The 144,179-nt window shown below is 37.7% G+C and overlaps 2 protein-coding genes across 2 annotated transcripts; both read right to left on the reverse strand.

The window, feature by feature from the left end:
- Positions 1 to 3,361: 3,361 nt before the first annotated feature.
- Positions 3,362 to 96,762, reverse strand: LOC140243472 (receptor-type tyrosine-protein phosphatase T-like). Its single transcript, XM_072323175.1, has 35 exons — positions 96,546 to 96,762; positions 77,358 to 77,669; positions 67,935 to 68,201; positions 65,220 to 65,354; positions 53,793 to 53,957; positions 50,283 to 50,417; positions 49,703 to 49,855; positions 48,357 to 48,518; positions 46,934 to 47,065; positions 35,674 to 35,958; positions 31,031 to 31,339; positions 30,110 to 30,232; positions 28,437 to 28,748; positions 27,272 to 27,339; positions 24,975 to 25,233; positions 23,331 to 23,569; positions 22,256 to 22,319; positions 21,597 to 21,696; positions 19,490 to 19,524; positions 17,971 to 18,395; positions 17,523 to 17,610; positions 16,151 to 16,227; positions 15,697 to 15,733; positions 13,136 to 13,233; positions 10,671 to 10,793; positions 9,970 to 10,139; positions 9,223 to 9,358; positions 8,903 to 9,052; positions 8,440 to 8,539; positions 7,750 to 7,826; positions 7,135 to 7,269; positions 6,271 to 6,396; positions 5,357 to 5,505; positions 4,346 to 4,481; positions 3,362 to 3,466 (listed from the first exon to the last, which is right to left on the reverse strand). Exons 1-35 carry the CDS (start codon positions 96,760 to 96,762, stop codon positions 3,362 to 3,364), a joined length of 5,604 nt encoding a protein of 1,867 aa, XP_072179276.1.
- Positions 96,763 to 126,101: 29,339 nt separating this feature from the next.
- LOC140243570 (receptor-type tyrosine-protein phosphatase kappa-like) lies at positions 126,102 to 132,527 on the reverse strand. Its single transcript, XM_072323272.1, has 10 exons — positions 132,421 to 132,527; positions 131,596 to 131,731; positions 131,289 to 131,438; positions 130,831 to 130,930; positions 130,117 to 130,193; positions 129,520 to 129,654; positions 128,581 to 128,706; positions 127,755 to 127,903; positions 126,729 to 126,864; positions 126,102 to 126,226 (listed from the first exon to the last, which is right to left on the reverse strand). The coding sequence occupies exons 1-10, from the start codon at positions 132,525 to 132,527 to the stop codon at positions 126,113 to 126,115; spliced, it is 1,230 nt and encodes a 409-aa protein (XP_072179373.1). The 3' UTR covers positions 126,102 to 126,112.
- Positions 132,528 to 144,179: the final 11,652 nt, after the last annotated feature.

The raw sequence follows: 144,179 nt of genomic DNA on the forward strand, positions 1-144,179 counted from the left end.
CCCAACGTATTGGAATTTTCTGAATAATGACATAAGAAATTCACCTTCTGTTTTTCATTTAAAAGGAGATTAAAGTTGTTTCTATTGCATTGTTATGTTCCTACAGAAGTGAATCAGCCTGATGGCTCATTTTAATTTTTTCCGAAGAATTTTGATTACCAATAATATACTCTCACATATTTTCTCGTCCCTGTTGTCCTGAGACTCTTACTGAGTAGATTCAATTCTACTTGTAGTACCTCCGCATCTATTTCTCTCTATTTTTCCATATTTATGTATCCCTTCCTCGCATCCCAATATTTTTTCGACATAGTTCTGTCGAGGATCGCTGGATCTGTTTTTCCTTTCTGTCCGCTGTATTGTCTTCCTATTATGTCAACCTCGTCTCGTTCTGTCTTGTATTGAAGTCCCCTTTCATAAGTTTTGTCGTCTCAGTCTCGTTTAATGTTCATTCGCCTGTGTATGTGTGTCTGTCCGTTACTCTGTCTTCTTATTGGGCTTCCAGACCTTTTGCATCAGTTCATTTTCTATTGACATTCTGTACCTGAGGGGCCCACATTCTACAAGCATTGCCTTTTTAGTGGGTCCCTCCATTTTCGATATTTTGTGTAATGTTATATCGTCTATATCACCTCAGTCAATTTTCATTACAACATTACTTGTTACCCCAAGGTTCCACAATTGTGTTCTCTTTTCAATTTTACTTTGTTTTGATTATGTAACCTTATTCTCTGTTACCAATGAAAGTGAAATGTTTATGTTCTTTTCGAAAAATGAAAAAAAGTTTGAATTGAATTGAATTGAATTTATTTTGCGTTATCTTCACACAAGCTTTGCCTGTAATATCATGTTCATCATATGATCAATCTGCAAACTTAAAATTCAATATTTTGAAAATATGAAATGTGATACCAAAATATATACCCATTCCAAGTAATATGTCATAGGTTTCATTATATTTCTTTATATTGTAATGAATAGCGCCCCCACATGTTGACCTTGAGAAATTTCAACCATAACTAATAGTCAAGGTTGACTTGCTTTTCTTTTGTGGTAAATATGAAAATGATTGATATAAAATAAAAACATTATATACTGGGGATAAAGAAATAAAAAGAAAAAACATGATTGTAGCATATTTCCTATGTATTTCTTTATATTTTGGTAAATAGCGCCCTCAGTGGATGACCTTGAGAAATTTCAAAAGTTGGGTCTTGTAGAGTATGAGTTGCTCTACCCATGTGCCAAATACGACGGTCATACATCATATAATAAAGAAGTTATATAGGGGGGCACAATTTGCCCCCCCCCCCCTCCTTGGTCCTGGAAGGGGTCAAAATAGCTTGGGTTTTATAGGGTTAAGAAAGACTTCACAATAGATAGTTAAACTAGGCAATGCGTCAATATCCTTTTTCCACTTCACAAACTGGGAATGCATAAACATTAAATCTTTTTGTCTACTTTACAAACTGAGAATGCATCAACAATAAATCCCTATATTGTTTTTGTGTAATTGTGCTAGTTCTGACAACTTCAAGACATTCATATGTCGTATGTTTCAGTGAAATAGTAGTCGTCGACTTAGCTGACATTCATCATGGTGGACGTGAAAAACAGGGTCCACGTGATATAAACATTCTAACTGCGGATACTGTATGTAACAACTCTATGTTCACTTTCAACACTCGCAAAGATATCTGGAAAAAAAGAGGGCGATATATGGATCTATCCGCAATCAGCATCATTTCTAAAGTCGTCCACCTATCCGCCTTACTTAGATAATGCGTATAATTATGACATCCAATTGGTATCAAAATCTCACAGGAAAATTGATTTGTGAGTATTTTCCCCGGTACATTTGCGCATTAAGTGCACAAAGAGCTAAAGACCAAGAATGACTACACAATGATAATGAACACAAAACATTAGAGAAGAAATTGTAGAATACATTAAACTACTGGTGCAGATCTTAAGGTGACATACGATAAGCATTACAGTACATGTATACCTTCACATAGATTCCCAAACAACTCGTAATAATTCCCTCCATATCTCCCAGTTTTTTTTTAATTCCATAGGTTGTCAGCATTCCATAAGTCGGAAATGTATGCTCTTTCCTGTATGTACTCCACTTCTAAGCATTATGACTTCCAACCAATAAATGTCCATCAATGGTCTGTAATAGTACGAGTTATCTAACTACTTAATAATCTTACTTAGATATGAAGATACCATTTTGCCTTGGCACTTTTAGTACAACAGAATCCTGTGACTTGGCTTAAAAAAGGAAGTATAGAATAATAGTTTGTTTTAAGACATGAAATTATGGCTAGAACGTGTCAATTGATTCAAAATTCTGTGGCCAGTTTCAGAATAACCTTGAAATCAACGTTTAGCCCATTACTGTCCCCCACTCTTCACTTTTTGCCCTCCTTACAAGCCCCATATGTCGCTTCCTTCTTCATTTCTCCTCTTTCTAGGCTCTTCTTCTGCCAAGCAACGATCCGGTTAAGGACTACATGTAACATGGTGTTACCACAAACCTTTCTCCCTCATCTACTTCACCATGCAAACCTTCAAATAACACATATTCTTTAAATCTGTTCTTAATGACTACTCTGGGGTTCTAAATGCACAGTCGAGTCAAAGTAGAGAGCAAGACAAGGCAGACAAATGGAAATTCGACCTCGCAACAACATATCCTATAATTTTTTCAATGAAAATTCATAGAAGCTCCGTTTTCCATCACTTTCTTTTTTTTTTCATCTAATTTCTAATGAGTTACACGTGAAGTTGAGAATCGAGGAGGTTTCCATGGACAATGGGTACAGTCATTCCAGCATGTTCTGTGGAGAACACCAGCAGTGCTAATAAGTAACTAATAACTGCTAGTTATAAGTTGATGGCCATCATTCTACTATTGACCAGTACTAGTGTGGAATAAAGGTTTGTAGCCAAAGATAATGCTCACTTCCCCCTCATTATCAGAACTGTAAGCTGAATATGATCTCCTCAAGGCACCTATCATAACACTTCATTGGCGTTATTTAATCAAACACACACGTACAATGCATACACAAGACGCATACATGGCATATAGGTACACATATAAATTAAGAATCAGAATTCATAACTTACTGACCCCTTCTACAAATGCAAAATTACAAAATAGTATTCCTACATCATTCTCGTCGATTTAACATTTTGCAAATATAAATCTGTACTATCAATTCAATGAATTGCAGTGATATTTCTAGTTAAAGAAAATATGCAATCAAGCACAGACTCAGTATACATGTACGTAAAAATAGAACTAGTACTGCAACTTGTAAATTGCGATGTTTGACTACGTTTCCTCAATCTAGCATTCAGCATGACCAGTAAAAGTATTCATGTTCATGTACGCACTCTCCTGTTGACTCTCTAGATATCTGCTCATGGCATCGTAGCACAGTTTGTACTGGTCCTGCAGATAACACAATATTGAAAAAAAAACCCACAACAACACATTAAAATCTAAATCATTCCATACATTAATGTTCGGCACAAAACGCCAACACTGGTACCTATATGTAACATCAGAATGAATACAAGTTGTTTGTGTATGAGGGATATGGGATACTATTTATGGCACTGGATATGCTTGGATTATTTTGAAGCTCAACTGCATACAATTTCAACTCTCCAACTCTTGTAGTGTCTTCAGTTATTTCTTGGGCGCCATGTTTTGTTTGGTAGATACTTTATTTTCTGCAAATCAATATACATAAGTTACATAATCATGAACATGTGGGAAACACACAAAGTATATCTAAACAGAGTCGTTTGACTTGCATAAACAACGATACAAAAGGAAATTAATGATATAATATACAGTATGCATGTCTATGCAGCATGGATTACAAATAACGATTATAGTTAACAAGCGATTATGCAGAGGGCCGCCATTGTAAGCATTGCTTAAGCATTGCTTGAAAAGATAGCCGGCCCGAGGAAAAGGTAGGGACGTACTAGATTCGTAACAATACAAATTCTGCTGCGAAGATAGCAGGGGAAAATAAACTGATGTGTGATGGTGGTGAATGTGCGTGCAAGTACTTGTTCTCTAAGACAGAAAAAAAATGGATTGGCAATGCTCTCTGGTGCCAAAATGAAAACCAAATCAAAAGTATATCATTCGAAAACATGTAGGCCTACTGGACTTATGAGCTTAGGATGTAAGCAAAATGAAGACCTTTCAAACCATCACAGTTTTCAGCGTAATGAAACTTGCCACGTCATTTACAACACCTTGTATAGAGAATGTCATAATCACATATACATGCATCCTTGATGAGACACTTACAAGTGATTCCACCATGTTGGGTCTGTTGGCACGCAGATTCTTCACTGCATGGAAGATGTCTACTGTGTTCTTTCTCTCGAACTTGTCAATCACAGACCACAAAGCACAGAACACTCCACTCCAACCCGTTCCATTTCTATGAAAGACGAAAGGGCATAGCCACAATAAAAACCATATACCGTTTTGCAATTCATGCAAAATGTGAGTGATGATGTATGACCAATAATATTGGTTTATATATTCCTATTCTGGACATTATCTTTCATTAGTTATGTTTGCTCATATCAGAAAGACCATTGTATCGAAAGTTCAGTGAATGTCATAAATTGAATCCAGAGAGAGGTGTGTGGGTAAGAAGTGCTTGCTTGTACTTTTTCACATCTGTTTGTAAAACTTTTTTTGTGTGTGAAATAAAATTTAGCCACACTGTTCAAAAGACCTGTGTATGCATAAAAAAAGGGGGAGCATGAAAAGGGGTCTTATCTACTTATATGACATAATAGAAAGTTCTCATTATTTTCTCCTATGTAGAATCTTCCAGCATTTGTTTGAAAAATAGCATCAGTTAATACAAAGATACCAACTGCCTGGTCTAATGTATTCTCTGCACCATTAAAAGATTTGTCAAACGACTTCAAAAACACCTATACTGCATTGCACGAAAGAGGTTCATTCCAAACAATCCATCCTACCTATGTAGAGTATTTGGTTCGTAATACATGTAATATGACAGGAAAATAAGAAATCCATGTTATATTTGTGCTCTGAGAAGGACATTAGTTAATAAGAGGTCATGTCATTGATGGATAAACATTTTTTCTTTGAATATACATTTGTTACTTAGATATTAGGCAGAAATATGGCCTTCTGACAAAAAAGAAAGAAAGAAAGAAAACACAAGTTTGTACCTGGTTAAACACGGAAGCTATCCCATTTTAGTAAAGAGACAGTTTTCTATTCCAACCATCAATGCTGTACATAGTCAGATTTTAGACTAGTAGTAATACTCACACGCAGTGGACGATGACTGGACCTGAGGTGTGGGCAGTCTTGACCGCTTCCTGTACTGCCCTCACAAGGTGGATGAGTGACATTGGAGATCTTAGCTTGTTGCTTGCAGCACTCCATCCAAACAGTCTGAATTGTGTCACACTCACACTCTGGTTGTGACAACAAAAAACAAATGTAAACAGAAAAATCCTTAGTAGTAAGTTGTTTAAGATTAATCTTCAACATACTATCCCTCTTCTTAGCAATCTCAACTGATGTTGCTGTAAGTGTTTTTCATAATTATTTTATTGATCAAGACTACTTATTTTCCTCTCATTGTGTATTATAGTAATCTTAGAAGATGATAAGACTTGCCTTGTACAAAAATCATTTAGTAGTTCAAGCCCACGGTGAGTACCGGTAGTTTGGATTTCATATGTTGGTATGATGGCTGTATCATTTTAACATCTGTCAATTACCTTGTAATGATTTTATGCAAAATGCAGTAATAGACCATCAACTTCCATGTTATTATAAAGCCACTGTGGTTTTCAATTCAGTCTCTTGATTCATCCACACGATTCTCCATTCACTCACACTTTAAGTTAGAGCATTAATGGACTTGTAGCTTTGCCTCTTTGATATGATACTGACAAAATTCTAATTATACACGAAAATCCAATGCCATTCTAAGCTCTTCCACAGTGCATTAAAGGTACTGTTTACCTTTCGCAGCAGTGATTTAAAAAAACAATCAAGATATGACATTTGATGCATATGTGTAGGTCTGTTGTATCACAAAACATCCTGCCATATACCTTTTTTTTTTTGCAATAAAGCCTAAAATATAAGGAGATATCAGTATTTTTCCCATTTAACCGTCACTGTAGACCGTATCAGTGAAATCAAGTTTTGCTTTCAAAGTTTACACAAACCTCTCCATTGTTAGAGACGGTGAAGGTGTCGCGGGCAAAGTGCGGTCCACTCGAAGATCCTACTCGTGCAATGTTTAGAGATCCCATCTGAATAGTGTCCTCATTGGGCCAGTACTGAGGACATGTCTGAAATAGTGGAGAAGAAGAAAGAAGGGATAACAACTAATCATGGGTTATGTTAACACATTGCCTCAGGGAACACAATGATCCCTTTACAATGCTTATACGACAATTTGAGATTTTCTAGAAAGCTTGCGTCCACCAAGGTACAGACAAAATACAGAACGAAAATTTAGTTAATCTGGCAACTTCTCCACATGTCATGTTCTTGAAAGATTCTGTTCACTGTCTTTATCATTCCTAAATACTTTCCGGTTTGTTTGTTTTTGTTTTGTTTTGTTTTTTGCACCTTCGAAAGAGAGCTAAATTTCCCATTAAAATTTTCAAAATTCTGACACGGAAATGAACATTCTGACATTGCCAGCACTCCATCGTCGTCAGGACAGCTCGCATTTGGGGAGAGGAGGTCAGGCAAGATCCAATGATTTATGGATGCTACCTGCCAAGTGAAATGAAAATCTATCATGGGGTTTTCAAGGAGCTGAAATTTAAGGAGTTAGCACATGAAGCACACCGGAACACACATCGCACGCTAGACAATTTATAATTGCAATTGCTCACTTTCGCCAGGTGAGCCCAAATGTCATAAAATGTATGAAGAAATCACTCAGAAAGTAGAGTTGAAAGTTTGTAAAAAATAAAAAAAATAAAAATACATGTCCCTATCTTGTCAACAACTGTTTACTAGTAAGATATACCACATGGCGTGTTGTATATGCTGGTTCTTCGGAGTGTTTCACTTACCCCATCGGTCGGGTCAAGCTTATTGAGCATGACAATGATAGGACAATTCCAGTCAAAGACAAGCCGCCATATATCCACTACTGTATTGGGCAAGGGAGCCTGGGTAACTACAAAGACACCCTCTTCTGTGAAGGTCTGCAAAGAAGAAAAAAAATCAACATTGAAGCAGAGTAATGGCTGCAGTGGTAAAATAAAAATAGAAGAAATAAATAACAGTGTAACCTATTGCAATAGGTAGTACTGACAGCAGTACATGTAGTAACAGCAGTGACAGCAATAAGTCTTAGTAGAAGTAATCTGCGTTTTGTTTCTGCCTGCTCCGCTGAAGCATTCAAGAAGTGGGAATCTTTCAGTGACCCTGCTTAATCATAATGATGGACACAGCATCAACTGCATGATATTCTTATTTAAAAAAGCATGGCTTTGATGGAGGTTACCATTTTTTTTTATAATTTGAATTTGAGGTTTCAAAGCAGTGAATTATGTATAAGTCGTGTGTAGTTTCTTTAAACTCTTTTCTGCCATGTATTTGATTTTGTCTGTTTTCAACGTGTCATGGGAACCTATGACTTTGAATGAACTCCTAGCGAGTATGAGGTAACCATCAATACTTACACTAATAAGCGATGCATTGATGTAATCAGTGGAATCTTCAAGTCCCTCTGAGACAAGACAGGGTCTCTTTGTCTCCACTTGAGGTGCAAAGAAGAAATGTTATGTATCATAATAATGCATGATTGAGCAGAATACAAGATAACCCCCCCCCCCCCCCAACTCAAGCAGGGCAGGCACAGGAGGGGGGCCCAGACCTTCCCCCACTTTTTTTAAAAAAATACATAGGGTCTAACCACTTGGGCCCCCACTTTCTTTTTCTTCTCCTGGAAGTGGCACCAGAAATTCTGGTTGAGCTCCTTTTCTTTTCTTTTTTTTTTGACCGATTAACCCCCGGAAGTTGTACCAATAAAATTGCCATGAAAGGCTTTTGTTTGTTTGTTTGTTTGTCAACTTATGAAATCCGGAAGTAGCAGGAGAAAAGTGCAGGTAAGACTTTTTTTTTTGCTTGTCAGCTGATCAAACTCTTAGTGGCACAAGAAACATAAACTTCCCTCCCCCACTTTTAAAAAAACAGCACCAGCCCTGTTCTTAACCCTGTCTTATTGACATCATCTCTTAGACATCATCTCTTCGAAGAGGAATTTATTTTCTCCTAACAATACTGAAAGACAGAAATATAAGTGGAGAAATTTTTTAGATTGTTTTCTTATTCAAGTGTGCAAGTTCCATCAGTTGGATGCAGTGACTCACAGGGCAAGATGTCTGGGAATCTGTTCTTGCTCTTGTTCTGAGGCATCTTTCCTCCTTTAAAGGCGCTGCTAGGAGGAACTGGTGCCAGAGAGTCGAGCAACTGTAAGAGATCAATCATTCCGTCAGATTAAAAGAGCTCTCTCTGAATTGTCCTCTGAAGAAAAGCAATGGGTAATTCTTTATCTACCTTGACATTAGTGAGTGCAATGTGAAGTGATCACTGTGACAATAGATGCCCTTTGCCAAGCCAGTTGATCTCTGTAAGACTATATAATATTTATGCAACATTCCACCACAACAGATTTGCCTTGCAGGAATGTTTCGCTCATTTTCATGTTTCGTTGGATTTTTTCTCCAAGGTAAAAGAGAATACATATACTTTTTCAAAATCTTATTCAGCCAGGCATGAACAAAAGTCTAGCTGTGTGCACTGTCATTGGTGTAAAGGTGCTCTTATTCTTACCTCGTATTCAAGCTGAATGTTGATTTTCTTTGTCTTTGGGTCCACTCTGTTCAGAGTAGATAACTTCTTCTTGAACTGTGCCACAGGAATGTTGGTCTGGCCCAGCAAGTAGACCTCAAGAAGAGCATAGTAGATGAACAGATACTGATCCTGAAAGAGGAGGAGGGTTTAGATACTGATTAGCTGTCTTTCCAAGAGTGTTTTTTTAAACAACATTATCAGAGAATATTAAGAAAGGCTTGTAACCTGGTCCAGTAGCTTTCAGGGTGACACAAAATGAGGGATGGATAGGAGGGTCAAAATAAACCTCATGTTCTTGCCTGTGTGTGTACCATCTTGATACGGTTTTCCCTCATCTGGTTAACAAAGCCAAAGATGTCCACCTTTCCACTCTCTCGCATCATAAACAGCATGTTATAGAGGGTGAGGAAGGTGCCTGTTCTTCCTGCTCCAGCGCTGCAGGAAAGGCACAGAGACAAGACAAGTAACATCATAAAGCAAATGATGCCATATTCAGTCACTGGTACAGTGTATATTCAGCAAATGACAAAATCTGTAGGCCATCAACAGCAAGCTAGCAGTTTTCCAAACCAAGCAAAGGAAAACAGAATTTTCAAGAATTTGAAGAGGGAAATGTGCAAGAACTATTTAAGAGTTATGTCAATAGCATAGAATATGAACCACTTGTGAATTGTAGGGCAGCATAATAGAGTTTTAAAACTCTCAAACTGAATCGATTGAGTGTTTGGGAGATTAATCAATTACAAACCCCTAAACGTCTATAGCAGTATTTTATATCAAAATGTGAAAACAGAGTTATTGGATGAACTACAAAATCAAATATTAAAAGCCTTTTGTAATTCATTTGTTGTTGTTTGGTTTTTTTTTTTCTCTCTTTGGGGGGGGGGGGGGATACGCAAAACAAAAGAAATTCACTTTTTAGTGAAAGAACGTATTTCTGCCCAAATATTCTTTTCATGCTAAACACATCTCCTGTAGAATGACTTTAAGTCAGAAATTAAAAGTAATTTGGGAAGAGGACAGAGCAAAGGTTGATTCATACTAACCTGCAATGTACAAGCATTGGTCTGTTCCTTTCAGATAGAGGCATTGTGGTGTGGTGACGAAGCACAACTTCAACAAAGTCAAGAAGAGTGGTGTAGTCCTCAGGGACTTCCCTCTTAGACCAGGACATGTAGTGGAACTGGGTGACTGTTCTTTTCTCTTCACCTCTTTCCTGCAAATTGAATAATATATTGGTGAAAGTGGACGTTAAGGTTTGCATCTCGAGAGGTGTTGATGGTGGTGGTGGTGGGGGGGGGGGGATAGGAAGGCTGAAATCTGAAATTGAAACAAGCCTTTAGGAATTAAAAACAAAGCGGGCCACGGCAATTTGCAATTATCAGGTCATTCTAATCGTTATAACTCTGTGATGTTGCTGCTTATCCCATAAGTTCATTAAAATCAAACAAATCGATACAAAGCGAACTTCAAATTTTTTTTTTTCGGGGAGGGGGGTGGAGGGAGGAGGGGCACACTGCAGATTGTCCCAAAAGCCTAAGTATCTGCTGTGCAGCAAAATGAACTTCTAACCGAGTGACTGTCCTATTTTACTTTTTTTTTGAGGGGGACGGGGTTACTTAAGATGATGAAACTTGCTTGCTAAGTTATTTCCAATTGAAGATCTATAATAGATCTTCAATTGGATATAACTTAGCAAGCAAGTTTCATCACACGCAGATTTCAAGTTCAAGAGAATACATCTTACCATATTAACGCCCAACTCCCTGATGGCATGATCAGTGAATGTGTGTTCCTCAGACAAGGAGATGGAGAAGTTTCCAATGTTGATGGATCGTGACTCCTCTGGCCAATATTGAGTGCATTGGTCCTTTAAAAAAAGAAGAAGAGAGGCTTTACATTGCAGGAACAGGTTTATCATGGTAGATATCAAGCAGGATAGTCCATATATTTGATCAGTTATCATTAACAATGCCAATGAACCATTCAAAATATGTTCCATCGTCTGAGCTCTTGCAAAGTCACTTGGAAGTACCATAAAACGTTGTTCTGTGGCAGAGGCATCGAAGGTGCAACAGTTTGCTTTGATTTTTTTTTTTTATTGCCTAGAATTGATTTTTTCAAGCAGTTTTGTGGTCATCTTTGTAATGCATGCCCATACCAAAAAAGAATATCATCCGATAGCCATCGGATGATAATCCGATGGTTATCGGATAGCATTTAGGCAGTGATTTGGTAGCTATCAGCAATCACCCACTACCTGATGTCTTCCTGATAGTTTCTAACCAAGTTATCAACAAGACATCGGCTAGCCGATGGCCAATTGATAACTATCAGGAGCACATCAGCAAACTTGGTTTTTGAAACAGCTTCTCATCTAACCATCGGGAAGACATCAGGTAGCTGATGTCTTCCTGATCGTTTCTAACCCAGTTATCAACAAGACATCGGCTAGCCGATGGCCAATTGATAACTATCAGGAGCACATCAGCAAACTTGGTTTTTTTAAACAGCTTCTCAACTATCAGGAAGACATCAGGTAGCTGATGTCTTCAATTACTGATGGCAAACATCAACCATCAAGATGACATTGGCAAGTAAAAAAGTTATCAGGAAGCCATCAGGAAACTTGTAGTTTCAAAAATCTGACCATTTCTATCACCAGGAAGACATCAGCAAACATAGTCTCTGAAACCAGGAGTTCATATATACAATATGTGACCGTGCACCAAAAAACGAACAAAAAGTCGCACACACTGATTTTATACGAGGACTGAAAATAGGTGAAATTGGTCAAACAAGCCGATTTTGACATTTTCATATTTTCTGATAGAGCAAGTCTTCTTCTACATTATGCTAAAATTTGGGATCATAAAACGGGCAGGAAAGTATGTTTTTTTGCAGTTTATCTCGAACACTTTTTGGCAGAATCGTGTGACTAATTGCGTCTTTGGAATCTCCTTTACATTTCTTAAAAACCTTGTACACACTCTTCATTTTCACCTCCTATAACTTTTGAAAGGATGATGCTACTACTTTGAAAGTTGGCATTAATTAAGGACAGAATGTGTTAATAAGACATGTTCAATTTTAGTTTAATTTGATAATCCCTTCATTGTTGTTACTCGGGTGGTTTACATCCTGTTTTTTGTCCCATTCATCACACAGCCAGCACAGCTTGGTAAAGATTAAGCGCTTGAATAGACACTGTACTTCAGAGCCTCTTTTCTCAGTTAAACTTTTCCTGAGTGTGTGTTTTCTTTCCAATATTTAGATATGGATGGGAAAACTGAGCGAATCAAAGTCCAGATACTCAAATACCTGATGTTGGCCTAGATTTCATGAGGTACCAGATGGTCAAGTCTGCAGAAGAGACTCTTCAGAGTGTGTTAGAAATTTACCCATCAGTAAGCCATCGCGGGTGGCTGGTAGATACATCCGTAGTGCTATCAGCAAACCATCGAAAAATGTACCCATGCATCGGAAAGCCATTGGCAAATGTATACCCATCAGCAAGCCATCGGGAAATTCACCCATCAGCAAGCCATCGGGAAATGTACTCATCAGCAAGCCATCTGCTCGCGGATGGCTTGCTGAAGGTAACTGATTTGCAAGTGAAATTGCCATCCGATAGCCATCGGATAACCACCAGATAACCATCGGATAGCCAGTAGGTATAGCCATCCGCAGTGCTATCAGCAAGCCATCGGGAAATGTACCCATCAGCAAGCCATCGTGAAATTTACCCATCAGCAAGCCATCGGGAAATTACTCATCAGCAGGCCATCTGCTAGCGGATGGCTTGCTGAAGGAAACTAATTTGCAAGTGAAATTGCCATCCGATAGCCATCGGATAACCACCAGATAGCCATCGGATGGCCAGTAGGTATCGCCATCCACAGTGCTATCAGCAAGCCATCGGGAAATTTACCCATCGGCAAGCCATCGGGAAATTTACCCATCAGCAAGCCATCGGGAAATTACCCATCAGCAAGCCATCTGCTAGCCGATGGCTTGCTGATGGTAACTAATTTGCATGTGAAATTGCCATCCGATAGTTATCGGATGACATAAGCATCGGATAACCATCGGATGGCCTGCAGATGGCAATCTGCAGACCACAGTTATTTTGCTATGGGTGGTCACAATCAAAGACCGAATCGTACACTTATTTCATTATTGATGAACACTGTTTTCAAAAGAAAGTGATACCTTTCCATTCTGAGTCAAAGCTGTCACCATGACAATGGTCTCAACATTTTCCTGCCATATCATCCTCCAGAAATCAGTCAGTGATGCCTCGTTTGGTGCTACACAACGAAGTAATCGAAGGCAATAAATAAGATTCGCACAGTTACATTAGTTACATTATACCGTGCAAAAGATAAATGAAGTGGCGTTGTCAGAGCCACATTTTATTGGCGATGTGCGCCGGGGAAGAAATTGATTGCAAGGGGGTAACTATCATGGAAATAGAACATATTCAAAACTGGTGTTTGATTTCATGTCCTTACAAGAAAAAAATCACGCATCAGAAGCTACCAGTCTTTCCTATACAATCTATACATATCTTATTTAATTATAATGATTATGATCAATTTGTGGTATTGAGTTAACATATGGACATCAGAGGACAGAAAAAAAATCCGTATTCAGCTAAAATTTACAGAATGCAAAGTTCGAACAGATCATTTGATGATAATGGTTGAAATTTTAAAGCATTAAGATTTCATTATCTATAATAAAAAAAAAACACATCTTGAACATGATATCAGACACAATTAATAGGAATTGCAACTTTTGAAATACATTCCCGCAACAATGCGAGGTTGGTATAAAAATTAAATGGTGTCAAAAGAATCCCCATTTCACGCGTTGCATCATTTACATATAATTTTGAAATTGCAATTGAAGTTCTCGCATATCAACTGCAATCAGTTTCATATCAACACAAGTACTTGTCAATCAGTTGCAACACAAGTACTTGTCAATCAGTTGCAATGAAAACATCTCGACGGAAGAATTTCATGAATTTGAATAACAAAGCAGTACCCGCTGCATGCTATAAAGATTAGAACCAACACTTGCTGTCGGGCGAAAGCTCGGTGGTCTAGTGGAGATGACGCCTGTCCGGTGATCAGGAGGTCGTAGGTTCGAATCCTGCTCGAGTATGTACGCCCATGATTTTTTATCATGGCTACTACTAAAACACTGATCTATTCAGTGCTTATTTACGTCGATGTAGGGCAATTTGTCAATCAGTTGCAATGAAAACATCTCGACGGAAGAATTTCATGAATTTGAATAACAAAGCAGTACCCGCTGCATGCTATAAAGATTAGAACCAACACTTGCTGTCGGGCGAAAGCTCGGTGGTCTAGTGGAGATGACGCCTGTCCGGTGATCAGGAGGTCGTAGGTTCGAATCCTGCTCGAGTATGTACGCCCATGATTTTTTATCATGGCTACTACTAAAACACTGATCTATTCAGTGCTTATTTACGTCGATGTAGGGCAATTTGTCAATCAGTTGCAATGAAAACATCTCGACGGAAGAATTTCATGAATTTGAATAACAAAGCAGTACCCGCTGCATGCTATAAAGATTAGAACCAACACTTGCTGTCGGGCGAAAGCTCGGTGGTCTAGTGGAGATGACGCCTGTCCGGTGATCAGGAGGTCGTAGGTTCGAATCCTGCTCGAGTATGTACGCCCATGATTTTTTTATCATGGCTACTACTAAAACACTGATCTATTCAGTGCTTATTTACGTCGATGTAGGGCAATTTGTCAATCAGTTGCAATGAAAACATCTCGACGGAAGAATTTCATGAATTTGAATAACAAAGCAGTACCCGCTGCATGCTATAAAGATTAGAACCAACACTTGCTGTCGGGCGAAAGCTCGGTGGTCTAGTGGAGATGACGCCTGTCCGGTGATCAGGAGGTCGTAGGTTCGAATCCTGCTCGAGTATGTACGCCCATGATTTTTTATCATGGCTACTACTAAAACACTGATCTATTCAGTGCTTATTTACGTCGATGTAGGGCAATTTGTCAATCAGTTGCAATGAAAACATCTCGACGGAAGAATTTCATGAATTTGAACAAGTACTTGAGGTTGACAGTTCTTTCATTACTCATTTCTTGCATCAACAGTTAAACAAAACTGATAAATTATAACTCATAGATATTCATTAAAGATTGTGTATTTTCTCCTACATCTTGCTTTTCCTTTCAAAACAATACTTAGTTCAGAACCAGCAATTTAAATACTTCTGTCTACTAAATATGTGGAGCACACACATGACGGCTGGTTTGCCCTTTTCTGTAGGCTTTTGTTGTCTTCAGTTTGGTAGATTGTGACATAAGAGCAATAATTTTTTTCATAGTGAATTGCAAAGCGGTCTGCTTTTGAGATCCCAGCAGTGGTATAGGAAAGAGATTTATAGTTGTTTGAAATGGTGATGCAGTACTTCGAGAAAATATTATGTTGAATCCATTCGTCTATAATTGTCAACATCATTTTCAGGGCGAAGAACACTACAAATCACCCAAAAAAATGTAAAAAAAAATGTAATGGTAGCACTCATATTGTAATGTCGCTACTTTGATAGTTACTCTCATTTTTTAGTTAACCTTCTTTAAAAATGCATGTCACATAAATTTCATATGCACACAACTCAATGTAAAATAAAGGAATAGTAACAAATCTAAAAACAAAATTACATACACCACATGTAATTGCATCCTGTATATTTAGTACTTTCTTACCTTGTGATGCAATAATCACCTTTTCTCCTCTGAAATTCTGTTGGAAAAAATAATATGAATTTTAAGTAGTGGCCTGTCCATGATGATAATATATGAGACTGTTTATTTTTGCCAAAAGGATGTAAATGTTTACTTTAACCGTGAGTAAACTGTCTTTAACTCTTCAAGTGAAATTCTATGAGAAAGACATCTGATTTAATTTGTCTCATATCGCTCATTTCATAAGCCATAATGGAGAGAAGGCAGTGAGCTACAGAGTGACAACTTGAAGCACCAAACGAATGCACTTACTGGTCTATAACTGGCTTTTGTAGATATTTCCTGAAATAACTTATAATTGTGATCGAAACATTCTCCTCTTTCACGGAGAATATCTTCTAATGTTTGCTTGATGCCACACTCTATACTACACCTTTGAAGAAATTTTTAGTCATGGAATGATTATGATACTCACATGGATGTAGTTAGCATTGTAATAATCTGAATGGGGATCACCATCCACAGTCTTCAGAACAACTCTGGAATGATCGTCTGTCAAACAACCACAAAATAAACATGTTTTTATAGGATGTACGTTGCTGGCAATGTGCAAATAATCACTTGTCATACAACATAGCCATTGCAGGCTTCCATTGTTGCAACAAATAATGCAAAATCTTTCTCTTCTGACAAATGCAGGATTTATTTTGCACTGTAAAATACATGACTTTGGTACATGATAAGGTTACCGCTAATAAAATTTTCATCATTCAGAACAAATTTGCTTCTAAGCTTGCTTCTATTAAGTAGGTTCCATCATATTTCTTTAGCATTCCTTCTCAGATTCCAACTTTCATAGATTGACCACTATGTTCTATATGTTTGCAATAGTCTATTATGTCTCTAGCTCGATATCATGTATTATTTCATTTTGTAATATTATGTCTCTTAGCTGGATATCAATTATAATTCAATTTTGTTTTACGTGATGTATTTTTTAGAGAAATAAGAAAGTAATTTGAAATTGAAATTGAAATTAAATTAAAATTAAAAGTGTGAAACACAAAACCCATTTCTATAAGTACGCCTTTATGAAATTATACCTTCAATAGTGGTCTACAGCTAACGCCATGTTGTGACTACTGAAACATTATATAGAATATACCATCTGTACTGTAATTGCTGAGTCTCATTCAGTCAGTAGGTACACTGAGGTCTATACACATATTTTGTATTCACAACACTAATAAGTGCATTCATAAACACAGTAATCCAGAATAGGAAACAGGACAATTGTTGGAAGAAGTTGTTTTGCACGGTGACAAATACAAGCAGTTTGCTACAGCATTGATTACAAATAAAGCACATCAATCCTTCTTATGCAAGTGCACAACAAACAAGACTTACAAAAAATTAGTGTCATATGTAATGTGATTTCACATAAACTGCCAAATATTTCAAAATGTATTTGCACATTTTGAACAAATGTTAATATCTCTGAATTCAGAAGTAGCTGCAAAACAACAAGTGTATGCGGAAGTCAACATGTTGTGTTCAACCGTACCGGAGTTAGAGGCACTTAAAACATAGACATTACATTGACCAAACTAGACTCGTAACTAATTCCAATACCTTGATACTTTCAGTAACCGAGAAACACATGGAAATTAGTCTATGCTCTGGTGCAAGACCTAAAAGCTTAGTCAAATTTAGGTCCAAGCAAATTAGCATCTAAATAGTGAAAACTGCATAAGCAGCCTAGGCCTATTCTTTTTTAAATAATCATCCTTTCTATCAAAGATAGAACATTTTTAGCTAATTAGCATGAAATTGTTTGAGAGACTCACATGCTATGATGGTCTTGAAGCGATTCTTGGCCTTGTTCCGTTCCTTTGATGCTACATTCCATGGGTGGAGCTGGCTGCTCTTCAGCATCTGAACAATAAAAACAGTTTTTTTTTGTTTTTTTTTTAAGATGCAATGTATAATCCATTTGTGCTCCCACTAAAAAAAAAAAAAAAAAAATCGATGAACATATCGGTAAAATCGGCATCAATGCAACAACAAAAAGTTCACAAAAGTTCATTCACACAGGCATTTTATTCAGCGATCTTCTTTTAATTGAGCCCATAGTCTGTTTTGTACAATCAATTATCCACAGTCGGTTTGTTTCTTGAATTTGTACACTAATATAGTGTACTAGTAGGGTGCCTATTGATTTCTGTACTGAAGGGCTTTTAAAAACACATTGTTCATCGGTTGAGGAAATAAAGTGCACACAATGGCAATATTTACCTGGTATTCCTGGACGAGTCCATTGCCTTCCTTTGCCTTTTTGCGCTCAATGTACGCCTGCAGCTCATGGACAGGTATAGGACCAGGAACTGCAAGATCCTGGTAGATATTATCCTCATTATTTTCCTTCATCATTGGCTCTTCATAAAGGTTGTCATGACTACCATTGCATTTCTTGCTACAACTGGGGGAGCCACGCCCCTTGAAGGTACTCATCTCTCTATTCCCACCCTCATCCTTCTGAAACATCCGGTAGCTGGGGTAGTACCTGGGATTCAGAGATTCTTTGCGTTCCGGGTTAGAGAAGGCTGAAGTCAGTTCAATGACTGGAACATCTTTAAAACCTTCATACAGGTGTTCTTCTGGTACACCAGCATTAACATTTTCACGCAAAACAATATATTGGCCTTGATCTGTGGCAGAACCTATAATTACAGGATTAAAAAATGGATGAGAACACCAGGATTAACAATTGTGACATTACATTCATTAAAAAAAAGGCCCAAAAAGATTTTTAGTTAAAAATCAAAAGTAGAATAAGGAGATCGACAAAATCTTGTAAATAGTGATACTTACTGATCAGAATGGGGTGTTTCCAGTTCACCAAAATAAGTAATGGAAAGGCCAAAAACGATAGAATTCCGATTTTGAGAAAAGTGGTCAAGGGGCAAAGTTTGATTTGATCTGTAGTCTTGTGTCTCGAACGTTAGCGTTTAAATGTACATCGCCTGATGTGGAATTCTGTTATTGTTTGATCTCAAATTTTGGAGATGTATAGCATGTTATACAGAAAAAAAAACAACAACAGATGAATAGATAGACATTGGAGGGGTCATCCTTGAGTATTTCCATCACAGAATATTACTTACAATATAATTCAAGTCAGATAACAAATGAAGTCAGCGTCTTTACGTAGTGGCGGGAATGACAGGCACTGTTCTTCGATGATTAGCTATCTTGTATCTACAATCAATTTTAGTTTCCTGCTGTGTTCAAGAATATTTCTAGGGTGAATTATGTGTCTAAATGTTTCTCTGATTTTCAAAATAATAATTTTGATTAAAAGGAATTATGCCTAATTGCCTCCTGAAATGATTAGACAGATTAACAATCAATATTGGTATCAAACTTTGATATGGTATTGAACATCCACGTGATAACAGGAATACAGTGTAAAATGAATTATCATTAGTATATGATAAAGAATAGCATTTGCAAATTTGGGAATTTGGTTTTCACTCATCAGCTGTCATTTGTGTAACTGATGCCAAATACATTTGTGGAAAATCATCCTCTTCTTATGTGAGGTTGCATAGTTTTTAATCATTTATTTCTCTATATACCCCTTTTCAGAATTCTTGACATGACTTGGGTTTTGTTTTGTTTTGTTTTGTTTTTGTATGCGTAATTTACTAGTACAGGGGTAATTTATATATAATATCTTTATAGACACTCCGTTTTGGTACAACGAAATAAGCATTTTACGTCTACGAAGAGTTGTGTTGAAGATATTTCTCACCATCTGTGCCATTAAGCTGCTTTTGGTCCTGGTTCCTGAACACATAAACATAAATTATACACAGCAAATTACATTGATGTGTGACGATCTGCAAAACGGGAATGAAGAAATGGATATAGAGTATTGCTATTTTTTGTGCAACATTTTCCTGGTCATATTTGTATATGTATGTGTGTGTTCTCAAACATCCTAATCTAAGCTAATGGAGCCTTTTTTTTTTGCCAGTCTGTTCTATCAAAACTTTTAATAAACTGTTTTCGATTAACATGGACATCTCAAAAAGGAAATGCTGAATTGCCCTCTATATTATGAATAACATTATGAATTAAACGGATCACCAGACTTTCAGTCTTGACAAACTTCAAGGTCTAGTTAGTGTAGACCCTACATGCAGGATAGTCTTCTGTGGCTGTTTGTTTGTTTGTTTGTTTGTTTGTTTGTTTGTTTGTTTATTTGTTTGTTTTATTAGTTTTAATCCCGGTGTTAAAAAGCGCTCTGTCAGTCGACAGGCTGTTTTCAGAAAAGTCCTGAAGAACATAACAGTTGATATGAACAGAACCATACGAAGATTGAAAGATCCGAAACAAAACAAAACAAAATCTAGACTGTTCGGTAGATATAGACATTTGCCTCTTGTTTTTCAATTAGTGAAAGTTCTTGGCATATATTTACCCAAGCAAACAGACAACTATACATACTCTGACCACTCAAGCCTCCTACATTTTAGAATACATTTGACGCATGCATTTTGGTTTTAAAGGTATATATTCATATGTAATCCTTGTAATTCTATTTTATTTACTGTCTTAAGACTGCGATATTACCTCCGCCAATAGGAAGGTTAGTGATCATCGGTGTTGATTTGTCTGTTTGCAAAATAACTCAAAAAGTTGTGAACGCATATTGAATGAAACAGGTGGATCTTGTTAAATACCTCGGCTTTATTGTTGATAACAAACTGAAATGGGATAAAACACATATCGAGAATCTATGCCAAAAAAAAAAAGAAGCTGAGAAGTTAGTGAATTATCTAGGCAGATTTCAACAGCTAATCAATGAAAGTAATCTAACAGCAATCTTCCAGTCCACTGTCTCGCCATTTTTGTTTCTTGTTTCTATTATACTGATATACTTGATAAATCAATTCAAATTCTTCAAAATTCCTCTGGGAGGTTATCATGAAAATAAATCCTGACGAATATCGTGTGTAACTGACAAATCCATTCTGTGTTATAGATTAGTCATCCCTTGAGTCTAGGCGTATAGGAAGCATAAAAACGCATTCGTATTTAGATTAATCGGTTATAGTATTTCTGATATTTTGTAATTGTTTGTGTAACAATAGTATATTCCGCTTTTATTTTCTTTCTGTATTCCTAAGTATTTGTGTATGTGTAGGTTTATATGCTACTTTTAATGATTGACGTTTATTATTATTATTGTATTTAATTTTCATCTGAAATATAAATCTTAATGTATGTACCTTTTTATCATATAAGTGTATATTCTGTTTCTTTATATTTCTCATCTGAGTGACCACTTTATAAAACAGCGCTGTGATAGCAGGGTAATAGTTGGGCTATACGTCCGTTAAACCAAGGTTAAAAGAAGTATCCATTTTCATCTAATATATCCTTCTTTGTATGTATATCTTTTGTATGATATGGGAAATAAAATTCAATAAAATACAATACAATTCACTGTAAAATTGTAAATCCTTAATTAATCACTCATTGCCTATTCGTATTATGAGATACCCTGGTGATTATCATTTGTTATTAATCAATGCACCAATAATGACATGTCTTGAAATTTAAAGAACAAATATGAAATTGTATATACCATTAAAAAATAAACAACAAGCAAGTAGTCTGGAAAGTTTGTAGACTTATTGAACAGTTAACTGGTGACAATGTGCCTAATGCTGTTGTGTTGGTTGCTAAGAGGCAATTTTATGTTGGCAAACCTTAACTCTGAAGTGGCATGGTTATCAAATTACTGGTTGCATACTTTCACTCTGTTAAATAATGTGAAGAACACACAACTTTACAGCAGTAAGCAAAATGCATTGATGGCTTTCATAAAACATACTCCTGATAAAACATACCTTCTGCAGAAAAAGAAGCCTGCAACCACACCCACAATAATGATGAAACCACCACCAGCAGCGACACCACCAGCTAAAACACCAATCGCAGCAGGTGCTCCTGTATTTACCACACAGAATAGAGTGAGATGTGATGTACATGGGACCAATTACATACATGCATACATAACTGCAAAGTGGCAGGTAAGTTTGTGCAAAGGGAATAATGTACACATTCACACTACACCATGAACCCTTTGCATGCATTATGCATACAGGAATGTACTTCTGTGCAGACAGTTGCAACAACCTCACGGTTACGAGCACACATGTAATAAACATCCCTTACAAGTCTCCTTGACGTGTTACTGTATAATAATATGGGCCTTTACTTTCTACTGTAAATCTCTGTATTCATGGCAATCTACCTTAGTGATGTGAGGTTTGAAACATTACAGGCACGCACAATTCATTGCCATTGTGGTAAAGGACGTTGGCGCATTGCACTTTGTGTGCTAAAAGTTCCCAAACCAGGGTGTAATTCCAAGAAATTATAGATTGCCTTCATATTGTCATGAAGTGTCAGTGTTATCATCTGCAGCCACTATGAATCAGCACAAAAACATCCACATAATATTACAATGTAAATCAATCCAACTGCAAGTTTGTTAGCAACGTACTTTTTGTTTCACCAGTGGCGATAGGTGACCAGTCGCTTTCACCGGCACGATTGACAGTGCGAACCTGTGGAATAGAAAGTTTATAAATACGAAATGTACATACATGTTTATAGGAGACATACAAGCCTCGATAAGTGGTCCATTCTTTCCGTTTCCTTGTGTTTGTTACTGAATGAAAACTTGTTACATTGCTTCATCGTTTTCAGAATTCTTACTTGCAGTAGAACAGTACCGTCTTGGGACTTCTTACGATTTTTTCTTGGTTTCCTAGGCCAACATATTGTCTTACCGTTTTATAGACTTCATACAGAGTCCGTGATATCTGATTGGTCTGTAAGTTTCACTCCTGCAAACATAGATGATTTAATTTGTGGCACTGCAGTGGCAGAGTTAACGCATGTGGGAACAAGGAGTAAAACAAATTATTCAGTTCAACACCTCATAGCAACACCAATAACAATCTAACACATAAAAATCGGATGTTCCTATCCCACAAAATCAAACTGTTGTTGCCAACTGTCTTAAAACTTTATGAGGGTTTTATTTGCTATTGTCACACTATCTAACAATGAAAAAAAAAACCGAAATCTACAAAGAAGAAAAACTGACTTTAAAAGTATGCACGTATTTAGAAATACGGTTGAGTTGTGTTTGAAATCTTTACGGTGAGAAACGATCCCCCCTTTTTTGTCCTTTAATGTCGAGACCATAATGTGTCATAGTCATAATGCCATATTGGATCGAATGAAACCTACAAGCACAGTACACACAAACTGAATGAGTACTTGTCTTGATTCATGTGAACGTAACTCTAACTGAAATTCTTAATTTAGAAATAGAGTAAAACATTGTAAATAAAATGAAATCCAGGCCTTTATGAATGACGTTGTGTATTTAGTGTGGTACCATTCCGTATTAGCTCGTACAATATTAAAAACATTTTCAGAAAGGGTCATTTGACAAATTCACAAAGTCATGGTTGTATCTGTAATTGTTATGAGTGAAACAATGAACGAAGGCTCTCTCTGTTTGAGTCTATGACAAGTAAAATCAAATAATTAGGCACGAAACATACCTGTACTGAATACATACTCTCAGCTGAGAGATCAAGAATCTGATACTTCATATCAAACTGTACTTCAGTGACATTGGCGAGAATGTAGTAATCATCCATTTCTGGTGCCGTACGGCGATACTGCAGCTTGTACGCCCGAATTTCTCCATTACGGTGTATAGGAGTGGCTGCAGACCACGTCACAATGAGAGAATCCTGGGTACTGTTGAATATATCTACATTAACTGGTACAGGTGGAGCTGATAGAAACAACAAGTAAAGATATTCAGGAGTGTCTTAAAAGAAATTTAATACACCCAGGTAGAAAATACTGGGTAGATATTTAAAAACAAGGTGAGGGTGAAGACTATGCATAGTGGTCTCAACTTTACAGTGCATGGCATGTCACAATTCAAGTTCATTTTCTATTTACTTAATACTTCATATGAGGTTATACATTGAAAATTGTGAGAACTAATCTGCTAATTGTCGTATTTTGTCAATAGTTACGGAACAAAACCTTCATATACATTATGTGTGTGACTGTGTGTGTATAGATAATAATGTACACATGTGTGTGTACGCGGTGCGTGTATTCACAAATTGAAATAGTTTTGATAATATTGGTCAATATCTAAACTCAGAGTTCAGATTTACAATTTAAAGAAGTTTTAGGGGCGCAAGTTTGTTTGGCTGTAAGCAGTTATCAGTGGTTTTGAATAAAAACAGAGCATAATTATATAAGAAAGCTTAGATCAGAGCAAATAGTAGTACCAAATAAAGAGAATGAGGAATATCCCAATAATTCAAACTTAAGGTGAACAACGACGATGAAAACTTTCATTTGCATCTGTCTACTTTGACTTGCAAAGGACTGTTACTGAACCTACAAGTATTCAGCATAAACGCGCGCTCGCGCGCGTACACACACACACACACACACACAGTTGAATGGGCAACTATGGAGCCATTAGGCGCCCGACGTTTTAGTATAATAGTGGAGATGAGGAGTGGGAATTTGGCGAGATACCGAAAAACCACCCATGAAATATGTACAGTATGCCATCCAATTCAAAGTTTATTAAATGAAAATCGGTTTTGGAATGGCTGAGACATCCTTAAATAAAGTAAAATAAAGCGATCTAATAAAAAAGTGGGTCCCACCTTTATATGGATTGCTCTGTTTTGGATATCTCGGCCATTTCAAAATAACATATATTTCATATTTTACTAGGTTTCTCATTTTCTCACCAAAAAGTGTTAGAAACCTAAAGTTAGGTCTCAACCAAAACCATACAACCTCTTAAACTCTAGCTACAACGCGACAGTGCTTTTGGAGCGCATCAGCGTGTTGACAAGCATTGAATATATGACAATGTCATATGAAACAATACTGTGTAAATCTATTCAATAAGAATTCTTTCAATTTGCGTTCAAGCGAATGTAAAAAGGAACAGCGTGTTACGTAACGGGTAAGTTTTTTTTTTTTTTCATTATCTGGGCGCTGCATATATCGGTGTTGTTTGTTTTAGTTTACATATTATAATAGAGCGAAAACGTACGAGAGCATTCAAAGTTATGATGTTTGGTTTATTCTGCTGGAATACATGGATGTTGTAAGACATTAGGCATATTATCATAAACAAAACCATAAACATTTCTTACCTTCTTCTAGTGTCCTCACAGTTACATCACTGCTTGCTGCACTTTCTGAATCGTTTCTGACAGCAGTCACGGTGATGGTGTATTGTAGATATGGTTCTAGGTCGGTCAAGGTGTACCGTAGATATGGTTCTAGTTCTGTCTGGGTGACCTCAGAATTATTCAGCATTTCTGATCCAGAGAAGTGTGTGTTTTCTGTTGTGTAATGGAATGTGTAGTTGGTATAGCCAGTGCTGCACTTTTTTGTTCCATTGGGGCGTGCCTGGAAGATTATTAGAAGGATCAAATTATTAAGAATTACATATGACAATGATCTGACATGGAAAAAAAATAATACACAAGGGTACAACTCATAAACGTAATCTTCAGATTTTTTTTTTGTTTTTTGGGTGGGGGGAATGATATACTAAATGTGAACATGAAGTATCATCTACATGGTGGCAACTTCATTTAGAAATATAGTCTGAGAACATTTGAGACACAATGGCAATTTAATCATTTTATCATGTTTAAAAAGGCTTCTGAGTTACGCGATTATCTTTTTATCAAAAGCTTGAGCAAGCTATATCAGACTTATTTTTTTTTTCTCTACACTAGCCAGTCTGGAGATCTCCAAGTATTGCCACTCGCTGACGCGACATCTCTTCCTGCAACAATAAAATTGCTCCGGTCTTAATTTCGAAGGACTTTTATAGGGTTAAGGTTAGGGTTGTGATAGGGTTTCAGGTTTCGCTTGACGTGAAGATTAGGATATCCATAGGGTTAGGCTTATGTTTGTGGGTAGAATTTATGTTTAGCTAGCGTGCAGATACTTCATGGGAGTACTTTTTCGCAGGAGCAAATGTCATGGAACCTTGCTACTCAGTCAACATATAGCAGAACGACTTGGGTCAGCTAATTCATGCCAAATCATGCTGTGGCCATGCCTTATGCTAAAACGTACATGTGTAGATACTAGACAGAACCTTCCTTCATTCGGCAACAAGTCAACAAAATATTTAAAGTTACTTGATAGGTACATAGTTTGTAACAGCCATCAAAGGACTTGCAGATTATCATAATCATGTTAACCGTACTTACATATTGTAGTGGAGAAGATTGGCACCGATGCCTGCAAGGTTGATTTATTGTGTTTCAGGTAAAATTAATGTCGAGGCAAAGCGCTACGGATTTAAATGAACTGTCAGGATTTGCTCCTTTTAAAATTGCCGAAGAATAGCGTAGTAAAACGGGTTCTTTTTTCCCCATTTTTTTTTTCCCTCTGGAAGGGCATAGTTCTTCACGCATAACTGTTTCATCCACTTACTTTTTCTTGACACATAATACAAGGTAGCATAAATATGTTTGTTTGTTTTTTCAATCCCTTTTCTGGATGTTACCTCTCTGAGCACTGGAAAAATTTTGATTAGCCTCATTTTGGACTCCCCTAGGCAGAAAAACCCTGATTTACCATTGTTTGCATTTGCACAATTTGTACGCAAATAAAGTTTTTATTCCTATGTCTCAGTTCATAGACTCTTAACTTAGTGTAACCAATACAACTCATGACTTTTATAATATCTTAATAAATTCTTCCCCATACTTGGAAAAGAAAAAAAAACTGTTGAAAGATTGAATTATGTAAATCCTTTCTAAAGTTTTCCTTTTATTTATAAGGGAGATCCTTTGTTGAAAAAGCAAAACTGACAATTCAGGAAATCTTTTGACAAAAAAAAAAAGTTGATAATTATTCAATAATATCAACAAGCACAGCGAACTCTGTTCTCGATTGATGATATTCTTTATAATAGTACTGTATTATCTTTAAATGTCCCACTTTCTTACTATGTCGATGGAACAATATACTTGAATTAATCATATCTTATTCAGGACATTGCTATCAATCCACAAAATCCTTATTATATAATTTAACATACAAATCAAAAAATTAAAATGCATGGGAACTCTTCAGAATCGAAATACACGAATAGAGATATAACTGATGTATTTGAGAGTCAGCATTGGGAGACGCATCGAACATACTTAGAAGTAGGGTAAGACCTTGGTGGAGTTTTTTTTTTATTCAAAGTTTAAAATTGTTTGTTTCCTAAAACACTGGTAATCTACACCGGGTTTGAATACATGTATAGTCCCCATACAGCAGAATATATTTGCATGATGTAATGACAACCATATGCAATTAACATAGATAGTGTGGAATGTATTCTTCAACTATATCTACATCTACGTAACATAAAGAGATGTATCATAGCTTTATTTGCCTTTTTTAAGTATATCAAGGTACAGTATAAATCACATACCTGCCATGTCACAGTGATTTGCCTGGGTACATTTGGTGTTGCGGAGACAAGGACTGGGGCGCTAAGATCTGAACATAAATGAACAGAGAAGAATTAACTTCGGACAAATGACTCATGTAGATAATTTGCAATTTGAGGGGCTGAAAGTGGATGAATCTATTAAGCTGCTAGTACGTATCATCAGATATTGATTAATTATGACAATTGATTGCTTTCCATTGGCTAACGCTCTTCAGGTTGGCATGGTTCGGATGCCAGTCATGACACTTTTAGTTTGTACAACTATCGTCAGTTCCTTAAACTGCAGCTGATCTTTCAGGCGTACTAATAGAAGCAAATGTCACACACACAAAAGTTTCCCTTATTTGCGTCACAAAAGAATACAAGATGACTCATAATTTTAAACAGTGCAAGAATTAAAAACATTAATCCCTTGAGGATATGGTCACATGATCCTGGTAGTTGTACATTGTGGGTTGGTAGTCCATATCACCTTACATCACATGAATTTGATAACGATATTCGAAGGTCATAATTTTCTTAATCTTTGTCCACGTTGACTGCAGTTAACACTTCATAATCATGTTGCTCATGTTTCACAACTCCCAACATTTTTATTCAGCCCTTCATAGGATAATTTTTTGAACTGAATTAACAATTAGCCCTCACATTCCTTAACAAATGCCAATTTTAAAAGTAAGGGAAATGTCTAAAATGAAATCTTGGCATTTGGTACTGATCGAATTTTCACATGATGTTGACTTCAGCTTTGACAATGAATCTGATTCAAATAGTTTTCACAAATCTTATGAGTGATTTGGCCTTTCATACATCACTAGTGTTAAAGGAAATGTTCAATGATATCTGGGTGTTTTGCATTTTGAATCACAATCCTCAGTGTTATTCAATTCAATTCAATTCATTTATTTCATTCTACTTTTTCTTCCAACCAAACACAACACAAAGTAAATAAGGAATTCTATCATAAGTATTTGTACATTACAAAGCACGAAAAATGAACAAGTCAACAAATTAATAAAGATAAATTATGCAGTTATAACTGCAATCATTGAAAAATTGTAAACATGTGTTACTCTATAATGTATGTACAATCCTGGTAGTATTTACTAGATGAAGCTTACGGATGCTGACAACAAGATCTTACTTGCACACTTCGTCACTATTGTTAGCGAATCAGATTTGGGTCCGGTCCCTCCAGGGCCTTCCCTGATCGCTGCTACACTGATTTCGTACTTGGTGTCTGGATCTAGACCACCTAATACAGCAGATGTCATCGAAGCTGCTACTTTTGGTCCATCAATCCAGGTTCCATTAAGAATCCTATAGTAGGTTATGTATTCTGTTAAGGGTGGGTCTCCAATATCATCAGACTGCTCATTCCAAGCCATCCACTCAATGGTAAGAGAGGTGGATGTTGATGCATTCACTGTTAGGGCAGCTTCCATTACAGGCAAAACTATGAAAGACATAGCATCAAAATAAGAAAAGAAATTAACCAAAATATCAGTAATAAACTTCATATAATTATGTATGTCACGCTGCGCATACATGTACGTATCTTGCATGTATAGTTCTAATGGAAGTTGGGATAAACAATACACGGGTTGCAAAATAGATTTCGTGTTTTTTTACTCAAATCTTAAGTAGATAAATCCTGCTAAAGCTCTATTGTCCAAAGAAATCTGTCAACTTCATAAAACACTGACCAGTCACACAACCACCAGTATTACGTGTTCCTAGTGACATGGATACTTACTCAAAACTAAATTTGTATTCATATTCAAAGTTAAGTGCCGTCATTTTAAATGAGTTCACGAAGAGTTATGCATCATTTTGTGATAGGTGTAGTTATACAAGTTTGTGAAGCTTTAATTCACGAACATGACAGTGGTACATTATAACCTTCAATCAGTATTTACCAAAGATGGTGCTATATATTTCTTGTCATTATTGATAATTGAGCTATTTATGAAATGGCATTATCGCTTCCTTCTTCCTTAACTAAACACTGCAAACACAAACTGCCTTACATTGTACTTGCAAATTGCTCTAACATTAAAAAAATACACCAACTCACAACCAAATGTGTAGTGTTATAGTCTGTATCTTATACTTCCGATTGGATCGTAGCCTACATAATTATGGGACCACTTATATACGGAAGGTGTAAAATATACCATTTTCTACGAAACTATCCAGATCTCATGTGATCCTCAAACTACCTCATCTATGAATACTACCTATAGCTACAAAACAAATACATACATGCATAACTTAAGAAAAACAAGTCACACTAACAGGTCTTTTTGCAGAAATACAACAATGTTTGGTAAACTACGAACCTGCGGGGATATGACACATATTTATTCATATATAAGGGTGTATAAATCGTGGAGACCTATCTATGAACACATCTATGATGCTTGATGCCATAACGTAAACCAAATAAATGGTACTTCACACCAAATCCAAACTGTCAGATTATTTTTGCACCCGCAGTAATGTACAAAAAACACCTGAGCAAAATCCACAAACCATACATCTGTTGGTATTACCAATGCACAAAACGCCATTGCAGAACCCTGAACAAACATTAACTTAAAAATATGATGCACATCCAACCATAGTTGACATATCTCAGAACGTTTGTCTTACTATAAGTCACTGCATCAACAGAGAGGCTAGATCGGTTTCCATATAAAGCGCATTCATATTTTCCAGAAATCATGTGATCCACTTTGAAGACTATCGAGCGCTTTATTCCAGATGCATCCAAAGAACTATGATTTTGATTGATGCCGGAATCATCACGCACACCATCCCTGAGCCGGTAGAGGCTGACATCTGTTGCATTAGGTGGTGGGTCTCCTTCAACAACACAGGTGAAGGATGAAGGTTGGTTTGGATTTACTTTGGCATTCATGGAGACATTAGCAATTCCTGAAAGGAATGAAAGTATCAGGTGCTTCATGAACATGACGATAACTCACGATCTTTTGTAGTATCACCGTTTTAATAAACATTTTCTTTTATAACCTGCTGTCATATGTTCTACTTCAAAAGCTTTTATAGAGTACAAAAGTGTATTTTTACACAGCCACGTGTCTTCAAGACTGATTCAATTACATTTTCAACAAATCCTAGGAGAGATAATAGTGCTATATTGGCCTTTCATCGTTCATATATGTCCTATTAAAGTTCAATGAAATGTTCAATGACTTCTGAAGTTTTTGCACTGTGTTAAAGTTTAATCCCAACTCTCAAAGTTTTTAACAGCGCTAAAAACAACATAACATGCAAAACTATTATATTATATTACGATGAATTTTTGCTCACAGGCATGTTTATATAATAACATGCTGCTGAATTCAATTTCTGATTGGTTGACAATTAGTTTCTTCTAGATGGCAATATTGTCCGTCTTATCAGAATTAGGTGGTTTGCCAAATACAGCTTTAGTCTTATGTGTCTTTGGAAGAAGAGATTACTGAGGTCAAACAATCTTCATAGGGTGGAAGTGAGCATGAGCAAAGGAACGAAAATTACATTGCTAGTTGTACTGTACATGGATTTACGGATTACTATGTCAAACGATATTCCCTAGTGTGAGTATCAGTGCAGTATCATTCTTGTTATCTTATCATTTCATATTGTTAGCAACACGTAGCAGCAAGAATGATCTGCATTGTAAAAACTGTTATTCTACAATCCTGGTAGTATCGATTTCTGATTTCTTACTTGGACACTCGGTCACTGTTGCAAATGAGTTGGATTTGGGTCCGGTCCCTCCTGGGCCTTCTCTGACCGCTGCTACACTGACCTCGTACTTAGTGCATTGATCTAGACCACTTAATACAGCAGATGTCATTGAGGCTGCTACTTTTGGTCCATCAATCCAGTCTCCATCAGGAATTTTGTAGTAGATGATGTAGTCTGTTACAGGTGGGTCTCCGATATCACTCTGCTCATTCCAAGCTATCCACCCAATGGTAAGAGAGGTGAATGTTGATGCAGTCACTGTTGGGGCAGCTTCCATTACAGGCAAAACTACGAAAAACATATCATAAAAAACAAGAAAAAGGAATCAGCAAAAATACCAGTCTAATGAATGTATGCCACGATGAACATCGATCTGCATTTATCTTGTGAGCGATTATGACATTGTAAGTTTACATATTAATATTGTACATGAGGCCACAAACCGGATTTTGTGGCTTTTACTAGGACAAATTTTAATAAAGAATAGATAAATATCATTTATAAAGTGCTTTCGACTAAAGGTGCTGAGCGCAATGAATTGAAAATTCCTGCTGCAACTCTGATGTCCAAAAGAATTCATGAAACATTAACCAGTTACACTATCACCAGCATCGCTTGCTCCTATTAAAAAAAAAAAATGAGATTGAAACCTACTCAAAACTGATATGACTGAATTTGTATTCTTTTGCAAAATTAGGCCTATAAATGAGTTCATGAAGGGGTATGCATGATATTATGAAAGTTGCATTATTAATGTCATCATTTGACACGTTTGAGATAAATTCAGCAGCAACTTAATCTAAAGTGATATTGTGAAGATTTTATTCGCATGAAAACAGCAGTGGTACAAATCCTTCAATTAGCATTTAGTGCCATAAATGTTGCTATTCCTGGTCAAATAATTACGCTGTTTATGAGACGACATTATTGCTTTTTCATTCCTCCACTTGACACTGTAAAACCAAATCAGGCCAATTATCCCCAGGACAATTACCCCACGGCTAGTTACTGTTAGTGATAAGGTTAGAGTATAAAGATTAGGGTTAGGGTTAGCTTTAGGGTTACATCGAGTTTGGGTAAGGATTAGGATTAGGTTCAGGAAAAGGCTTAGGGTAAGGGTCAGAAGAAGGGTCCGGGGTGATTGCCCAGGGGGCAATTGCACTAGACCCCTGTAAAACACAAGCTATCATATCTATACTCCTATGTATTTTCAAATCGCTCTTACATAATTAATACACTCACCCAAAAACATATTTTGGTATGAATGATAAATCCATGTCATACTTCCAACTTGGATGCTATCATTATTATGGAACCACTTAATTGAAGTTTCTATTTCAGCTTCTATTACAGGCAAAGCTACGACATAATATCATAAAAACAAGAAAAGGAATCAGCAAAAATACCAGTCTAATAAACGTTGTATGCCACGATGTGCATCGATCTGCATTCATCTTGGACGCGATTGAAATTGTAAGTTGACATGAATTATACACGAGGCTACAAACCGGATTTTGTGGTCTTTTCTGAAATCAGGGCATACGGCCTCCGAGGACAATACCCCACGGCTAAATAATGGTTAGTGATAAGGTTAGAGTATCAAGATTAGGGTTAGGGTGAGCTTTAGGGTTAGAACGAGTTTGGGTTAGGGTTAGGATTAGGATTAGGTTCACGAAAAGGCTTAGGGTTGGGGTCAGAAGAAGGGGCCGGGGTATTAGCTCAGGGGGCAGGTAACTGCACTAGACCCCTGTAAAACACAAGCTATCACACTCCTATGTATTTGCAAATCGCATTAATACACCCACCCAAAACCATAGTTTAGTATGAATGATACATCCATGCCATACTTCCAATTTGGATGCTATATCATTATTATGGAGTCACTTATATGAAGGGTGTAAATACGTCACCAGCTGTCTAAGAAACAAAACCTTCAACTGATTCAGACCTCAGCTGATCCACAAACTACCTCAGCTACAAATGCTATCTAGCAACAAAACAAATACATGTATAAATTTAAAAAAAAAAAAACTGTCACACTAAACAGGTCCTTTTTGCCAGAAAGTTAATAATGTTAGCAAATCCAACAACACGCGGGAGTATATGTCATTTTTTTTTTCACAGAAGGATTTCTGAATTATTACCAAATTTTGAAGACCTATTTGTATGAACACCTATATACAATGCTTGATGTATAAAATAAACGAAATACAACCAATATTATGATACATACCCCAAATGCTGAGTTTTTAATCCTAAATGTACATTTCTTGGTATCACCAAAGCAGAAAACACCATTGTAGAGCCCTGTAATAGACGCACTGAGGGGTAGCTTGGTGAATATTTCACTTCTGGTTGTCTAGAGCATGTCTATATGTATGTATACGTGCCATGCAATGTGATCAGTGTAAGCATTTTGTTCGTTGCTACCTTTTCGTCGGTTTCAATTAAGTATAAGAAGAGTTAACACCTCCTCAAATTGAATAATCTGCGGTCATCAAAGCCAGCGGTCTCAACTGCAAAGCTGCAATATGCACTTCGCATGATTTTAACGACAAGTAAAGAGCAGAATATTTTACAGACTCAGGAAAGGTTTCAAATATGTGCCTCAGAAATACCTGCTTTAATTGATGCAAGTGTACAAGACTGGAGCTCAATGCCATATCTCAATATTGTTGGGGGAGGTCTGGGTGCACGAAATGAAACCATCACAAAGACAGTGAAATTTTCTCAAAATTGGAAATAGAGGACCTTTGGCTTCATTGGCTACCAATACAGAAAAGCAACGCCTTCAAAATCCTCCTCCTTGTCTACAAAGCTATTCGCAACCAAGCCCCCTCAAACCCACAGAAGCTACACGGAATCCCCTTCGATCCTCATCACCACAAGACAAAGAGATTCATTCAAACTTCCACGTACTCGCGCGCTCTTTGTTCAAAAAGCGATTGTTTTCACCGGACCCAAAGTCTGGAATGATCTTCCCGCAGATTTAATCAAATGTTCTTCTCTGTTTATTTTCAAACAAGAAGTCAAATTAATGCTACTTAATTAGCATAACTTGGCTGATTAGAATCGTTTCACCTGTTATTTTACACTATCCTCTTTCAATGCATGGCGGATCAATTTTGAAGTGTATGCTTGCTTTTAGAGTACATGTACCTCTGATTTCAGCGTTCATGCTCCCGTATAGTCATTACACTATCGTACTGAACTCGTTATGAACTTTATTGCAGATATATACCCGTATACTTTTGTATTTATAAGATGTTTTCACTCAGTTCTTCTTCTTTTTTCTTTTTCCTTTTTCTTTCTCTGTTCTTTTACTCCTTTCCTTTGTACCTTGCTGTTTTAGCTTTCATACAGTTTTGTCATTGGCACTTTGTATCCTATCTTCATTGCAAAACGAATTTATACATTGGTTGTGTTTTTTTTTCTTGAACCCGCGGTTACAAGCTTTGCCTCTGTGGTTCCTCATATTTTTTTCAGTTTTTCAGTAAGTTTTATTTCTCCACTTGTACATATCAGAAAAAAATATCAGAATATCGAACATATTATTCACAAGTCATGAAAATATAAACAAAATTTCGTATTACAAATACATAATCATGTGAAATGATACATAAATAATATCATTTCAGATCTTTAAGTGTACAGGTGGAGGAGACCATTATCAATAAGCAAAACGCTTGACTTGGACAACGGCCTCTTTATTTCACTTTATAGAGAGTTGTCGTTTATGTTCATAGTATGCTGACATACTTTCTAGTCATTACCCACTTTATATATTTTGTGTCTCGCTTGTTTGCTTGTTTGCTTTTTGTTTTTTGCTTTGTTTTGTTTTGTTTCTGTTTTAATTCTTGTTTATTGCTTAGTATTGTACATTTGTCAAATAAACGTGCTGAAACTTCTTCTGCATCTTGACGTCTACTTTCCATGCTCCTGCTATGGCGACTTCTGTACAGACCTCAGACCAAGATACGCTACGGAGAACGCTCTTGCATAGTTATTCCACCCAAGCTACGGAATGGTTTCCCCATTCATACGAAAAGCCCCATCAGCAGAATCATCCAAGTCATTTCTTAGCAATCTGAAAACCAACCTTTTCCCATAATTGCTTATCCCTACCCAAGTCAATGCACTTAGCGTAGGCCTAATCATACTATTTTATTTGGTCGTCTACCCAAACATTATGATGAATGTTACGTTCTTCATCATACAGTAACATGTACTTCAGTCATTTGACATCTTTTTTTTAATCTAAAATTTTCTTTCCCTGTCTTTTTTTTTTCTTTTCCTCGAGAAACATTGTAATGGGTGCGCTACAGTGATTTTTTTTTTTATCATTATTTCTGATTGAGTGAAGGGGCCGAGGAGGGTATGTTCTAGCACAGGTGTACTTTTAGTTACAGGCCTGGGCCACGATAACACACATTCGTGCAACTTGACTTCCCATTGTCCTATGGTTAATTCCTTCAAAGTTTAGAAGAACAACTGATTTGCCTTCCAGGCTTTGGGCTCAAGTGAACTGCAAATGCCAACATAACACAAACATGTGGTCAAAAATATGATGCGCATCCAACCATATACTTCACTATAGCATTTCGGAACATGCTTTGTCTTACTATAAGTCACTGCATCAAGAGAGAGTTTAGCTCGGTTTCCATATAAGGCACATTCATATTGTCCAGACGTCACCTGATCCACTCTGAACATGACCAAACGCTTTACTCCAGATGCATCCAATGAAGTCTGGGTTTGACTGATGCCAGAATCATCAGGCACGTCATTCCTAAGCCTGTAGAGGCAAACATCTGCTGCATTAGGTGGTGGGTCTCCTTCAACAACACAGGTGAAGGATGAAGGCTGGTTTGGATTCACTGTGACATTCATGGAGACATTAGTAATTCCTGAAAGGGAAGAAAATTACAGGTGCTACGTTCACATGACTACAACTCGCAGTCCCTTCTTGTAATAATTGTTTGAATAGTTTTCTTCATATCCTGGTGTCACCATGTTATATTTCAACATTTGTATAAGAACAGTTTTACACAGTCAGTATTTAAAAGTTTCTCAATTACTTCCCATTGCAAAAATATGAAAAAATTTTAGCTGAAGGGACGACCATGGACCTAATTGCACGAATTTCTTCCTTTCCACAATATTCAAATTAGAATCTAGCATCAAGACCAACTTGAAAATTTTCCATTCTTTTCCATTTTTATTATTAATAGAAGTCCTATGTTATATTTTGTGATGGCTATTGATATTTTGGCCCAAAACGACTTTAAAAAACTCCCACTTCAATTCTGTTACTATTTGTAATGCTGATGATAATGGTAATAATAATGACAAAACTATCAAACATATAACTCCATATTACAATAGTTCTCATAATAGCAATGATTACAATAGAGATAATGATTATGTTCTTATTTGCCGGTGTAGGGAATCCTCGTTGTCTCAGCTCTGTTAAACAGAAGGTCCAACCAGTATCGTTTAGTATTCCGGCACTGCCGGGTACTTTGGGCGGAAGTCTACTAGGGCGCGGACAAGCCTAGGAAGGGTTGCGGAATCGAATTCTGTCATTTCGGCGTCCTGTCCGCGTCAGACGCGGACGGAAAAAGTGTGCGCATCGGCTTGTCCTGGGACATTCCTAGGAATGTCAGAGGAATGTTCGCGGACTGACTGCGGACATTCCTAGGAGTGTCCTAGGAGTCACTCCGGAAGAGCGCGAAATATCCCGGAATATGCTAATGGTAGCCGGACAGCGCGGAAACATCTAGGATTACACCAGGAATGATTAAATCATGAACGAGGACAACCAGGATGACTTGCGGGCAACCAGAGTTAGATATGGGGACAGTATGAGGAAATAGGGCAAGGTTGTAAATTGGGAGCCGACTTTCGATTTTTTTTTTCATTTGACTGCTAGCCGTCATGGAGGTCACACCAGCCGAAATTCGCTTTGCCCTATTGCTTCAAATACCAGCTGTGAGAGATGCTGAGATAGCACTTATAGCGCACAGGTCAGTGAGGCATCACGGACCTGATACATGGAATGTTTTACCCGACTCCCTAAAAACACGAACATCTCTGTTTTCTTTCAAAGCTAGTTTAAAGAAATATATATTTTAACTCAAAATATTTAGTAAGATAAAGTATATTAATTGATATGATTTTTTTTTTATGTTTTGGTCTGAATTTATTATCATAATTGATATAGTGAAGAATAATTATATATTATAAAATGGCCCTAACACAAACATTCAACTCACCTATTGCACTCGCACAGCACTCACTCACATCTTCTTTTCCCTCTAAATCATACTATTGTAATGTAGAACAACAACAAAAAAATGTACCTGAGTTGTATTTCCCAATGAGGCCATAAACCCAGTCAAGCTATGCTTATGGTGACAGTCTCCTGCTTCCTTTTTTATCAAATGTACTGCCTTATTTGCAATACTTATGTAAACTATAAATGTTTTGTATGTAGTATAAACTGCATTTTTGAATGCGCCTTTGTCATTTGGTTATGTTTTGTTTAAAGTTGATACATTGATGTAATTCATTTTTTTATTTGATTTGAATTGAGAAGCAAAATGAATACGAACGAACGAGCACTGGCCCTGGTCCCCTTTAGATGTGTTATGATGGTCTTTATCAAACAAGATAGAAAATTTTTCAAGCTTATAACATAGTTCTTTGATATATATATATATATATATATATATGACCTAGTTCCACTTTTGTGGGGTTTGAGTTGGGCGGTCACATGTAAAGCGAACAAAACGATGCACTATGTATACGATGTAACGGCAACTATTAAAAATCCCTCAAATGAAAATGACTTCTGAAAAGAACGCAAAAAAAAAAAGTTCACTCGGAGCGGAGAGTGCCGCTTCCTCTTTTTCCTAGTTATTGTTGCAAAATATCCACTGCTTTCTGCTTTGCTTCCTTCATTTGGGACTGGAAAATGCTGATATTTACCTTTTTGGCTGTGGGGCTCTCATTGGAACCTCGCCTTCCTTATTGATCTTTTTGCGTTTCATTGACATGATTCTGAACGCTCATGGAACACGAGGCTCTTTCATGTCTTGATCACAAAATGTCCGCATCGGCTCCGGACACTTGCATACAATTTATATAGATCCGCATCGGCTCCGCGTTGTCCTAAAACACTCCTGGGGGCGTTTCATGAAGGAACTTGTCGGATAAAATGTCCGACAAGTCAATTATATCCGACAAGTTCAGAGAAATCAGCCAATCAGACTAAAGAATTTTTCAAAACTTGTCGGATATAATTGACTTGTCAGATATTTTATCCGACAAGTTCCTTCATGAAATGCCCCCCTGGCGTCTTCTACTTTCATTCGTGAAACTTCCCCACACCGCGGGATTCTTTCAGGAGCGTTTGTGGAAGGAGCGGAAGGGTTACGGGCAGGTGGTATGTCCTGACGATGTCTTCAGGACAAGTTGCCGTGGGCTTCAGGCCCCAAAAAAGTAATTTTTTCTTCGGACTCCTGCGGATCCTTTGCCGTCACCAGAAAATTTGTACAAAACATACGGAGAAAAAATGCGGGCGATGCGAACAGATACGACCAGATGCGAATACTTTCGTCCACTTGCGGATATTCTTACGAATTGGCACATAATAGTTCTGAACACTTGCGAAGAGTTGCGGATATTTTCGGATGGTTACGGATTGTTACAGATTGTTATGAATAATTATGGACAATATGGTTTTCTCTGACGATCCCTGCCAAGTCAGTGTATTATGACAGCAAGGTTATCACATATTGGACTGTCTTACATTGAATACTGGGGAAAACTGAAATTGAATTACGTACAAGCTGTGAAAAAGTTTCGTATTCCTTTAATTTGCTTTACAGTAATAAAAGATATATAAAATTTGGAAGTTTGGATTTTATTTGTGCAACTCAAATGTGAATAAACATCATAAATGTACAGAATACATAACATAATTATACCACAAATAAAATACAATATAGATCAATAAGTTAAACATTAGAGTAAGAAAATATTACTTACAGTCATGGAATAGACGAACTGTAGTTACGTTGTCGTTGTGCAGCGATATTGATGGCTTACTGGGTTATGTTTTTTGAGATTGTTATAATAAAGCAGATGCAATGCTTATTAAATTTCCAGAAAAAAAGACATTAGGACTTTCAAACACCCCTTCCACACCCAAGTACAATATAAAAAAAAAAAATTTAAAACACATTGCATGGAGCGTAAAGTGGGTAAGACTATGGAGAAAATACTAAATTCGTTCTCATTTTATATAGTTTATCGCTGTCCCGCACCTTCCCCTGCCAGAAAAGTGAATAAAATGCTGTCACCCCATCCCCTACCCAAAATATCGCCTTTTTCGAAAAATATACATTCAAAGAGTGCAAGAAAAAAAGCTCAGCACCAAGGGTCAACCGATGTCATGTGTATATGGGTGCCACCTTAAATGACCATTTGTGGGAGAAATTTCATGATTTGACCCTGCGGTTCTGCCTCTCCATCGTTCCGACTGTGTTGTAGCATTTCTTCAGGTAAATGCGCTGCAGCTTGGCAACACGAGTTGTGTGGCTTCCCATCAGTCTCTGTGTTCCCATGCGAGTGGAAAACGGAAAAACGTCGAAGGACGTAATCGTCCGCAGCATCCGTAACTGTCCGCATTCATTATCCGTAAGCGGAAGAAAGTGTTGTGATACGTTAACTTGCGGTTAATTTCGGATACTTACGGTGGACGTAAACGAACGCAAACGGACGGGAGGTAAAATTTTTTGCGGATGGTCTGCGTCCAAGCTACGGGTAGTTACGTTTGATTACGGTTACTTGCGTAAGTCTGCATCCGTGGAGTCCCTCTGCGAAATTTTGAACATTTCAAAATTTCGCAGGCTTGGCGCCGTCATTCTGCGTTTCTTTACAAATGAGTTACGGACAGTTACGTCTACATACGTCCCTGCGGATGCCTGCGTCCACGCTGCGTCCCCCTGCGTCCACTCATCCGTATCTATCCGCGGCGGACGTAACCCATCGTAAAGCATTGTGTGACTGGGGCATCATTCCGCGTCCAAATTTTGGTCTCGATCCAAAATTTGGACGCGAAAGTTTTTTTCTCTCCCGAAGATGCGGAAACGCCCAGACATGTTTAGGACAGTGAACGGACACTTTCAGGAACGTGCGGAGAGGTTGCCAAACGAGTGCGGAATACCAAATTTGCTTTCCGGGTATTGTCCGCGCCCTAGTGGACTTAAAATACCACTCAACGTTGTGAAGAAAAAAAAAAAAGTCCTTTTAAAGGTTAAATGCACTAGGTTATATAAATTTAAACCACGGATTTTACGTTCAAAGTCTAGAATTGTGCTTACAACATCAAGCTGCTACCATTAAGATAGCCCGACCAGACGCCGTGCGAAGCACGGCCTGTCGTGATTTATACAGCGACTGGGCTGTGTACAGCTACCACTAAAATAATGTTTAGATTGCATTCTCCACGCTGTATCACCCCTAAATGTAATATCAACGCTAAATGTAATTTCGACCCTAAATGTAATACACCTTAACCCTAAATGTAATAACAACCCTAAATGTAATACATTTTAACGCTAAATGTAATAATCGAGTCAACCCTAAATGTAATACATTTTAACCCTAAATGTAATAACCGGAGACAACCCTAAATGTAATACATGTCAACCCTAAATGTAATATCGACCCTAAATGTAATACATGTCAACCCTAAATGTAATATCGACCCTAAATGTAATACTTTTTAACCCTAAATGTAATATCGACCCTAAATGTAATACATCTTAACCCTAAATGTAATATCGACCCTAAATGTAATACACCTTAACCCTAAATGTAATATCGACCCTAAATGTAATACACCTTAACCCTAAATGAAATAACAACCCTAAATGTAATACATTTCAACCCTAAATGTAATATCGACCCTAAATGTAATACACCTCAACCCTAAATGTAATAACAACCCAAAATGTAATACATTTCAACCCTAAATGTAATATCGACCCTAAATGTAATACATCTTAACGCTAAATGTAATATCGACCCTAAAGGTAATACATCTTAACGCTAAATGTAATAACAACCCTAAATGTAATACATTTTAACGCTAAATGTAATAACAATCCTAAATGTAATTCATGTCAACCCTATTATATATGGTATATTCAATGCTTAATGTAATTACGAACTAGAAATGTAATACACCTGATTATAGAGAGGGTACGCAACGCAGAATATCGGGCAAAATGTCAGGGGTATACGAAGGAGATATGACGCAACTTTCTCTCGCACTCTTGAAAGAACGACAATAGTTGCTTAGACTTGTTTTTGTTGCTTACCCAGGTAAAAATCACACAGTCTTATTAAATCTATTGTTTGCTGCAAAGTTAATTAGGTCCATGTGACATAGTTCTTAAATCTATTACCTTTATCATACTATCACATAAACATTTTGTATTCCAATCTTTATTCAGTGTTCATTATTGCTTAGAGTTTTGTTGAAAAAGAAAAAAAAATGGGCAAAAGTTAAGTCAGTTTGCCTTACTCATACATTCATATATCATAGGAAAGTCAATATACAAATGGTGACTCAAAGATGATAAAAAAGACATCTATTTCTTTTTGCTTTACTGGCATATTTTAATTTATTTCGTGTACCCTCCCCACGACCAATTGTCCCAGTTTCGTGTCACTAAGTATAGTAGTGATTACCAGGAGTAGTGAACAATGTCATGAGGCTAATATTTCGGACAGTGATTTGCTGCCATGTCAATGTGTGACAGATATTTCGTCATTGAAACATTAAATAGATAATGATGGTTCGTAAAAAATTTGCGAAATCTTTCTAAATCTTTCTAATTTCTGATTTTCTCAATCTACTCGCTCTATCATCCCGTTTCATCAGTAGGTATAATGTTTTTTCTTGCAATATTATTCATATTCAGAATTTCCTTGCAAAGAATTTTTGCCCATTTTTGTTCTTTTTCATCAAAACTTTAAACAAACATGAACACTGAGTGAAGATTGGAATACAAAATGTTTATGTGATTGTATGATAAAGGTATAGATTAAAAAGAAAAACTATGTCGAATGCACCTAATTAACTTTGCAACAAACAAAGAAATTAATAAGACTGTGTGATCTTTACCTGGGTAAACAACAAAAACAAATCTAAGCAACTATTGCTGCTCTTTCAAGAGTGCTATAAAAAGTTGCGTCATATTCCCTTCATGTACCCCCTGACATTTTGCCCGATATTCAGCGTTGGTTACACTCTCTATAATGAGGTTTTTACATTCAGGGTGGTAATTACATAAAGCGTCAAGATGTATCACATTAGGGTTGACATGAATTACATTTAGGATTGTTATTACATTTAGCGTTATAATGTATTACATTTAGGGTTGTTATTACATTTAGCGTTAAGATGTATTACATTTAGGGTCGATATAACATTTAGCGTTAAGATGTATCACATTTAGGGTCGATATTACATTTAGGGTTGAAATGTATTACATTTAGGGTTGTTATTACATTTAGGGTTAAGGTGTATTACATTTAGGGTTAAGATGTATTACATTTAGGGTCGATATTACATTTAGGGTTGACATGTTTTACATTTAGGGTTGTCTCCGGTTATTACATTTAGGGTTAAAATGTATTACATTTAGGGTTGACTCGATTATTACATTTAGCGTGATTTTTACCTGGGTAAGCAACAAAAACAAGTCTAAGCAACTATTGTCGTTCTTTCAAGAGTGCGAGAGAAAGTTGCGTCATATCTCCTTCGTATACCCCTGACATTTTGCCCGATATTCTGCGTTGCGTACCCTCTCTATAATCAGGTGTATTACATTTCTAGGTCGTAATTACATTAAGCATTGAATATACCATATATAATAGGGTTGACATGAATTACATTAAGGATTGTTGTTACATTTAGCGTTAAAATGTATTACATTTAGGGTTGTTATGGGTTACGCCATTTCCTGACCCACTTTATCTGACACACTCTTTCTGACACACTTTTTTTGCCATTCATTTTGTACACGGGGCAGTTTTCATGAGACGGCCTCTGTTATTGGCTACTGTGCTAATGAATATTCAAGACTATGGTATGGCTTGTCGAACGTCGCGCTCAAGGCCGGCCAATAAGAGGCGGCCAGGAGCTGGTGAGCTGGAGGCGCGCGGCAATTTCTAACCTCATCCACGTGTAGGCCTTGCTACTACGTGCGCTTCCAGTACCTTTTTTTTTTTTTAGCTGCTTAACCCATCCACGTACGGGCCTCTGTGCACTAGTAATCTTCGTGCCTGCCTAGTAAGTCGGCAGTGAACTTGGGCGCGATCTTCCCTACGGCGCGATCTACACGCGAAGGGTATTCATGCTCCCAACCCCCCGAGATAGCTCTGGAACATTCCATTCAATGACGGGGGTTTTATTTTGCAATGTTATCAAATAACTCTCATGTAAGCAAATTCTTGCCATAGCTAATCTATTTTAGAATAAAATCGTAATCTATCTATGATTAGATAACCTAATTCAAATTGGCAGAGACATAGAAAAATATTTGTTTTACAATCGTGATACGTTCAACTACTCATCTGTGCTGAAATCCGCATGTCTGCTCCACACATGTTATCGCTATCGCTCAAACTTCGATCGCGGTGCCGGTGGCTTGTGTGTGTTTACAACATGTGTGCATATGCATAATGGAGGAAGCATGGGGCTGAAAAAAACAGTACCACGTGGTGAGGTAAAAAACAAATCGGACGTAAGAAGTCGTACATTCGAGAGCTAAACAGACAAATAGCGAAAACAAAGTCCACTGAAAAGGTCTTGACACTGTAATGTATGTTCCAAATTCATGTCTGGCTTAGTTTCGAGAGAATTTTCTACACTTGTAAAGGTTTTCTTTGCAAGAGATCAGGAGTGAGATCGGTGAAGTAGCTAAACATGTACTCTATGTGACTGTTGGTGACTGTTGGATGCATGCTTGCACGTGGCTGGGAGAGTGCGGCAAGAGAACGCTAGGAATGCACCACCAGCACGTACGGTGGGCTGCAAATTCTTGGGGCAAAATTAGACTTCATTGTTCAGCCCGTCTAGTATTTATATATTCATAATAATTCTAATTCTTCATGAAATCACGATAAAAATTCTTCATATCTATATTCATAATACATTTAAGAAGCGCAATATGAAATATTTTGACCTTTTTTTTTGAAATCCAAAGAAAAAAATGTTTGAATAAAAAATTGATAATAAATAATAGTTCTTGACTCAAGTCTAAACTTCGTGCGTCTTCTTCCAGTTACCCCGCAGTTGCCCATGGATACGACGCATAAATAATCAGCTGTTTGCTGAGTCATTCCTACCCTACTGCCTCTGTTCAAATTGAGAGCGATTGTGATTTTATCGGTGGCATTTAGTTTCATGACCTAATCCAATAAAACTAGACAAATTTAAACATCAAATGTTGTGACAGTTTTTGTCAGAATTTCCTATCAATATCACTTGTTGCCACGATAGTTTTCAGATTTCACTAGCTTCATTATCGAAGCTGTTCTGAGGCTGTTGGACATTTGAAAGAACTGCTTTGTAAGAAATCACCTTTTATTTATTGTCTATTTTCACACACAAGAATTTTGATGACTTACATACTAGTAATCTTTTAAAACTATTCTGTCATAATATTTCATGATGGTATGTGTTCTGTCTTTACATGGCAAGATGGGATTTTTTTTCTTCCATCCAGGGTCAAAGAAGGAAGAGACAGGAAGGAAACCAACACGATAGGGAGGAAATGAAAAGGATAGAATGAAACACCTGCTCAGCGGGCTCTTTTTTATTGATTTTTACAATGGTGAATGCAGTACATCAGAATTTAAGTAAATTTACAGTTCTAAATAATTTATCATTTGAAAAATGAGCAAAGAAAATGGGATATAATCGAGTTCTTAAAATGAAAACTAAATTAGCATCGCCATTTAGATCTAATATTTACTAAAGAATAGCCCTGATGCAACCTTATTGTCAAGCTTTTGGTTGAGTTTCTTTAGAGAAACGAATTTTTGGAGCACTAACCCAAGTGAACAACCAAAAGGTTAAAAAAAAAACTGATCAAATGCAGGTCTCTAGGTCTAGACCACTCCTGTGCATGAGCGAGCAACAGCCCCCGTGGACAGTGTCACTCTCGTCCTTGGCCTAGGCTAGGCTACTCGTGTCGTTCTCGCCATCAGCAATGATCAAAGTCATGGTCACACGAAATAAATTGCATCATCAAAAGGGTTCGTATATCATCACCAGAATCATTATGATCATCATCACTATCATCTCAACCACAGCAAAACCCTGAATATCATTCCCACCATAGTCACTCCCAGCTCACAAAAACACATCAGCATACAGACTATGATACAGACATCGCAGACTTTGTAGCTAACTACGTTGGACTTTAGATTAATGTTAGTTGTGCACAAAATGAAACGGAGGTGGAAAACTAGTAATGAATACACGGAGATCATCAACGATGGCATTTTACCGTAGAAAAAATACACTGAACATCTTGCACCGCAAAAAAAAAAATTGAGGTAAAAAACTACGTTGAGGAAAACTAGGGTGAAAACTCGCTGCTTGGAAGACGAACGATGAAGACACTGTACGGTAAAAATGCACACGGAAACAAACGAGTGGGTACCATGAATATTCTCGCATACACGTAGATAATCTACATCGTGTTCAATCAAAAAACTCAACAAACACTCGAACAAAAACTCACCTCTAAATTGTTGCAAACGAGATAATCACTTCAAAAAATGGGGGAAAACACTTGTGGTAGTACGATTGTACTCTAAGAATAACAGAGATAAGATGATACGAAAGCAAAAGAGAGAAAAAGAGAGAGAAATGTACAGGAAACCTGCAGAAGTTATGCCACACTCACTGGCACTAAAACGCAATTCGACACATACACGCACACTGGTAATCAGATATCGTCATGGACCCCCTTGAGTAGATCGATATCACGCGTAAGTCAATAGCTAAAAGCCAATCACAGACACAGAATCAGACCGAGTGACTCATTATGAAAAAAAAAATCGTAAGGCTGTTGAATATTCATTAGCACAGTAGCCAATAACAGAGGCCGTCTCATGAAAACTGCCCCGTGTACAAAATGAATGGCAAAAATAGTGTGTCAGAAAGAGTGTGTCAGATGAAGTGGGTCAGGAAATGGCGTAACCCGGTTGTTATTACATTTAGCGTTAAGATGTATTACCTTTAGGGTCGATATTACATTTAGCGTTAAGATGTATTACATTTAGGGTCGATATTACATTTAGGGTTGAAATGTATTGCATTTTGGGTTGTTATTACATTTAGGGTTGAGGTGTATTACATTTAGGGTCGATATTACATTTAGGGTTGAAATGTATTACATTTAGGGTTGTTATTACATTTAGGGTTAAGGTGTATTACATTTAGGGTCCATATTACATTTAGGGTTAAGATGTATTACATTTAGGGTCGATATTACATTTAGGGTTAAAAAGTATTACATTTAGGGTCGATATTACATTTAGGGTTGACATGTATTACATTTAGGGTCGATATTACATTTAGGGTTGACATGTATTACATTTAGGGTTGTCTCCGGTTATTACATTTAGGGTTAAAATGTATTACATTTAGGGTTGACTCGATTATTACATTTAGCGTTAAAATGTATTACATTTAGGGTTGTTATTACATTTAGGGTTAAGGTGTATTACATTTAGGGTCGATATTACATTTAGCGTTGATATTACATTTAGGGGTGATACACACGCTACCTGTTTGACAGTCCCTCTCCACCCAGTTTGGTAGACACTGTCCTCTACAATTTCCTGACACTTTGTCACACGTGCTTTCATCACAGTGGCATTGCTCTGCACACCCAAGGCCATAGAATGCTCCAGGGCACACTGTTGCATCATGCAAAGAAATGACAGTGGATCCATCAACGTCAGTTTGATTTATTGATAACAAACTTAGAACAGTGAAAGAAAGAAACTTGCACTATCACTTAATACAACGAGGATGATGACTATTTCAAATAGTTTTGGTATAGATCAAATAGGTGCTTGTGTCACATTATGCATTGACGATATTCCAAATATCTTTGCCTATACAAAATGTATTGATTTCTATAAAGCCATTTCCAAGAAGGAGCCGATGGGAAACAAAGCTGTCATTACTAACTTGCAAAAGCCAGAAGCAAGAATGTCATTAAATTGCTCAGTTTTATCATAATAATAAAGGACATTTACATTCATTCCGCAGCTACAGTACTATTCACACCCACTAAATCCTCTAGTGATTTTAAATGAGTCCGGTCGAGCACGTCAGATACGTGTTAGAACAGAACGTTTTCGAAAAACTTTCATTCCATGTGCAATACACTTATTCAATAGTTTACAGCGACGCTGAGTCAGTGACTGTTCGGTCTTTGCTGTTCCAGTCCTTTTTATTATGAGTCTGTAGACTGACATATGAACCTTATGAAACTGATATTCAATGTAACTGTGAAGAATTATGTTAGGAATTTATATACCTCATGTAATCCATTTAAATTTGTTATTGATGGGGAAAGCATGTAGTTTCTCTTCTAGCATATGCATTTTCTCTCTTTTCTTGCTATCTTTTATTTTCTTTTTCTTTCTTTTCAACATTTCTTTAACTGTTCTTTTTTTTCTTTTCTTTTTCTTTTCTCCCTCCCCCTTCCCCTACCTTTTTTTTTTTGTATCATTAGATATTACAAAGAAGAATCTTTTGTTCCATGTGCAATATACGTATTCAATAGTACTCGGCGACACTGAGTCAGTTGGAGCTGTTTGGTTTTCGACCGTAGTCACTTTCTGTAATCTTTTCTTAGGCGTCTGAAGATTTGACACATGAATTGTGTTTAGGGATTTATATGTATCATAAGATGCCATTTAAATTTGTTATATATGTATTATAATATGTTATATAATTTGTTATTGATGGGGAAACAATAGGGTACATGTAGTCTCTCTACCAGCATATGCATTTTTTTTTCTCTTTCTCTTTTCTTCTTTTTCTTGCATTCTCTCTCTTTTTTTTTTCTTTCTTCCTCTTCTTTTCCTTCCCCCTCATTCCCCTCTCACCCTTACTTGTCGCCTCGTATCACTTGATATAATGAAGACGTGTGGTCATATTTATTTATTTTTACCACTTGATTTGTTTTAACCTCACGTGCATTAAGCACACTTACACAAGACCATGGTAAATTGTTTGAGTAGATGCGGATTGTCTCGCCTGGAGTGTGCCGGGCGTTGGTCGTGCTAACTACACGAATTTGCATGATTCGGTTGGCATGGTCACTGCCTGGCTTGCATCTGGTGGGACATTCCGCATCTGAAGTTACATGAAGTTACATGAAGGTATGCTACTCCTGAACACTGCATTCCAGCTTGTGTCCTTAACTAGGGCACTATCGACAGGTTGTCTTTGTGTCTTTCCCAGTGCAGTCTTTGTATATGTATTTCTTTCTTGTAATTTAATTTAAACACAGTGCAGTGCATAAATGATGTCCTTTTTCTCTTCTCTATATCAGACTTTTCCTTTCTTTTTACCACTTCTAGCTGGGTGTCTCCCTTTTTTCTTTCTCCCTCACTCTCTTTCTTATTTATTTCTCTCTCTGTCTTTTTATCTCTTATTAGTCTCTCTTCCTGGTTACTCTGTATTATGATTGTGAAGATTTTTTAATTGTGTTTTAATTTATGTGGATTGTATATTATGTGCGACTGCGAAGTTATATTGTTGTAGTTATATTTTTCATGTCTGAATTATGTATACAGTGTACTTTGTATAATTTGTATTGTATTTTTTCACCTGGAAAATGATTATCTTTTTTGTTGGAAGAAAGACTAATAAAAAATATCTGTATCTGTATCTGTATTATTATACTCTGCTGCGCATTAAAACGTACTAATCATAACATGTATAATTCAAACAAACATAACATTGTTCAAAAGATCAATTTTAATCCGGTTTTAAACTTATTAACTGTGGCTGCTTGCCTTACAAACGGAGGGGGATAATTCGGTGCAGCATACAAGAACGCCGTGTCACCAACAGTAGAGTTTAATTTCCCTGATGGATATTTCATAGTTTTTGATCCTGTGAACTTCGGAGATGGTGAATAATGTTCGAAATGATTATTCTTACTCAACAATGACTGTATGTACACTGGTGCTGTACCATGAATACCTCTATATAATTCATATAGGCCTACAATCAACAAAGTTTTCAACATGACTCTCGGCATTACAGGCAACCAAGGTAACGCACATAATAATGGACTACACTGAGGAAAACTGCAAAATAATCTAGCACATCCCATGCATTTTGCACCCTTTGTAGTATACCTAATTGATTGTTTAACCACAGGATATGATGCAGTTTGTTGTATCACAGCAAAACGTACCGCTTCTGCACAGGTACATGTATATAATGTTTATGAATGTCTCTTGTCGTGCGTTCAGTAAAGGCCACGGGGAAAAATGTCAGAAAACCATGAAACCGCATTATGTAATCACCTCGGCAGTTCACTCCATCAAAGATGTTGAAGAAAGGAGCACACTTCCGATTTGGACACTCTCCTGTTATCTTGTCACATGGTACATCGTTTAAACAGTGGCATTTGTCTGTGCAGTCAGTTCCGTAGTAACCATCGTCACAGATATCTGGGACTGATGAAAGAATAGACAAAATGGAACACAAACATATTATTAAATCTATCTGACAAATATCACAACTATCCTGGCTCTAAATACACACTTGTTTACAGTTACTTTGGAAGACACTAGTGATTATTGACTCATTGTAAGTTCAGATCTTTCCTGTTTTGAAGCTATGCCACCTTATATTATTCACTCTATCTTCAAGGTGAACAAGCTTTTTAATACAGTAGTAATACAGTGTAATACAATATCAAATGTTCCATATTTTTTTAACCGATTTTTGTCATTTTTGGAACGTTCTGTAGGGATTTTTTTCTCTTTCTTTCGGTTTTTTTTTTTTTGGGGGGGGGGGGAGAGAGTGGATTATCTCTTTAACACTAGGTTGTAGATTTTAATAAGACTGCAAATGAAAGGTGGAGGAACTTTCAGTACTCACTCTGACAATTGTCACCAGACCAGCCTGTCTCACATTCAGGAGATTCTAGACAGACTCCAGAATATCTGTTACAAAGACCTGACTGACAGTGACATGTTTGACTGCATCCAGCTCCATAGGTTCCGTTGGCACAATCTTTATTAATGATTGACAGGAAAGATGTTAAAACAAAAATCGTGAAAAGCATTTAGAGAAATGAAGGATTCATCAGAAAAAAAAAAACACTTAATCAATAAAGGGCGCTTCTCTTGTAGGACTACGGATTTTTACTTCTCGCCTTTTTTGTCAACCCTTATCATGCTTATTGTGTTATTTTTCATCTTCGGAGACTGAATTGAACTTCTCATCTGCATGCGTCAGTGTGATTATTGTATAGTGGTGAATATTTTCAAACGTCGTGTCGGTCTGTTTGGTACTACTTCTGGTTGTTTTATCTCCGGCTCAATCCTTTAACCCAATTACATATGACCAACGTGTACTACATGGACTCGCTGGAGCTGTGGCGTCGCGTGTCACCCCCATAGATGTGTCTACATTGGTACCAACGAGAAATGACTCCTAAAGCCACCGGATTAGCGTAGAAACAGACGCCGTGGTTGGTCCGAGTTCCGAGAGAAGTCCGAGAGACGTCAGTATATTTTGTTTCACCAAAACCTCCCTATCAATCAACGGCGTAGCAAGGATTTGATCTTGGGGGGGTGGTTAGTCTGCGAGGGAGCGAAGCGACCGAGCCCGAGCGAGCGGAGCGAGCGAGGATGTGGGATGGGGGGTGTCCCCCCTCCCACGGTAAGAACTTTTTGCATTTTAATGTTGTAAATGGTGCGATTTGATGCATGTTTTTGCGCATTTTCTCAAATTGAAACAGTCCCACTTGTTTAAGGTAGCAATATATTTTCATGTCGATTATCATTGAACAATTTGGCTATAAAATATGTTATCATTTGAATAAATGTCTTGTATTCATTCTTACACTTAATATCATGAACGGGAGTGAACCCGAGCGAGCGGAACGAACGGGGAGGGGGAATGGGAGGGGGTGTCCCCCTCCCACGATGAGAACTTTTTGCATTTTGATGTTGTAAATGGTGCAATTTGATGCATGTCATTGCGCGCTTTATCGACGTGAAACAGTCCCACTTGTTTAAGGTAGCAGTATATTTTGCTGTAGATTATTATTGAACAACTTTCCTATAGAATGGTATGATTTGAATACACTTCTTGTATTAATTCTTTTCACTGAATATCATGAACGCATCTGAACCCGAGTGAGCGGAGCGAGCGAGGGGGGAGGGGAGGGTGTGGGAGGGGGGTGTTCCCCTGCCACGGTGAGATCTTTTTGCATTTTGATGTTGCAAATGGTGCAATTTGATGCATGTTTTTGCGTGTTTTAACGAGTTGAAACAGTCCCACTTGTTTAAGGTTGCAGTATATTCTAATGTAGATTATTATTGCATAATTTGCCTATAATATATATAACTTTTTGTATTAATTCTTACTCTGAATATCATGAACGCGACTGAGCCCGAGCGAGCGGAGCGAACGAGGGGGAGGGGAGGGTGTGGGAGGGGATGTATCCCCTCCCTCGTGAGAACTTTTTGCATTTTGATGTTGCAAATGGTGCAATTTGATGCATGTTTTTGCGTGTTTTATCGACTTGAAACAGTCCCACTTGTTTAAGGTAGCAATATATTTTCATGTCGATTATTATTGAACATTATGGCTACAAAATGGTATTATTTAAATAAACGTCTTGTATTAATTCTTACACTGAATATCATGAACGCTGTCTGTTCAGCAATCAAACAGAAAAAGCATGCACACGAGGGTGTAGATAGGGGCATTTCCCCTCCCACACGAAGGTGATTTTGCATTTCACATTTTTCAGACCTTAAATTAAGGTTAAAATCACGGAATTTAGCTCTTATTCCGAATGTGCATCATCTGTGTGTATGTACAAAGTCTAGTGAGGAAGAGCTTAGGGGAAGGGGGATTCCCACTCCCGCTCGGCGGAGCTTTTGCGTTTTAAGAATTGAAATAAAGCGACCTGGAGCACATTTTTTGTGGAAAATTCGGAATTTGTCATTCCCAAAATTGTACTAAGTCTAAAGTGGGTAACAAGCAATGGAATGGTGGCAAGATACCTCTCCCATATTCAAGAGAGCCTTTTTTTTTTCAGGTTTAAGCTTTTAGAACTGAAATTCAACAATCTGGCGCACACTTTTGTTGGAATATCTGGAAATTTTTCAATCAGAAGAGAAGTTTAGTAAGTCTGTGGAAGGAGATTCTGTATAATTTTCCGATTGCAGTTAAACGTTTTGGTGCACACATTTTGTGTCATATTTGGAAACTGTTTATGTTCAAAGTGTAGCCAGAGTCTACTTCTATGCGGGGGGGGGGGGGGGGGGAGCAGGGAGAAGGCGTGGGCGAGTGTTATCTCCATCCTTCCCGTACGATGGAGCTTTTGCCTTTTTAAGGTTTAAATTGAGATATCTCGTATACGCATATTTGATGGAATATTTGAGAAATCATTAGAAAAAAACTGATGTGGGGGGGGGGGGACTGAGGGAGGAAAGTGTCGATTAAAAGGGGAAATTCCCCTTGTACATCGGGGAACTTTGAGTTTTCGGAATATAAGTGATAATTAAGTCTTTGCACTCAGAATTATTCATAATTTTTTGTAAATCTGAAAAGTGTACTAAGGCTAGGGAAAGAGGCACAGAGGGGGAGGGTTTGAGAGGGGGATACCTCCTCCCAAGCATATTTTGCATATTTTGAATTGAAATTCAACGATTGGGTGCACACTTTGAGTGAAATATTCAAAAATTATGATCTTATTTGATGAAAGGTTGAAAAGGAGACCCTCTTCATGTGCATGCATGCAGTATACACGCATTTTTTTTTCCGCCTCGCAAATCCCCGGTCCAAATCTTGGGGGGGGGGGGGGAGGGGGGCGACCGCCCCCATCGCCCCCCCCCCCCCCTGGCTACGCCAGTGCTATCAATATAGTCTATCGTGAGCTGGGGTGGTGGGGGAGGGGGCTTAGACTGGGAAGTTTATGTTCTAATTATAATGTCATTTGATTGATTTATGTCCTGCTTTTATTCGAAATTATTTTTCCCATTTGTTTTGTTCTTGTTGTTTTGCATGTACAGGTATTTATTCATGATGTACTATTTCGTATTCTCGACGTTTGTAACAATCATTCATGTATGTAAAAATCCCGCACTGAATTTCCTGCAATATTTTAGTTGGACGATCAAGATGTATTGCATTGCGTTGCTATTGAATCTGAAGCTCTTATAATGAGCAGTTTGTGCTCTATTCAACATGTACATTTCATCATAAAATATGTCACATCAACCAGTTGGTTTCAGTACCCTAAAATATCTAATTCACATAGTCCTTGCTGTTTATAAATCAAATTACCTTCCCTTATAAAATATTTTTCACTAAACAAGCAGCATAAGTTGTAAAAGGCTTGAATAGTCTTACAGGAGAATGGTTCCCTACCTGTATCACAGTTGATTCCATGTGTTCCTGTATCACAAGAACACCCGAATGGATCAGGCAAGCAAAACTGCTTACGACTACAGGAGCTAGGTGGATCACTTGCTCTGTATGTACATCTGAACTCACAGTTTGGTCCAAATCGGTTTCCACCGTCGGTTCTGCAGACTAAGAAGAAAATCAGTAACACACCAATACAGTTTATAGCTATTTAGAACACTTTCCCCGAAGTTCATGATTCAATAAATACTGAGTTGAAACAATATTGTCACAAAACCCATCTAAAAATTAGAATCACTGGTTGCCACTCTGTGACATGTATGTATGCATTCACTTGAGTGTGGCAAAGTCAGCAAATATGTCTGCAAGATGTGTACTTCAGAATCAGCCTTATGCACGACGTACTGTCCAACTTATACCAGTCAATTCAATTCAAATTTGAATTCAATTTTATTCAACCATTCAGCAAAAACATACACATACTTATACAGATGCAAAAAAAAAAAATGCGTGTCATTATATCGGAAAGTGCAAAGTACATACTTTGATATAAAAGACATTGAAAGGTAATGGACCCCTGTGAAGCAGGGCTTGTGTAGATGGAGCCCAGCAACAAAATCATATTGTGACTCATATCTAACTTAATATTACACAAAATGTTAAAAATTTACACAGACATACCCACCCACTCACACAAAAGCCCTTTTCGACAGTTTACAACTAAACGAAAATAATATATAATATATATATATATATATATATATATATATATATATATTATAAAAATTATGTTTAAAATGAAGTAAAATGAATAAACATCAGCGACATGTTCACAAAAATAATCAAAATTTCACTTCCCAAATCCACATTTTGTTGAATATTTTCCCTTTACATAATACTTCTAAAACTTGACAAAGTTGAGCATGCTTTTATATTCTCATTTGAGTCATTCCATATGTTTATTCTTGCGTAACGTAATGATTCCAATGCTTGAGTCGTGTGTACTATTGGTTTATGTAACAATAGTTTCTGCCTTGTTTTATCAGTATGAAGAGATGAGTTGCACTTAAACGTATTCTCTAATAATTATGCTATGAACATTGCCAATATGAAAATGGTACCTAGCATTGTAGTATATATAATAGTCAATTCCTGAAGTGGAAGAATTTTATTTTCTTTAAATAATGGGAGTGTGGGAGCATCACGAACAGAGTGCGTTATAATCCGAATGGCTCTTTTCTAAAGCATTAGAAGTTCAGATAAAGAGACGAGTATGAATGACCTCATACAACAGTACAGTATGACAAAATGCTGTAATATTATAAAATTGTTATTTGAACTGGAATTGAATATGACATTTTCTAGCCAATACCTGAAAAACAGGAATTAAACTCATTATCAATTTGCTCACGTGTGAAATTTTGTGTTTACCGGAATTCATCTCACCTGGAATATCATGTATTATTCATTACCTAATATATTACTAATTTCACTCCATGTTCTTTTCATATTTATCTTATATTTCTGAAGAAAATGTTATAAAACACTATTTCTTGGAACACCGTATAATAATTGTAGGTTTGTTCTTATATGCAGTGTATGAGTCTTCGTTCTTATAGAAGTGAGTAAAGCTTTTGTAGTCCAGAGTTTTCTTCTTCTATCTTTTGGCTTTGTTTCTCTAAAACGAGGAAAACAATCATCATACAAAGTTATATAAACCTCCATGAAATAACCAAAACTTTAAATGGCATCATCACTCTCATAAAGAGATGACAAATCATTTTTTATCAACTTTTTTTTTAATTCTTTAATCCTTTCATCAGTAATTTATCTTCTTTGTGGTTTACTGTTATTCCTCAGATATTTTGTACCGTCTTGCTTGGTATCTGTAAATATTAAACAAAAAATGGGAAAGTTGTCCCATTAATCAGACGTACAAGATTTCCATGTAATCCGTAATGGTTTTGAAATAAGTGGGAAAAAATCATAAGTAACCATAAAATCACACGTATCTTTATGAAAGTGTTGATTAAGCAAATTTATAATGACATCACCCAACAAATAACTTTTTTTTTCTCTATTTCAAATAGATCTAAACATAATTCAAGTTTCTTATTGAAATATAACACATTGGCTGGCATTTGCAGGACTCACAATCAACAACTTTAACTTTAATTTGATGACCCTTTTATTTCTACAAAAATAGACTCCATTTCTGTCGAACAAAAATATGTATCATTGCATAATATGTATCAAATGTAATTTAATAGAAATCAACACCTCCTCTCGTTCTATCAGGTCTACACAATTGAACCATGGAGTAACCTTCAAGGTCAAGACTCCCCCTCCCTTCCCCCCTTCCCGCAGCCCCCCCCCCCCCACACACACACACACTGAAAAACGTTCCGCGGCCCTGTATTGTTAGCAACTTCTATCATCAAGACACATGTACATCAAGGGCGCATCACATCAGATTGCAAATCATGTTGGCAAACGAGATCTGTATCCATACACTTTCAACATTACTTTTTCAATCCCAAGAGTAATTATTCTAGTTGTTTCAGCTCTATGTCTGAATAGGAAGGTATAACAGGAATATACAATAGGAATAATGTTCATAAACAGGAATCCCTAGATGTCAACACTTGGCAGCAAGCGATTTAGGAATTGTCAGTGCGCTATGCACCAAAAAGGGCATACTCTTCTTTACTTGATTTTTCTCCTGCTATCAAATGCTGCTAACAGCAGTAATTCTTCTTTGTGCAGTACTTGCGTATTACATATTTTGTTAATGCGTGCATTTCTGTTATTTGTGTGTGTGTGTGGGGGGGGGGGGGTTCGTGACCACGTGTGTGTATTCTGTTTTGGTCACCATATTTTCCTGGTACACACGGCCAAATGGATAGTGTTATGCTACTTTGAGTTTGTATTTCGTATGTATTTTAAAACAAGTAGGATCTTCTGTTAATATCATTTTTTTTTATCAGCATCATATATGATTATATCAATGATAAAATGATCCAATGGTACATATAGTTCAACTCAACATAAACACATTTTATTGATTTACATTGTTATTATTTGTTTTCTTTCCAAGTGATCTTAGAAGCGATGTTTTTTAGTGGAACACTAGCAAGCCTAAGTCCAAAATCTGATCGTACACTGCAAAAAGTCCGGTGTTAAATAGTGAACACCGAGCTGGTGTTAAATTTTCGGTGCTCGTTTATGGTGTTAAATTAACACCCCCGGGTGTCATTTCCAAATTTTAAACTGTTTTTTGAAGAGTTTCTTAGTAACTGCACTTCTTGTTGATTTTTTTATTTAAACAAGACGATCAAGAATTTTACATTAAAATACTAGATTTTTGAAAAAATGTGAAAATAAATTTACACCAAAGTAACACCAGCTGGTGTGGTCCCTTATTGAAGCTGGACGGGTGTTAAACCATTGATATTAACACCAACAAATATCAAATCAACACCATGTGGTGTCATTTTTGAATTAACACCAGTACAGTGTCAAAATAACACCAGGTACAGTGTCAAATTAACACCACGAAGTGTCAGGTGAACACTTTTCAACACCATCACAGTGCATTTTTAACACCTGTGGGTGTGGTCCTTTATTGGAGTTTGATCGGTGTTAGATTTAACACCCGTGGTGTTAAATCTAACACCCATGTTTTTACAGTGTATATACATTCCTCGTACGATTGCATTGCAAATGCATTCTGTTTATAGACCGTGTTTGTCAAATTTGGGTCAGCCCTTGTGGAAAAAACACACGGTTACACAGTGTGGTTTATGTGGTAATGTCGCAATTTCACATAGTAACTATGTGAAATTGGGACATTACCACATAAACCACACTGTGTGAACGCGCGTTTGTTCCATAAGGGAGACCTCATAGAAACTGCGAAGCTAAAGGGTTACGCCATTTCCTGACCCACTTCATCTGACACACTCTTTCTGACACACTATTTTTGCCATTCATTTTGTACACGGGGCAGTTTTCATGAGACGGCCTCTGTTATTGGCTACTGTGCTAATGAATATTCAACAGCCTTACGATTTTTTTTTTCATAATGAGTCACTCGGTCTGATTCTGTGTCTGTGATTGGCTTTTAGCTATTGACTTACGCGTGATATCGATCTACTCAAGGGGGTCCATGACGATATCTGATTACCAGTGTGCGTGTATGTGTCGAATTGCGTTTTAGTGCCAGTGAGTGTGGCATAACTTCTGCAGGTTTCCTGTACATTTCTCTCTCTTTTTCTCTCTTTTGCTTTCGTATCATCTTATCTCTGTTATTCTTAGAGTACAATCGTACTACCACAAGTGTTTTCCCCCATTTTTTGAAGTGATTATCTCGTTTGCAACAATTTAGAGGTGAGTTTTTGTTCGAGTGTTTGTTGAGTTTTTTGATTGAACACGATGTAGATTATCTACGTGTATGCGAGAATATTCATGGTACCCACTCGTTTGTTTCCGTGTGCATTTTTACCGTACAGTGTCTTCATCGTTCGTCTTCCAAGCAGCGAGTTTTCACCCTAGTTTTCCTCAACGTAGTTTTTTACCTCAATTTTTTTTTTTGCGGTGCAAGATGTTCAGTGTATTTTTTCTACGGTAAAATGCCATCGTTGATGATCTCCGTGTATTCATTACTAGTTTTCCACCTCCGTTTCATTTTGTGCACAACTAACATTAATCTAAAGTCCAACGTAGTTAGCTACAAAGTCTGCGATGTCTGTATCATAGTCTGTATGCTGATGTGTTTTTGTGAGCTGGGAGTGACTATGGTGGGAATGATATTCAGGGTTTTGCTGTGGTTGAGATGATAGTGATGATGATCATAATGATTCTGGTGATGATATACGAACCCTTTTGATGATGCAATTTATTTCGTGTGACCATGACTTTGATCATTGCTGATGGCGAGAACGACACGAGTAGCCTAGCCTAGGCCAAGGACGAGAGTGACACTGTCCACGGGGGCTGTTGCTCGCTCATGCACAGGAGTGGTCTAGACCTAGAGACCTGCATTTGATCAGTTTTTTTTTTAACCTTTTGGTTGTTCACTTGGGTTAGTGCTCCAAAAATTCGTTTCTCTAAAGAAACTCAACCAAAAGCTTGACAATAAGGTTGCATCAGGGCTATTCTTTAGTAAATATTAGATCTAAATGGCGATGCTAATTTAGTTTTCATTTTAAGAACTCGATTATATCCCATTTTCTTTGCTCATTTTTCAAATGATAAATTATTTAGAACTGTAAATTTACTTAAATTCTGATGTACTGCATTCACCATTGTAAAAATCAATAAAAAAGAGCCCGCTGAGCAGGTGTTTCATTCTATCCTTTTCATTTCCTCCCTATCGTGTTGGTTTCCTTCCTGTCTCTTCCTTCTTTGACCCTGGATGGAAGAAAAAAAATCCCATCTTGCCATGTAAAGACAGAACACATACCATCATGAAATATTATGACAGAATAGTTTTAAAAGATTACTAGTATGTAAGTCATCAAAATTCTTGTGTGTGAAAATAGACAATAAATAAAAGGTGATTTCTTACAAAGCAGTTCTTTCAAATGTCCAACAGCCTCAGAACAGCTTCGATAATGAAGCTAGTGAAATCTGAAAACTATCGTGGCAACAAGTGATATTGATAGGAAATTCTGACAAAAACTGTCACAACATTTGATGTTTAAATTTGTCTAGTTTTATTGGATTAGGTCATGAAACTAAATGCCACCGATAAAATCACAATCGCTCTCAATTTGAACAGAGGCAGTAGGGTAGGAATGACTCAGCAAACAGCTGATTATTTATGCGTCGTATCCATGGGCAACTGCGGGGTAACTGGAAGAAGACGCACGAAGTTTAGACTTGAGTCAAGAACTATTATTTATTATCAATTTTTTATTCAAACATTTTTTTCTTTGGATTTCAAAAAAAAGGTCAAAATATTTCATATTGCGCTTCTTAAATGTATTATGAATATAGATATGAAGAATTTTTATCGTGATTTCATGAAGAATTAGAATTATTATGAATATATAAATACTAGACGGGCTGAACAATGAAGTCTAATTTTGCCCCAAGAATTTGCAGCCCACCGTACGTGCTGGTGGTGCATTCCTAGCATTCTCTTGCCGCACTCTCCCAGCCACGTGCAAGCATGCATCCAACAGTCACCAACAGTCACATAGAGTACATGTTTAGCTACTTCACCGATCTCACTCCTGATCTCTTGCAAAGAAAACCTTTACAAGTGTAGAAAATTCTCTCGAAACTAAGCCAGACATGAATTTGGAACATACATTACAGTGTCAAGACCTTTTCAGTGGACTTTGTTTTCGCTATTTGTCTGTTTAGCTCTCGAATGTACGACTTCTTACGTCCGATTTGTTTTTTACCTCACCACGTGGTACTGTTTTTTTTCAGCCCCATGCTTCCTCCATTATGCATATGCACACATGTTGTAAACACACACAAGCCACCGGCACCGCGATCGAAGTTTGAGCGATAGCGATAACATGTGTGGAGCAGACATGCGGATTTCAGCACAGATGAGTAGTTGAACGTATCACGATTGTAAAACAAATATTTTTCTATGTCTCTGCCAATTTGAATTAGGTTATCTAATCATAGATAGATTACGATTTTATTCTAAAATAGATTAGCTATGGCAAGAATTTGCTTACATGAGAGTTATTTGATAACATTGCAAAATAAAACCCCCGTCATTGAATGGAATGTTCCAGAGCTATCTCGGGGGGTTGGGAGCATGAATACCCTTCGCGTGTAGATCGCGCCGTAGGGAAGATCGCGCCCAAGTTCACTGCCGACTTACTAGGCAGGCACGAAGATTACTAGTGCACAGAGGCCCGTACGTGGATGGGTTAAGCAGCTAAAAAAAAAAAAAGGTACTGGAAGCGCACGTAGTAGCAAGGCCTACACGTGGATGAGGTTAGAAATTGCCGCGCGCCTCCAGCTCACCAGCTCCTGGCCGCCTCTTATTGGCCGGCCTTGAGCGCGACGTTCGACAAGCCATACCATAGTCTTGAATATTCATTAGCACAGTAGCCAATAACAGAGGCCGTCTCATGAAAACTGCCCCGTGTACAAAATGAATGGCAAAAAAGTGTGTCAGAAAGAGTGTGTCAGATAAAGTGGGTCAGGAAATGGCGTAACCCGAAGCTAAACCTCTTTAGCAAGTAAAATGTGCAATTTTGTGATTCCTCATGATCTATTGTAACCAGAAAAAAATACTTTACAAGCCACGTATTGTATGTGACCAACGCTTTAGGTTTATTAGTTGAGAAGCATTGTTGAAGGGAAGTCTGCATTAGACTTAACAAGGAGGGTATTGTCCAACAAAAAGAACATACAATTATACAACTCTTTGTTATTTAAGTTTAACATTTTTTTTGAAAGACTATATCTGTCAAAATTTTTCAAATGAGACATAGAAAAGATGTCATCACCTCATTTTCTCTCATTGTATTCTAATCTCGTTATTTATGTGATTTCACTAAATATAGCCCTTAATTTCCTTCTAAAAGTTGCCATTGTTATATCATAACTCTAAATGTATTTTATGTGATGCACAAAATCTTTTCAATTTTTTTCAGAAGAAAATTCACTGAAAATTCAGCTTTATGCAAGCGAATGACCAATGTCATTGTTCATCACTATATGATATAACTGTTAGGTTTAAGCTTTATTCCTTAAAATTCCATTAGTAAATCTATTTTTGTCCAGTAGAATGCCAGTAATAGTTTCTTTTTTATCTGATTCTATCATTAAGAAGTCATTTCACCATAGAATTTAGACAGAAAAAAAATATTCTTAGGATATAATCAGCATGTCCATTTACGTCTGAAGTCCAAACTAAACTCATAACCTTCCATACAGTGTACACGTACCATGGGCGAAAATCCGGGGGGGGGGGGGAATGGGGGGATATATCCCCCCCCCCTGTAATAGAGGAGGGGGGATGGCCTGTACAATCATCCCCCCTGAAATTTGAAAAAAAAAATGTGGAGGAAGAAATGCGATTGTATCAATTTTGGCATATTGCATGACGTTCGTACGCCCGCCTTCAGAGAGGTAACAGAGCTGAACAGTATTCTATCTTGTAGGATAATGTATACATAATTTTCTAAAGCGCTCGCTCGCGAAGAAAGTAATATCGACATAAGGTATGGTCCAGACGTTGACAACGTCAAATAGTATAGGCCTACATGTAAACATGCTATGACGCGAGCAACTCGGGACCACCTGCAAATTATGTACGAAAACAAACAAACAAACAAACAAACAAACAATACCAAAAAACTATACCGCCATAATTGAACCCCCTCCATTTCCTGAATCATTCCTGAGACGATGATGACTCTGATGACTCAGGCAGAATACATGGGCATACCCATCCCAGGGATGATCAGGGGCGTCGAATCTATCTCGCCCGGGGGGGGGGGGGGGCAAAGGGGTATTCCCCCCTCCCCCCCCCCCCCCCACGGAAATGTTGGGGGCAGATAAATCATTTTTGTCCCCCTAGCAATTTCCGAGATGAGGACAAATCTCGAACTTTCTTTATGGAAAATTGTCCAAATACCGCCAGTTCGAACTACGCACCATATCGCTGAATTGCAATCATAAACATGCAAAAGCTTCGCTACTTGGTTCCTTTCGATAGACTTTGTACACTTTTGAGATTGACGTATTTCCTAATATTTTATCAAAGAGTGTGCATCAGATCTTTCACTTACAAAAGCTCCCTCATATGAAGAGGCGTCGATGGGGGGGGGGGGGGGCGATGGTTCCCCATAAAAGTTTTGGGGACAAACATATCATTTTGATCCTCCTCATAACTCCCGAGATGTGGAAATATTTCACCAAAAGATGGCTGAATATCAATTCTGATAATACAAAATCTCCCTCGCCTAAGAGGGGATAGGCCTAACCCAAGCGCGCCGGAACACTTCTGGTTTGGGGGGGGGGGGGGCAAAATCTCAACGGGGGCAGTGACGACGTGAGATCCTCAGCGCGGGACCGAAGCGAGCGAGCGGGGGGGGGGGGGGGGAAGGGGGATCCGCCCCTACTGTAGGGAGTTTTTGTAAAACAGGGTACAAAAGTCGCGTTTATAGACCATTTAAAAGCAAATTTCTAAGGAATTAAACATAGTGAAAAATAATCAATGCGAAGGATATTCATTTTATTTATTTATTTATTCACAACATCTTTTAACAGGGACATTCCGTTCAGTTCTGCTGACAGCCAGCAGACCTGCTTTTCAAGGAAGCCCTGTATACAATAATACAACGCATACATAAACTTTCAGACTATGATTATTACATACGGGTACATAATAATGTGATGGTGTGAGATCCTCGGCGAGGGAGCGAAGCGACCGAGCGGGGGGAGAGTGTGGGAGGGGGGATACCCCCTCCCACGGTAGGGACTTTTTGTAAAAACAGAGTATAAAAGTCGCGTTAATAGAGAATTTAAAGTAAATTTCTAGGGAATTAACATATTGAAATAATCATTTGGAAGGACTTTATTTTATTTATTTATTTATTCACAACATCTTTTAACAGGGACATTCCGTTCAGTTCTGCTGACAGCCAGCAGACCTGCTTTTCAAGGAAGCCCTGTATACAATAATACAACGCATACATAAACTTTCAGACTATGATTATTACATACGGGTACATAATAATGTGATGGTGTGAGATCCTCGGCGAGGGAGCGAAGCGACCGAGCGGGGGAGAGTGTGGGAGGGGGGATACCCCCTCCCACGGTAGGGACTTTTTGTAAAAACAGAGTATAAAAGTCGCGTTAATAGAGAATTTAAAGTAAATTTCTAGGGAATTAACATATTGAAATAATCATTTGGAAGGACTATGATCATAACATACGGGAGTACATTAATAATGTGATGGTGCGAGATCCTCGGCGAGGGAGCGAAGCGACCGAGCGGGGGGAGGGTGTGGGAGGGGGGATACCCCCTCCCACGGTAGGGACTTTTTGTAAAAACAGAGTATAAAAGTCGCGTTTATAGAGAATTTAAAGTAAATTTCTAGGGAATTAACATATTGAAAAAAAATCAGTTGGAAGGATTATGATCATAACATACGGGAGTACATTAATAATGTGATGGTGCGAGATCCTCGGCGAGGGAGCGAAGCGACCGAGCGGGGGGGGGGTGTGGGAGGGGGATACCCCCTCCCACGGTAGGGACTTTTCGTAAAAACAGAGTATAAAAGTCGCGTTTATAGAGAATTTAAAGTAAATTTCTAGAGAATTAACATATTGAAAAAAATCAGTTGGAAGGATTATGATCATAACATACGGGAGTACATTAATAATGTGATGGTGCGAGATCCTCGGCGAGGGAGCGAAGCGACCGAGCGGGGGGGGGGGGGGGAGTGTGGGAGGGGGGATACCCCCTCCCACGGTAGGGACTTTTTGTAAAAACAGAGTATAAAAGTCGCGTTTATAGAGAATTTAAAGTAAATTTGTAGGGAATGAACATATTGAAATAATCAGTTGGAAGGACTATGATAATAACATACGGGAGTACATTAATAATGTGATGGTGCGAGATCCTCGGCGAGGGAGCGAAGCGACCGAGCGGGGGGGGGGAGGGTGTGGGAGGGGGGGATACCCCCTCCCACATTTCACCAAAAGTGTGCACCAGATCGCTGAATTTCAGGTCTGAAAATGCAAAATCTTCCTCGTTTGGGAGGGGGAAAACCCCCCTCCCACACCCTCCCCCCGCTCGGTCGCTTCGCTCCCCCGCACATATATTCCAACTCCGAGCCCCTCTCCCATCCACCATCATTAAAATGGAATGACGCCCCTGGGATGATTGCTTTATTGACTTATAATCAAGAATTTTTTTTTTTTTTTTTAAATACAATAGCTACATGAAAAATAATCCACTACGATATTACATACAAAGAAATGAAGATCCACATTACCATTTTAACTGAATTTATTTGGAAATTATTCAGGGCTACGCTTTGTTTTTGAAGGGGGGGGGGTGAAAAGAAGAAGGAAAATCAAAAAGACAAGAGAAAAAAACAACAAAAAAGTCTTCATACTTTTAAGGTCTAATTTTCCACCGAAAGTCGGCTGACAAGCAAAAAAACAAACAAACAAAAAGAACAAAAGGTCTTCATATTTTTGCTGCCGCTTCCCTCCCACTTTATATTTCATGCAAAAAAGTGGGACATTTGATCCCTTTAAAGTGTGTGTGTGTGTGTGTGTGTGTGTGTGGAGGGGGCCACCAAGCTTCTTCCCCCCCCCCCCCCCCCCAGGCTGCGCCTGTCCGGGTAGGGCTTGTAATCGTGGTGATGGTGACTATCGCAGATCATCCCCCCCCCCCCCCACTCCTCAGTACTGATTTACGCCGTTGACACGTACTCTCTAAGCAATTTGGTCCTTTGAAATTGTTCGGACATATACACCTGCCAGTCTCATCATCACAAACTCCAACATTGTAGCACTTGTCACAGATTCTGATGCAGTCAGGAGGCCCCCATTTACCAGCTGGACAATCTACGTAGATACGAGAGAGAGAGAGAGAGAGAGAGAGGGAGAGAGAAAGGGAGAGAGAGAGAAAGAGAAAGAATCATGCGTGTCGCATCAGCATTTAGTTTTGTTCTATGAATTTCCTAAGACACATATAATGATATTCTCACTTAGTATTCGATGTCATGAGTTAAATTAACACCAAATAATAATGATAATGATAATAATAATAACAATAATAATACAGGGTACTTATAATGCGCCGATTCCGCATAACTAACGTACTCAAGGCGCAGTAGAAAAAGTGAGTTATGAAGTACAAGAATTATTACACAAACATGCACATGAAAATGAATGACACAATAATGACGATGAAAAAAAAATCATAATACACAATTCTACTGGAAAACAGTTACGAACAAATGAGTCTTGAGGGCAACTTTAAAGGAGTCGACATTCTAAATGTAACGGATAGCTTGAGGCAACTGATTCTACAGGTAAGGTTCAGCATGTGCAAATGACCAATCCCCCCCCCCCCATGATTTCTTCGTTTTTTGAACAACCAGCAATCTACAATCGGATGACCTTAAACATCTGGGAGGATTATAAAATGTCAGCAAATTAACATTGTACTCTGGGGCAGATCCGTGTATACAATGAAATACAAACAGTAATAATTTGAATACAATGCGAGATTCAACGGGTAACCAATGCAATGAGGACAAAACAGGGGTAATGTGAGTATTTCTTCTGGTAAGGGTAACAATACGAGCTGCTGAATTTTGCAACTTTTGTAACCGTGAAAGTTGAGATTGTGGTAGCTGAAATAGGAGTGCATTACCAAAGTCAAGTCGTGACGATAATAAGAGCATGAACTATTTTTTCTGTGGCTGAACGAGTTAAATACTTGCGAATAACATGAATAATGCCCAAATTGCGTAACTGATACCTCACGGATTTACAGACAGCAGAGATCTGAACAGACATGGACATTGTAGAATCAAATAATACTCCAAGATTTCTACGCGATTTAGATGGAGCAAAAACCACATCATCGTCAACCGTTAAAGAAGGAAGACTGACCTTGTCAAGTAGAACTTTGGAGCCAATAAATAACAACTCTGATTTTCCTGATTTAACTTCAATGAATGAGAGCTCATCCACTTTTTGACATCATGGGTACAAGCCTCAAGTTTCTGAATGATGTCAATGACATTGGTTTGGGTAGGTAGAAATGATGTATATATCTGGATATCATCAGCATAACAGTGATAGTTACAAGAGTGACAATGTAAAATCTCTTTCAAACCAGTCAGATAAATCGAGAAAAGGGTGGGGCCCCCGACAGATCCTTATGGGACACCACAGTTTAATGGAGCAGGATCAGATTTTGCATGATTAACACAAACAACCTAAAACCTGTCAGATAAGTATGACTTGAACCTCTCAAGAGCTTTATCATCAACACCTAATGACTTCAAAGTATTTACCAGAATCGTATGATTAACAGTATCAAATGCTGATGATAAATCAGCAGTAGCAGAACAGTAATCTTTTCATCATCCATATCTCTCAAAATATCTTTGGATAAGTTAACTAGTAAGGTCACAGTGCGCATGCGCATGAAGAGAGGCCAAAAGAGCCACACGTCTTCTGGCCTCTCTCCTCCAATCACAGCAGCTCGTGGTCACAATGTTTGTGTATGATGCGTACACACACACACACACACACACACACACATACGTGTCTCAGTGGCAGCATTGTCCCACACGTTTATGGATAGCACTGCAGTCTGGCATTGCGCAATTGCATGCACAAATTTCGTTCGTTCGGAGGAGTTTTTAACACAATAACGTATAACCATTAGGGGTTAGGATCGTCCGACTGTAAGAATCGGTTTCCCTTCTGAATAACGAGATGAACAAATATTGCATTTTACTTGAATTTGATGCAAGTAGGGATTGCCAAGTCAGCAAGTTCTTCATCGAGATGAAGCTGATCTTGGAATTGGAGATGATTATTGATGTAACTCTAAAATAAATAAATTACAAGCCTCAAGTGGCCTGCAAGGCAAAAGAACTCAAATTCAAACATTTTATGCCAAAGTGTTTGAAATCTTATTGGTTTCGGTCTGTTAAGGGGGAACAAGACACAAGCAATTATACATGGACGACAAAAGTATGGATATAGATTGATTGGCAACATGACAAACAAGTACCTGTACATTTTTGATAGAAGGGTATGGATGATTTGTAACTTAGTCCAAAGTTAAGATTATATTTCATTATTCAAGTACTTATCACTGCAATCACACAAAACAAAGCTCAAACTTGAGACTTTTCCGATTTCCAATTTTACATATATAATATTTATAAGTCAGTGTCCATTCAAATGCGTTTTCGGCATGTTTTCCGAAATTTATATACGTAGAAGAAATGGAGTTTTTCTGTTCTTCAGATATGCATGAAACTTTAGATGAAGGTACGGTGTAACTTTGATCTTTTAATCAAACAGTTCTGACACAGAAGCACACAGATCAAGAAACACTGAAAATCTAACATTTCATATCTATTTCTATCAAAACCTATCCTGGCTTCAATGACTAACCTCGAACAATCAATCTGTACAAGGCTCCTCTTCCTTGACTTCGCATGCCACTGTAGTAAATCTCATAGATGCCTTCATCCTCAACCACGACTGGATCAGGAAACATGAACGTGTTGGTTGTCTGTCCTGTCACGGGGTCTCCTCCATCTTTTCTCCACACAGGGTTTACAAGAGTACTATTACTAGTAGCTCTCATTTCAATCATCACTCCTGTGTCACCTACATTCACTGTACGGGTGAATTTCCCATCCACAGGCTCAAAGTAGGCTAATGCACAGACATTGTGAAGAATGCATCAATATATTATGAAAATATCTATTACACAATACAATGTACACGTATAGATCTAGGTACACACTCTTTCTACCCTATGCCGCTCGCCCTCCAGTTAATCTTAGGATCACTATCAAGGCATGCATTTTTGACATGATTGTATTTAGGTTTTCCCGCCAGATTTCGTCAGAGTTGCATTCGATTTAAAAGGACTGTACAGGATACTGGTTGAGGTGAGGATTCAGCTTGTAAGATTTTTTGTGAGATATTTAGAAACCACTCTATGAGATGTTAAAGAGCATACAATTCTAAGGGGAATCAAAAGTTTATTTGATGAAAATTGATTCTGAAATGACTGAGATATCTAAAAACAAGGTAGAACAAAGAGATCTTAATGAAAGTCGTGGCCTGACAATTTTATTAGGATTGCTTTTTTTGAAATCTCAGTCATTTCAGGACCAATTTTCTTCCATTATACGTTGAATCGTTCTTGAAATTACATGCTGTTTCATATTTCATAAGAGGTTTCTCATTATCTCACCAAAAATGTTACAAACCTGAATCCTCACCTAAACCGGTACTTTACAGTCCCTTTAACCCTATAAAGCCCAAGCTATTTTGACCCCTTCCAGGGCCAAGGGGGGGGGGGGGGAGCACATTGTGCCCCCTTATATAACTTCTTTATTATATGATGTATGACCGTCATATGTAGCACATAGGTAGAGCAACTCATACTTTACGTGACCCAACTTTTGAAATTTCTGAAGGTCATCCACTGAGGGCGCTTTTTATCAAAATATAAAGAAATACAGAGGAAATACGCTAAAATCATGTTTTTTTTTCTTTTTGTTTCTTTATCCCCAGTATATATGTTTTTATTTTATATCAATCATTTTCATATTCACCACAAAGGAAAAGCAAGTCAACCTTGACTATAAGTTACGGTTGACATTTCTCAAGGTCAACATGTGGGGGCGCCATTCATTACAATATAAAGAAATATAATGAAACCCATGACGTATTGCTTGGAATGGGTATATATATTGGTATCACATTTCATATTTTCAAAATATTGAATTTTGAGTTTGCAGATTGATAATAATGATGAACAAATGATATCACAGGCACAGCTTGTGTAAAGATAATACAAAATAAAAGGGTTGTCTTTGAAAAATGTTGTATTTTTGATTATTTCTATCATATCTATTGTGTGATGCCTATGTCATATAAAAAATAAAGGAAATAATAAGAAAACCATTTCCGGGTAATTCACAACCATAATTACTTCACATTTTAGTCCTTCAGCAAATTAGAGTCAAGAAAACCCCCATTTCATCCATTATTATATTGTTAACTGAAATTGGAACAGAAAATCATGCAAATTCTGACAAACATGGTTGTCAGTTTACGGTTGCCATGGCAACCGGCAATATCGGACATAGCTAAATTATATATCAAAATGTTTGTAATAAGATTTTAGGAAAAGTCACCAAATTTGGTTGAAATCGGGTTAAGGGTGTAGGCGTGGCAAACAAAAATATGGTAGGGGGTACAATGTGCCCCCCCCCCCTCCCTTGCGCTTATATATAATAGGGTTAACGTTCCGATCATTTACCTTGGAGTGAATTTAAATAATCACCAAGATCAACATTCAAAAAGCCAACTATTTCAACTGAATTAATTCTATCGGTATGCAATTTCATGGTGCTCTTATACATGAACTCGCGTCCAAATTAAAAATGCGCGTGAAATGCATTCAAATCCGCACAAACAATGCTGTAACGAACGTTGGGGAATTCAAATAAATTCACGAATAGGCGATCATTTACAGAATTTGGAGAGTGTTTTTCGTAACTGCCTATCTTCTTCGTTGCTCTTTATGTGTTTGAAATAAATTTTGCACACCTAATAGACATTGAAATGGGGCCTTGGCCTTCTCATTCCTCTGAAAACCGTAATCGACGCAACATCTCTTACAATGCCACTGTCATACAAATACATTCATTACAATAAGCCTACACGACCACTGCGGCGACTCGAGGAGAGTAGGGGAGACCGGGCCTAGTTGTTATAATTTTTATGTTCGTCTGTTAACCAAATAAACAGAGAAATTCATTTCAATTTCTCTGTCAGAATACCTTATATGTTTGATCTATTAAAGGCCATGTTTACCCTTGTGCGCAAGTGATTTAAAAAAAAAATCAAGATATCACTTTTGATGCACACGTGTAGGTCTGTTGTATCACAAAACATCCTACTATATAAAATGTTCGCAATAAAGCCTAAACCACCGTGTAAACTATAAGGAGATATCAGTGTTTTCTTAATAAACCGTAACTGTAGACGGTTTAGTCTTGACACATTTTTATTATAACTAGGCCTATTGTTCACATTTTGCGTATTCAACAACACTTAACATCGATTACACGAATTTAAATATTTACAGTGGTTGTTTTTTTATCCCTTACTCACATTTTAGAACTATTTTAAAGCACTAATAATGTATTTTGTTTCATCTGCAAATGGTTAACTATGCATTTAACTGAATATACTAAAAACTTTGTCAGCCAAGCAAACGTGAATATAACTATTACTGTATAAATAAAGATTTGTACCACTGCTGGGGTATGTTGTGACAGTATACACTGGGGTACTTTGTTGCAATGTAGAAAGTATATATAAATCGGGTTAACGCAGATCTGATAATGAATATTATGTTAATGAATAATTGTGTACCTGTCTATGTATGTGTGTGTGTGTGTGCATGTGCATATATGTGTGTGTGTGTGTCTGTGTATGTTTGTGCCTGTCTGTGAGAATGTGCGTGCACGATTGTGCATCACTCTGCAGTTTCATTTTATTCCCTTAATACTATGGATGTAACAATTACAGAATTGTCATAACTTTTTTTTCTTTCATATCCACCTGCATGCATTATTACGTTTTATACAGCAAATGTATAAATCCTTGCTATCTGATTGGATGAATGCAGGTCACATGACACTGTGACAATCACTGCCACGATCGACCCAGTCGTAGACTTGTGTTTTCCAAGAGTGGCGCCAGTTCTAGGTATAGTCTTGCTGGTTGTTAAATGCTTAAACGAAATCCAAGCTTTGTCCTTAATCGACATCTAAGTCTCGAATACATGATTGTATTCATGTAGGGGAGACCGGGTATAGTTGTTACATGGGTGAGCTGTTGAATAATCAATTTCTCAAAATCTAAACAATAGACGGCATTATAAGCTTTATGATATCAAAACATATCCAATGATCTCTGAATGCGAAAGTCCATCATGTAACCATCCTATGAAGAAGTTAGAAAAAAAAATGCTTTTTCACATTTCTTATAGTAAAATGTTGAAATATTCGATATTGTTTTATTTCTTCAACACCAATGTTTGCACGTCTTTTGCTGTCGTTATACGCCAAAAGGTAGTTAGAAATTAGATCCAATCTCTTATTTATTTTCTTTTTTACATATATAGTAGTTAAATTTTTGACTTGAACGTTGATGGTGATATCCATATTCATCAGTTTTTTTATATCTATATTTCAGAGTTTTCAAAGTGTCATTCAGTGAAATTTCAACTGATTGTGAAGTATAAACAGCAATTCAGCCTGTTGGCTGCTATGTTATACTGTATAAGAGAATCCATGGCGGAGGCATACCAGTCACCATAGCGACATTTCTAGTTGTTTCTGTTTTTGTTTTCCAATGAAGATGATGTGTTTCGAGGACGAGTAGTCCTCTAATGTGAATGTCTCATGCAAAACGATTTATATCTTATAATCGAACTAAGAATAGTTAGAAGCCGTATCCTACGTGCTCAGAGTGACTGCTTTATCTAATGATAGATAGATATCAGTCTAGTATGAAATTATTTTGCAGCTCTCTAGTTGGGCAGAAACGTATTCATCAGGCTTGTTTTTTACCACTCTCAGAGAAGTGGTTAGTTTTGAAAATGAATCAAGCATCGCAACTAATTCGGGCCTACCCAGAAGCATCCTTGATTGATTGAAGGCACAGCTGATTAAGGTTTACATTGCTCCTTTGTATGAATGATGAGCTATGGCTACTATACCACTGAGCACTTATGTTCTTCTGTGAGTTTTCAATTATGTTGTGTTTTCAGTGTGTGTGTTTTCAGTCCAGCTGTGAACACTTTTGTGTAGTTCTATTGTATGGCTATTCAAAGACAAGAATAATCTTAATGATCAAAATCTAAGTAACTTGATCACCCCACTTTTAATTTGCACCCTCAGAGAAGCAATTATTTACAAAATGAATTAATCATAGCCGCTTTAAGTAAAAGAAGACACTACTGATTAAGGTTTAGAGTTCTTCACACAAGAGGAGTCTCGTGAGAGCTGATGGGAAACTTGTGATGGAAACTCGAGATGCTTCAAAACATATAATTATTTAGACATTTAAATTTTGTATCTGGGTTCTGTAATTGAAAAGTTATAAGAATTCCTGGAATTAATTGGCGGCCATTGGCGACTGAAAGTTAGTTCCGTCATATTGGAGGGTAATTTGCCCTAACTCTTCAACCGCTCACCTCCCCCAATTAAATTAAATAACCCTTTGATTAACAATTTCCAAATATTCCATCAATTGGGTGTAAATGATATAATTATTTTCATTTCTATTCCATTGTAAAAGCTCCCTCGTGTTGGCGGGGGATGGGGATATTGAGACTATTATTATCTACTCTTTGAGGATGGATAATTTTCTCAATATAACACCAAGGGTGCATTAGGCCGTTTAATGATGATCATTGAAATGCAAAACTTCCTCCAGTCGAAAGTGATCCCCCATCCTCTACTAGCTCATTGCCTGGAATATACTAGTCTTTATTCTACTTACACTTTTTAATAGAAACAAAAATCTAGTATTTCATCAACAGAGCGCACCATTAAACCCGTAACCTGAAAAAACATCTCCATTTTGTGGGAGGTTGCATCACCTCATACACCTTCCCCGCATATTTCCATAAATATATATTTTCTTACTTTTAGGACAAAAACAAATCTGAAATATTTCACCAAAAGAGTGCGTTAAATCTCTGAATTTCAAATTAGAAAATCCCCAAATTTCCAAGGTATGAGAAGGAGTATTCTCCTCTCACACTTCTCCATCCCCGACACTTTCCTGAATATATATTTTTCCTAACGTTTTCAAGTAGAAAACAAATGTTGGATATTTCACCAAATGGGTGCAACAGCTCTATGAATTTTAAGTCCGAAAATACAATGTACGAAATTTTCCCTCGTGTGGGAGCAGGCAACCATATAACTGCGCACTTCCCTGATTATATATCTTTTTGTTCCTTATTTGATGGAAATAAAAATCTAATATTTCTCCAATAGGGTGCACCAGATATCTGAATATCAGGTCTGGAAATGCAAAATCTCCCTCTCTTCCACACCCTTCCATTTCCCTGAATGCTACTTTATATCCATTTTCCTGCTCTTTGATGGAAATAATTCAATATCTTACTAAACGTTTGCACTATATGTTTCACTTTCGAGTAAAAAAAAAGAAAGAAAGAAAAAGAGTCCCTCGTGTGGTAGAGGAATATCCCTCCTCCATGTACCAATATCTGTGAGTGCCATATTCTCTGATTTATATTCATTATATAATTTTACCTAATCTACACGAAATGGACAAGATAATTTAGACACCATATGTTTAGGTAAGCAATATACTGCACCAAAGAAATTCACTGTCATGTGATGATTTACACAATATTCTGTAGCACATGTAGACACTGATTTATTATTAGTGTTTACATTTATGTAGCGCAGATATAAAAAAAAAAGAAATGTTTTTACTTCTCCAGTGATAACTGACAGGTTCAACTGGAACTCACCTTATGGTAGACATCAAATGCATCTCGAACAATATGTTGAATTTCTTTGTCTCTTGAAACAGGGTAAAAACAGCAATTTTTGATAAACAGTAACTTCGGCCATTTTGGGCAAAATTTGGTTTTTGCGAAGAACTCACGTGGTTTTATTTGTACTTCTGTGCTTCATGATCTCTGAATAAGTATTTCGTTGGGTTCCTTATGTCTCAAAATATATATTTACACTTTTAAGTGCGTATCGCGGTTACCTAGTTGCAGGGTTGTGAGAAATACAGGAAATGACAGCCATTTTGGACACCATTTTGAATTTCTGAAAGTGCTTAAGTGCTTTATTTGTGTTTCAAAATCTCTGAATAAATATTATATCTGGTTCCTTTTGACTCAAATCGTATATTCCAAGTGTGTACAAAATTATGAAAAGAAATCAGGAAATGGCGGTCATTTTGGACGCCATCTTGGATTACGGTACTTGTGTGCTTCAACAATTCTTAATATGTATTTTATTGAGTTCTTCATCCTCCAAAACATATATGTAGACATTTCAATTTTGTATTTAGGCTACATGGCTGAAAAGTTATACGAATTTTAGAAAATGGCGGCCATTTTGGACGCCATCTTGGATTTCGGTACTTGCGTGCATCAACATCTCTCAATATGTATTTCATTGAGTTCTTCATGCTTCAAAATATACATTTGGACATTTAAATTTTGTATCTGGGTTCTTTGGTTGAAAAGTTATAAGAATTTGTGGAATTAATTGGCGGCCATTTTGGACGCCATCTTGGATTGCGGAAAACGCTCATAGAGGATTTATGAGGACTTTTAGTTTGTTATTCTAGACATTTTTCTGGACATATCCTGAAAAAATCAGCTTGTTACCAAAAATGTCCAGGTTAAAACTAATACTCTTGGACTAAAAAGACATTAAATCATTGAATGGTCTTGATGAAATAAAACAATATCGAATATTTCAACATTAACTCAGAAATATGAAAAAAAAACATTTTTCTTACTAACTTCTTCATAGGATGGTTACGTGATGAACTTTCGCATTCAGAGATCATCGGATATCTTAACACTTAGAGTGGCGTCTATTGTTTAGATTTTGAGAAAATGATCATGCAACAACTTCGCCGTGTAACATCTAGACCCGGTCTCCCCTACATGAATACAATCATGTATTCGAGACTTAGATCTCGAATAAGGACAAAGCTTGGCTTTCGTTAAAGCATTTGATAACCAGCAAGACTATACCTAGAACTGGTGCCAGCCTTGAAAAACACAAGTCTACGGCTGGGTCGATTGTGGCAATGATAGCCACAGTGTCATGTGACCTGCATTCATCCAATGAGATGGCAAGGATTTATACATGTGATGTATAAAACGTAATAAAGCATGCAGGTGGATATATAAATTTAAAAAAAAATAGTTATGACAATTCTGTAATTGTTACATCCATACTATTAAGGGGGATAAAATGAAACTGCATAATGGAAAAAAAAAAGAGTCGAATGAAAAAAAAATATATATAAAATACGATTTAGGTAAACGCATATATAATTTCATTATAAACACTGCGAAAAATTGAAAATACATCATCCAAACAGTGCAAAAGAGGGGATATGACCTTAGAAAAAAAAATATGTGAAAAGATTTAAATAGAACGCCAAAATTGTGTGCCTATGAATGAAATTGAAATTGTTATTTGGGAAAAATCGAACATCTGTCCGCGGCTAGCGCGAAACTGACAGACAACTTCGAGTCGTTTTTGTTAAATGAATTTCTCTCTAAACTGAATGAAATGCAACTCATAATGATCAATGATATGAAACGAAATGTAATGCTTGAAGGACCAGAGAGTGTAGAGCGCTGAGGAATATCGTTAAACTTACACACGCGTATTCACGAGTTCAAATGCAAATCTGATGAAGTTGGGCGGAAAACCTCATATTAAACATGTTAAATATCACAAGTTTCCAATCAGCTCTCACGAGACTCCTCTTGTGTGGAGCACTCTAAAACTTAATCAGCCGTGTCTTCTTTTATTCAAGAATTCTTCTTGTGCAGGTAGGATTATTTAGGATTAATTCATTTTGAAAGTAATCACTCCTCTGGGAGTGCAAATCAAAAGTGAACTGAATGAGCTGATTAGATTTTTATTATCAAATTATTCTTGTCTAAGAAGAGCCCTACCATCGTTGATTTTAGAGCTATACAAAAGTGTTCACAGCCGCATTGATATTTCGTGCATCACGCACACAAAAAACATAACATCATTGAAAACTCACAGAAGAAGAACACAAGTGGTCAGTGAATACCAGAGTTCATTATTCATACAAAAGAGCAATGTAAACCTTAATCAGCTGTGCCTTCAATCAATTCAAGGATGCTTCTGGGCAGGCCAGAATTAGTTGCGATGCTTAATTCATTTTCAAAACTAACCACTTCTCTGAGGGTGGTAAAAAACAAGCTTGATGATTACGTTTCTGCCCAACTAGAGAGCTGCAAAATAATTTCATACTAGACAGATATCTATCTATCATTAGATAAAGCAGTCACTCTGAGCATGTAGGATACGGCTTCTAATTATGCTTATTTCGAGTATAAGATATAAATCGTTTTGCATGAGACTGTTTCTCTCATTCACATCAGAGGACTACTAAATTGTCCTCGAAACACATCATCTTCATTGGAAGAAAAACAAAAAAGAAAAACAAAAACTACCATCCTTAAAAGACTTCTACCAGACTACAAATATGAGGACATCATGCTACACATCAGTAAATAGTGTTAAGATAAAATAACCAATAACGTCATTCGTACACAAAAACCATTTGTATCAACCATACAAGGCTTATGACGGGGCCAGTGAGGATTGAACTTTTTGAACTCTTTGAATTCATCCCAATTTAGCCTTGAAAATACAGCTCCACTAAAATACAATATTGCACCCCTTTCAACGTCTAATATGATTGTGTTCATAGCATTTTCTTTTACATGTTTTTGTGCCAGGGTTTTCCGCTTGCTTTATGGGACGGAATGGCATCATAATGCTTATGGATCGTAAGCTTAAATCAATATTAAATTTGCCGGTTTTATGGTAGCTGTATCGTCATTGTCCATAAGGCTCTATTCAATTGAAGAAGAAGTTCTACCTTTTTATCTAGGGTACACTATAGTCTATAGTCTCAGAAGTTTAATGATATTCATATTGTCAGCTGTAGGCCTACATACTGTATATACTATATAGAGCAATCATAATTATTCATTTATACCGTCATTCCTTTTGAAAAATGATGATATTGTTTGGTCTTCATATCCTTCTTGTGAGCCACGGCAGTAAAATGTCCCGAATCCCTGCACTTCCCACTCAGTAGGAGGTAGAAATTGTATACGTCTGATATCATTTGCATAAGTGTCAGGTGCTGGAGGGCCGGGTGAAGTGTCACTGGGGATTGGTGCTGTCCTGCCAAAAACACGGGAGGCTTCTGAGGATGGAGAGCTTCGGTAGCACTGCAGCTGGGTATAACTTGCACTCTCAATGTTTGAAAATCCACCTGAAAGAACTGTGATGTGGACCCGTTCACCTGGATATAGTCAAATCATACAGAGTTGGATTTGAATCAGATAAGTATCACAAATTACAGCTTTGATGTTCCTACATTAACGCTACAGCGTTCAAACATGCAGCAGGCCCTATAATAGTAATTAATTAGACAAATTCGCATAGCGCAGCTACTATTATATATGAATATACGCTACCGCTTTACTTACTTTACCATACTTTACATACTTTACCATACCACCCTCTACCCATTTCCACAATGTTGAGTTTATCGAGTAGAACGTATTTTCACCACCTGTATATGAACCTAATAATAACACGGAAGCATTTTAGAAAAACTAACATCACATCTTTGAAGAATTACCTAATTTGCAGCAAATTTCCTGCTGTTATAAATACATGTATCGTGATTCACATTCCGTAAAATATTGATACTGGCTGCATATTTAATAAACGTACTCATGTAGAATACTCTCCTTCTGAATATGATGGATTTGAAAAGAAAGATAAACATTGCAACAGAAGGAATAAATTGGGGAAACTTGCTTAAAAACATAAAATGTTCAGTTGACATGACATAAGAAGTCTTATTTCTGAAAGTACATGCTTTCTCTCGTCAACATGCAGGTAGCCTACTGGTGGCAAATACCTCACCTATAAAATTGCGTGCCATAATTTTCTTATTTCAATTTTTTTCATTGAAGTTGCGCCTGATAAAGTGGAAGCGGTATCAGTATTCGCGCTTTCACTTAGCATTAATTCCTGCATTTGCATAATTATTATTATTATTATTATTATTATTATTATTATCATCATCATCAAAACTCTGGGATGTCAAGACCTTGTATTAAAAAAAGGAACATCAAAAATATAAAGGTCACTTTAGAGCAACAAACAAATATCAATGATGATATGAAATCTAGAAAATTTGATTTGGATGAGATAAGATAACACTGGTTAAAAACTCGAATGATAAGTTTTGATATTAAAATTGAGTTAGTAAGTTCTATTTTACTTTGTCTTCTTTAGTTAAGTTTAGTTTTTGGGTTTTTTTTTGTTTTTGTTTTTTTTGTTTTTTGTTTTTGTTTTTGCTAAGACAGATGCAAGGTCTTGTCATCCCAAGAGTAATATGCATATCAGCTGTAATGACTTGATGCCATTCTGACAAATTGACCTCCAATCGGTTGGTGCACCGTCTTATAAATTTCATAATTATATCATGTCTTAGGAACAAAAATCTGTCATTCTTTAAAGTCACCACCACTAAGAAAATTCATGTGAAGATTATGTTCTTATTTACTTGTTCACGTCAAAAGCAGTTTACAGTGAACATTTATTTGTACGTCGAGAACTTTGTGAAATTAATATGAAATGCGCTCCTTACTCATGTAACTATTTCATAAAAGCAAAACTTCACCACGGTGATTTCAGTAATATATGGGTTATTCTATTTCATTGATTTAGCTAAATTTTGGAAAGCCTAATTAAACATGTGTGGTGTGATGTCGTACTTTAAAGAAACATGTTTTTAATATCTCTACTAATGATATATTTTGTATAGACACTGCGATATCTTAAGGTCGGTGCAAACGTCAATAGTTGCGTTTTGCCTTTAACAGTTTAATGGTCCTCTTTTCCCGGCTGAATGAGTACTTCGGCAGTGTTTGGGTAAATGATGATTACAGTATCTGAGCATTGACAACAATGGTCACTCTACACTGAATGAATATAGGACCACATTATATATTTGTCAAACTCCTCAAAGAAAAAGCACGTTATTCCTTCGTCAACATGTACGTCCTACAGGAGCATTCAAATTTCAGGTGTATTTTACTCAAATTTTTGTCCATAAATAATAGCGCAGAATGTGACATAACGGAAACAGGAATCTTCAATATTTTTATTTGTCACGATGAATCATGATCTGGCACTATATCCTACGGAGATGTCGCAGCGATCATGAGTCCCGCGACTTATCAGTCATTGGGACAAATGCGACTTGGGAAAAAATGGCATGCGCTCCCACCAAGAAGGCAACTCCTCGAAGACCTCCGACACGTCTCTAAACAAGGTGATGATTATAATTCACCCGCAAGTCGCCAAGACGTCACCGACGTCGCGACGTCTTCTGGACTAGGTTGCCAATGAGTCTCCGCAAGGTCGCGGAGACGTCTCCGAGACGCCTCTGAACCAGCTGGAGACTGGTAAAGTTTCTGAAAAAAAAAATCGAACTCGTTCGATTCTTCCTCGACTCCACAGAGACACGTCTAGATTCCAGGAGTCGTAGAGACGTCTCCGCGACTACGGAGACTCGAGTCTCCAGCCCAATAAGATAAAGGCCTAAAGCATCATGACGCGCCTTACCACCAACCAAGGAAACAGTAATCAACCTCAGCCAGCACCAATTGACCGACTCAGAACACAAAGTCCTCTCTCTAAGCCTCAACTTTGCCGTTTGGAAAAGTCACTTTTCCACCCTTTTCCAATATCATCCACCGGATAGAAGCGAATCTTCGCTTTCTCACCAAATCCGCAGCTGACAATATCCGACTTATTGTTGCCAAGGCTCTATCGGACGCTAATTCACCAAAATCCAACATCAAAGGAAACAAATTTAAAATCAAAATCTTCAAATATGCGATTTAAGTCTGGCTGTAGATGGGGATGTTTTGAGCAGATCACAATCACAATCACCAGTTAGTGCATAATTTATCGACATTTATTCTGCTTGTTCCTTATTTATTTTCAACTGTTAAATCCGTCTAAGAGATTACAGGGCGAATCTGGACGTCGAAAATGAAATGGTGTTCATTCATTCTAAAGAGTCATAAAAGTTTTGATCCGAAAATAAAAAAGATTATACCTCCTTCAACACAACAAACTTGATTATTTATTTATGTTTATTTTTTCGATGATTAAATCCTCTTTGTTTTTCAGTTAAATAAAATTTGTTTCATTCTCGGAATAACAAGCTGCCGAATAACGAACGCTCGGATAATTGCAACAAATAATACTACATAAAATTTTTTTTTATTTCTCATTTTCGGGTTAATGAGCCCCAAGTATAACTGTACTAAACCGTTCTTTTTCGGAAAAATGAACCTTCGGAATAACGAGCATCAACCCATTGATCATGGCGCGTATATTTGCGTTTACACAGATTTTATAGTCGCCCTTCCGCTTTCCCGTCCTAAGCATGGAACCTTGGAAATGTGTCGTTTGAAAGTTTATATGGTGATGTACGTGAGAAAGAAATGTTTGCGTTGACACCATGTTTGCGTTGTATTTGAAAGGATTATCGTTTGGCAAAAAAAAAAAAAACACCCACAAAGACCATAGAAACTGGCACTTGTGAAAACTATACTTACTCATGTTGAATTGTTACCGAGACCTTGTAAAGTGTTCTCAAGTACAATTAAGTTTCTATGATTCAAGTCTTTGTTGCTTATTGACCTATGACACTTCTACGAAAGCAAGAAAGTGTCTGATTACAACATTAAGTGTCAAGTTAAATGTGACAGAAGACTCGATGGTAAATTTACTAAACATCGAGTGTTGATTTTAATGGGAATGATCATCATATCATGCGGAAGGGCGGATAGTCTTTGCACACTGTTGAAATATCTTTCTGTTTTCACCATTATGTCCTATAGACACCTAAAGGTTAAATTATGCTTAAAATGTTGATTCTGCTTTCGCAAATTAAGCATTAACACACGCTTTGACTTACAGCGGGGCATACAGACAATCGCTGATCACTGAGACCACACGTGAAGTGGCTGAGAGGGACATAACTGTCATGACAACATTCGAGTGCACAGGAACTTCTAACATACAAACTGTATGCGCTACTTTCCACGGCATTACACTTCCAGAGCGCTATATTACACAGAGATTGGAACCCTTCAGGAGTGCTTCTGAGCCTTGCCTCAAAAGGGGCATAACTTTAGAGCACTCCAATTTCCAACTGTCTGTTCATGCAGAGCTCAGAGCGTTCGAAATGCCCCGTTTAGATGGGGTATGAGTTCGAAAAGAAACCTCGTAAGCCCTAAGGGGAAATGAATATGATCGTCTTGTATTATATCGTACGTGCGGCTGGCAATCACCAGTCGTTGAAAATGGTACAGAATACCAGCCAATTAAGTCCTCCTCCTCCTCTTCCGCCCCATCCTAATACATAGGTGAATAATATAATTTATCTTATTCAAAAAAATCAGCAGTTCAACTGAGTTAACAAAAAAAAAGTACAGTAAATCCATAGGGATGTAGTCCTTGAGATGATTGCGTTTGGAAAAAGAAGACCCTACAAAGAGGACAATGAAGGAGTGAAGCGGCATTACATAGGGAGAGTGTCGGGAGGCATATAGTGACAGTCGAAGGGCACAGGTGAGCTGACGAAGAATAGTCAATCTGCCCGAAACTTCAAGTACTTAAGGTATACTAGTTAGAGGCGTTGTCTGTTACGGTCGTCGAAAATATCAGAAGCTAAGATCTGCTGTGGGGCCAAATGACGAAGATTTCGATCCACGTATCTGACTCAGGGAAAAGTTGTTTGCGGAGGTCGGAGGAACTTGAGTTTTGAAGTGTTCCATATTATGAAAATGCTTGCGGTGATTTATAGGAGAGAACGGCGAAACCATGGCTGCTTCTTGGACTTGCATGTATAGTTACGCCGTCTGCATCGATATTGATTTATGTCTTATTTTCTTCCAACCAAGACAAGATACCAGCTTGCGTTGTTGTTCGTTTGGTCTTAGCAATCACTACATGATTATAGCTGTATGGAATAAATCCCCACCACCTCCGGTAAATCTTAAATAGATTATAAGTCTTAAGGGTTTTATGACATACAAACCGAGCATAACTTGCATGTTCCCTCGCCATGTCTTTTGTTAGTCACATTAATATCACAGAAACATGCAAGTTATGCTGAGTCGAGGGGAAGGTGCATTCCAATGTCTTTTTGTTAAAACATATAAGTACTTTAGCGATGACTGACAGATGAGGTCACAACCAGAATTTTGGTTTGGAAGGGGTTTTTTGTGGGCATATCCAAGTAATATGAAGAAAGATAGAGGAAAAATTATTGGAAATATATGGAATGTTTCTAGGTATTCTTTTCACCGCAAAAGTGATGTTGAGGGTATCATGAATCAACACAAATCAGTAAGCATTTGTATGTCATAACACCTTTAACCTAAAAAAATGATCGACATTAATGGATTACGAAAGATCTCAGCAATGTATCGTGGGATGATGTTTCTCAAAGCGATGTTTATAATGCATATCCAAATATTGAAATAAATCAATAGTGTAGGCCTATACTTCATAAATATGCTCTCTTCGAACAAAGAGACACCGTTGTTGAATTCATCCAAATTACACGAAATGAGTGAAAGAGATAACATGTGAAGCTCAGTGGGAACAATGTAATGTTTATAAAAACAACAAAAACAAATTATGGGAATGGCTTCAAACGGTGTTTATACGTTAGTGAACGTATTCTTGAAAATCCCGGTGATTCTGCCGCAAATATGCATGGACAACATTACAATATGATAAATTTCCAAGTATCAAAGACAAAAAAAAAAAAATTCAACCTCTCACATCAAACTTGTATATCAGGTATAATGGTGTGCTACTATTTTTGTCAAAGGTGCTCGAGAAACTATTATTTAAACAAGTCTACACATATCTAAGAGACAAAGGCCTTTTAAAATGTAACTATTAAATAAAGTACCAACAGCGTTTTCGTCGTAAGCATTCTACATCCACTGAATTGACAAAAAGTTGGGGAAGATTTTTTGGTCTCAGTAGACAATGCCAGTTGCAAATGGGGAAATTTTTGCGGGGGTGACCTTAGACTTGGAAAAAGCTTTTCATTTAACACCGCAAGAGAAACTTATGGCAAAGTTCAAATACCTGAGTTTGATGGTTATGTGGCAACTTAGAGTTTAAGACAGTAAAGGGTCGATTTCAAAATGCGGAAGCAAGTCACAACAGTAAATGGAACCAGTATAGAAAGTGGTGTACAGCAGGGGAGTATTCTTGGGTTATTCCCAGAGGCTATTAAACAATACGTCTTTTTGCATGTAGATCCCACGTGCTTATATTTTTCTAAGTATTCAAACTTTTCAAAAAAGATAAATGAGGAATTTGCTTTACATATGAGAGATCGGTTTTCACATAATCTTTTAGATTTTAATGTAAGAAATACATAATGAACAAAGGCAAAGTTGCTCCAATTTGATTCTGTTAAGATACACATCAATGACACCAAATTACGGAGAGCAACAGAATACAAATATATGAGTTATTGATGACTTAAACTTTATAAAAAATTCCTGCAAGTAAATTACATAAGCTGATGGTAAGCTTTTCTTGCCACTCATTTGTAACAACGTATTGTATCATGTTTTTGTTTTGACTGCCCGTATTTTGTTCACCCTCATAATTTAAACTTTTGTCGTCATCGAAATGCTTTCTTTGCCATACACACTAATATTTTATATTCATTAAAATATTCAATTTTGCTCATCTGTATATTATCTATGATGTTTTTAATCAGTTGGGGTTTTTTATACATTTGTACTCGTTATATCCTTTAATCAAGATTAATTTTTCTTAATTCTTATCGTCGGCCTTGCTGGAAAGTAGCTTTAAAGCTGATAGCCTTTTTACGGTGTTGAAATGAATAAAAATCAAGTCAACATCAAACTTTCAAATTAACGACTTGTAACTCATGAAGGAAGGTCGGATCAATGATGATATTGATTAATTCAATCAAGATCAAAAATCAAGGACACCATCCTTATCATTGCATCTTCATGATGAATTGTTGCATTCATTTAGCACAATTTAAAATTTTCGTATTTTACAAACCTTGGAGATATACAGGACATAACGTCATGAAAACAGCAAGGTATTCCAGCAGTCTACAAAGACCAAAATCGCATTCGCCTCTCCACATCGCCGACATGATGATCACTCCCTGTTGAAATCTGTTCTCAATGTTTGATAATTTACTGACTCGCCTCTGATGTCAGTTAAGTTGCAATGGTGTCGCTGAACGCTAAATCTCGTTATCAGGCACTTCCTCGTTTTCGTAGGAGTGCCATAGGCCAATAAGCAACAAACACTAAGGAAGCTTGTACTTCAGAGAAAACTATGCCATGTTCATGGTATAACAAAATGTGTAAGTACTTGTGGTTTTCACATTGGAAAGTTTTCACAAGTGACGGTTTCCATATTCTTTGTGGGTCTTCTTTCGCCAAATAAAAGTCATTTCAAAGACAACAGACACAGTATAGTGTTGACGCAAACATCACCATACAAACTTTTAAACGATACATTTCCGAGGTTTCCTGTTTTTAATCTATTTTGAATGGGGTCCTCTATTTCATATTCAGATGGAAGAATCTACAATGTAATTTCATTTTCTATATGAATGAACACATTTGATTTCACTTTTGGATTAGCAAACCTTGTATTGTTTCGATTTAACATAAACTTTCGAATAAACAAGCTGTAACAGATCACACTGGTCGTCGACGCGCACTATAGTCTTAGCAATGGAAATTTAAAGACACCTCATATGAAGATTTCTCAAAATCTTTTTTTTTACAGATAACCTTTCAATACAGGCGAAAGCTTTACACTAAAATATATGCGCATTCAGAATTTACAGAAGTTGCCTTGCACATTCAGACTTGCACACTCATACATTTTCGCTAAAACTGAATTATAAAGCGACTTTGGTTTAAACGTATACACAACCGACATCTATTGCACCTGCACACACATATAGAATAGTAGATCATCACATACCAGCCTCATCCCTAGAATATTAGATTTTTTTTCCTACTCTTCCGTTACTGAAATATTTACACTCGCATATATGTATGTCATATAGTAGTGTAAATGTTTAATTTATGCTACTATATGACACACACACACACACACACACACACACACACACATATATATATATATATACATGTATGTGTGTGTCATAAAGTAGTGTAAATGTTTCAGTGTCGGAAGAGTAATTAATCTATAAGATGAGCCCCATTGAAGTCTTCAGCTGTGCACATGATAGTCTCCTGTATTAAATGTGTTCTTCCACGCTGAACTCCTTTTTATACTTTGCAATATCACGTCTTTCTTATTTGTGATCCAATAATATTAATACGGAATTGACAATCCTCCGCTGATTTGTGTCCTCTATACATTGCACACAGTATACATTGAAACACTTTATATCCCTTCGTTCCACTTGCTGACAGACCTCCACCAAGCAGCTATGATTATAATATCGCCATTTCTTAGGTAGTATTTTCAACACAAACATAGAGGTAGGGGACATCTGCACAGTACATTACTGTTATGGAAAATCTGATCATCCATTTTTTAGTTATTGAGAGATTAAGCCTATTTTATGTTCTTTATGACCCCAATGACCTTGGACCTTTGAACTCATAATGCCCAAATTAAATTGTTTACGTCTTACTTCATTTTGAACGCAGTCTGTAAGTTTGATGAAAATCCGATCATCCGTTCATTATTTATTGGCAGATTAAAGGACTGTACGGTACTAGTTGAGGTGAGGATTCATGTTTTGAACATTCCTATAAGTGAGATAATGAGAAACCTCTTATGAAGTATGAAATAGCATGTAATTTTAAGAAGGATTCAACCTTTATTTGATGAAATTGGTTTTCAAATGGCTGAGATATCAAAAAAAGTGATAATAATAAAAGGCTGCAGACCACGCCTTATTAGGATCTCTTTGTTTCACCTTGTTTTCGGATATCTCAGCCATTTCAAAACCGATTTTCATCAAATAAACTTTTGATACCCCTTAAAACTGCAGGTTCTTTGACATCTCATAGAATGGTTTCTGAATATCTAAAAGCCATATCCTCACCACAACCAGAACTGTACACACCCTTTTAAGCTTCGAATCTATGTCCTTTACGACTCCTATGAACTTTGACCTTTGACCTCACGATAAAAAAAAATGTAATCGTTTCTTTCCTATGTCATTATGAACGTACCCTACGAATTTTGTGAACATTTATTTATCAGTTCTCGTGTTATCTTCTAGGGCCTACACATACAGACAGACAGAAAGACAGACAGACATACGGACCCGAAAGCATAACTATCCTCCCCCGGCCGAAGGTTTTACCTATACCGGCGGAGGTAAAGCAGATGAAATGTAATCAAAACAATCGTGAAACACAGTTGTACACTGATGGACACTCATATACCGCACTGATCCATCTAGTCGATTTGGATTTGGACAGCCGAGAAGTATATTCCAGCAATTTACTTTCATTCCCCCCCCCCCCCATTTGCAAAATTCTAGACTAGTATAGAGTATCCCTTTAGATTTCCTATGTTCTTTTTATTTCTGGTTGAGCTGCTTCTACTTTGATATTATATGTATTCATCAAAACATTAACTACACCATCCTTATCATTACATCTTCAGGGTAAAGGACTTCTATGAATTCTACACATTATCATCATAAAACAGCACAGTTTAACTTTTAGGTATTTTACAAACCTTGGAGATACATAGGGCACAACGTGATGAAAACAGCAAGATATTCCAGCAGTCTGCAAAGACCAAAATCGCATCCACCTCTCCACATCGCCGACATTATGATCATTCCCTGTTGGAATAGATACTCCTGTACAATTCTGATGTCACAGTTACCTTGCAATGGTGTCGCTGAACACTAAATCTTGTGATCAGGCTCTTCCTTGTTTACGCAGGAGTGCCACAGGCCACTAAGCAACAACTTGAAGACGATCGTAGGTTCGCCGTAACACCATAAGTAGTTATGCATGATGTTACCACGAATCTTGGAAAGTTTTCACAAGTGCAAGTTTCTATGGCTTAATGTGGGTCTTCTTTCGTCAAACAATAGTCCTTGAAGACTGCAAACACATTGTGTATTATCGCAAATTACCTCTTGTCCTCATTTACATCACCACGCAAACTTTCAAACAACATATTTCCCGGGTTCCTTGCTTTAAGAGGAAGAAAGCGAAAGGACGACAATTCAAGAATAAGAATTACATTTACAGCATTTGGCGGTGATAAAGCCTAGGGAGCTCACTGATCTTAACGATCTCCTTGTGAGGAGACTTCGCGACTACTGATCAGTCGTCGGAACTCCGTGAGACTCAAAAGCCCTTTACAGACCTTACCCCGACAACGACGGGACAACGTCCGGAGAACAATTAAAAGTCCTCACCTCCGGCAATAAAACTGCAGGAGAGAGCCAAGGGTACACATCAAAAACCTGCGGATAGGTTTCCATAATAACCTTCTACTTCATCTGTCGAATCATTTAAAATTCTTCTCAAAACTCACCTGTTTAATCAGTTGTAATTTTTTTTTTTTTCTGGAGGCGCACACAGTTATCAATTATTGAACCATTGCATCACATGTATTTTTCTTTTCTTTTCTTTCTTCTTCTTTTGTTACTGTTAACGCTGATTTTGTTAATGCTATTGTGTCTTCTAGTCTATTTGTATGAGCAGCAAAAGTGCGCTCAGAAACGTCAGTATGAAGCGCCATATAAATGCAATTATTATTATTATTATTATTATTATTATTATTATTATTATTATTATTATTATTATTATTATTCATATACGCGAAGGAGGTGTGGTTACAATCCATGCGTGATTGACAAGTGGTGTGTTATTCTGTTTGGACTAATTGCGCATGCGTGTGTATCGAAGGAATGTTACAGCTATAGCTTTTTAAAGACACTCAATCGTCGCAGGCGATTTGCAGCTCAGTAGAAAAGCACGACACGCTGCTCCTCCCGTTACCGTTCCCCCCGTACGGTACCGAATGCCGAACACGACGCTACGCAACGCACCAGCGAACACCCAGCTAGACTACAAGAGCCGTGCGAGCCGTTCGCGAGCCGTCCATACTAATTTCAACATGGACGCCCGAATACCTACCGAATGGGGCCAAATTGGTGCACGCACAAAACCGCATAACAGCCATGCGCATGAAAATCTCTCCTACGGGCTCCGGTTCCGGTGATGACACAACTGAGAGAGCTGTGTGTGTACGTACAGTACATGTACGTACCTGGCTCCACTCACCGTTTATTTGCACTGTGGTGCCAATTTCAGCAATCTAAGCAATAATATTTTAAAATTTCTGGAAATATCCTATAACAATATTATAGATTATTCATATATTACGTTATTAAATATTTAGTTTTATGAATATGGTTTAATGAAGAAATATCAAAACTCTAAGCTTCATATATATAGCAAATTGCAATAGCAATGCATATGGCAGGTTGTTTTTGATCATTACATGTACATTGTGCATGCAATGATTTGCTGCATATCCCATGTCAGCTGTGATACGTTCGGCCGGATCGTAACATACTGTACAACGTTGATATAAAAGTCATCGGTATGTCAATATCAATGTGTGTGGTGTGCGTGTACTGTTTGCAATAAAAATTAAGGACTGTTTCAGTTCGGCTTAGCCTTTGGTTAAGTAATGAAACTTAACAATGGAGATCAAACAGCCGTCCAACTCGAAAGACTGCAAACGTATTTACTTGTATGACGCTATCGCAGGGCCCCCTTTTACCCGGCCACAGGTAGGCCTACACTGTGCAGTGCAACTGTGGCCGTTGGCCCTGCACGGGCACAGCCGCGACGCCTGAGCAAGTACATGATACAGGGTTTCCGACCCAATCGTTCATGTTCAAAATAGACAGCTCTGCGGTCATGTCCGCAACCCATGACGATGTGTCATCGTCCATGATGGCTAATCCTCACATTTACCTGCACACATGTATCTATTGTCAACTGATAGTGGTCTTTACTCTAGTCTGATCTGATCTGACGAGTATAGTTGACGAGTGACGACGATCGACGATGCGATGATGAGAGGAGACTACTTTAGAAGGTGCGTATACGTATGTAAAGGCAGCTCAGGCGCTATAACTACGGCCGGCCGGCGATATTGCGATCGCTACCGTATACCATGCATGCAATTCACATGTACAGTACGTACACATCTCAGCTGAGCGCAGCGCTCAAGCGAGGAATCGAGATACTATAGCGCGATACATTGCAGCAGGGATGTCTTGCGAACACACACATTTCGCTTCGTAGTAACTTCGGAAGCGAGTTTACGTGGCGCCACCCGCGCGGCTGAAATATGTCCATGTACCCTCCCGACTGAGTGTAACAGAAGGTTGGTCGGGGTTATATCGGGGTAAAAATTACTGCGACAATGTCCGAGCAAAATTTTGCGAGAACCGTTTAAACAGGCAGACTTTAAAAAAAAACACAAAAAACACAAAAAAAAAAACAAACAATTGCCCGAACGTTGTCGCAGTAGCTCTTGTTTGGAAATTTAAGACCAAGAAATGGCTTGCCTTCTCACCTGTGATAAAGCAACTCCACACAAGGTGACAACTAAGTCGCCAGGAAGCCGATTAGACGTTGCCTCGACGTCGCCGCGACCTTAATTTATGATAGGCCCTTCATCTTCTCATCAGTCGCCGAGACGTCTCCGATCGTTCACCGTATATGGGTCGAGATCGTCTCCCCGTGGTCAGGTAGACGTCTCTGAGACTTCGCAGAAAAGAATGATTTCTGTGTCTAAGGAGGCGTCGCGGAAACGTCTCAGAGACCAGCCGGAGACTGGAAAACGTCCCCGGAATCAAAAGTGGAATATATTCGATTCTTTCGCGACTCCCCGGAGACCAGATTAGTCTCCAAGAGACGTCGCGGAGACGTCTTCGCGACAAAACTCTACAGTCGCAACCGGGTCGCCTCCTAGTCTCAAAGCGTGCATGAGACACTCACTTACTGCATCTTACACTGTTACTTGTAGCCTCTCAGTCTTTTTGAATAAACCATGCAAACCCAATGCACCTTTCAATAAAATGGGATCTATGCACAACACTGACCCATTCCTCTGACAAACATTCGTTAAAGTAGCAGCGCGAGGAGCGAAAATACAAGAATATCTCGAATGCGGACAGAGCTGGGTTGGCTATAAAGCATTTGACAACAAGCAAGATTGTCTAGGCCTATACCATTCTTAGAATTGTACAGGTCTATGCGGATCAACGTTTGATGTGGACTGGGGAAGGTCCAAAAGCTAACAAGAGGTAGGGCCCAAAATATAAAAATGGATTGATGTGTTGATTTGTGAAAAAAAAAAGTGAAAAAGAAATCTTAAAGGGTTACATCCACAGGGTCTACTCTTCAAGAATGAAGTAACTAAAGCTAGAAGAAAAAATTCAAAGAAATATATATACAGTTATAGGGGCCTACTATAACTGAAGTCAATTTTTACAATAAAACTTATAGGCCCTAAGGCAGTTAGATAAGAGATATCTCTATAGGCCTATAGCACTAGCATCGATCTTGGAATCACAACACTCACAACTGATGTACAATAGTACCCTGAAAATTTGTTAATCTGCATGTATCACCTGTCACACCTTTCCTGAAAAGCCTTGCGTGTGACTTGCGGGAACAGATGGCCCGCACGTGACAGTACCCAGCACGTATTTCGCCCCTAGTTGACCGGAGATGGGTCTGATCCAAGAATCAAAGGAGCGCGACGGGACGGAATTTGATTTTTTTTTTAATTTAAAACACAAACATTTAAGTGTTAGCAGCCATATATCATTACAAATGTGTCAAGCTTACATGAAGGCATCACACTGCACTATGGACATGATCGCCATCTGATGTTTCCATGGCAACAACAATTTCTATTAGCGCGACGGGACCAACTGAAAAAAAATCACTGGTTTTTGTGAAGAAAATTCAAAGGAGAAATATATCAAATACATTTATTTAAAATCTAATCATCCATTTTCTAGTTATTGAGAGATTAAGTCTATTTTATGTTCTTTATGACCCAATGACCTTTGACCTTTGAACTCATAACGCCCAAATTAAATTGTTTACTGAGTATGTCTTACTTCATTATGAACACAGTCTGTCAGTTTGGTGAAAATCCGATCATCCGTTCATTATTAATTGGGAGATTAAGCTTCGGATCTATGTTCTTTACGATCCCTATGAATTTTGAGCTTTGATCTCATGAGCAAAAATGTAATTGTTTCTTTTTTACGTTATTATCAATTACAAATTTTGTGAAAATTCACTTCTCGAGTTATCTTGGACGGCCTACACAAACAGACAGACAGAAAGACAGACAGACATACAGACCCGAAAACATAACTATCCTCCCCCAGCCGAAAGTTTCACTTACCCCGGCGGAGGTGATTAAAGCAGATGAAATGTAATCGCATCAATCATAAAACACAGTTGTACACTGATGGACACTCATACACGCACTGATACATCTTGTCGATTTGGATTTGGGCAGCCGAGAAGTATACTCCAGCAATTTGATTTCATCACCCCCCCCCCACACACACACACACACACACACACACACTGCAAAATTGTAGACTTTCAAGAGTATCCCTTTGGTTTTCATATGTTCTTTTTTTATTTCTGGTTGAGTTGCTTATACTTTCAAATAATCTATTCCTATTCATCTAAACATTAACTACACCATCCTTATTACATCTCTAGGGTAAAGGACTTCTATAAGTTCTACACGTTATCCTCAAAAACAGCACAGTTTAACTGTTAAGTATTTTACAAACCTTGGAGATACATAGGGCACAACGTGATGAAAACAGCAAGATATTCCAGCAGTCTGCAAAGACCAAAATCGCATCGGTATCCCCACATCCCCGACATGATCATCATTCCCTGTAGAAATCTATACTCCAGTATAATTCTGATGTCACAGATACCTTGCAATGGTGTCGCTGAACCATAAATCTTGTGATCAGGCTCTTCCTTGTTTACGTAGGAGTGACACAGGCCACTAGAAACAACGAAGACCATTATAGGTTCGCGGTAACACCATAAGTAGTTATGCATGGTGTTACCACTCGAATCTTACTGGAAAGTTTTCACAAGTGCAAGTTTCCATGGTCTTTAATGTGGGTCTTCTTTCGTCACACAATAGTCTTTTCAAGGACTACAGACACACTGTGTTGATATCACATATCTCTCTTCCTCATTAACATCACAATCAAAACTTTCAAAGGACGCATTTCCTAGGTTCCATGCTTATAGGAGGGGAAAGCGGAAAGGCGACTTAAAAATAAGCCTTTAGGCGTGCCCACAGGTCGAGCAGAGCTGGCGAGCGTTCCAATCCAGCTGTTTGCGAGTCCATTGCGAGCTGCCTTTGCAAAAGTTTAGCCCAATGGCGACTTGACCTATGGGTCAGTGTTCGTTATTCTGACAGTTCTTCTTTTTTTTTTTCTTTTTTTTTTGAACAGACAGAATTCGTATACTTTGGGGTTTATTATTCCGATGATAAAAAGGTTTTTGTTTATCGGATTATCCGTTGCAATTTTCCGAGCGTTTATTCCGACGGATCGTTACCCCCATGGTCCTTCATTCTGCAGTTTGTTAGTCCGAGAGTGAATGAATTTTTTTAATCTGAAATTTTGATAACGTTTATTATGCCGAATATGAAATCATAGTTCGTTGAAGCTATTAGAAAAAAAAGTGCCTAATGGGTTTTGATTCTTATCTTAATGTCTTTTCAATAATATTTTGCATTACCAGTCTATTATCAACTTACTTAGGTAGATGATTTTATTTTCGGAGTATCAATTGCGACCCCAGTTTTCGAATTAACGAACCTATGGGGGAAAAGAGCTGTGACTGATCACACCCACAATAATACACAATACACAATAAGAGAATGCAAAGAGGCGGAGAGAGTCCCGAAAGCTCTATTGCCTAATTGTATTTGTGTGTATGGATTGTGTGTGAGTGTGTGTGTGTGCGTGTGTGTGCGTTTATAAGTAGATTTGAAATTCGATGTATATGTAAAGTATAGGTTGGTCCCGGTATTAACCAATTTTGAGTTACTTTCAATTTATTATGCGATTATTCCAATTTCTAATTTGAATGATCACCGAGATCAACATTCAAAGGGTTCAAGTAATTCAGTTCATTTTATAATTTCATGACTTTCTCACTTCACCTTATCTAAAGCACGTCAGACTAGAAGATTCAGGTACAAGGCATTCAAATTCAAATTCAAATTCACAAATAACTAAACATTTACAGCACTTGACGGTGATAGGGCTGTCACTAATCTCAGTGATCTTACTGCTGTCACTGTACCGTATGTTCCCCCGCAAAAAAAGAAAAAAAAATACAACGGGACCCTCCGCAATGATAACTTTAAAATACAATTTCAGGGTACGAAACTATAACTCATTGCCCACATCTAACAGAAAACCCCATTCGATTTGCTTCACTGGTCAAAGGCTGCGTTTATCAACTTTCCCCTGTTTAAACGGCTTTCAAAAGCCGTTTCCAAAGCCGTTTCCAAAGCCCTTTAGAAGCGGCTTCCAAAATAGTTGCGTTTATCAACTCTTCGCGAACACGATAACCGGCCTGTCACTGCACAGCTGCATTGCACAATTCGACCCGAGGAGAAGAGGTCATACATGCCTTCATTGTTCGTAACTGCAGTACAATACTACAAAGCCGTTTCAAACAGCTTTGCGTTTATCAACTTCAAAAGGCTTTTACAAACAGGTTTCTGAAAACCTGTTTAGGAAACCTTGTTACGGCACATTTTGGTAAATCGGCACATTTTGGTAAATTACCAAAATGTGCAGTTACCAAAATGTGCCGTCACATAAACAGTGACGGCACATTTTAGTAACTGCACATTTTGGTAATTTACCAAAATGTGCCGATAGTGCACCTATACCTGACGGAATCAACTGTTACCAAAATGTGCAATTAAAAGTGGATTTGCTTGCACATTTTGGACAATCTGCACATTTTGGTAACTGAACTAAAAACCCACGGATGGGCTTGAGATTTATAATACGGTCAAGGAGTGACATGGTCCTGCTGCAGCAGTAAAGACAGGCAAGACACTTATTTAGCTCACCCGAGCTGAAGGCTCGAGTAAGCTATTGCGATCGCTTTTCGTGCGGGTATGCTGTGTGACCTGCGTGCCAGGTGCGTGGGGCTGACAATTCAGTGAAGGAATTCCTCAGAAGGAATGGCAGAAGTACCACAGAATGTCATTAATTTGGCCGCATACTGGGACTGCGAAATACATGCGTGGGAGTTGCCTGCGAGGTGCTGCCGCTAAGGGCCTCCTACTGGCGTTCTGGGTGTACCTCTGCGGGCAATTCCCACGACTCACCCGGAAAAAGTTTTGATCATGCTGTAAACTTAGCTGCTGGTAAATCGGACTTGCGTGCGTACCTCCGGGCAAATACAGGCGAGATATGCGTTAGGTACTGTCAGGTGCGGACCAACTGCGGAGAGGTCTGGGTAGCAAATTTGCTTCCCCGCACGTCAAACTTTCCCAGATACGGTATGACAAGGCCTTGAGCATGTTCAGAATATGTTCCGAGTGAGTTGCGGGGGTACACGCAGAACAACAGTAGTAGGAGACCCTTACCGGCAGCACCTTGCAGACAACTCCAACGCAGGTACTTCGCAGTACCCGTAAGTCGCTCGTAACAGAAAACGGATCGGTTTCAAAGTTCTCACGCAGGTCAAACGGAATACACGCAAGTAGAAGGTAAGTAGCACGCGTCTAGCAAATAAGACACAAGTGCGAAACTCGTAAACATCTTTCCGGGCAAGCCTTGCGTGCGACTTGCGAAGAACAATTTTTACTACCCAGAGGTCCCCGCAGATGACCTGCAAGTAACAGTACCTAGCACGTATCTCACCCGTAGTCGCCCGGAGGTGCGCACGCTAATCCTTTTTTTTTTTTTTTTTTTTGCCCGTAACCATATTTTAAGGCCTTGTCACACCTTTCCGGGCAAGCTACGCGGGCTTGTTGCGTGTGAGGATTTTCCAGCATACCGGACAATTTCTGAGGGCGGACAAGGATTTGTGCGAGTTGTGCATATGTGTCTTACGTGCTCGATGCGTGCTACTCATGTGTTTCTTGCGGGTATTCTGTGTGACCTGCGTGCCAGGCGCGTGGGGGCTGACAACTCAGAAATTCATCTGAAGGAATGGCAGAAGTCCAACAGAAATGACAGAATATCTTGGCCGCGCTGACCACATACGAGGACTGCGAAGTACCTGCGTGGGAGTTGCCTGCGAGGTGCTGCTCAAAATTTGGCTGCGGGTAAATCGGACTTGCGTGCGCAGCTCTGGGCAACTACGGGCGAGATAATTTTCCTTCGTGCTGAGAAAACCTTACTCGCAACAAGCCCGCGTAGCTTGCCCGGAAATGTGTGACACGGCCTTTAGGTTGCCGAACTCATTCGTTGGGGACAAAAACCAACTGCACTTACAATTTGTTTTTGTGATGATTGTGGAGGAGCAGAAAGTTACCAAAATGTGCCGTCAATGTCCTGCACATTTTGGTAAACTTACCAAAATGTGCAGTTAATGTGCAGTTACCAAAATGTGCCGCAACATAGTTACGGCACATTTTGGTAACTGCACATTTTGGTAATTTACCAAAATGTGCCGTAACAAACCTGTTTGGAAAGCCACAAATTTGCGGCTTTCGAAAAGGCTTTCCGAAAGGGCTTTCAAAACAGCTTTGTGTTTATCAACTCGCAAAAATTCCTTGAAAGCTGTTTGGAAAACCTGTTTCTGCCGAGAAAAAGAGTTGATAAACGCACCCAAAGAGATTAATCATGAGGAATTTTGTAGAGCATGTCAGGACCCTGAAGTAGCATTGGGTGTTATCCATGCGAAAATCTGATTGTAATTTCTTTGGTACATAATGTATAAAAGAAACAGAAACTGATCAGTCGCCGCGACTCGTGCGACTCTACGTGCGCTCTCATCAAGAAAGCGACTCAAGGGCACCGTCTCCACACAAGTTGACAACTTATTTGCTTGAAAGTCGCCGCAACCTCTCCGAGACATCTTCTCAGTCGCCAAGACGTCTCCGGTAGGTTGCCAGTAGGTCTCCCAAAGGTCGCGGAGACATCTCGGAGGCGTCGCTGACAAAATCAGTCTCCACGAGTGGAGACCACGACTGAACCGCATATGGAGGTGTCTCCGAGACTATTAGCTGGAGACTGGAAGAAGTCTCCAAAAAAGTCGAGCTTTTTCGATTTCCTCACGACTCCTGGGAAATCAGGCAGCCATCAGGTCGTCTTCTGTACTTTCCAAGCCAATGTAAAATCGCTGACCACTAATTTGATTCTAGAATGTGGACGACAGGGATAGATGTGCTGTCTATGGCTGCAATAGTGGCCAAATATATACTGGCAGGTAAGAACCATTTTGATGTATTTTTAACCAGTCTTGTGACGAAGAGACGATCGAAATGCTAGTTGAGTACCTTGCATGGCCATGAAGAGGCCACAGTAGAACCTCGATTATCCGGCCACGTCGGGACTGGCGGGCCTCTGGATAGTCGATTTGGCCGGATAAGAGGGAAATGCTCAAATAAAGCACTTTCTAGCGTTTGCTAGGGGTATACACATATTGTGATTATCTACATGGCATTGCCATGTTTCATACTTTGTAGGCCCTATGATACGGAAATGAAACGAAATATAAGTAAAACATCCTTCTTTGTCTCTTCATGTATTGTTTGTTTGATTGATATTGACTGACAATGAGATTGATATGCGACTCGTTGAATACTGCTGCTGCTGCATTGCACTCTAACTGTTGTGCACTCAGTGCCAGTGACAAGAGCAGCACCAGTCTTTGACATCATCTCACGAACTGACTTAAAAGTTACAGTCCGCTGTGATGACTGGAATATTTTCCGTCGTGTGTTCGCACGATAATGGTTTAATGTGTGTTTGTTTTAAGTGAGATTGGGCACTGAAAAATACATGAAAACATTTTAAAAATGTCAGCCATTCGACGTCCCGATATCAGAGAATCCAGATATAATCGATGGCCGGATAATCGAGGTCCTACTGTAAATGGACCGTCCGGCGCCGGGCAGGATTAATCATGACAAGAACAGAGATGTGTGAGCGATAATCTTGGCATGAATGAAGCCGCCAAAGCTAATTGTAATTATCAAAACAAAATTTGATTATTGTATTGCTCTTGTCGAATTGTTTTTGCAAAAGGTTTGTACATCAAGAACAATGACAATTTTGTTACAAACAATGAATAAGCATAGGCCTAATGCTATAGCTCAGCAGAACAGAAAGAATCGTTTATATAACTTGTGTTTTCTTTTAGTTTGCTCTTCCCATGCACAAATACATCAATTAATGGGCCCACGTTACCAGTCTCAAGTTTCAAAGCTGCGCCGAACCCAGGAAATACAACCAGGCTTCTGAACCGACACAAGTTATTTCAAAATAACAATTAAAATAAGCATCTTTTTGCATATTTTAGTGCGTCTCTATAGGAAATTGCTAAAATGAAAAAGAATGGATGAGAAACACTATGAAATTTTGTGAAAATGTAAAAGTAGAGGGAAAAATAGAGAAATGTAAAGGAGATAGAGAGGCTGAACATGATAGTGGCTGAAGAAAAAAAAAATCGCCAATGGTGTGTGATGGAGTCAGGGTAGTATAAAAAGTGAAGAAAAAAAAAGAAAAGTAACTTAATTTGACAGAAAGAATGCATTATTAAAAGCATAACTGAACAGCTGAGCAGAGGTCTTTGATAAAAAGATGTAGGCCCTACACACAAAATATTATTGAAAAATCATAAATTGCCAAATGGGGATGAAAGTATGAATGAGAGACGACGAACTGAAACAAGATGTATTATATGTTACAAGATATGTTATCATTTGACGTTTGTATTACCTAAGTATTTTTTTTTTCTGGAAATGAAAATAAAACATAAAATGAATGAATGAACGAACTGAAAGTGAAATCTTCTCTAGATAGGCATACAGAAACGCTCATTCTTTCTGTGCTATCTCTTACTTTAAAAAAAAAAGACATGAATCTTAGTTCTCAACACGTACCCATCTCTTCCTCTATCCCATTTTCTCCCATAAGGCACTCAGCAATTTAAATCACAATCATGATAGTGTATATCAGAATTCATTGAAAAAGATAATTCCAAATAATCACTTACAATCAGCACTCATTCGAATGATTATAGTAGGGTTCTCTGGACATGTGTCTTAATGTTATTCCCTCCCTTTACCATGTTTACAAGGCTTTACACCTCAGTAGGGCCTACATGTATTCATTTATGTCACTTAATAAATAACATGCCACAAAAATATTTTTACTTGTTCTCTTCTATTCATTTTTTTGCCCCATACAACAATATGTTTTACTAATGAAAGCAATGATCACTGCGTATATCGTGCGAGGAAACTGACAGGTTACAAAGATGTATAGATTATACGTATGCATAACAGATTGTTGGCAATAAAAGTATTAGCTGGCAATTCCATAAATTTAGATTTTTAAAAACACTGATTCTTTGTGATAAGATAACAATAGGTTAAAAATATCCATTACATGTAGGCCTATTATTATAGCTTTTGCTACACGTTCGTCGTGCTTCTCGTCATGTTATAAAAAGAGTTCCGTTGGTCACCATTGCCATGTACATTAATGAAACAAAATTTGTTCTATTGTCTTATGTTCAAGAATGAAAAAGAGTATAAAAACGTAATGATAAATACGTTTAACAGCCCTGAGAATTCCACTGTCACTACACAAATTCACGGCATTGCGTGGCTTCCCGAATAACCGTTTGCCCCCTTTTCATTCCCATAGTCCTTTGCGCGAACAGCGCCACTCGTTAGCAGTACGTCTAGTTACAGTCCGTATGCATGTATGCATGCTGAAAATTTGTGACCACCATGTGCAACACTGCATGCATGCAGTACACTGACCTCTACTTACACGTAAACAGGTGTAGTACGCCATGGAGCCCAACGGCCACGACGGCGGCCATTTCAGGGAGCAAACCGTTGTAGCGCATACATGTAATACGTGACCCTATGAGGAGTGAATTCTGCCTCCCTTTCATGTTTGTGTCTCCGCCACGAAGTGGTGCCGGAGGCATTATGTTTTCGGGTTGTCCGTCGGTCCGTCCGTCCGTGCGTCCGACAGATGTAAATGCTAATATTTTAATACTGAAATTAAACTTTTTCTCCATAACTTGAAAATTACTCAATGCATAAACTTATAAAAGGTTCAAAAGATAAAAATCCTCAAATCCCAACATAACTGCACTCTTTGAAAATCCATTCATCCAATTATACTTTGCTCAAGGAAAGTGAACATCCAGCACGTTTGTGACAAATCTGTTATTTTAGTATTTTGCCAATTATGTGAAACTGTCATCACACATTGTTAAGAAATTGTATACTATAGGCCTATTAGGAGAACCATGCATTATGGCGGAGGCATACCAGTCACCATAGCGACATTTCTAGTTTCCATTTAAGGGGGAAAACAGCGGTATAGCTTTGTGTAAGACCCTTGAAATGCCATTTAGAAGCATTATTTCTACCTGAAAATTAAAAAAAAAAAAATACGAAAAAATGCACTAGAAGACACATACAGATGCCTTGGCAAAGTTATTATCCGGGAATGCTGGTATTATCCATAAACTGAAGTTTGTTTTTTTTTTTTTCATTCAATCCAATGTCTTATTCATGCTTTATAATACATCAGTAGTGTCACATTTAGATTATGGACTGCTTGCTTGGGTCAGTGCCAAGATTGTGTATTGATAGGATCTTTAAATACAAAAGAGGGCTCTTCGAACCGTCTTTCATTTAGACTTCCGCTTACACACTTCAAATATATTTGTTTTGAGAAAGAAAAATCACTGAAAATATATGATTTATACCTTTTTCATCTTGGATGTTTGATGTTTCAAACCTACGTGAATGAATATCCTACTGGTCTTTCTCTTTTATATAAGAAAGAATAGTCATGTTCATAATTACTCTACTCGTCAGAAAAACTTTTTCCATAGGGCCTATATCCATCTTACATGCACCATCTTTGCACAAAACACTGTTATTTATAGTGGTCCTAAGCTTTGGAACAATTTGCCAATTGATGTTAAATCTGCCCCAGCTTATCTGTATTCAAGCAAGGATTATTTAAAAAAAAAAAACACTTCACTGCATCTTATGTTGATTGATGATAATGTGACCTTGAATTAATGACCAATGTGTGTATTTACACGTACTTGTACCGTACAGTCAGACCATTATGTTATGTTACTCCCGCACGCACTGCGCACGGGGTCGCTTCGTGCGGCTGCGTGCAGGTTCGTGCGATCTCGCACGGGAGCGTATGGCTCCGTGCGCCCCTGTACGCACCCGTGCGTAGTCGTGCACCTCCGTGCGGATCTGCACGCCCCCGTGCAGATCCGCACGCCTGCGTGCGGATCCATACTCCCTCGCACGCTGTCGCACGGACCCGTGCGGGTCTGGCGCACGGTCCCGTGCGGGTCGGGCGCACGGACCCGTGCGGCTTTTGGGTGCGATTTCGCACGGCCCCGTGCCGCCAGTGCTTGGTTCCCGCATGATCCCATCTCACCTCCCTGGTTAACGCAGTGCTTACACGGTACGTGTGTATCAGGTGTATACCGCGTGCGAGTCCATGCGCCATTCCCCGGCCGACAGTTTCAGCGCAAGCGTGAAATGAGACGATTCCCGACAATACGAAAGGCTTGTTACTTGCGCCAAGGAGCTTCAAACCCTTGCTTGCTTATTGCCAGTCAGTCTGCAAGCCAAAAAACCCCGTCTAGAATATCCAAGTTCTCGCACGGGTGACCTCGAGTTGACCCCGCAGATCATGATCACTGAATTACGTTTTCACATGATTTTTTTTTTTTTAATTTGACAGGTTAAGGTTAAAACCTGAATGCAATATTGTTTAAATTTTCCAAGAGCGACATGAAAGGTCATCGACTTCGTGCATGGCTAATTCATTACCGATGTCCCGGAAATAATGGGTTCACATACTCGTCTAAAATTCCCCAAAGAGTCTTCTTTTTCATTGTAGGGCACTAACGAACGCATACCATGTAAAAGGAAAATTATTATCCAGCTATAAGATGATACCTAAGGTGTAACGTGATGATTTGATGGGTCAGCAGCGCGCGCCAGCAGAAATCATAAGGATATCATTCCTTTACTCGGCACGAAATCGCGAAAATATTGTACTGTCCCACATATAGAAATTGACGTGTTCCATGGAGGCCCTTTGTGTGTTATTAGAGCGACCCCAGCGTAACTGACATGGTCAATTATAAGCGTCTACTAGCTGTGATATACCTTGTTTGTGTCTGTCGGTGGGTATTATGAACAAGTAGCCTATTGCCTCTTGCTTGGCCTCTCTCTCTCTCTCTCTCTCTTCTCTCTCTCTCTCTCTCAACAAGTCATGAATTCACTTTACCCATCATGCCTAATCGAACTACGACATGATTGAGGTAACCGCGCCTTTTTATTCTCATAGTCAAAATCAAACTAATTCTTTACATAATTAAAAAAAAAAAAAAATCTTCATATAATTTTTCAAAATACTCAAAAGATGGCCTCAGTCAAAACTTTCTACAAAGATTGCATACGCCAATCTTTACGGCCTAAACAAGTTTTTTAGAGAGCTATTAGTTCACCCTGTGACGATGACTTCGATTGCGTTTTGAACTTGTACCGAACTACTTTCAACACAACTATTACCTTTATAGTTCGATTGATGAACTAGTCTTTTGAATTGATAACCGACATTCGTAATCGTAAGCATACAGTAACAAAATACTGTCAATAACAGTTGGAAAATGCAAATGCTATAATAATAGCGCGAAATACACGAGTAACGATCATCTTCATACATTCTAATTCCCAAGTGATGTCGCTTCGAAAATGACACATGGTTTGACTACTGCTTCAAGCAAAGAAAAGTAAAAGGAATGGGATATACTTCTAATGATAATATCACGCCGTACAAGGCATTCCACTGTATTTGGTAATGTCGGTTACGTTTTAGTGCGCTTTACGTACGGAAAATAAAAGGCAGATTGATGCTATTAAATGCTAACACAACGCATTCAAATGATTTTTTGAAATAGACCGTGTACAATGTAATGTTTTAGTATTCGGTTTGAAATTTTAAATTTGCGAGTCCTTTATAAAGTCATATGGGTTATTACATTATCAATTCAAGCAAAAATTACAGTACTTTAAGGATTCGGATTTGCTCAGAAGATTAACAATGCTATCTTTGGCAATAGTTTGCAACAGAGACAATCCGCTTCAATAGATATACAATGTAATTCTGTTTTCATAAATAGAAAGGAAAACGTAAATAAGTCAACTTTATAACTTCAATGAGCTTTCTCACCAACTGAACTTGATTTGATCTGCCGTGCATGATATCGCTGTGTGTTCTATTAATTCTATGATATTGTTTAATTTGATATTGTTTAATTGGCACACGTGTTTTTTTTTTATGCAGAATATTTCAGGTAAGTATAATTCATTGAAGCTAATAATGTTTGTACATATGACGTGTTCGTTGTTTTGTATTTTCATTTTTATAATATATCACGTGTCCATTATCTGATTATGACTACGAAAATATGACAACTGTTTAAATGCGGAGTATGTACTGGAACACTAATGTCTCCCACCAGTATAGACAAACTAATTTCTAGTCGTCTATCCCCGCTTGAAATGGAAATGAAATTACACACCAAAAAAAAAAAAAAAAAAAAAAGAAGAAAGGAAACGAAGTTCAATTTTCAGTAGATTTCAACTGTTTTGTTTAGTGCCTGATACATATAATGGGCAAAATTCTTTAGCGCATAAGCAATCACACAACTTTTGGGAATAAATGTATGTCTTAATGATTGTATCTTATGGAAGAAAACTCGTCTCCTTGCCTGAATTTTAGCTTCTTCTTTTTCAAGCTTGCGGGAAAGAAATAGTTGAACATCAATCGCAATCATAAAGAGAAGCCACATCCTTAAAAACAAACACAGGAGTACTGAGACGCACTACGAAATGCTTCCTTTTGTTGGGGGGGGGGGGGTTATTGATTATTCTGAAGGTTCATAGATCACACAATTCATATGGTTCGCTATTAGCTTAGGTTCGTTAAGAAAAAAAAATAAACAGATAAATGCGTTCCTTTTCCGGTGGTTCCTTTACCCGAAAGTAATCAAGCAATCACTTATTTCAGTATAAGATTTGTGAATACAAAACGATACGACGACGGCCTTTAAAGCATTAATTCCGAATATAATTGTAAATATGACTATCGGTCTATACTCAACTTCTCAAATGCAGAAAGATTGCAACTGTAAATGTGGTGTTCTGTAAAAAAAAAATAATAATAATAATAAACAAAAATAAAAATAGGTTTAAGCTACAAGTTAATGGTTCTTTATATGCTATGGTATCATAAAAGTGACCGAGAATAAGAAGCACTATAATTTCAAATTAATATGATACAATCATAATTATAAAAAAAAAAACAACATGAAGCTGTTAGGCCTATACATCAACATTTGCTTCTGATACGTATAGTATAAATTATGTGCAGCTTTGGCAAGCGCGATAAAAGCGATAGATAATGTGGACGCAACGCCTATAAGGGAAATGTGCCTAATATAGCGGGAATTCAGAATGTTACGGCTGTATACAGCTGCAGCAGAGCAGGCACGAAAGCAGTCGTTGATGCTCTGCAACATTACACCATGTGCATTATTAGAGGGTTTTTAGTACATGCAAAGAACACGATCTGAAAAGACGACTATCGTTAATTAACTTCATTAACTACCTCTATTGATGCTGTCTTTTGTATCCCCGCCTACAATGGGTTCTCAGGTTCTATTCACTCTAGTAGTCCATGGGCCAGGCCAGATATTGGTACCATCTGAGGTGGCAATACCTTTTTGGTGTCATTTTGTTTGTCGGGCATAGATATGCCTATCAAGCTATGATAGCATTTCCAAATGAGTAGCTTAGTCATAGTAAATTAATTTTAAACCAATTTGGTCTCGTTGTTATATCCCTCTACTTCTGAATCGAGACCAACCGCTATACAAAGAAGAGTACTGTCTTCTGTATGTTCACAGGTGTTCTGTTGTAAACGCGGTGCGCTTAGTCTTTATTCAAGGCAGCGAAGGGAATATCCAAGGGTTATGATATCCACGGCGCTTAGTCTAATATTCAAGACGGCGAAGGGAATATCCAAAGCTTATAAAACAGTGTATATCCCTTTATCTAAAAACAACAACAACAACAAAGCAATTATTTATCATTTTCCGCTGAAAACGCTACGGTGAAAACGCTAATACCATGCCAATGTCGCTTTATTTCCATTCAAACAATGAAATATTATGCAAAAACAATGTACCGGTACACTACAATACATTATAATTGATAATGTTGTAAATGAACAGAGTGATTTTTGTTTATAATTGATGTATTTGTTGAGAGGGTGGTATAAAAACAGTATAGATAATCCCTTTTATTAGGAACTTTAGATATGATAACGGTACATTGTTCTAGATAAAGACTAAGCGCATTGCACCGCGTGACAGCTGTGGACATCATAACCCTTTGGATATTCCCTTCGCTGCCTTGAATAAAGACTAAGCGCATCGCGTTTACAACAGAACACCTGTGGACATAGTACAGAAGGCAGTGCTCTTCTTCGTATAGCGGTTAGTTTCGATTCAGAAGTATAGGGATATAAAAACGAAACCAAATTGGTTAAAAATTCATTTATTATGACTAAGCTACTCATTTGGAAATGCTATCATAGCTTGATAAGCGTATCTATGTCCGACAAACAAAATGACACCAAAAAGGTTTTGCCACCTCGAGTGATACCAACAACCCATTTTTCGGGTCTTGGCCCATGGACTATAGGTACTTGCTAAACGCATGTCCTTTAGTTTCCACTGACAACAATATGGGAGGAGAATGGAAGCGATCAAGGCCCTCGCTAAAAGACGCTTGTTGTAATACGCATTGCGTGCCTTTCTTTCTTTCTTTCTTTCTACTGTTTCCTATTGTTTGTGAGTTACAAACTTGCGGCAACTAAGTCACCGCAGCCGACACACAACGCTTACCGACTCATTCATGCGGCGGCAGCGGCACGGACACAAACGCACTTCAGTTCACATTCGGGCTGCCGTATTGGTTAGAATAGTTAATGATAGACCTGTCCTGCGATTGGGTCATTTGCCATCTTACACATCCAAGCTATGCCGTATACGGTAGTGCGTGCGATTGAGCGTAAACGCCGTCGCTAAGCAGGACTGTTGTATTGTTTCGTCTATAGTGAAAGAAACAGGTTGTTAGCTTGAACATAGCCCGAACTTTAAGAGCGATTTTCTCCGTTATTTAGAAAATGGACTGACATCATAAGCGTAGATAATATTCGTTTCTATGATCCATAGGGATGTCCAAATGAGTTGTATTACATATCAGTGTAAAGCTTAGTGTCTGTAGAATTCACATATAGGCATAACTACGATCTCATTTTTTGCGACTTTTGACTCATTCCGACGGAGCGCATCACGTGTGTGGCGCTCCGACAAAATGAGTCATAAGTCGCACGGAGAGTTTTCCCGTAATGAGCCGCAAATGAAGGGGAAGCAGTGCTCGGGTCGAATTTTTTTTATACGGATTTTGATTCCTTGATGTTTTATCTGTTTGTACAGAAAATTTCAGCGTGTAAAAATGAGTACAAGTGTCCCAAATCACAGTTTTTCTGAGACAATTTTTTCGGTTACATTTTTTTCGAACGCTCGCCTTTGCGTTGCGTTTCGCACCTATTGTTCTTACCCGATTGAGACTCCACCTCCGTTTCTAGGGTGTATGCTAATGAGGCATTGCTCTTGACCCCATTGAAGACAAAACAAAGCATGGTGCGCGCGGCGGTCAAGCGGTGAGGGCTTTAGAATTACGCAATAATAGTGAGCTGACCAAGGCTATCGATTGCATGACCAGCGAGTTTCGTTTGATACATGCCCTCCATTTCATGAAGTGGTGATTGATGTGACGCTCAAATCGCGCTGAAAAAAATAATTCCAACGAACGATCACGCAGAATTTATAATACTTTATCTATGAGCTAATACAATGATCATAATAATCGAACTTGAAACCTCTGTATGCGAGTGTGTACTTTTACAACGGTTATTAATTGGCCTCATTAATGAATTCATTCAAATAATCATAACTTTCTTTCCCTGGTATGTGCCTTGCTCTTTAAAGTTCATCTCTGGAGATATAGTAGGGCCTTTAAGTTGTCAATTACATGTATTCTCGTTTTTATTAAGTCGACAATTCGTGTGATAATTCGCCAATTTTATGTAATGCATACTATTGTTTCCCTGGTTAATAAAACTTATTGCCCTATTTCTTATGATGGTTTGGGCCGCGACGGCATGGAGAGAAATTGGAAGATAAACATTATTAATGCCCAAATACAATGTAGGTCGTGTTCCCTTTTGAGGATATTCTGACTCTTGTCATCTGTGTATTTTTTTAGAGGTAGGACCTATCTGAGAAAGGGACAGAAAGCTGTGTCGCTACTCAAAAGTGTTCTTCTTCATTTTGTTTTGTTTTTTAATCAGAATGTTTGTAATGATAGCTGTTTGTCGTGTATTGCGTGTAGCTGACATGTGAGAGGTCAAGTCTGCAAAGAATTTGGCTAACAGCTTTGCGAAGTAGCAGCGCTAATTGCCCATTGAATTGCGTATTCTGAGGAATTTCAAATGAAAGAACTCGGACGACACTGTTCACGCCTTGTATCCGAGTAAACCCCGCATCAACGAGGCCTTAAACAATGAAAGGTAAACTTCCTGCTATCAAGGGGTGGATAAAGACGCAACCAGTATTCTTTCTTCGCCATTGATAGCAGAATCAGTGACTGAATGGAGCAACAGTGTTGGAGGATCGGCATTATGTCTGCTAATTTGTAAAAGAATTTTTCAGTCCCCTTTTGTCTTCAGAACCACAGTCAGGGACGCTAAGTTACTCTATCTCCTACAAGCTGTCGTTACTATCTTAAAACGTGAATTTTATGAAAGGTAAAAGTGATCGCGGAATCGGTTCTTCTGCGTGACACATGCAGGCTTTTATAATAGCATACGCAAGCTTAAATCGTTTACCTGTATAGAAAGGGCGGGGATACACACTTATCGCAATTATCCGGATTTGAGAGTAATACACTCTACTACTTTTCTTCATCTTTCCCTCAACAAAGACCATGGTAATTCAAAACAAACAAACAAACTAACTAACTAACAAACAAGCAGTTGCATTATATCAGAACGTACACAAATTTTTGTGTTTCATGTATGTATAGGTCATCTCTTGATGTACAGTACGCATTTGTTGTCGTTTTTACAGTGTTTCCTAATAAATGCCTATAGCGAAAACCCAACACAACTTTTATCAAGGAGGAAAGGGAACTTACATTTAAATATAACATAGTTTACAGAAATCAGACATGTAAATAAGGCAATCATATACATCCGCACGGCCGATTATAATCTCTTACTTTGATTATCAAACATGATCGCCGGCATTTACGTGCTTTTTTCTAATTTTTTGAACTTTGCCTCATTTTCTCTTTTTTTTAAAACAACTGCTCGAAACATTTAAAAATCGTAACACAGTCTGCTAACCCACAACATGATATTCCATTTGATTCGTCACTTATTGTTGGTCGGGTGACGCCAAATGTTGGAATCTCGAGCGATGATACACGGCATTTTGTTTGTTGGTTTTCGTCTCATCGCTCAAAAGAATTTTGACTACGATTACAGAGGTATCATCTACAAGACATAACTGATAGTTTACAGTAGTGATCATCAATTCAGTAAGGATTAGTCAAGTCATGAATTCACTTTACCCATCATGTCTTTTCGAACTACGACATTGTTTGGGTAACCGCGCCTTTTTGTTCTCATAGTTCAAACTAATTCTTGACATAATCAAAACAAGTAATCTTCTTTATATAATTTCTCAAAATACTCGAAAGATGGCCTAAGTCAAAACTTTCTACAAAGATTGCATACGGCAATCTTTACTAGCCTCAACAAGTTTTCTAGAGCTATCAGTTCCCCCTATGACGATGATTTCGATTTTGAATTTGCATCGAACTACTTTCAAAACAGCTATTACCTTTATATTTCGATTAATAAACCAGTCTTTTGAATTCATAACCAACATTCGTAATCGTAACCATACAGTAACATAATACTGCATGTCAATAAAAGTTGGAAAATGTAAATGCTATGTCAGTAGCGCAAAATAAATGAGTACCGATTATCTTCATACATTCTAATTCCTAAATGATGTCGCTACGAAAATGACGTATGGTTTGACGACTGCTTCTAGCAAATAAAAGTAAAAAGGAATGGGATATACTTCTAATGATAGTACCACGCCGTACAATGCATTTCACTGTATTTGGTAACGTTTGGTTACGTTTCTGTGCGCTTTACGTACGGAAAATAAAAGGCAGATTGATGCTATTAACATGCTTACACACAACGCATTCAAAATGTTTTTTGAAATACACCGTGTGCAATATAATATTTTAGTATACGTTTTGAAACTTTGAATTTGCGAGTCCTTTATAAAGTTATAAGCAGGGTTATTACATTATCAAGCAGAAATTTAAGTATTTAGGGATTAGGATTTGCGCAGACGACTAACAGTGCTATATATAGCGATCGTTCGCAACAGAGACAATCCTCTTCATTAGATATACAATGTAATTCTGTCTTCATGAATTGAAAGAGAAACGAAAAGAAGTCAACTTTTTAACTTCATGTAGCTTTCTCACCAATTGAACTTGATTTGATCCGCCATGCATGATATTGCTGTGTGTTCTATTAATTCTATTAAATTATCTAATCGGCGTGCTTGTTTTTTATGCAGAATATCACAAGTAAGTTTAATTCATTGAAGTTCATAATATTTGTACATATGGCGTGTTCGTAGTTTCGTATTTTCATTTTTATAATATATCATTTGTCCATTATCTGATTCTGACCACAAAAATATGGTGACTGTTTAAATGCGGAGCATGTACTGGAAAAATGTAATGTCTCCTGTCAGTATAGACAAACAAATTTCTAGTCTATCCCCGCTTTAAATGGAAATGAAAAAAAAAACAAGTTCGACTTTCAGTAGATTTCAACCGTTTTGTATAGTGCCTGATTCATGTAATGGGCACAATTCTTTAGCACATAAGCAATCACACAACTTTCGGGAATAGATGTATGTCTTAATGATTGTATCTCATGGAAGAAAACTCGTCTCCTTGCCTGAATTTTAGCTTCTTCCTGTTCAAGCTTGCGTGAAAGAAATAGTTGAACATCAATCGCAATCATTAAGAGAGGCACATCCTTAAAAATAAGCACAGGAGTACTGTTTTCTGTATGTTCCGTAGAGCTGTAAAATGCAGCTCTATGGTATGTTCACAGGTATTCTGTTGTAAACGCGGTGCGCTTAGTCTTTATTCTAGACGGCGAAGGGAATATCCAAAGCTTATGATACAGTGTATATCCTTTTATCTTAAAACAACAACAACAACAACCAAAAAAAAAAAAAAAAAAAGATTCCTCTTGATTTTACCGTATTTTGCAATTATCTATCATTTTCCGGCAAAAACGCTAGTGTGAAAACGCTAACACCACGCCGATGTCGCTTTATTTTCATCCAACAAAAAAGGATAATGCAAAAACAATGGACCGGTACACTACAATACATTATAATGAATAATATTGTAAATAAACAGAGTGATTTTTGTTTAAAATTGATTTATTTGTTTAGAGGGTAGTATAAAAATAGTATAGATAATCCCTTATATGAGGAACTTTAGAGATGATAACGGTACATTGGTCCAGATGAAGACTATATAAGCGCACCGCGTGACAGCTGTGGACATCATAACCCTTTGGATATTCCCTTCGCTGCCTTGAATAAAGACTAAGCGCATCGCGTTTACAACAGAACACCTGTGGACGTACGGATGACAGTGCTCTTCTTTTTATAGCGGTTAGTTTCGATTCAGAAGTATAGGGATATAAAAACGAGACCAAATTGGTTTAAAAAAAAAAAATTATGACTAAGCTACTCATCATTTGGAAATGCTATCATAGCTTGATAAGCATATCTCTGCCCGACAAACAAACTGACACCAAAAAGGTTTTGCCACCTCAGGTGGTACCAACAACCCATTTTTCGGGTCTTGGCCCATGGACTATAAATTGAAGTGTGTTCATGCTACATTTGAAGGGATAGCATATAGCGAAGGGAAAACAAACCTGAATGGCCATCTTCAGGAAGCTATTTTTTGTTGGCGATTATGAATTACTTAACTATGAAATTGAAATAAAAACATACAGAAAAACGACTGCAAAATCTTTGCATAATGTGCCATTATTTATAATCAAGTTTCCATTACTTTTCTTTTATGATACATTTCCTTCGATTAGTGCTCCTTTATTCTTTTGCATTACATTTCATCACTTTCCTTTCCGGCTATCCACTTCATTCCCGCCTACAAACGTATACAGATATTTTGCCCGTATATACAATCTCAAAAGATATTGCCATAACATAGATAGGCAAACCTGACCGGATGTAACATTACATTTCGATTGCTAAAGTGTGATCGGATTACCATCCATCAAAAAGAATTTAGAAGACCATCATATTTCTCCCCCCCCCCCCCCACCCTCTTTGATCTCTGTCCCTCTCTTTCCAGTTATCCAATTCTTTGATTGAATAATATCATTAGTGAAGATCACTTCTCGATGATGCTTTGCCTGTATTATATATATATATATTTATATATATACATATATATATATATATATATATATATATATATACAACAATATCTAATATATGTACATTCATCAAACAACATTTAGAAGACCAGCCTATTTTTCTCCCTCTCTCTTTCTCTCCCTTTCAATCTTTCTTCTCATCGCTATAGATTCCAGTGTTTCGCCTGAAGACCGGAAGACCTCATAAATGTTCTATCAAATATACAAATTCCACAAAACAATAGTCTTTCCGGTTAGTGATGAGTTTTCATCATAATAATATTATAACAAATAACTTCTGTCTTATCACTATGTGAAATCTTATTTCATGTGATTCGTAATGAGCAATACTTCTTGGCAGTAGAGTTTTAAGTCAATTATAACATTGTACATACAATTGGCAGCATTTAACCCCTACTGTTGAATCACAAATGTGCTCGTTGATCTCTTTTATTAAATCCCATGGAAACCTTAAGTCATATCTGTAGGCAGACATAATGGATAATTCCAGAAAGCAAACTTCTTATACAAAAAAAAAAAGAGAAGAAACTTCTGTGTGGATGGCAGGTACCGCAATAGCATGGATTTTTTCAGATTTAGTTATCAAAAGTTGTCAAAGAAAGCAAGAAAGATGCAATGATTTATTTGAATATTGAAAATCCCATCAGGCTCTTGTCAACATTATGAAAGGGATAATTGCTGAAACAAAACCGAGAAACTAACTCAAATGAAAGATTGGTCTGCGAAACTCAACTTCGATGTTGCTTGAAGTTTTTTTTTTTCTTTCTCTCATACCTATGAATGACAGTCTGATTATGTCATTTACAGGTCGTTCAAATAATCTACTTGGCCAACAAACCAAATAGAGGATATTCTGTATAACATTCATGCAACGCAAGAGCCGATGGTTATTGCCTTTATGGGGTCCTATATATTCATCATGGTGAAACACAGCCTAACATATGCGAATGTTTTACGCAAGAATACTTTGAATAGACCAGGTGGCCAGAGTATCAGGTTACATTGTACCTTATTGAATAGACAGGATGTTGATATAAAGACATTCCTGGACGCGCTCGTAGAAAAGTCGGGGATTATGAGCATAATAGAGAAGTTCAAAGGCCGATTACAGACGGTCTCCTTTTTTCTGCACCGGTCCATAGAATGCATTTGCCTTCGTAGAAAGCGCTCCAAATTTGTGAAGAGTGATTCAATTTTGTGAGAGATGGACCTGTGATAACCCATCGCTTCAATTGAACACTTTGTTTAGGAGCAAGGTATTTTGGGCAATAAAAGCATGAGATGTTCTTGTCTTATCTCATGTGTATCGATGAAATCAAATGTTTTCATGCTGCTATTGAAGTGGTTTATTCACTTATCGTGCCAGCGTAACATATATATATATATATATATATATATATATATATAAGGATATATATGCATTTAGGTAGGACTACATTTTTTCATTCCATTAGACTTCGCGCACTCATGCACATTGCAGCATTTTCATATTCATAAACGATTGCAGCAAATGCTCATTTCCTTTATACATTATGCCTATTGAATGAGATTAGTTCTTCATTTCTTTCTTGTCTTTTATCGGGGGATGACTGGTACTGTATAAACAATTAAACAAATATTGATTTACACTCATGACATAAGAGAAGAACAATTCAGTAAAATTAGCCGTCTGTTATGAGAGATTGAAGAATGCCAGGAGAAATGTTGTTTATTTCAACAAAGATATTGCCTTTTCCTTAATTTCTCAAGTGATGTAATAATTTTAGGCCTTCAAGCTTGTGTGGCTTGTGCTTGTCATACTTCTATGATCATGTCGGCTTCTTCTACAGCTGCTGGAGTATACGCGATGGCCAGCCTTTTTTTGTTGTTGCTAAATTGAATTAACTTCTGCGTCGAATTCGGGAATGGTCACCTGCGACCCTGTTTGAAAAGACGCTCTCTCACATGGAGACGAATTTGAATTGTCTACGGGCATTCTAATTTGAATACGTTTTTTTGAAGTGATAGGATATAGTGAGAGGAAACTGAGATTGAATTATGAACATATTCATGGCGCTATCTTTTTTTCTTTTATTTTGTCGACGAGTTTGAATTACATAACTGTAAAATTAGAAAACAAACGTACACACACACACACACACAGAAAAAAATGACTATGATATCTTCGCATAATGTTAAACCATTTTGAACACTCGAATATGCCATTTTCTCTTCCTTTGTAATACATTTGCCTCGATTCGTGCTCTTTCATTTTTATCTCATTGCATCACATTACTTTCCTTTCCAGCTATCCACTATGTCTTCTTTATTCTCATCATCTTCAATTAGTCGTCTAGATTGAATATCCTCATCGATGGTGGCGATCACTTATCCAAGATACTTTGCCCGTATTATTATGTATAATCTAATAAGATATCACCATAACACAGATTATAGGCAAACCTAGCCGTGTATAATATTTCATTTCGTTTGCAAAAGTGTGTTAAGATTACCATTCATCGAACAAAATTTAGAAGACCAGCCTATTTTATTTTTCTCTCTCTATCTCTCAATCTTTCTTCTTATCGCATAGACTCCGATGTTTCATAGGCAGACCGGAAAAGTGGTAGAGCTTATAAATGTTCCGTCAACTGACTTGAACATGTGTTTTATAAGATCATATAGTTGTAAGTGAATATATAATTATATATATATATATATATATATATATATATATATATATATATATATTCTCCACCCTTTCTCATGTCTCTCTCTCTCTCTCTCACGCACACACACGCACACACACACACACACACACATAGACAAAACAATAATCTATCCCGTTTGCTGATGACTTTTATCATCATATCACAGTACACTGTGTAAGATTTAATCTCACTTGATGTGTAGTGAACAATATCTCATCCCGACATTACGGTGTATATAGGGTTGAAAGTGAATCGTGATTGCACATAAACTTTGCAACATTAAACCCGACAGGAAACCTACAAATGCGCTCGTTGATCTTCTTTATTGATCCCATGGAAACCTAAGACATATAATTATGGTCGAAATCTGGAGGCAGTCATGATAGATAAATTCAAAAAGAAAACGTCTCTATACAAAAAAAAAAAAAAAAAAAAATAGATAAATAAATAAATAAATCGTGGATTTCACAGGTTTAGTCATCATTAGTTGTCAAAGATTGCGAGAAAGGTGCAATGATTTAATTGAATATTGAACATCCCATCAGGCTTTTGTCAACATTATAAAAATTGTTGAAACAAAACCGAGAAACCAACTCAAATGGAAGATTAGTTCGCGAAACTCAACTTCGATGTTGCTTGAAGTTGTTGTTTGTTTTTCTGTCATACTTATGAATGACAGCCTGCTTATAATATCGTTAAAAGAATCTATATACTTGACCAACGAACCAAATGGAGGATCCCTGTATAGCATTCATACAACGCAAGAGCCGATATTGCTACTACGGGGTCCTATATATTCATCATGGTGAAACACAGCCGAACATAATTACGCGCGTGTATTACGCAAGAATACTTTGAATAGACCAGGTGGCCAGAGTATCAGGTTACATTGTACCTCCATGAATAGTCAGAATGTTGATACAAAAACATCCCTGGACGCGCTCGTAGCCGCCATCTGAAAAGTCGGGGATTATGAGCATAATAGAGATGTTCAAAGGCCGATTACAGACAGCCAGTTTTTCTGCACCGGTCCATCGAATACATTATAATGAGGTGCTTCGTATGTATTATGTAACCTTTTTTACGGACCCCAATGATTTAATGGTTGTTGGGAATCGAATGTGCAAGTTCTCATGTGGTTGTTACCAACATTTATCATAGCATTTATACTTCGACAATGACATACGCTGCAATAAAGCGAGAAACAAGACATATGGCAGAAGTTTTTTGTTCTTTTCTATCTCTTTCTCTCGTACGCTTAGCATTCACGGGAAATTGTATATAAAAATTACGATGTTTGATATTTTGATGCTTGCAGCATTTTCAAAGAAACCTTGGGATAACTAGACCGGTGGTGTAATGTAAAACATTTTCTTGAATAAAGAAACGATTCAATCAATATCTATATATATTTGTGTATATGTATATAATATATATATATATATATATATATATATATATATATATATATTTCTTAATCTATGTATATGTATTTTGCCAAGATTACAAACCTATCGAGACGGAAACTGTTAATATACCGACCTATCCTGCAGCGACGATGTTTTTTTTTTTTTTTATCTCCTGCTTACGACAATGTGTAAGCTCTACATATATTTCTAAGCTTTCGGGGAATATCAGAAAGGACAAAGAATGTGTGTGTGTGTGTGTGTGTGTTTTTAAGAGAGGCAAAAATAGTAAAAATACTAATACACCATACTGATAATGTAACAATATGGAACATCTACAATGTACATTTATTATTACCTTTTGAGTGATCATCAACATCATCATCATCATCATCAACAAATGGTTCCCTTGATGTAATTATACAATAGCTTTTCTCTGTTGTTGTTAATTGTCATTATTACCATGATTATTTCTACACTGTTCAAGTTATCGAGTGATAAAGACACACATACAACCACACAATTTTTCTAATTTCTTTGCAAGGAGAGATACATGTACACACGGTGATGGTACTCCATATTCTTAGAAAGATTGCAAGTGATCTCTGCAATGTAGAAAATCGTCCATTTTTGGACAGGCATGAGTGTTTACATGTAATACGCAGTTGCACAGACTTGTAAGGGCTTTCATTGAACATTGTACAGTGTGTACATCGTATTGTCTTCTCGCGATCGCTTGCAGGCACACAGGCATGGGCACGGATCCACAGACATGGACACGCAGGCGCACACATAGTCATGAGCACACACTTACAAAGGGGATATTATTATTTACAATGCATGCACGCACGGCCTCCAATGGATTCGCACGCAGGATGCTAGTCCACTGCCTAGACTGCCTTCGTATACCGCCAATGAGGGCGTATGAGAGAGTGAAAAAAAGATAAGAGTCCCGTGTCGGGACTAGCAGGATGCTAGATTCGCACGGACTCGCACGGTAGCGTGCCAGCACCACGCACGGTACCGTGCCAACACCTCGCACGGTAGCGTGCCAGATGGTCCGCACTCGACGGTGGCACGCAGCCGCACGGAGGCGCACTGACTGGCACGCAGCCGCACGGAGGCGCACGAGGTCGCACGGGGTCGCACGGGGGCGTACAGAAGCGCACGCACCCGCACGAGACCGTATGAAATGGCACGGAGCCGCACGCACCCGTGCGAAACCGCACGCAGCCGCACGAAGCAGCCCCGTGCGCAGTGCGTGCGGGAGTAACATAACTTAATGGTCTGACTGTATGTCACTACTCTCTCCGTTTTTATTTCTTTTCTTCTCTTCCTTCCCCACCTCTCTTTTTGTTTCTCACCTCAACCTTTATTTTGAAATACATTGTATATCATTTTCACTCACCTGCATGTAATATTTATGGGACTTTGTCAAACTGTGCTTTTTCAAGGTCCCACACATCATTCCATGTAAACATCAACCTGCTTCTATGTTTGTTTGTTTTTTTTGATTATACAAAACAATGTACATGACCCCACCAGGGATTGGTGTCACATGTGAATGGTTTGTGAAAATAAATGGATTAAATTGAATTGAGCTGAATTTAATTTGATTTAGTTTAATTTCATTTAATTTGATTTAATTCGATTTAATTTAATTTAATTTGATTTAATTTAATTTAATTTAATTTGATTTAATTTAATTTAATTTAATTTAATTTAATTAAAAAATGCCCATGATTTTCGGATCTGTAGTCCCTCTGAAGCGCCCTCTCTCTCCTTTGCCCCTGTTCTTTTGGCCTTATACCACACCTTTGTGGGGGGGGGGGGGGGACGTGTCCCCCTGAAATTTTTCCGGGGATCATCCATCTTGAATTTAAAACTTAGTATTCTTATTTTTCATTTCGTTTTTATGCCTCCACCACGAAGTGTTACCGGAGGCATTATGTTTTCGGGTTGTCTGTCCGTCCGCCCGTCCTTCCTTGGTCCGGAATAAAGTTCGTGGACAGCGTTAAACTAAAAAAGAAGTTTGAGCTATCCTAATGAAACTTGGTATGTATTATGTATGACTGGGCGAAGTTGTGCCTATCAATCTTTGGTTGCACATGCTCAAGCTCAAAGGTCAAGGTCAAATGCTCAAAATTTCACTATTTCCCCCATATATATTTCTTGAAACGTAGTGTATACATGTATTGCCTGATAAAGATTCTCTAGAGAAAGTTTCAACCCGTGAGGTCAAAGGTCAAAGGAAAATGCTAGAATTTCATTTTCATTTTCATGGAACTTAGTACATGTGCTTGTACCAACTGACAGTGATTATCGTGGGAATTTTGTGGTCACGGTCACGGTATGCAATGCCTAACTACAAGTATTACCCAATAGAGATTCTTTGGAAAGTTTTGGCTAAAAGGTCAAAGGTCAAGTGAAAATTCTAAATTTCATTTTCTCTATAGCCGGGTTCACACGTACAAATTAGCGGGATGACGATCGCGATGCAAATCTCGAGATTTGTATCCCGCTAATTGATGTACGTGTGAACCCGGCTTATGTCTTGGAAGTGGCTCAAGGTATCATCATGAAACTTAGTACATTCAAATTCATGAAATTCTTCCGTCGAGATGTTTTCACTGCAACTGATTGACAAATTGCCCTACATCGACGTAAAATATCTCGACGGAAGAATTTCATGAATTTGAATAATTGCGCAGTACCCGCTGCATGCTATAAAGATTAGAATCAACCCCTCCTTTCGGGCGAAAGCTCGGTGGTCTAGTGGAGATGACGCCTGTTCGGAGATCTGGGCCCCGTTGCAAGAAAGTTGCAATCAATTGCAAATAATTGCTAATTTTGAAACAACCATTCTCATTGCCTCAGGATCTGCCCTATTAAGAAGACATGCATGCAACAATGATTTTGATTGGCCAGTGACAATCAGTTGCAAGTTGCGTTTAAACGCAAAGTTTCTAGCAACGGGGCCCAGGAGGTCGTAGGTTCGAATCCTGCTCGAGTACGTACGCCCATGATTTTTTATCATGGCTCTTACTAAAACACTGATCAATTCAGTGCCTATTTACGTCGATGTAGGCAATTTGTCAATCAGTTGCAAACTTAGTACATATTCATGCATATTTTGCCTGGCAGTGATTCCCTCTGGAATTTTAGGATCATGGGGTCAAAGGGCAAGGGTCAAAGGCCAGGTTTAGATGCTAAAATTTGACTATTTAATGCTGAAATAGCACTTTTATATATAACACTGTATACATTTTTTTTTTTTTTGTAAAATCATTTGTAATTTAGCCTTGGGCTGCAATGAATGATTTCAGGAAATAAGGATACCCTTAATAATGATAATTATAATCATAATGATAATAATAATAACAATAATGATGATAATAATATTGACAATATATGTATAAAATGTTTCATACATTTAGTATTATGATTCATATTACCTTCTGATACACAGTTTTATGCCTGAAACCCAATTACCTTTTGCAGTGACCCCGCAAAGTTGATTAGGCACTATTTGGGAAGGTAAATGTTGACTTACTTTGCTCAAGAGCAAAATTAAATTATCAATTACTGATGGAACAATAATTATACAGGGTTGTTGTTTTTTTTTTTTCCAGAGGTTGGTCAGTTATTGTCACTACAGCTGTGTGTAGTGAGATATAACTTCGATGTTTTATATTATGTAACAAGTCAAGACTAACTGTGTATGAAACAGGTCTGAATTGACTAGGCTATACAAGAACCCCAGTGTCAAGATAAGCCCCCTCTCCTTCCGGAATTAATGTAAACATTATATAAAGACCCCTTTGTTTCATCCCAAGTTTAAGAAGTGGTCAGTGTTTGGAAGTAGCCCCCCTGTGTAACAGTGTATAAAAAGTTCAGTACAGCCAAGGACTCTGTAAAGTGCAGTTGTGTCCAGAACAAGAAAAGGCAAATTCTGTGCTGCCAGTAAGGCCCGAATGCGGTAAGAAACAACAATCCTTACTATGTACTTTTGTATAGTCATTGTATATATTCCATATGTGCTTTCTATGTTGTAAGAAAGTTAGTTAGATGATGCTAACTATGTAAGATACTGACTTTAGTAGACAAAGGAGTTGTGGTTCAGGTGGATGTATGCTCCCATGAGTGCTTGTCTTTGTTTGTGTGTGAGTAGTGCATGCATATGAGTAGTGTGTGGAGATCAGGTGAATGCTGTTGCTGTGTGAATTGTAGTGTTCAAACTTTTATAAGTAATTAGTATAGATGTCAGTGATTATCATGCTCATGACCTAGTAACATTCATAATCACAGATTTAAGAGTAGAACAACTCTGGGATAAATAGACGATATTTCATATCCTCAGTCTTTTTCATGCTTGTGATATATTAGTAACATATAATAGTAGGTGAGAGAGTAATTATAGTTACATGCACTCTGTATAGTCAGATTATTGGTATTTGAGCAAGACACACATAATGAGAGGCAAAGTGTAACTGTTTACATTTTTATGTGATGTAGCAATGTCAGTTGGTATAATTAAACACATTATCTGACAAACAGATACAGATAAAGGAAGTTAGTTAAATAAGTGAGAGGAATATATATAAATATATATATATATACACACCAGAGTTAGTGTGTATTCAAATCCCAATGTGAACTCAAAACAGTTTGCAAGATTATATAAAATATTTCAATAAATTGGATTACAATCGAGAGTTATAATTATTTTTGATTAGGGTGCATTGTGAAGGTATTTGATAGCATATATTCATATGTTATTATAATGTTCTCTACGTAGAGTGAAGTGAAATAAGTTGTCATAATGCTGTTTATGATAAAGCACGAAAGTTCTGACACAAATATAAATTACCTGATATTGTATTTTGGTTATTATTCATGGAAATATAAAGTTAATTCTGAGATATCACGAGTGTGTATTCACAGTGATAAAGTTGACATTTACACCATGATATACAATGTACGTGCAGATTTTGATATTACTGTTTTATTACCTTGTTACATGAGGGTAAACAAGTATGCATTGAGTCTGTATATTGTTTTTATTGTTACAGATTGTTATCTCAAGATCGATGACAAGTTTGGATTCAAGAATTAAACCGGAATTAGCTGTAATCTATGTTTCCAGTGTCATCTGTTGCATCTTGCGAATAACGATACAGGGCATATCACAGTGAACTGAAACTTCCCAGCAACTAGTTGTAGCTGGGGCAGCCACAGTTATTGCTGCACCGATATAACTCCTGTAGTGTATACCAGCCAATACCAGAGCCGGCGCAACAGGTGCGGGGGGGGGGGGGGGGGGAGCGTTGGAGGGAAGTGGCAGCAAAGCAGTTACTGTGAAGAATCTTTGTTTTTGTTTTTGTTTGTTTGGCTTGTCAGCCGATTTTGGTAGAGAGGTGGCAGCAAAAGGTCCCCCTCCACTCCATCCTGCATTTTCCATTAAAAAAAAAAAAAAAAAAAAAAAAAAGTCTGCCCCTGTATGCTGTTTCGGGTGATGTTCTTTATTCTAAACATTTTGTGGCATTATTCCGAGTTTTCATTATTCCGAAGGTTCGTAATTTTGAAAATTAGACATGAATATAAGGTAATTCGTTATTACGAAGGTTCGTCAATCTGAAAATGAAATAAGTTCGTTATTCCAAAAATGACATAGCTTGTTATACCGAAGATTTGTTCATTAAAAAAATGAAATGCGGGTCATTTTGAAGGTTTCTTAATCGGGATAACGAAATAAACGAAGTTCGTAATTTTAAAAGTTCTGTAATATTCCCCTTTTCTTTAATTTCTGGATTAACGAATCTCTTAGTGATCAATGTGTGTATTTACACGTACTTTTACCGTCTGTCACTACTCCGTTTTTATTTTTCTTCCTTCCCCTCAATGAACCCTCAGAATAATGAACCTTATGTCAAATCACAAATCAAGAAACTTTGGATTAACGAACCTGCGGAATAACGCACTGGATGTTTGGATTGATGAACCCTATTTCATTTTTGGACTCTATCTATGAACATAGTATACAAAATTTGTGTGTTACGGAATAACGAACCATATTTCGTTTTTAGATTAACAAACCTTCAGAATGATGAACATCACCCAGATCATTATCATACAAGTCATCAATAGCAGGCCCTATATGCTCATTGGTTTTGTCCTCTTCAGTTCTGATTGGGCAAGAATATTATACAGTTTGAGTGCAGTATGCATTTTCTCTGAATAGATACAATGTACATAATTAATGGGGACATTTTGTATAATTAGAAGAGCCATTAAAGGCATAATTTACCATTGTAGATGAAACAAAAACCCAGCTTTAGTGCTTCACAATAGTTCTTAAATGTGAGTTAGGGACTGATGCAAAAATGTTAATCAGTATAATGAATGTTAAGTAAATATACAAAATGTGAACAATAGGTACAATAAAATTGTCTTTAGATAAACCGTCTATACATTCTGGTTTATTGGGAAAAATAGAGATTATATTTCAGGCTTATATTTCAGGCTTTATAAGGTTGTATTGTTCTGTGATACAACTGACCTACACATATGCATCAACTTAATGTGATAACGCGAACATTTTTAAATCACTGTTCCCTATGGTAAACAGTACCTTTAACATTTGATCATATCATATTTAAAAGTGCAAAAAGTCCCACGATATGTTGTTGGCTGAATCTAAATTTTGAATGTAGTAAAACCTGGTAAACATAATGGTATAGCAGATTCATGAAAATGCAGAGAAAAGGTAAGAAAATTATGTTTTCTTGACATGTACTTATAAAGAATTGTTTTATACTTCATTGCAGAAACCTAGCAGTGAAAGACTTTTAGGAAGCACAAGCCATGATATGATAGGAAAAATGATATTTGGAGGAGATTTTTATAAAATCAAGTACTATTGAAATTATATGAGTCTTGATCCCGTTTAAAACTAATTTAAAGCAAAGAAGACCCTCTTTTCCTCGGCAACAGGAAAACCAGGAGCAAAAACATGTTGATCATATTTTTTTTTTCCATTCTTCGTGTTAAAAAGGTTTATTAAAAAAAAAGAAAACCAATGACCTGCATATGGCACTCGGTGCGATTATAAACACTACGAATGGTAACATATCATATTATGCACAAACTGTTGGATCAGCAGCTAGCAGCTTCCTAAAGTGGAGCTGTGCGTTTCTACATGCAGAGATTATTTAAGCGTGCTTAAAGAGGCATTCCAGACAATTTTAACAATTTCAAATCATGTAGTACATAAATCAACAGCTCGATGTATAAATGTGTGGAATTTATTGTGGTCCTTGAGCAGAGAAACCAGTACTCTGAAAAATATTACACAAATTACACTGAACAGAATACATATATGATGGCATACGAGTCTCGCGTAATATGTACGATTATTTCAGAAATGTAGAAGTGTAATTCCATTTCAATACCATTTGCTTAACAAGTTCACCTGTGTCGAATCTATGCATGCCTTCATCTTTGGTTCTGCTTCCTTGAGACCCAGCTCGCGCATTCCTATGGTGAGGCTGTCATGATGTCATCCTTGTTTAATGCATTTTGTTATAAATTTTGAAAGCATTCTTATTCCTCATTCCAGTGACTATAAATTTTGAAACTCTGTACTTCTTATAACTAATTTATAGTTGTTCGAACGTAAAAGTCTGAAAATCATCCGGAAGTCTCCTTTAAATATAATGTTTTAAATCATAGTCATCATGTGAGACTAACATCAGTGGCAAATAACGCTATGCCAACATAGACTGACTATGTAATAGCATTGACCTGCACAATTAATTCACTCCTTGTAATACTTTATTTGCCATTGCATAAGTATAGTGAATCTACAGTACATACATATCACAGAAAATATTTTGGACAGAGGTGATCGAATAGCCACAGTACATGAGCAAATCACAAGCTTAACATTGCCAAAATTAAGTTTAAGAACATGCTCTTAGATTACCTTACTGGAAAATTGATCGCAGTATTCTACATGTACATCTACACACATTTGGGAGAAAGCTGACTTGTATACCTGGTACACAAAATTTCTTCTGACCACTTCAAACCATCCATCATAAAATCTAGTGGAGACTTAATTGGTCCCAGGGAACTATCTACATATATGACATAAGAACTGTAAAACAAACTAGTGATAACATAAAGTCATTGTTTCTCGTGACTTGTGTAAAATGATGACTGTTGTTCACCGATGTACATGCTATTAAGATCACTAATGCTTGTCCACCCAATATAGCTGTGTCTTGAATATGGATTTTTATATATGCATGTTGACATAGTGAACTGCTACATAATCATGTCATCTAAAGCAAGTGTAAGCATTGTATTATGTCTGGTCTCTCCTGTCTACTTCACACAATAGAATTGCATCAATATTACACCTTCTTATCTACCTCACAAACTGAAAATGCATCAATATTAATTTTTGTCTACCTCACAAATTGAGTAATCATCTGCATTTAATCTTTATTCATTTGTGCAATTGTGTTAATTCTGATAACTTCAAGACATGTATAAATGATTTTGGTTGGGAATACAAGATTCAGTGAAGTCCTGTTGGTTCTTGTGCAGTCCACAGTAGTTCGTGACTTCAAACGAGGATCCACATGATATATAAACACTCTTAACTGCTATTCCTTCATTCTGTGGACAGTGTGTGTTCCAGCTTGATATCCACTTTTATCCCTTACAAAGAAACCTGGAAACAATTAGGATATAATATGAATCTATCCACAATCAGCATCATTTCTAAAATCATCCACTATCCACCTTTCTTAGATCACTAGGGCCGATGTAATCCTGATTGTATCAATATTTCACAGAAAAATGAATTTGTGAGTACATTCACGCATATAGTACACAAGCACTACTTTTACAATGCAAGAGCCGAGGACCAAGTAAAGGATGACTGCACATGAACACAAACAAAGCTCTAGCGAATGTATCTAGACTACATGTATATCATCAAATTACTCTTGTACATTTTAGGTAATATTCGATAAGCATTGTAATATCGATACATGACTAATTGTATTCATCTTACACATAAGTTCTCCAGCAAGTGGTGATCATTTCCCTCCGTCTCTCACACAATTCTAATCCCATAAGTTGTCAGTATTCCCATTTCAGGCCAGGAAAGCTAAACTCTTCCCTTTACTAACTTCAAATTAAGCACTTTGTCTTCCAACCAATAAATGTCCACCAATAGTCACTATTATAGTACCATAAAACCTTACTGAGATATTAAGACATTGTTTTGCCATGGCACTTTTAATACAACAGAATCCTGTGACTTGGCTTCACAAACCTCACGAACCCACAATAGACAGACAGGTAGAATAGATACTTTGAGTCAGTTATGGATAGAATGTGCCTAATGGTCATGGCCAGCTTCAGGATAATCTGGCAATCTCTTCATAATGGCTGCTCTTGAGGTCTAAATAAGCCATAGTCTAGGTAAAGTAACGAAGAAGACAGACAGCAATAGAGCCTTGACTTCACAACTCAGAATTCGTTTGTTGTTTTTTTTTTTTCAATGAGATTGAGTTCTCCCTCACTATTATCTAATTTCTGATGAGTTGTACATGTACATTATAAAGTTGAGAATCAAGGAGGTTTCCGTGGGCATCAGCTATAATCATTCAAGCATGTTCTATTGAGAACACCAAAATCCTTAGCAAGCAATGATTGCTAGCTTTGAGTTGGTGGGCATCAGTCTGCCGCTAACAAGTATCGGGGTGGAAGAATGGTTGTAACCAAGAAAAGCTCACTTCCTCTTCGTTGTCAAAGCTGTAAGCTGAATTTGAAGGGTGCTGCCATAACACTTGATATTCAACAATCAAACAAGCACTTACACGCAACACGTACATGACACATACACACTTAAACTGAGCAGAATCACAATTTACTGATCCCTATCTACAAATAAAGAATTACTAAATTTAAATATATCTACATGATTCTCATAACAATGTGATTATGCATGATAATTCTATACTATCTTTCTAAAGAAAACTTACTTTTAAAGAAATGGTGCAATGTTAGGATAATAATACATTAATATTCAACTTGTACTGTGACTTGTTTTTTTTTTGGGCGGTAAGTTGGCTCAGTCGGTAGCGCGTCGGCCTCACGATCACGCCACCCAGGTTCGAACCCGAGTCTGGACTGAGCAATGTTGTGTGAAAGCATACCGTCCCCTCTTGCAAGAGGCAAAACACTCTGTCCCTCGGATAGGACATTAAATGGAGGTCCCGTGTATGAGAGAGTAACAACTCATGCACGTAAAAGATCCCGCTTCATTCATTCATCGCAAAGAGTAGGGTGTATTACCCGGTGAACTGGTCCCACCTCAAATCCAACTGGACCCCATGAAAGACCAGCTTTGCGTAGCTGAATATGGGCTATCCAGCCATCTTCTCGTGAGCAGATGGAAAATGAACAAACAAAGTAAGTTTCCTCACTCCCCTTCCAACTCTCGTAGTAAAAAGTATGCATATCCACGTACACATTCTCCTGCTGACTCCCCATATAGATATTTGCTCATGACATCGTAGCACAGTTTGTACTGGTCCTGCAGATAGCACAATATTGAGAAAAAAAATAAAACTAAATCATTCCATTAACATAAATGTTAGGCACAAAACTCCTACACTGGTACCTATATGTAATATCAGGGGGAGTGCGAGTTGTTTGTGTCTGAGGGATATGGGATATTATCAAGAATATCGGATATGCTTGAATTGTTTTGAAGTTTAACTGCGTACAATTTCAGCTTTGCAACTCCTGCAATCTCTTCAATTATTTCTTGGCAGCAATGTTTTCTAAGACAGAAAGAATTGGATTGACAATGCTCTATGATGTCAAAAAAAAAAAACACAGAGTTGCAAATATAACTTCAAACCATGTACATTATACTGGAATTACGAGCCTAAAATTTATGTAAGAGGGAGACCTCTCAAACCATCACAGTTTTTCAGCGCTACAAGACTTGCCACATCACATACAACAAATTGTATAGAGAATGTCATATTCGCATCTTATAGACCTACGTGCATCCTTGATAAGACACTTACAAGTGATTCCACCATGTTGGGTCTGTTGGCACGCAGATTTTTCACTGCATGGAAGATGTCTACTGTGTTCTTTCTCTCGAACTTGTCAATCACAGACCACAAAGCACAGAACACTCCACTCCAACCTGTTCCATTTCTGTGGAGGATGAAAGGTCATAACTTTATCAAACCACAACCATATTTCAATTCATGCAAAATGTGAGCGATGATGTGTGATCAATTATATAGGTTTATATTATATTTTTTTTTTCAATTAAGTGTGAAGGTCATTATCTTTCATAGTTATGTTTGCTCATATCAGACAGACCATTGCACCGAAAGTGTGAATTTCATGATCGAATCCAGACGGATAATGTGAGGGTAGGAGGTGTCTATTTGCACTTTACACATCTATTTATAAAACCAACATTATACTACTCAGCCACTAGACTTAAAACCACGCAATCACACCAAAATTTAGCCACATTGCTCAAAAGACCTGTGTATGCAGTATAAAAAAGGGGGGAGGGGGATAACGTGAAAAGGGGTCTTATCTACTTATATGACATAATATTAGAGAGTTCTAATAATTTTCTCCTTTGCAGAATCTTCCAGCATTTGTTTGAAATTAGCATAACTTAATACATGGGTACCAACAGCCGGGTCTGCTGTATTCTCTGCATCATTAAAAAAATGTTTTAAAGATGAATTCAACAACATCTATACAGCTTTGTAAGACAGAGGGTAATTCCAAACAATCCATCCTACCTATGTAGAGTATTTGGTTTGTAGTATTTGTGCTCTGAGAAGGATAATATTCAATAAAAGTTCAGGTCTTTGATGAATATTTTTTTCTTTGATTATACATTAAATATTGTTACTTAGATATTAGGTAGATATATGGCCTTTTGATAAAAAAAGAAAGAAAGAAAGAAAAAGAGTTTGTTGCTGGTTAAACGCGGAAGCTATCCCATATTAGTAAAGAGTTTTCTATTGGAACCATCAATGCTGTACCTAGTCAGAAGTTAGACTAGGGGTAATACTCACATGCAGTGGACGATGACTGGACCCGAGTTGTGGGCAATCTTGACTGCCTTTTGTGCTGCCCTCACAAGGTGGATGAGTGACATTCGAGATCTCAGGTATGTGCTCGCAGCACTCCATCCAAGCAGTCTGAACTGGGTCACAGTCACACTCTGGTTGTGACAACAAATGGCCAACAGAGGAATCCTTATCATCTGTATAATGTTAAACTTCAACATTGTTACTAACATCCCCATCTTAGCAATCTAAGCTGATGTTGCTGTAACTGGTTTTCATATCTTATTAATCAAGACTATCTAATTTCCGTTCATTGTGTATTACAGTACTCTTAGAAGATGATAAGACTTGCCTTGTGCAAAAATTACTTAGTAGTTCATACCCAGAGTACCGGTAGTTTGGATTTCATATGTTGGTATGATGGCTGTATCATGTTAATATCTGTCAATTACCTTGTAATGATTTTATCTAAAAATGCAGTAGTCGAGCAATAATAAAGCCACTGTGGTTTTTAATTCAGTCTCTTGGTTCATCCATACGTTTTTTCCATCCACTCACACACTAGTTAGAGCATTAATGGGCTTGAAGCTTTGTCTCTTTGATATGATACTGACAAAATTCTAATTATACACGAAAATCCCATGCCATTCTAAGCTTTTCCACAGTGCATTAACTGGAAATAATGGAAACACACACACACAGATACACACACACACACACACACACACACACACAGACATCCCCCCAAGAGTATAGAGCTGCTATGTATAAGAAAAGAGAAAGTACGACAACCCTGAAATCGAGTTTTGCTTTCAAATATTTTTATACAAACCTCTCTCTTGCTTGAGACAGTGAAGGTATCGCGGGTAAAGTGCGGTTCACTCGAAGATCCTACTCGTGTAATTTTTAGAGATCCCATCTGAATGGTGCCTGAACTGGGCCAGTACTGAGGACATGTCTGAAATGGTGGAGGAGTAAAATGAAGTGATAGTAATTAAACATGGGCTATGTTAACATAATGCCTCGGGGAACACGGTGAATCCTTTATAATAACTATAACAATTCAGATTATCTGTAAAACCTAGCGTTCACAAGGGCATGATTGAAACGCAGAAAAAATGTTAGTACACCCATATTCATTTGGCAACCTCTGCACATGTTCTTGAAAGATTCCGTTCACTGTCTTTTTCCATTTCATTCCTAAATACTTCTGGGTTTTTCTTCACGTTCGGGAGAGAGCTAAATTTTCTCATTGAAATTTTCAACGTGACAAATATTCTGACATGGAAGTGATCGAATATCCCGACACTTTCAACGCTCAATCATCTGCATTGTCGTGAGGACATTGTCGGAATATAATTATATGCTTCACCTTTCAGAGGAAAGGGGGTTGGGTGAGGCAAGGTCGGGCAAGATCCCATAACTTTAGGGATGCTTCTTGCTGAGTGAAGTGAAAATCAATCAAGGGGTTTTCAAGAGAAGCTGACAATTTAAAGAGTTTGCACATGAAGCACAGCTGATGATTCATACCAGACATGACATCGGATGATCAATAATTGCAATAGCTTACTTGAGTCTTTTGCCTAAAGTGAGCTAAAAAGTCGTAAGGTATATTAAGAAATTACTCAGAACGTATAAAGTTGAAAGTTTGTACAAAAAAGGAATATCGTACAGGTCCCTATCTTGTCAACAATTGTTTACAAGACAAGATGTACCACATGGGGTGTTGTTGCCCGGTTGTATATGCTGGTTCTTTGGAGTTGCCACTTGCCCAATCAGACGGGTCAAGCTCATTAAGCATGACGATGACAGGACACTTCCAGTCAAAAACAAGCCGCCATATGTCCACTACTGTATTGGGCAAGGGAGCCTGGGTAACTACAAAGGCATTCTCTTCTGTGAAGGTCTGCAAAGAAAAAAAAAATCAACAATTATTGAAGCAGAGTGATGGCTGCAGTGGTAAAATAAAAAATAGAAAAATGATAACAGTGTAACCTATTGCACCAGGTAGTGCCGACAGAAGTAGTAGTAACAGAAGTGACAACAATAAGTAGTAGTAAAAGCAGTCTGCTTCTTGTTTCTGTCTGCTCTGTTGAAGCATTCAAGAAGTGGAAATCTTCCAGTAAACCTGCTTAATCATATGGATACAAAATCCACTGCAATGTTTTTTGTTTTTTTTATGGGGGTTACCATTTTTTTGAAATCTGAATTTGAGTTTTCAAAGCAGTAAATTATGTATAAGTCATGTATAGTTTCTCTAAACCCATTTCTGTCATATCTATTTGATTTTGTCTGTTTGCAACATGTCATGGGAAACTATGGCCTTGAATGAACTCCTAGAAAAGGTGAGGTAATCATCAATACTCACATTCATTAGCGATGCATTGATGTAATCGGTGGAATCTTCAAGTCCCTCTGAGATAAGACATGGTCTCTTTCTCTCCACTTGAGGTACAAAGAATAAATCACGGTGATATGTATTATAATAATGCACAAATGAGCAGAGTACAAGGTACTCCCCCCCCCCCCCCACTCAAGTAGGGCAGGTGCAAGGGGGAGGCTCAGACCCCCCCCCCCCTTTCCTCCACTTTTTTTTTTCACAATACATAGGGTCTAACCACTTTTGGCTCCACTTACTTTTTTTTTTCCCCTGGAAGTGGCACCAGAAATTGTGGTTAAGCCTGTTTGCCGATTAACCCCCAGAAGTTGTACCATCAATGAAATTGCCGCCAAAGGCCTATGTTTGTCTGTTTGTCTTTTTGTGTGTTTGTTTGTCAACTGATGAAACCAAAAAGTGGCAGGAGAAAAGTGTGGGGAAGACTTTTTTTTTTTGCTTGTCAGCTGATGAAACTGTTAGTGGCACAGGAAATATAAACTTCCCTCCCCCATTTAAAAAAAAAAAAATGCAGCACCAGCCCTGTTCTTACCGCTATCATATTGACATCATCTCTTGAACATCATCTCTCCAAAAAGAAATTTATTTTCCCCGAATACTGAAAAAAAGAAGAAATATAAGTGGAGAAATGATTAAAATTATTTTCTTATTAAGTGCAAGTTCCATCAGTTGGATGCAGTGACTCACAGGGCAAAATGTCTGGGAATCTGTTCTTGTTCTTGTTCTGAGGCATCTTTCCTCCTCTGAAGGCGTTCCTTGGAGGAACCGGTGCCAGTGAGTCGAGCAACTGTAAGAGATAAATTATTCTCTCAAGTTAAAAGAGCATTCTCGAAATTGTCCTCGGAAGAAAAGCAATGGGTGATTCTATAATAACCTCAGCATTTATGAGTGCAGTGATAAGTGATCACTGTGACAATAGATGCCTTTTGTCATGTCAGCCTATCTCTGCATATGTTTATGCAACATTCCACCACAACATATTTGCATTGAGGTAGATCTTGCAGGAATGTTCTCTCATTTCCCTGTTTCCTCATTTTTTCCCCAAGGTAAAAGAGAATGTATACTTTTTCAAAAGTTTATTCAGCCAGTCATGAACAAAAGTCTAGCTGTGTGTGGTGGCATTGGTTTTGCTCAATTTTTCTTACCTCATATTCAAGCTGAATGTTGATTTTCTTTGTCTTTGGGTCCACTCTGTTCAGAGTAGATAGCTTCTTCTTGAACTGTGCCACAGGAGTGTGGGTCTGGCCCAGGAAGTAGACTTCAAGAAGAGCATTGTAGATGAACAGATACTGATCCTGAAAGAGGAGGAGGATTTAGATTCTGATTAACTGTCTTTGCAAGAGTGTTTTTAAAACATGACCAGACAATATTAAGAAAGGCTTGAAAGCTGCACAAGTATTTTTCAATGTCAGGGTTAAATAGGAGAAGTCAAAATGAATCGCATGTTCTTGCCTGTGTGTCTACCATCTTGATACGGTTTTCCCTCATCTTGTTGACAAAGCCAAAGATGTCCACCTTTCCAGTCTCTCGCATCATAAACAGCATGTTGTAGAGGGTGAGGAAGGTGCCTGTTCTTCCTGCTCCAGCACTGAAGGAAACAGATAAGCAACATCAGAAAGCAAATGATGTCATATTCAGCCACTGGTATATGCAGCAAATGACAAGTGTGTAGGCCATCACAGCAAACTATCAGTTTTCCAAACCAAGCAAAAGAAAACAGAATTTTCAAGAATATGAAATGGAGCATGTACAAGAACTATGCAATAATTATGTCAGTACCATAGAATATGAGCCACTTGTATATTGTAGTACAACACAACAAAGTTTTAAAGCTCTCAAACCGAATAGATCGAGTGTTTGGAAGATTAATCCATTACAAACCCCTATTACATGTATCCATTACAAACGCGTATAAGTCTAAAGCAGTATTTGATTTAAAGAATGTCAAAATACAGTTATTGGATGCATTATGAAATAAAGAATAAAAACAAAAACCCCTTGCAATTCATTGCTCAGGAAATATTCTTACCAGATTCTTTTTTTTTTGGTTTTTTGTTTGCATGAGCAAAACAAAAGAAATACACTTTCTTTGAAACAATATATTTCTGTCCAATTATTCTCATGCTAAACACATCTCCTGTATTCACCATTAAAGAGTGACTAAAGTCAGAAATTACAAGTAACTCGTGAAGACGACAGAGCACAGGCTGATGCATATAAACCTGCAGTGTACAAGGGTTCAGGTCGATTCCAGTATGTCTAAGGAGTTTGATGTACCCTGGGGTGTGCCCCAAGGCTCCTGCCTGGGTCCCCTTCTTTTTACTTTGTATGCTAGTAGGTTGTTCCATGAAATCCAACACAAATTCACAGAAGTAATGTGTCATACCTATGCGGATGATACACAGCTGTACATATCTTTTTCACCTACTGCAGCAAATGAGAATTATACTGTGTCCATTATAGAGCGATGTATTGTGCATCTTCACAAATGGTTATTATCCAACAATCTTCTACTCAATGATAAGAAAACTGAATTTGTAATATGTGCCACTCAACAGCAAGTTTCAAAATTACGCACTGAAAGCCTGAAAGTGATTGATGTTGATATTTATCCTGTTGATTCTGCACGGAATCTGGGAGTGTGGTTTGATTCACGCCTAGCTTTTGACAGACATATCTCTGAAGTATGTAAAAATTCATTTTATCATTTGTTTAATATTGCACATATTCGGAAGCATTTGACACGGAAAAGTACTGAAAAAATCATCAATGCGTTTGTCACAAGCAGATTGGATTATTGTAACAGTTTATTTTATGGATTACCTGATAATCAGTTAGGTAAACTACAAAGGGTGAAAAATGCATGTGCTAGATTAGTTTGTAATTCTCCTCGTTTTTTTTCATTGTCGTCCATTACTACGTGCATTACATTGGCTGCCTGTAAAGCAGAGAATCATATTTAAAACTCTGCTAATTGTATATAGAGCCATTCATGGTACAGCACCAGTGCACATACAGGAACTTGTAGAGTTAAAAACATCATTTCAAACATTTTATCACCTTCGAAGTTCACGGGATCAAACATTATTGAAATATCCATCGGGGAACTCAAAAGTTACTCTTGGTGACAGGGCATATTTGTACGCTGCACCAAAATTATGGAATAATCTCCCTTTGTTTGTAAGACAAGCAGTCAAAATTAATGAGTTTAAGGCCATGTTAAAAAGTCATCTCTTGAAGTAGTGTATTTTCTGTTTGAATTTCTTGTATGCATGTCATTTTGTAATGCGCAGTAGAGTATATCATTATAGTAGCTGCGCAATATAAATGTCCTTTTATTATTATTATTATTATTACAAGCATTGGTCTGTTCCTTTTAAGGCAATGTGGTGTGGTGACGGAGAACAACGTCAACAAAGTCAAGGAGAGTGGTGTAGTCCTCAGAAACTTCCTCCTTAGAACAGGACATGTAGTGGAACTGGGTGACTGTTCTTTTCTCTTCACCTCTTCCCTGCAAATTGAATAAAGTAGTGAAAGTGGGCTTTACAGTTTGCATTTCAGCAGGTGTAATGAAACCTGAAATTGAAACAAGCCTTTAGCAGTTAAAAACATAGCGGGTCATGGCAATTTGCAATTTTCAGGTCATTGTAGTTGCAATAACTTTGTGATGTTGTACTTTTTTATGCTATGAGTTCATTAAAAACAAAGCAATACAAAGCAAACTGCAGCATTTTTTTTTTTTGGGTGGGGGGAGGGAGGAGGGGCACACTGCAGGTTGTTCCAAAAGCCTAAGTATCTACTGTGCAGCAAAATAATTTTCTAACCCAGTGACTGTCCTCTGTTACTATCTTAAGGAGGATCGGGGTTCTTTAAACGGAAACTCCAGACGATTTTCGTAATTTCATGTAGTACATAAATCGACGACTACGTATAGATTTGTGGAATTTATTGTGGTTCTTGAGCAGAAAAACAAAACTTTGAAAAACCTTAAACAAATTACACTGAACTGGGATGATGACATAGGAGGTTAACATATTTCAGAAATGTAGGCAGTGTAATTCCACAGAATAGCGCTTGCTTGCGAGTTCACCTGTGTATAATCTATGCATGCCTTCTTTCTTTTGTTCTGCTTCCTTGCGCCCCAACTCGTGCATTCTTATGGTAACTCTGCCATGTCATCATCCTTGTACAATGCAATTTGTTCTAAATTTTGAAAATATTTTAATTCTTCATCCTAATCATCACAAATTCTGAAACTCTGTAATCAGTATAACTAATTTATTGTTGTTCAAATGTAAAAATCTGAAAATTATCCGAAGGTCTCCTTTAAGATGATGTAACATGCTTGCTAATGGCTCGGTCACAAATACCAAGAACTGCTACGAACGCCGTACGAACGGTTTTTAGACAATTTCGCACCTGCTGCCCCTCGAAAGCTGCTCGCGATCGCGGTACTTGTACAAGTTTATACCAGAGGTGCAGAGTTTCGGCTGAGATAGGGTTCGAAGTTTCCTACGTTTTTTGATGATGATTTTTCGAGATAATGACAAACCTGTTGTGAAATATGAAAAAGCATATAATTCTGTGAGGAATTCAAAGTTTATTTAGTAACGAAATTGGTTTGAAATGGTTGACACGTCAAAACAAAGCGATCCTAATAAAATATGGGACCCACCTTTTATAGGTTCACTTTATTTTACTCTGTTTTTTGATGCCCTACCGTTTAGGCCTATTAGAATCGCTTTGTTTTACTAAGTTGTTGTTTTTTTTATATCTCACCCATTTCAAAACAGATTTTCATCAAATAAACGTTGAATTCCTTGTAAAATTGTATACTTTTTAACATTTCATAGAGTGATTTCTAAAGTATCTTGCAAAAGTTAAAAGCGGATTGCTTATACATCGACCAGTACCATTTTTCCCTCTAAGTAAAGTAGTAATATCCACTATTTGCTTTGACATGTTATGTTGAAAATCATTGGAAAGGACATTTTTTGTTCTGTCACAACATTACAACGGTTAGGAAATAAGAATGACGGCCGGCGCCACGTTTTTAAATGTATGTGCTGGAGGTGGGGAGGTGGGAGGAAAGGAGGGCAGTTTATTTTCTGGTGCCACTTGTTTTCAACAGCCAACAAGCAAAAAAAAAAAATAAATAAATAAAGTGGGGCCCCAAAGTGGTTACATCTTATGTATTCCTATGTTTTGTGCAAAAATACGTTGCGCCGGCCACAAGAATGTCAATCAGTTTCATTACGAGTATGTATGCATGTAATACGCCAAGGCCTATATTTTTATAATGACAAGGAGGCCTATTTATGCACTATAGGCAGTAACAGCAAATCTAAACTGAGCGTTTGAAGACACGCTTAATGTCGAATAAAACTTTGGTCGATATTTCCATCTAATTTATTTTGCTGGTTACATTTCGAAAGAATAGATGCAGATACTGCTTTTCTAAAGATATACATTGTGGTATGTGTTATATCGCAACAAAACCGCTGGATCTTGATATTCGAGGTTAAGTCCAGTAAGGTGTGTTACAGCTACTGTAATCCTCTAGTCTTGTAGGCCTACTGGGTCCATATTGATTTAAGAGATCAGATCACCCAAATTTATATGTAGGGCCCTGCCGGTAAATTACTTTCAATGACATTAGCAACTTAATCATCATTATACTAAGTGAGTGCGTACTCAATGATGCCCATAAATATCTCATTTTTCCTATTGATTCTACCTTTGATACACACAAAGAGTTTTTCTACCTTTTACTGATTTCTAACAAGGGACTGAATCATGATTATCTCGAGCATATTCATTTGAGAAAATTGAACATGATAATGGTGACACTGCATGGTTGAAAACTGCTACTTTGAGATGCCTCAAGATTGTCATTATTGACAAGAGTCATGATGGCCGGTCAGGTATGACTTTCCTTCATCACTTCATCTGATGTCTTTAATTGACACCCACTTTTAGCTGCCTCTATACTCTTTAATGGGTCACGTAAGAGAGTGATCGGTGTAATGCACTGAAATACTCTGTGACCCATGCATGACTTATAGACTGATAATGTTAAGGTCAGTAACTAGTCCTGCATACTGGTTACACTTCATAGTCAGGGTCAATGTCCTAATTCTTATCAGTATTCTCCCACACATTATCTTGTACAGATTGAATATCCTTTGTTCTAAAGTCATAAACTGGAGGGCTAGGTTAGCGTAGTTAGCCCCTATGTGTTAATTGAACCAAGACACACACATATAAGCTTAGTGTTGGTGCCTAGAATAAAGCAGTAATTGTAGCCCTTTTCTCATCTACTATACTGACCATGCAAGAACCTATCCTTTGTCCTCCCCTAGTAGCTAGACGTTTGATATCACCCCTTTGTAATAGTCTCAACTTTATGTCTCTTTGTCCTATTGTTGTAGCCATGCCTCCCTCCAATTACCACCCTACTTGCCCGATGTTTCTCATTTAATCTCTTCTATGACTAAGTAGCCAACTGGTTAATTGTTTGTAGAATTGGCTGGGAATGATGCCAAGTTAAAACTCCTGTTCGGGAGGCAGTCTGAATTTGGTCCTCCTGAAGTCAAGACGCCAATAAATGTTCTCTCTGTAAATGCATTGATATTATGTTGGTGTGATTGATTCATTGACTCTTGTTTGAAACTCAACAATAATATATGCCTTAAAAGACTAAATTTTCCATCAATAACCCCCGATGAATGAACTTCGCGTCCTTGAATAAAATGTTGTTTTGATTGTTGATTGTCAATAAAACTGTTTGGCTTTATATGTTGCCTGATTTATTTTTTTTTCTTTTTGGATTTTATGCAGAGATCAAATGTTTTGAAAAGAGACAAGATAATGCTTCAGAGATTAAACTAGCAGTCAGTGACCAAGAGAATCCAGTATCAATGTTGTGTTCATGTATATAAAGTTGTCAATGAGTTAATTATGACTGAACGTATTTGCAATATCATTTCATAACAAAACGAAATCCTTCAACAACAACAAAATAGATATGCAATTCATTATCAAGGATCGAAAGTTTGGAACAATAAACTGACTGCATTCGTGTCATCTTATCACATGCATTTTTAACTTACACATTAGAACGCACTTTTCACACGTTTCGCAGTGAGGAAATCATAAACACCGGGAGTTGCGAGAGAATCCAACAATTCGACTTTTTCGGCGACTTCATTTTTCCAATCTCCAGCTGGTCTCGGACACGTTTCTGCGACGCCTCCTTATAGACGCCAACGCTTTGTCCGTGAAGTCTCCGAGACGTCTCCGTGACCTTGGGGAGACCCGTCGCAGCCGGAGACGTCTCCGCAACGCTAATGAAAAGACGAAGGACCTATAGGAAAGGTCGCGGTGACGTCGCGGCAACGTTTCCTTGTGTTGAGTCGCCTTATAGGTGAAAGCGCAAGCCATTTCTAGGTCTAAGTCCCAGTTAACAGAGCTTTACAACCATGCAGAGTTACCGCGACAAGGTCTTCGCAATCCTTGTTTTTCTTTGCCCTGTCTGTTAAAACGGTCCCCGCAAAATGTTTCTCGGACGGTGTCGCGGTAACCTTATAGCCAAATTCTACCCTAGCTTATTTCTACCCTATCGCCATGTATCAGCTAGCGTAAAGATACCCCGGCATTACCCGGACAGCCCTTCTGTTCAACAAAACTCCTGGCTCACGGTAACTTCCTTTGATACGCAAGACGCATGCGCAATAGTTCAAAGAGAATGACACAGTGGACATACGTCCATGGATTACAACTACACCCTCTCGCGCCCATGAAAGGATAGGTTATTGTGTAAACCTACCCATTACAGGTTTTTGGTGTGTGTCTGGAAAACATTACCCCTGGCTCTCTCCTGCGGTTTTATTGCCCGAGGCGAGGACACTGTTGTCCTCCGGACGTTGTAACCGACGTTGTCGGGGTAAGGTCAGGGAGGTGAGTGGCAAGGTCTAGCTGTAAAGGGCTTTTAGAGTCGCACGAGTTCCGACGACCGATCAGTCGCCACCAAGTCTCCTCACAAGGAGATCATTAAGATCAGTGATCGAGATCAGCGAGCTCCCATGTCACCGTCAAATGCTGTAAATATAAATCCTATTCTTGAGTGTAGTCCTTTCGCTTTCCTAATCTTAAAGCAAAGAACCCGGGAAATGTGTTGTTTGACAGTTTTCGTGATGATATAAATGAGGACGAGAGGTTTGCGATAATACACAATGACATTGTGTTTGCAGTCTTTGAAGGACTATAATCAATGTGCGACGAAAGAAGACCCACAAGGCCATGGAAACTTGCACTTGTGAAAACTTTCCAAGATTCGTGTGGTAGCACGTACCATGCATAACTACTTATGATGGTGTTATACCGCGAACTTATAGTCTTTGTTGTTTCTATATATATAGTGGCCTGTGGCACTCCGATACGTATTACTCAAAGAAGTGCCTGATCACAAGATTTAGTGTTCAGCGACACTATTGCAAGGTAACTGTACGTGACATCAGGGTTACCATACAGGAGTGTAGACTTCAACAGGTAATGATCATCATGTCGGCGATGTGGAGAGGCGGATGCGATTTTGGTCTTTGCAGACTGCTGGAATATCTCGCTGTTTTCATCACGTTGTACCCTATGTGTCTCCAAGGTTTGTAAAATACTTTAAAATTAAAGTGTGCTGTTTTATGAGGGTAGAATTCCTAGAAGTCCTTAATCCTGAAGATGTAATGATGCGGATGGTGTAGTTAAAGTAGAAGCAGCTCAACCAGAAATAAAAAAAGAACATAGGAAAACCAAAGGCATACTCGTTAAAGTCTAGAATTTCGGAAGGGGGGGGGGGGGGTGGGGGGAGGAAAGGAAATTTCTGGAGTATATTTCCCGGCTGTCCATATCCAAATCGACAAGATGGATCAGTGCAGTGCATGAGTGTTCATCAGTGTACAACTGCGTTATATGATTGATATGATTATAGGGCCTACAATTCATCTGCTTTTATTACCTCCGCAGGTAGAGGTGAAACCTACGGCAGGCAGGCAGGGGGAGGATAATTTTGTTTTCGGGTCCGCATGTCCGTCTGTCTGTCTGTGTAGGACCTACAAGATAACTCGAGAACTGATAGATGAATTTTCACAAAATTTGTAGGGTGTGTTCATAATGGCGTAAGAAAGAAACGAGTACATTTTTGATCATGAAGTCAAAGGTCAAAGTTCATGGGGGTCGTAAAGGATCAGCCCTTGCCATGTGCACAGCTGAAGACTTGGATGGGGCTCATCTTATAGATTAATTACTCTTCCGTTACTGAAACATTTTCACTACTATGACGTATAGGGAAAAATCAATTATTCTAGGGATAAGGCTGGTATCCGTGATGATCTACGAAATGTGTGTGCAGGTGGATGTCGATTGTGTACACGCTTAAACCGAAGTCACTTTATCATTGAATTTTAATGAAAATTTTAGTGAAAAAAGTCTGACAGTGAAGTCAACTTCTGTAAATTCAGAATGCGTACGTATTTGGTGTGAAGCTTCCGTGTCTATTAAAAGGCTACCTGGAAAAGATTTTGAGAAATATTTATATGATTGAAATTGTTTTGAATTTCCATTGATAGCACTACTCATATAGTGCACGTCGACGACCAACTGAATGTGATCTTTTACTGTTCGTTTATTCGAAAATATACGTTAAATCCAAACAATATCAGATTTGCTACTCCAAGCGAAATCATTTATGTGTTCATTCATATAGAAACTGGAATCTAATTCTTCCATCTGAATATGGTATGGAGGACCCCATTTAAAATAGATTACAAACAGGGAACCTCGGAAATGTATCCTTTAAAAATTTGTATGGTGATGTTTGCGTCAACTCTGTATGTGTCTGCTGTCTTTGAAATGATTTTTATTTGGAGAAAGAAGACCCACAAAGAGTATGGAAACCATCACTATGGAAAACTTTCACATGTGAAAGCCACAAGTACTTACACATTGTGTTACCATGAATCTGGCACATTTCTCTGAAGTACAAGCTTCCATAGTCTTTGTTGCTTATTGGTCTATGGCACTCCTACGAAAATAAGGAAGTGCCTGAGCACAAGGGAGTGATCATCATGTCAGCGATATGGAGAGACGGATGCGATTTTGGTCTTTGCAGACTGCTGGAATATCTTGCTGTTTTCATCACAGTGTGCCCTATGTATCTCCAGGTTTTGAAAAATACGAAAAGTTTAAATTGTGTTAGAATTCCAACAATGTAGAATACACTACGTATCATCACAGTGACTTTCTATCTTGAAGACGTTATGATAAGGGTGTTGTCTTTGATGTTTTGACAGCCACTAAATTAATCAATTTTATCATAGGACATACTTCAATATTGATCCTAACATTGATCTTAACAGAATGAAGTTGGTGCAAATTTGCCTTTGTTGCAATAAGCATTGAACTAATATTTTTCCTTTTTCACCATCAGAAGTAAATTATTATGACAACCCGTCACTTTGTGAAGAAAGTTCTGTATTAATTGTTGTTTCTAAAATTTTTGTGATATTTAGCAGAAAATATAAGCACGTGGAGTCTGCATATACAAAAAAAAAATATATATATATATACAGCGTGTCCCAGAAAAAACGAAACCGAGTTTCCTCTTAATTTTTTAGTATCAAAATCATAAATTTGCTTTATGAAAGGTACATGAATGGAAAGATATACATTTCTCCTCTTTCCTTTGGTGTACACCACAAAGTTTATAGTCCACGCATGACTGAGTTAGAACAAAAGACAGTAAAGCTACAAAATTTTCATTTGCACGCGGAAATGGTGATTTTAAGTTAATTTTTCAGACTGTTACAATTATGTTTTCGAAAAACACAGTTCATGACCCGAACATCCATAATTTTTTCTTTTATATGAGACCTTATTCTTCAAATATGAACAACGCATGGTCGGAAAACATTTGCATGAAAATATGATTCATTTCTACCGATTTCAATCACGGATAGTCGAAAAACAAGCATTCAGCTCTCCCCACTTCGCATAAGACAATGAGCTCGTCTGCGCGATTGAATTCACACAAAAAAACCGCAGTGGCTGTGCTACAGTGAATGCTGTTTGGGGCGGGGCATTACAGAGAATGCTGTATGGGGACAGAATGCCTGTTGTTGTAATGTATTTGGAGTAAACTGAGATTTAACTAATAATCAAAGACTAATATCGTGAGTATTTTCAGGCTGCATGGAGTCTAATGACGATGGAAAATCAATGCTACAATGATCCGAACATTTTGATAACATTCTTGTTAGTCTCATGCGCTTTCAGTCTTTTCGTTCCTAGCTACATTTCACAGACAATCACGGTTCTTCCTTCATAACTGACAGGGAAGGCGGGACGTATTTTTTTTTTTTTTTTTAAGGGAGGGAAAAATAGAGATGAGGTTCCCCCTTTTTATTACTAAACTTGCACTCTTAACAATCCCAAAGTACAAGTGCAGTGCAGACAGTCCTTTTGAGCTTTTTGTGTGATTTGGTGTGTGTGTGTGTGTTTGCTTGTTTGTTTATTTTTTTTGCATGCAAGTTTTTCTTTTTTGGTTGTTGTTTTGTTTTGTTTCGTGTGGGGTTTTGGGTTTGTTTGTTTGTTTGTTTGTTTTTTTTTTTGGGGGGGGGGGGGTTGTTTGTTTGTTTGTTTTTCTAGGCGCGTCACTCTCACTTCAATCATTTGGTTGCCACTACTTCATTCACTCACTTCAAGCAACATCTCGTACAAATCTTAGTAATCAATCATAACACATTCAATGAAATCAAGCAAACCGGAAGATCGCACTAAGAATTTTTCAAACCATTCGCCGATTAAGCATGAATTATGTTTGGAATTAAAAATGAAATAACTTGAACTAAATTGAGTTTCATCGGGCTTTTTTTTTTCTTATTTCATGATCATAACACAAAAATAAACTGATTAAACTTGTCAATGAGAGTTCAAGTTCATGAAATATGACCGCCGTCTCTTTCGAGGCATGTCTGCGCCCTCGACCTCATGGTTCTCACTGTGCGGCAAATCAAATCCTCTGTCCTGTCGGAGAGCGTCCACCGCTTCGAATATTCTGGCCGTCAGATCCTCAAGGTCACGAGGAGGAGTGACTATTAAGAAAGACTTTTCCCTTGAGGAAGCCCCAGAGAAAGAAGTCACAAGGGGTGAGGTCAGGACTCCGCGGAGGCCATTCGATGGGATGATTCATGGTGACGACTCTGTCTTGGAAGAGCTGATGCCATCTCTCCCTCACGATCAGTTGACGGTGGGCGGGCGCCCCATCCTGTATCCACCACAAGCGACGAAAGGCGCCGTTTCCATCTCGTGCATGTTCCCTTTCAAGGCGAGGAACTATCTCTTCGTCGATCAGGCGCATGTAGGCTTTTCCGTGCAGATTGCCGTTGAAAAAACAGGACCTATCGGAGCCCCGTTGCCGCAGAGACCGCACCACACATACATATGTAAACTTTCTCTCAGCTTGCATTCCTTTCATAAATGAATGCAGGTGGATCATGGTGAGGTGCGTCCTGGCTGACATTGTGACTGCAGACGCGGCCATTCATGAAAAAGGAGGACTCGTCGCCGATCACGATGTTTTCCAGAAATCGTTCGCCGTGATCAAGAAGACATCTGGAATACTGTAGACAACGCGCACGGTCTCCAGGCCGGAGCTGATGCCGACACAGCATCCTGTAGGGGTACCATCTCATATCTTGCCGAACAATGCGATGGAGGAACGAAGACCTTGATATCGCCAGCCCATTCCTCCTCATGGAAACTTGGGGGTTGTCTTCCATGGTACGTCTTACTGCTGCCACATTTTCTTCTCATCTGACAATCCTTCTTCGACCAGATCGACCCTTGTTGAGATTGAGCCTTGTCCCTTCATGCTGATACTTTCTGATGTTTCTCCAAAGCGTTGACTTCGCAGGAACATCACGATTTGGAAATCGGTCATGGAAGGCTGCTGCAACTTGTTGCAGGCTCCCAGAACGAGACCACTCCGTTACAATGAACACTCTTTGCTCTGTGGTCTGCTGCATGGTCAGGCAAGCTCATGATCGTCTGTTTTTTCGACCCTATTCACAATCAAACTGCTTCTATTGTTCTCTTTATGCCCCCCCCCCACACGCACACGCATTTGTGTAAATTCATCGGAGCATGACGGCCATTGTTATGTGCGAAGTTGGGAAATCTTAATGGCTCCTTCTTTAATTATCCCTCTTTCAGCGTAGAAATAAAGCATATTTTCAAATTAAGATTTCTCTATCATATGTGAACCTTTTTTTACGCACGAGCTGTCATATGATAGGACAAATAATGAATATTAAAGTTATAACTTTCATTATTGAAAAGGAATGGCGAAAAAGCACGAAAAATTCGCTCAAAGTTACAATTTCCTCGTGCAAATGAAAATTTACTAGTACTACTGTCTATTGTTCTAACTCAGTCATGCGTGGATTATAAACTTTGTGTTGTACACCAAATGAAAGAGGAGAAACGTATCTTTCCATTCATGTACATTTCATAAAGCAAATTTATGATTTTGATACTAAAAATTAAGAGGAAATTCGGTTTCTTTTTTTCTGGGACACGCTGTATATATATATATGTATATACATTGTTTACAGCCTTTGGGAGATAACCCAAAAAAAAAAAAAATATTCCCTTGCGGTACGCCACTTTCTATGCTGTTTCCATTTACTGTTAGGACTTACTTCCGCATTTTTCAATTCAATAGTGCATTTCCATTGAACAAAGAACACCAAAAACAAACGTGATTCAAAGCGGTATATGTGTCAATTTGACTTTCATCCAACTGAAAAGGAGTGTTCATTGAACACAACATAAAATATATGCACGATTGAGATTATAACAAAAAAAGGTTGTTGTTTAAAAGAAAGAAGAGAAAGAAAGAAAAATTGGGGCCCTATACATCAAATGATTTGCTTCAAACAATACCAATATAAAACGAATAAATCTTGAGATATTAAACAAGAATA

Source organism: Diadema setosum, chromosome 1, assembly GCF_964275005.1.
Source record: "Diadema setosum chromosome 1, eeDiaSeto1, whole genome shotgun sequence".
Lineage (NCBI taxonomy): Eukaryota > Metazoa > Echinodermata > Echinoidea > Diadematoida > Diadematidae > Diadema > Diadema setosum.

Bases quoted from the DNA above. Each gene is read 5' to 3' on its own strand.
- LOC140243472 (XM_072323175.1), bottom strand. From the start codon at position 96,762: ATGCGGTTCAGTCGTGGTCTCCACTCGTGGAGACTGATTTTGTCAGCG. The intron at 30,233-31,030 runs GTAAGAAATCAG...CATTCCTTTCAG, and splicing joins AACAGTGACCGAGTGTCCAA to GAATTGCTAATGTCTCCATG. The intron at 3,467-4,345 runs GTAAGTGTCTCA...TGTTATCTGCAG, and splicing joins CCAACATGGTGGAATCACTT to GACCAGTACAAACTGTGCTA.
- LOC140243570 (XM_072323272.1), bottom strand. From the start codon at position 132,527: ATGACACATTACTTCTGTGAATTTGTGTTGGATTTCATGGAACAACCT. The intron at 130,931-131,288 runs GTAAGAAAAATT...TATCTCTTACAG, and splicing joins ACATTCAGCTTGAATATGAG to TTGCTCGACTCACTGGCACC. The intron at 126,865-127,754 runs GTGAGTATTACC...CATCCTCCACAG, and splicing joins CCAGTCATCGTCCACTGCAT to AAATGGAACAGGTTGGAGTG.